The sequence below is a fragment of the Rhinolophus ferrumequinum genome, chromosome 2, assembly GCF_004115265.2.
Source record: "Rhinolophus ferrumequinum isolate MPI-CBG mRhiFer1 chromosome 2, mRhiFer1_v1.p, whole genome shotgun sequence".
Lineage (NCBI taxonomy): Eukaryota > Metazoa > Chordata > Mammalia > Chiroptera > Rhinolophidae > Rhinolophus > Rhinolophus ferrumequinum.
Window position 1 is genome coordinate 52,368,636 of NC_046285.1, and position 143,692 is coordinate 52,512,327.

At 44.8% G+C, this 143,692-nt stretch overlaps 3 protein-coding genes and 1 long non-coding RNA gene across 8 annotated transcripts; 2 read left to right on the forward strand and 2 right to left on the reverse strand.

The window, feature by feature from the left end:
• Positions 1 to 11,471: 11,471 nt before the first annotated feature.
• On the reverse strand, positions 11,472 to 14,854 carry FAM43A (family with sequence similarity 43 member A). Its single transcript, XM_033090331.1, has one exon. The coding sequence runs from the start codon at positions 13,709 to 13,711 to the stop codon at positions 12,434 to 12,436; it is 1,278 nt and encodes a 425-aa protein (XP_032946222.1). The 5' UTR covers positions 13,712 to 14,854; the 3' UTR covers positions 11,472 to 12,433.
• A 12,724-nt stretch (positions 14,855 to 27,578) lies between these two features.
• Positions 27,579 to 56,173, forward strand: LSG1 (large 60S subunit nuclear export GTPase 1). Its single transcript, XM_033131768.1, has 14 exons — positions 27,579 to 27,741; positions 29,325 to 29,451; positions 34,903 to 35,023; positions 35,203 to 35,289; positions 35,824 to 35,910; positions 38,946 to 39,006; positions 39,877 to 40,053; positions 43,497 to 43,910; positions 46,745 to 46,846; positions 46,986 to 47,129; positions 48,694 to 48,817; positions 51,253 to 51,332; positions 52,649 to 52,822; positions 55,628 to 56,173. The coding sequence occupies exons 1-14, from the start codon at positions 27,643 to 27,645 to the stop codon at positions 55,805 to 55,807; spliced, it is 1,977 nt and encodes a 658-aa protein (XP_032987659.1). The 5' UTR covers positions 27,579 to 27,642; the 3' UTR covers positions 55,808 to 56,173.
• A 135-nt stretch (positions 56,174 to 56,308) lies between these two features.
• Positions 56,309 to 62,596, reverse strand: LOC117036719 (uncharacterized). Its single transcript, XR_004425435.1, has 3 exons — positions 62,517 to 62,596; positions 61,643 to 61,781; positions 56,309 to 57,066 (listed from the first exon to the last, which is right to left on the reverse strand). It is a non-coding gene; the product is annotated as an uncharacterized LOC117036719 (long non-coding RNA).
• On the forward strand, positions 61,818 to 97,734 carry TMEM44 (transmembrane protein 44). Of its 5 annotated transcripts, XM_033131774.1 has the most exons (12): positions 61,818 to 61,948; positions 62,258 to 62,605; positions 65,118 to 65,244; positions 66,847 to 66,937; positions 68,017 to 68,183; positions 68,395 to 68,481; positions 72,324 to 72,494; positions 73,857 to 73,994; positions 75,230 to 75,334; positions 80,706 to 80,864; positions 91,227 to 91,259; positions 94,166 to 97,734. In XM_033131774.1, exons 2-12 carry the CDS (start codon positions 62,463 to 62,465, stop codon positions 94,274 to 94,276), a joined length of 1,332 nt encoding a protein of 443 aa, XP_032987665.1. In that variant the 5' UTR covers positions 61,818 to 61,948; positions 62,258 to 62,462; the 3' UTR covers positions 94,277 to 97,734. The 5 variants fall into 5 exon arrangements, with proteins under 5 accessions (XP_032987665.1, XP_032987661.1, XP_032987686.1 ...); XM_033131770.1 differs by lacking the exon at positions 61,818 to 61,948 and having other exon boundaries at positions 62,120 to 62,605; XM_033131795.1 differs by lacking the exon at positions 61,818 to 61,948 and having other exon boundaries at positions 62,120 to 62,605; positions 80,710 to 80,864; positions 94,166 to 94,299.
• The last annotated feature ends 45,958 nt before the right edge of the window (positions 97,735 to 143,692 follow it).

Below are 143,692 nucleotides of genomic sequence, written 5' to 3' on the forward strand. Positions count from 1 at the left end.
CTTTTTTCTTTTCTCCCTCCCTTTTTTCCTTCCTTCCTCCCTTTTTTCCTTCCTTCCTTCCTTCTTTCCTTCCTTCCTTCCTTCCTTTTTCCTTCCTTCTTCCTTCCTTCCTCCCTCCCTTCCTTCCTTCTTTCCTTCCTCCCTTCTTTTTTTCCTTGATAATGATACATTTATTTCAACTATTTGCAGGTTTACCCCTAAACTTACCAAAGAATAATAACCAATAAAGTAATGTCATGATATACTAACACCCATACCAGTAAATGTCCCAAATAATCCTGTTAGGTATCATAAGCCTTTTGCTAATAACATTTTGAATTAAAATATTTCTAAAATGCATTATACAGTTCTTTATTTTTTCATTATATTAGCTTATTATAAATGTAACATGTTAATAAAATCAAAAATCCAACCAGTACAGTATAGTATAAAGTATAAAGTCCCCCTGTCCTGCCCACACTCTGGGCCAGTGTGCTGATTTAGCTGGTTAGCAGAGCCATTTCTGACAGAGGCCAGCGGGGCCTCTATCGGACCTGGATGCAGCGTGGAATTCACTTACTGCCTCCCAGAGCCACAGTAACCACTCACACATCCCTGCAGGTCTCACTCTCACTTGGAAAGCAGAGCCGTCTCTCTCCCCAGGTGTCTGGGCTCCCTGGTGGGAGTAGCTGAAGGCTCTGTGGGAGAGAAGGACACAAGTACCTTCCCTCAGGTGACTGGTCTGACCAAGGATGTGGCACAAAAGGACTCTCCTGGCAGGGCTTCTGATGTGCCCAGTACATTGGGGAAGAACGAGCCAACTCACTGTCAGCAACCTCACAGGGCAGTGTAACAGATTGTAAGGACACAAACCTTAGAACTGTTTAAGAAGCAGAGCTGTCCCTTCAGGGGCTGGGCTGTCTCAAAAGAGAGATCTGCTCCCAAAGGCAGCAGGAATTCGCAGACCCCCAGAGAGGGGTCCACCTCAAACGTTCCTTCGAGCCATGAGTTAATGATTGCAGCATCTATTTCTGAAAAGTTACTTGAGCTCTGGGTCCTGGGCTTTTTAAAGCAGACCTTAGGGCCAAGTGCAAACTGAATGATGAATGCCTTCATAAACCCTCATAAATAACAATTTCCCCCTGATCCTCCTAAAGACTTAGTTCATATAAACCTGGTCATGAGATGAAGAGTCTCTGTTACAGCGACTGTATATTTTCTCCCCAAGCCCATTTCCCTTTCCTTCTGAGCATACCGCTAAACTACATTTCCCAGCTGCCCTTGCAGTTACATGTAGCCATGAACTGAATTCTGGCCAATGGAACGTACGCAGACGTTGTGTGTGTCACTTCAAGGCCTGCCCATTAAGACCTCCAAATGATCATGCATACTCTCTGTCCACCAGAGGACATTCTCTGGCCAGGAGCCTATGACCCAGAGGGAATTCTGAGTCACTAAAATAGGGGTCAGCAAACATTTTCTGGAAAGGGCCAGATAGTAAATATTTTAGGCTTGTGGGCCGCACAGTCTTTTTGGCAACTACTCACCTCTGCTGCTGTTGTACAAAATAGCCACAGACAAAATGTAAATGAATGAGCGTGATTGTGTTTCAGTAAAATTTCATATAGGAAAACAGCCAGCAGGCCCAATTTGGTTCTTTGGCTCCTATGCTAGAAGATGATAGAGCCACATATACAAAGAGCTTACGCCCCTGAATGCTTGACAACAAAGAGTATTCATACTGAACAGTTGCATAGGTGAGAAATAAACTTATTATGTTGAGCCAGTAAGAGTCTGGGGTTTATTAGACCATTCTTTACCCTATTTAAGTTTACCCACCATATTCTATTTTTTCTGGTTGCCACATTTGTGGGTCAGGAAATGGACCAATGAGAAAGGAAACCCAAATATTCTTCTGAAATGGCCTTTAGAAGTACAGGTAGAAAGAGGTGGCAGGTAAGAATTTTCAGAAGCATCCTCCAACCCTCCCTCCAAAATGATTTACAAAAAAATCTCTGGAGGACAGTGCCTCCCCTAGCACCTGGATCAGACAAGGCTTTACGACTCAGTCGGAGCCTTTGAGGAGACCTCTTTGATAGCTGAAGAGAATGATCTTCTCTTTTGTGAAGCTGCCTCTGACCCCCTCCCTCTCTTGGGTGGGCTGGCTGCCTCTCTTCTGTGTTCCCTGGATACTTTATATATAAACTGATCGTTCCTCTTTTTATGTTGAATAGGTATTACATGTTTTGGTCTTTTCCATTGGATTATGAACCCCATGTGAGCAAAGACTACTTCTTGTTCCCCTTTCTTATTTCCCACCCCCACCCCCCACGTCACACTCCCCCACCTCACCTCTGGAACAAGTACAGTGCTTGGCATGCAATAGATGCATTATAAGTGTTTCCTCAGTGAAGGAGAGAAGAGGAATGAATGGATAAAGACATGCACAGGCTAAGATCAAAGTTACCTGGGTTGTAGGTAGGAAACTATATTATTTATCATCCAAACCAAGACGCTTTGAGAGTGAAAGGTGGCTCTACTGTACAGTCATGCGTCACATAACAACATTTTGATCAAGATGGACTCCATATATGATGGTGGTCCTGAAAGATTATAATGGAGCTGAAAAATTCCTATTGCCTAGTGACCCTGGTGGCATCATAGCCGTTGTGATGCTGTAGCGGAACACATTACAGTTGCCTACAGTATTCAGTACAGTGTGCTGTACAGGCTTGCAGCCTGGGAGCGAGGCTACCATACAGCCTCAGTGTGTAGTGGGCTGTGCCATCTAGGTTTGTGTCAGTGCCCTCTGATGTTCACATGATGATGGAATCACCTAACAATGCATTTCTCAGAACATATCCCTGTCATTCAGTGACAAATAACGGTAATTACGTGAGGACATCAGGCATACATGGGGACTGTCCTGAGCAAACCAGAATCCACGGTCATCCTAGTGGTAGGCCTCTTTGAATCGTGGTGTCCAGCAATACAGAGCATTCCTAAAAGAAATTGTTGGTGTCTATTAGTGTAATAACCTTTTAAAATTAAAAACAAACAAAAAAGAAAACTCAGAATACGATGGAAAGGAAAGGGTGTTGTGATTTGAAGTTTTTCTTGGCGGAAATCTGGGAGGATCAGCCTAGCTCTCTCACTGCGCTGAGTTTTACTGATCATTTCACACTAATGCCAACCACAACAGCTTGAGTTTACAGTAAGCTCATGTTCACCCTTGAGCATAGGCCCAGACATACCCCCAGGAACACACACACACACACACTCACACACACACACTCACACACCACAGTTTCATCAGTACAAGAGGGTCCTAAGTATTCTCGTGTGTACTCTATACAGAATATCTCCAAGAAAAACCCCATGAACCTCTACATTTCCAGAAAACAGTCTAAAGGATTAATTTAGGAGGATTGTGTCCATTTCAGGAACATCTATTTGAGAGGTAAATTAAATCATGATTGCAAATAATTGTGGAGAAGTGTGTGTGTGTACATGCATGCGCGCCTGAGTATAGAACACTAATCACACTAGAAATATTGATCTGGGCTGATAATCACATGCTGACAAAATGGATCCCATTATAGGCAACAAATAAAAACCCAGCCCAAGAACACAGGCGGCTGCCATGCCCTCCTGCCACAACTGATGGAAAAGATTGGGCTGGAGTTGGAGCCACAGTGCGCATGTGGATGTCTAGAGCTTTAGACAGAAAATTGGCCCGTAATATTTCCATGTAAAGCCTGCCATTTAAATACCTACCTACTGTTTCCTGTACTTAATAGATTACTTCCTCTTTTCTGCCTGTTTTCCCTCCTTGGGCCCTGGAATGTATTTCATGGAAACTGTCCCTTCCCATGTACACATTCATCCTCTGGGGGAGACCCACTGAGGCTCACTCATTCCAACTGTGTTATTTCAATCTGAATATTCCCAGAGCAACCACTCCTTTCCTGTGCTGTACTGTACAAGGCACTTAGTCACCCAATATTTAGATTTTGAGCCTCAAAACGACCAGAGAGGTAGTTTGGTTAGATCTTACTATCTCCATTTCACAGAAAGAACTGGTCCCAAAAGAAAACTTGCCCAAGGTGAAAGAGCTAATGTATGGGAAAACCAGGGCTAGACCCAGGTCTCAAGTCCAGTTCTCTTTCAGCCACAGCTTACAGACTTGCTTACAAAAATATACTGTTCCCTACCCCACCGTGGCACCCCCAATCCCACATTTGTCAGTTTATATTGGTCATTTGATAAGAGCTGGGTCAAAGGAATGGAATGGCGGAGATATAGTGTAAGACTAAAACCTGTGTTGACTTCAGCGATGTGAATAGTTCCTACAGATATAAAAGGAAGGGCCCCACACACCTTGCTGCGTCTACACATCTCATTTGGACGAGCGACATGGGTTGGTGCAGGCAGAAATAGGAGCACCTAATTATGGGGTGCTCTTACAAAGAGAGGAGCTCCTCTACTGCAAATCGGGTGGTGAGTGGTTTTCCCTGGGAATCAAGGACACTGGGGGCAAGTTGGCATGCAAAGGCTAAGTAAGACGAGTTCATCTGCAGAGAAAGCCTTGGGGAAGGACGGACAGCAGCTGTGGGTAAGGAACTGCAGCTGGTTTTGTAGATCTGTAGGTGGTGCCTGGAAACCATTTGCAAGCCCTGAACTGGAACACAGAACTGAGAGTGTGCTGATGCAGGGCCCAGTGGCCTTACCCACCTTCCCCTCACCTTGAACTTGTGTGACCTTAGAAATATCACTTTCTCTTTCTCTGTGTAAGAGATCAGCTGCAAGAGTGGGAACTTTAGGAATATGACTCATGATGCTAGAACATCTGTAATGTTCAAAGAGGTACATCCTGCACCAAAATATTTCTTCCTGTCTATTCTAGCCTCTTCCCATCATGGTGCTTGAAATACCCTTATTATTTGGTCTTTTATATCTCAAAGGCTTTTAATATTCAAGAGTCTCCTATTAAAATGTCAATTCCCTGAAAGTTCATTCAGTTAAGAGTTTGGGATATCCACGGTAGACTGAGAAACAATAGCTTGAGGAGGCAAAAGTGTGAATTTGACCACTTGTGGGAAGGAGCCAGGCACTTTGCACACATACAATTGGCTGAGGTCACCAAGGAAGTGCAACTCCCTGCATTGCTGGTGAGGGTTTGTGGAAAAGGGCAGTGTGCCATCTTGGAAAGAGAGTAAGGGAAAGTAAAAGCCTGAGTTCCGATCTTGGATCTGCTAGAAGTTTCCTATGACACCTGAATAAGCCCTTTCCTTTCTCTGGGCCTGTTTCCTCATCTATAAAAATAAGGGACTGGACTAGAGAAGTGCTGAGGTTCTGTCTGGCTCTCATGCTCTCAGAGCGAGGAAGGGTAGAAGATCTTGGAGTGAGCTTGGTGACTTCTTGAGCCATTGTTGGCTAATCCTGGAACAGAGGGAAAGGAGAATCCCTGACAGGCAGCTGAGAACAAATTCTCCTAGGAGAAAGATCCAGGACTGGGGTGGCTCCTGGAGCAGGAAGGAGCCTGCTGCAAGGGGAGGTGAGTCAGCATGCCGGGGTATCAACTCCCTCTTAGTCCTAGACTTGCTGCAGGTGGGTTCTGCTCTATTGTCAGGGAACAAAACACGCTGCTGCCAGGTGCCCTCCTGGCCTTTGACCAGATACTTGGGCTCTGCCAAGTTTCCTTGGATAGTGTCTGGGTTGCTTCCAAACTAACTTATCCCAACCCAAAAGATACAGGAAAAAGAGTGTAGGACTTGGAGTCAGGAGACCTGAGTTCGGGCCCCAACTTAGGAAAGTCATTTCATGGGCCTTAACCTGGCCTTTAGTTTCAATGTCAATCCCTATTTTAAGACCCACCACAGCCTCCAAGTTTTGTAGTGAAAAAGGTAGTGAAAGGGATGCCTCCGGGAGCAACTCCTGCTCTGGCTTGGCCAAGGAAACATCACCTCCAAATTAGACTCTGGTGAGGGTCCAGGCCACAGTTGGTCCTAAAGATGAGCTCTGTCCCTAGAGCCTCAGACAGTTTCTAGCCCAGGGTCAGAGGTTTCTTCTATTCTGTCCCACTACGGGATAAAAGGAGGCAGAAACACAGTTGACCTTAACCTTTGCTCCTTCTTCAATTCAAAACATTAGTGCTGAAAAGTCTTGCTATTATCTAATCCAACCCACACCTTTTACCTTTGAGGATCCTGAGGCTAGAGACAGGAAGTGACTTCACTGAGTCAATGCAGAAAGAAACCAGGTCATGTCAAGGCATGGATCCAAGGCTCTTGGGGCAGGCTTTCTGCCTTCATGTGGCTTAGAGAGATTTGGGTAATAACCTTGGGGCTGAAATGAGCAGGGATAGGACTCCAATGCCTTTCAATGCTAATTCAAAATAAACCATCCTTCTCCAAACCAGAATTACCGTCCCCTAAGAAGATCAGGGAGCAGTCTTGCCCAAGCACCATGTTGGTAGTCTGAATGATTGTAGAGCTGAGGAGTCAATTGGATCCCAATCTTCTCTGCTTTCTAAACATATATCCTTCAAACTTTGGCTCCTCCATTTGAGTGATGGCCTTGAGGTTTATCAGACCTATTCTCCTAGCCTGAAGTAGAATCACTTCTTTACTTCTTCCTTAGCATTTCCTGAGCACCTACTAAGTGCCAGGCTTTGTGGTAAGTTTGGTGAATCAGAGATGCCTAACCAGGAGGGTTACAGCCAACCAGGAAGGATACAGATGATTAATTATCATGATGCAAGGGAAAGAGTTCCCCCACCCTAAAGCTAGACCTGATCTTCCAGGGCAAAGTCTTGTTCGACCAGATCTCAGGGGTGGAAGCAAGAGGAGACCAAGTTCCTCTGAGGGCTGCCAGACACCCATCAGGAGCATTCTCCCCAGGAAGATACCTGACCTCTCTACGTCCAGCATCATGCCGCTAGTGCCGTGTTTCCCTGAAAATAAGACGTAGGTGGACAATCAGCTCTAATGCGTCTTTTGGAGCAAAAATTAATATAAGACCCGGTCTTATATTATGTAAAGACCCGGTATAATATAATATAATATAATATATAATAACAGGGAGGGCTGGGAGTGGTGTGTTGATAAATGGCATCACAAATATTTATCATCGAGCATCTACCATGTATAAAATGTACAGTACTAAAGGGGGGGAAAAGAAAGATTCAACTGCCAGTTTCTTCCATCTCAAATCTAAATATCTGGTTATAAGCCATAAAAACTGGAGGAATGTGGAAAGAGCATGGGTTGATGAGTTTGAACCCCTGGGTATTGATCCCATCTTGTGTAACCTTGGGCAGGACATATCCCTCTATGCTTCCGTTTGTTCATCTCTAAGGAAGGGTAGGGCCAGAGCACGCTCTGGAATTGCAAGAGTGATGCTGCCTGATGACTTGTATGCTTGGTTTATTTTTTCCCTGAAGTTTGGGTTTTCTTTTCTTTTAGGTGATGTAAGGTCTGAGTTAGGTGTGTGGGAAAGAGAAGTAAAGCCAGGATCAGGTGGGAAGCTGGGTAATAAAAGAAGCCAGAGGCCAGTGAGGAAGTGGGATGGGAGAGAGATGACGAGACGATGCAGGAAGAGGCTGTCAGAAAGGCCCCTCTTCATGGAAGTTAAAAACAAGGATGCTTGCTGGTGCCACTGTACAGCTCTGCAGTGGGAAAGTAACAAGTGCCAATCTCCAGAGCCACCTAGTCATTCAAACCACCAAAATGGTGCTTAGGCAAGACTGCTCAAATTGGGTCACTTCAGAGCTGGTGGTGGGGGTTTGGTCCCAGGCACATTGCGGCCTGTGAACATGGATGAGCCAGCAGGCGCAGGAAAGGCCCAAGCTCACAGGAAAGCCAGATCCAGATGTGGCCATGTTGCAGAAAAACATGGTGCCAAAAGCACAGTGCATCCTGGTCCTAAGGGCCTCCTGCCCGCCTGGAGCTCTGAACAGCTTCCCACATGTCAGACATGGCTCCTAGCCCCAGCAGTCCATGCACATTTCTAGCTCTGTCATGCATCACCTACCAGCAGATGTGCGGGCTACTGATGCATACCACACAGAGGAAAGAGTTCTGCTTATGAAATTACTAAATCCTGTTAGAAACGAGAGCAACTTGCTCCTAATAGAATTTTTATGTTTCTCGTGATCCTTGGTGACTCCCATGAGGTTTTTTAATCTCCAGTGTGGTGCCAGGGGTGGATTCCGCCAGCCAGTTCTCTCTCCTTTCACAAGCAGAACCCTTAAAAGCAACTCTGTCCCTGGGAGGGAATTGTGCTTTCTTAGTATAACGAGCCTTTCTAATTTGTTTAAAATCTACTGTTCTGCAGGCTGAAGGGCAGGGAGAGGGAGGTTTCCTTTAAGGAGGAACATGTGTGTGCAGTGGGCGTCCTTTGAAACTCTAATAGTTGAGAGGGTACGTAATATTAGTGTTTATTTTCTACCGTCCTACTTCTCCCCCCTTTTCCCTCAACACACACACAACAAATTGTATAAACGAACATGGGATGTTGGTGCCGAGAAGTCGATGAGTGGATTCACGCTGCCGCCCTGCAACAATCTCTCATCACTGGAAATCACTCCGTTTTTTTAAACCGCCAGTGCTGCCGTGTTGACCACGGAGGATTACTTAGGCTGAGGAAGAATGTGGAAAGTGTCTCACTGCATTGAAAGTGCCATCAAGTTACGTAAAGGAGAAACACGAGTCTCACCTTGCAAGAAGGAAAAGCCCAATTTGATGAGTAAAACAGACCTCAGGTGCTTCCTGGGACGCATATTTCAGCTAACTACTGAGTTTTGCTTTGGTCCCAGTACTCTTTTCCCTTTTTCCCTCTGTCAGGAGCAAATAGTTTTCGGTTTTTGTTTTGTTTTTTTCATTCAAAACATCTCTTCTTACGCTAGTGATATCATCCCTGGAAGACTGAGACGTAAGAAGAGTGAATCATGTATCACCTTCCCATCTCTTCTAGAATTACATTAGCCAGAGCCCTAGGGTGCAGTGGGGATAAAAGCCAAAAAGTAGAGGGGAGGAGGGAAGGGTGGGGAAGGCACCAGGAGGGAAGAAGGGAGCTGGTTCTTTTGCAGTCTGCTTATTTTCTTCTTCCTCCTTCCTGAACGCCTAAGTCCCCCTTCCCAATTTATAAATCAGGGAACAAGAAAGATCAGACTTTGAAAAGACAGTTGACACATTTATTGATGGTGTCGGTTTAAATGTCATTTGTCTGAGCTTTTTGACCAATCACCATCGCCCATCAGTCACCGATGAAAGCCAACCTTGGCATTCTCACTGGACACATAAATTGGATAAGAATGAAGACATGCAGACGCTGACCCACTCAAATATTAACCATATGATCTTAACCCTGTTTAATGTTCTCATCTGTTTCTGACAGCAGAGGAAGTTGGCGATGTGTGGAAATCATTTAACGTGTGAAATCTAGTCATGCAAGATAGCGATGGCCCACACAGCTGTGTGCCGGTCAGGTGAGAACTGGGTAGGAGGCACGCAACATGGGTGTCTGGGTAAGATGGGATTTGACTTTCCTCATCTCGCTCTACCTGAAGGTTTTAAAATGTCATTCAGTGATGTGTATCTGAGGTATTCAGGGAAAGGGATAGAAACTCAGCCAAGCCAAAATACAATAGATTCAAAGGCCTGGACCTTGTCCTAATGGCCTTAACAAGGGACTCTGAATGACAACAACATCTCCAAACATCTCCAAATATCCCCTAAGGGGAAAACTCACTACCATTTGCAAACAATTGCCTTGCTAGTTGTGTGACTTGGCAAGTTATTAATTTTTTGATCTTTCATAAAATTCGCCTACTAATATATTACTCTCAGAGTTGTTGTGATTATTATATGTGCTCAGTGTAGCTTGGCATATTGTCTGGTAAACATTTGGGAATCCTTCGCTGTGATGAGGAAAAAAAGTATTGTTATTTTAGTCACAATCATTGTTGTCATGGGTTGAACTGTATCCCTCAAAAATTTGTTATTTTGAAGGCCTAACCCCCAGTAACTCAGAATGTAACCTAGGGTCTTTACAGAGGTGATCGAGTTAAAATGAGATTATTAGGGTGGGCCCAAATTCAGTACGATTGGTCCTTATAAAAGAGGGAAATTTGGAGACATACACAAACATGGGTTAAATACCATGTAAAGATGAAGGCAGCTATTGGGGAAATGCTTCTCTAAGTCAATGAACACCAAAGATTGCCCCCCCAAAACCACCAGAAACTAGATGGGAAGAATGGAACAAATTCATAGCCCTCTAAAGAAAGCGAACCTGTGGATACATTGATTTTGGACTTCTAAACTCCCGAATGTTGATACAATAAATTTCTGTTGTGTAAGTCAAAAAAAAATAAAGGTGACTTTGAGTATTTTTAAATGATTTCCCACTCACTCACTCATCCTTTGGTTTGCTTTTCTAAAGATAATCTTATGCCTGAACCACTCCCGTTATTTAGAAGAAAATCTTTCACCCTCCATTCCTTTATGGTTCCAGTGAATTCCAGACTCATTAGGATCTCTCAGTCTAGCTGCTCAGAACATATTTATGATGAAAACAAAGCAAAGTGGCATCAGGACACCAGGGAAGGCCAGGAGTGCAATCCATTTCTGCAACACAGGAAAAGGGGCCCAAAGGGATAAATGGAACAAATAATTTGCAGAAGGCACAGTTTTGGCAGCATCTTATTACAACTTCCAGCTGATCGGGTGTAGTCAAACTAGAGACATCTGTTTGGAGTTTACAACAGAAACAAACACAGAAAAAGCATGAAAGCTGTCACACACACACACACACACACACACACACACACGCCTGCGTGCTCCCCAAGCTCTAACAGCTCTTCTCTGCCTTGACCAACACACCATTCCCCCACTGAGTCATGCTGGCGAAGGGAAGGAAATCGTTTCCTCCACCCCCTCCCCACCCACCCCACCTGCACCAGGACTCACTCAGATCCTGACTGGAATTTATCACCTTTGCTCTCCTTGATTTTCTTCCCAGGAAAAACAAAGATGATCCCACTCCTCAGAGAGCCCCATGGGAACTTTCTTTAGGTCTCTAGTTAATCTTTAAAGCTCCTGGAGCTGTTTGTAAAAGGAAAGATTATATCATATCCTTACACTTACTTGATCATTAGTATGAACCACAGAAGGAGGGGGTAAAACCTCAGGTGTCAAAAGTCACTCCTCCCCCTAAATAACCTCAAAGGTCTTGGAGGGAGAAACAGAACTCACCTGGCATCTCCAAGAATTAACTTAAAGAGAGCAGCAAAAGCCCCCACTCCCACAACTCAGTGAAGCTGTACTTGAGGAAAAGCCTGGCCCCATCTGCAGCACCCAGAGTGGCAGAGGACCGTAAGGTGGGTTCTCTTCCCCTAATCACCTCTAAGTACCAGAAAAGCCAAACACTGTCCTACCACACCATCCCGTGATGGCCACACCCTCTCCCAACCCCACCGCCAAGCATTCTCAGCAGCAGTTCCAGACAGCTCCCCTGTTCTTTTCAATTTTCCTCTTTATTCTCTCCCCACTGGCATGCAAACAGAACCAGAGCAGTGCTACTCTTCAAAAATAACAAAATGTTTTATACATATTTCTGTATATACAACTGAACAACATTTTACATGTCCCTTTTGCACAGCAAAAGATATAAAACATCCAGCTCTGAGAACACAGTTATGTACAAAAAAAAAAAAGATGTCAAAAGTACTTCACAACAGTGCAAAAATATTTTACACAGTATCATGGAGTGAGATCTTTTGAGCAGGAGGAAGGTGTGTTTCTAAAGGAAAAGTCCTTTTTTAGATGTTAGACGTCTTTAACTGTAAACAAAATGCAACTTTCTTTCATTCCCCACCCCCAAACAATTATTTGAGGAATTTGGCAGAATTTCAAGGGTCTGAGTCTGAGGTAAACAACCCAAGCTCTCGCACCAAAAGACTGGGGGCAAGGAGGCGGCATTAAAGTTTCAAACACGGTGCGAGCAACTTCTTTTTCTTTTACAGGACAAGTCAATGGCAATGCTAGGCTGTTTCCAGTTAGGGAATGGGAGGAGGAAGTTAACCCCTCCTCCTGAGGCCCCAGCCTCCTCACAAACAGGAAACTGGCCTGCAGGCACCTGACGCCTGCGGGGCTTTGCTAACTTCAGCAGGCATTTCCCTCACCAGCGACCCCAGCGGACTGCCTCTCTCCTTCCCTGTAGGGTTTCCCCATCTCGCACATCCCACCACATTTTCACGCGCAACCCGAGCTCCACTTAAAACAGAGCCAAGTGTGTTGAGGGAGAGGGGCAGGGGTAACTCTGGGCTTCAAGTGTCCCATTTCCCCTTTCCTGGGAGCAAGTGGGGGCGGGGAAGGGGGAGGGAGGTTGTCTAGAAGACTGGTGAGTAATCGCGGTGGTACTCCACGGCGCGCAGTAGGTTGCTGGGAACTCAGCCCGAGTGCTGCTCATCTGGGCTGGCGCGGTCTGCAGGGCCGGCCTGGTTCCCGACGGTGGCAGAGGTGGCGTCGGGACCCCCGCCTTCAATGGAGCTCTCGCTGCCGGTACTCTCGCCAGACAGAAGGCGGGTCACCCGCAAGTCGGCCTGCAGCCTTCGCACGTCGTTGCCGAAGCTGAGCTCGCCTAAGTCGTTAATAAGCTGCGACAGCTCGGCCTTCACGTCGGAGGAGCTGCCCAGCAGCAAAGGCGGCGGCCCAGCCCCGGGACCCAGCGAGACCCCACCGCCCCCCAGCGCCTCCTCGCGGCCACTCTCCAGCGTGTCCAGCAAGTCCCCGCATTCGAAGTGCATGGCCATAACCAGCGCCCGCTGCGCCTCGGCCTCTACCTCTGCCGGGTCCCCCTCTTCCGCACGGTCCGCTTCCTCCTCCAGGCAGCCTTCGGTGTGCTCTTCTTCCTCTTCCTCTTCGTCCTGCAGTTCCTGCTCTTGCTGTTCGCCGACCAGGTCCTCGGTGATGGAACCGAGCTTGGGCGCGCTGCGGCTGCGCTCCACCGGTGGCTTGTAGCAGCAGGGTCCGTGCAGGAGCAGCTTGCGCAGCGGCACTAGAGGTATGGTGTGTGCGCCCACCAGCTCCTGCTGCTGGTGACGCGCGTCGTCCCGCCGCTTGAGCCGTTTAAATTCCGCCAATGCGTTGGCCGAAGTCTGGTAGAGCAGCAGGGCCATAGCCTGCGCCTTCTCGGGCTTAGACACCAGCACCGCGTGGCAGCGCAGCATTACCGCCTTGTGCTTGAGCTCGTGCCGGTACACCCAGGCGAAGACCTTTGGCAGCCGCGCATCCGCCACGCAGTAGGTAACGCGGTGCAGCAGGTAGAGGTGGCCTGGGCGGCGCAGTGCGCGCTCCTCCGCGTGTACCATGCGGATGCCCTGCGCACTCACAGTCAGCTTCATCTTGGTGCCCTGACGGCCTGCCTCGCTCTTGCTCCAGATCTTGCCCACCGCTAGGTCGGTGCAGCCGTCGCCGCGCGCCTGGATGGTGGTGGCATTGCCCAGGTAGAGCACGGTGTAAGTGGGGTCCTCGCTGGTGATGTGTAGCTTCTTGCGCTTGGAGCGGAACATGCTTCCCACCCGGCTGAGCGCGCCTTCGGGACACGCCCGCGCCAGCGAGCTGAGCGCCGAGTAGTGCAGGCTTACCGCGTAGCCCTTGGGTTTGGACGCCTGCCTTGGCGGCGCCTCGGCCAGCAGCTCGAACTTGTGCTTCTTCCACGGCAGCATCTCCGGAGGGCGCCCCTGCGCAGCTGGGCGGCGGTGGCGGAGCGCAGGGTGCGCGAGCCCCGCTGAGCCACCCGCCCCGGCCGGGCTCGGCCCGGGCAAGACCGAAAAATAAACTCTGCTGGGAGTGGCCCAGTGGTAGGGGGTGGGGGCGGAAGAGGGGGATAGAGCTCGGGAACCCTGCAGGGGGTAAGGATAGAAATTTTTTTTTAAGAGAAGAAAATACTCAGCTTCGAGTGTGAAGGAAAAAAAAAAGCTCACACACGATTTACCCCAGCCTGGGCAAGAACGAAGGCAGAGTCTTAGGCAAGTAAAATGAGAGAAAAAACAAACGAGAGTGGACCGGAAAACATCTTTAGAAAAAAACAGATGCGAGCCTGCAAATAAATAGAGACCCCAAGCAAAAGCAGCCGAGACGGTGCTCTAAGGATACGCAGGAACTCCTCCGCGAATGTGAAAAGGAACCCCCTTTTACCCCCACACACAATTCCCAGGACTGGGGCCAGAAACCGCGGAAACTCAACAGCGAGTGAGCCCAGGGGCCGGTGCTCTCCACTCCCAAGGGGTGCTAGAGGCAGAGAGAGACCCTCAGCTGGGCTGGTCCCAGAATCAGCTGCTTGCCCCAAGTGCGGTCAGACAGTGGGTCCGGCTGGCCGCCGCGGGCCGCGCGCAGCAGTCCCGCCGTGGCTCACTGCATCTTCGCTCGGGCTGGACGCCGGGGTCTTGGGCTCCGCGGGCTCACTGTCCTGGCTGGCTGGGCCGGGGCAGCGCGAGGCTCCAAGGGTGGGGCGCGCGCATGGTCGGCTCCGGGGACTGTCGCTACCTCATTTCTTCCTCCGGGGTTACCCAACTCTGTTCCCGGGCACCCCTCGGCCCGCTAACCTCCTTTGCAGCGCTCCCCCTCCGGTACTGCGACCGCTGGCCAGCTCGCCAGCCTCACATCCTTGCCGTCCGGGAGGAAGATCTCGGGTAAATATAGGCCGGCGCGAACCATTTGACGCGCGGGGACAGGGGAGGAGCAGAAAAGAGGATCTGTTTCGGTCTCCGACGCCCGGCGGGTTCCTGGTCTCTTAAAGGGACCTGGTTGCAGCCACTGCTCGAGAGAATGGGCAGACCGGTCTGACCTGGCAATTACATCCCAAATTTACCAGCATTTCTTTTATTAACAGATACCGCCAAGACCTGGGGTTACCCCTAAGGAAAAGCAACTAGAATTCTGACACTCCACCCCCAGGCTGAATTGCTACTCACTGAATAAATATATGTCTCCACCGAAACTTGTGGAGGAGGTGGTGGAAGGTGGGATTTGTACTATAATTTACTATGCAAAAAGGTTGGGGGGAAATAGTGGTTCTCAGAGTGTGACAGCTCTCTGAGAATGACTGGGTGCTGGGTTTTTGCTTTTGTTTTTGTTTTTGTTTTCAGAATTTTATACTATTAAAGAACGTAGAACCGGGCAAACACCAAGACTTATTTTTCACTATCTTGGAGCCTTTCTTCACAGGTAAAAAAGAGACGAGTGGTAGTAAGATGATTAGAGTGAACAGTTTACCACATAATCCATAATAAGGTGGTACCTGCCCCTGGCCTTCCGCAGTACCCCCTGCTACTGTCAGGCCTCAGAGTATCTCAGTTTTCTGAGATATATACAACTAACGAGTAATGCTTATGTGTAATCAGAACTCAGTTTACTTTGACAGGCCAGTCATTCAGTTTTATTACATAATTAACACATTTTGGATGAGAATTCCTAGTAAAAATTTAAATGATTTGTTTTATTTGAGTGTCAAATAATGCCCTACCACCCTCCACTGGGAATGATAATCATATTAATTATTATCTTGTGTACCAACCGGACAGTGTAGCTTTAATCATCTGACCAGCTTAACCTTTGGCTGGTAACTCATTTCTGGGACCTTGAAACAACCTGCTTGCCTCTATGGTCTGCTCAGTCAAAGCAAAAAAAGTTCCTAACTGGAATGTGTGATAAATGCCCAAATAATCCTGTGTCAAATTCCCACGCTTGTCCCGGAGGAAGACAGTGCGCCTTCCACTCCACGGACCCAGTCCACTGGGGGAGTGTGGTTGTCTCTGGCTTTCATGCCAGATTTCATGTAATCCCTCCTGGAAATTCCCTGGCCCTCTACCTTTGCTAACTTTTAAACTTTTTTTTAAAACTCTAACCCAATTTTCTCAGTCAGGTACTAAGTTTCAATTTAACTAACTACTGAGTACCTTTTGGTGCTAGTCCCTGAGCTAGAAGCAGACCCAATTCTTGTCTCCAAGAAGCTCCCAGCCCAATGAAGGATGTGAACTCCACTCAGCTCTGGGTTTGCACTGGAATATAGGTTCCATGAGAGCACCCTGTATTCCCAAGGCCTGATACAAATAGGCACTGCTTAATTGTTGAATTAATGAATAAGATATGCATATGAATAAGAAGACAGAGTGGGCTAAATGACCCCAAGAAAGACCCAAAGTACCATAAGAAGCTGGAAGAAGAAAAGTTTCTTTGTGACTAGGAAAATCAGAGAAGGCTCCACAGAGGAGGTGAGGTTTGAAGGATAAACAGGATTTCTCCAAGCAGGGAAGAATTAAATGGCTTTCTGCGTATAGAGGACAGCAAAACTACAGAACATAAAAATGCATGCACATGTGCAGATTAGGATAGAGTTTAACAACTGTAACAATGAAAGAAGAAAATTTCCTGATTAAAGAAGTCTCCTGATTATGCTTTTTGGGCCCTCCTAGTCTCTGAGAGAAGAAATGGCTTTTTCATGGCTGACTAGCCTCAGGGTGTCATTAGACCAGAGCTGTATGCCTTACTCCTCAGCTGCCCTGTTAATGGAGGGGTACCAGGCGCGGTGTTGGAATGAGCTAGTTAGAACTATAATAAGCCATTTAAGGTTAATTCTTCTTCGCTTAAATTTCCAGAATGTCATGCAGTGGCCATGAAGTAGACAGTACGTGCTCTAAACAAAAAAATTTCAGTAAAAACACACCAAATTAATCTGTACTAAGCAACCTTTAACAGGTACATAATCTCAAAGTATAAACTCTGCAAAAGCATGTTCGAGCAGTAATTTCCAAATTACTTGGAGGTCCAAGGGTCAGAAGGGTTTGGCGAGGAGGAGGTGGGATGAATGGCAGGAGCTAAGGTTGGTCTTAGCATCTGCAGGAGATGAGAACATGCAGACCTTGGGCTTCATGCAGTGGCAGGGAAACCAGTGGTGCACATGGGCAGGGAGGAGTGCACTGGCAGGCCAGGCTTTGCAGCAGCAGCCAGAGTGGCAGTCCCACACACAGGCCCACAGAGCTGCCTCTGCGGACTGATCTCTGCCACAAGAAGGTAGCTGGACTACCTTCTTAATAAGCTTGCTTCCAACCTCAGGAGGACAGAAGCATTCTAGGCAAATGGGAGTCCTTCTGTGTGTGAGTCATGCTCTGTGCCTGTGCTCAGAGACCCAGGAGGAGGACCAAGCTATCTCCTGGCAGACTGGGCCTGGGCCAGCCTCTTGGACCTGCCTCACCTTTTGGAGAAGCTGGCAACCTCCCTGGAAAGCACAAGTCACAACTGAGGCTTCCTTTCTTCAGCCGGGAAGGCTGGCAGAACCATTTATGATCCCACACTGCAGATCTGAGACACTGGGCAGTTCCAGAGCAGCACCTCAGCAAAGTCGGTCAGGAAAGGGGTTAGACATCCATTGGAGAGCAGACTATACTTTTTTTGTTATGACACTGCCCCATCTACTGGTGCCGGGCAGAAGTGCCCCTTGGTGAGATAGTTTCTTTTAGAACCGGATAAGCCAATGGTTGAATCAACACACAGCCATGTCACAGCAGGAAAGCACCACGGCCGCTAACTTGACGTCTGAGAGTCAGCCTTTTAGTTCACAGAAAGTTTCAGGCTGGCTTTCTCCTGCCTTGTTACTTGCATAATTCCGTCTCTCTCTCTCTCTCTCTCTCTCTCTCTCTCTCTCTCTCTCTCTCTCTCTCTCTCTCTCTCTCTCTCTCCTCTTCCCCTAACATCCTACTGAATGAAAGTTGGCTTCAGACATGTATCTGGAATCTTCAAAGTCATTTAAGAAATATTTGTTGAGTCTCCTGAGGATGTGACGCAGCTGCTGGGGATACTGCACTGAAGACGACAGACAGGTCTTTGCTCTCGTGGGAGTTATATCTTATGAGGAGGCAGATATTAAGAAAACAAACAAATAAGACATCAGATAGCAATAAGTCTCTGAAGAAAGCAGCGCTAAGAGCGGAAAGTGGCTGGTTTGAACAGCACAGCCAGGAAAGGCATCTCTAGGCAGAGACCTGAATGAGAATGGGCCAGGCACGTGAAGATATAGGGGGAGAACATTCTAGCCTGTGCTGGCCAATGTGGTAGCCACACGCGGCTACTGAGCACTTGAAATGTAGTTGGTCTAAATTGAGATGCGATGCAAGTATGAGAAACACACTGGATTTTGAAGAACTTAGTAAAAAAAAATGATGTAAACTAGCTTAATAATTTTATAGTAATTATACATGGAATGAAAATATTTAGTCTGTGTTGAGTTAAATAGATTTTTTAAATTAATTTTCCCTATTTCCTTATACTTTAATGTGGTACTATAACACTTACAACTATGTGTATACACGGGCAGTATTGTGCGAGGCGATCGGTGCAGCTCATGGGAAGGCCTTGAGGTGGGGATGAGCTCGGCAGGTTCAAACATGAGCTCCAGCTTCAAAAATGCCACTGTGTGATCATAGCCTCTTTCTCTGCCAGCCCTCTTGATTCCTGACCCCTATAACATGAGTTCTTGAACCTCCTCAAGACTTCCAGGTTCTTCCACAGCACTCCTCAGAGGGGACTCACCCACTGGCTCTCTCAGGATTCCCTGGGCCGATTTCTGGATTCCACCGCTGAGTCAGAATCTCTGCTTAAACTCCTTGGTGACTGAACACATACGAAAGTTTGGGGCGCCTGCCCTAGCCCACTTCATTTCTCGCACTATCAACTCCTTCCTAGCCTCTTCTCCCTGCCCTCCTCCCCATCCAAGACCTTCCAAATGAGCACCGGGTCCACAATTTCTGTACACTACATCCACCCAGCAGAGCCCCGACCCGGGACCACGCCGCAGTCCGTATGCTCTGCTTGTGGAGCTGGACTGCTGAGTAGAATCCCTCAGATATTCTAGTTACAACACATTGTGACCTCTCCTATGTTAAGCAGAACAATCCCCCTCCCCCACCAAAGATGTCTCTGTCCTAATCCCAGGAGCCTATGATTATGTTACATTACATGGCAAAGGGGAAGGAAGAGCATAGATGGAATTAAGGTTGCTAACCAACTGACCTTAAAATAGGGAGAGTACCCTCAATTATCCAGATGGGCCCAATCACCAGCCTTCTTCAAAGTGGACGTGGGAACCTCAAAAACATTATGTGAAGTAAAAGAAGCCAGATGCCAAAGATCACATGTTGTAGGAGTCCATTTATATGAACTATCCATAACAGGTGACTCCATAATGACAGAACACAGATTGGCGGTTGCCAGGAGCTGGAACAAAGAAGGAATGGGGAGCAACCACTGAATGAATACGGAGTTGCCTTTTTGAATGAAGAAAATGTTTTGGAACTAAAGGTGGCGGTTGTACAACATAGTGAATGTACTAAATATCACTTAATTGTTCCTTTTAAGATGGTTAATTTTATGCTATATGCAGCTCATGGTGAATTTTTTGAGTGCAAAAAGGAGGCAGAGAGGGGGTCAGAGTGACACAATATTAGAAGGTCTTAACCCTCCCTTGCTGGTTTTGAAGATGGAGGAAGGGTCTGCAAGCTAGAGAATGTGGCAGCTTCTAGAAGCTGAAAAAGGCAAGGACTAATTCTCTCCTAAAGTTTCCAGAAAAGAGACCCTATCACACCTTGATTCTAGCCCAATGAGACCAATGCTGGTCTCCCAACCTACAGAATTGTAAATTCCTGTTGATTTAAGCCAAGTTTATGGGAATTTGTTACAGCAGCAATACACCTCCCATCCAGCCATCTTTTCTCTTATCCTGTCTCCAATTCCTTGACCAATCTCCTCAATAAGTACCCTGAATCCTCACCACTTTTTCAAAGCTGCCCACTGATCAGTGCCAAGCAATGGACCTGATGCCTCCTCAGGAAAACCGAGGCAGCTGGTGCAACGTTAACTGTGCCAACCCCAACTAACCCACTCACTAGGCCACATCCGTATCTATTCTTACTTCTCTCCTCCAGATCAGGAGTCTTTCTTACTCTGAACTGGCCCCTCAAATCCATCCTCCACACTGTACCAAACTGCAAATCTGACCTTGTGCCACTTTCCATTATAACTATTCAGGGGCTTTCCGCCAACCCCAGGTTACAGGCTCAGCTTCTCAGCATGACACATGAGAATTTTCAGGTCTGTCACCTGTCGACTTCTCCAGCCTCACTGGTCACTTCCCCGGCCTTGTCATTTCTACTTCATCAATAAATAATGGCCTGTACTTCTCACCACGCTCGTGAGACTTTCTTGTCTTCCTGCCAGTGCCTACGTGGTTCTGTCTAACTGGAACGACCTCCTCCTGCCACTTCTCCTGGCTGACCCTTACTTGTCTCTAAGAAGCCAGCACACGTGCCATCTTCTCCAGAAAAGTGCCCTGGCCTCCCCCACGCCTTCTCCACCCTCCTCTGTGTGATCTACCTCTGCACTTGCCGTATTGTAATATTGCTGTCTTTAACTCTCTCCTCCCTCAGTAGGCTATGAGCGCCCTGAGGACGGTGACTGTATTTAATTCACCTTTCTGTCCCCAGCTGCCTGCCCTAGCACAATGCCTGCCAAGTCACTAGACCACAAATGTTTGCGGAAAGAACAATAATTATGTGTTTATTTTCACAGCAATCAGACTATCAGAAACACAGACTGTCAGAACTGAAAGAGCCCTTTAAGACAATCTAGTCAACCCTCCACCCATTTTTACAGATGAGCAAACCGAGGCACTGAGAATGCATGTACATGGCCGTATAGTTATGTAGCAGCCAAAGCAATATTAGTACCTATGTGGCCTGAGTCTAACTTCCTTCAGCTAAACATAAAGTCAGAGACCTTTAAACATATGTGTAGCATACATGTTCAATACTCTCTCCCCTTCTATGAAGGGCTACATTTGGGGGGCTCATGGGTTCATTGGGTGGACTGGGCAGGAGCAGCCCTCATCTACCAAATATACTCCTCCCTGTGACGCGGCTGAGCTGCCACTCACTGAGCCCTTAGGCAAAAGTCCCTTTGTTACTGGCTCTCACTGCCCCTGAAGAGGCAACTGTCTTGGTCTCTCCTTGGTGAGACTTTGGCCTCCCTAGTGGTCAAGATCATGCTCAGGTCCACGAGAGGCTGGTGGCCCACTGGTTTCCTCTGCTGTGCCCAATGACCCTTGACCTCTCTGCGGTCACTTCAAAAACAGTGAGAGTTGTAGCAGTTCTTATTTCTCAAGAAATAGTATAAAGAAGTACCAATGAAATTAAACGTATATAGTAAATACTTGCAGATTGTCAAATTGAGAGTAGAGAGGATATTATGCAACCTGTGTCTTAGTTTGTCTTTTGTTTTTGAACTTCTCTCTGGGCATGTGGGCCTGGCACATCTTTAGCTAAGCTATGCAAACGAGCTGGCAAAGTGACAGCTATCCAGTCACAAATATGCCCTGTACTGGCCTCTCCCCACTAGGTGCTGGGGAAATGCACATGGTCTCACCCTTAAGGAGGTTAGAATACAGTATTCACTGATTCAGAGAGGACTCAAGGAGGTACTTTGGTGTGGTGTATGTAGGCCATGAAACATAGGTGCAGATAAGCCTGACCCGAGATAATGAAGTCTGAGCTTAACACAAAGCACCTTGAGAGCTTAGAGGGAAAAATAACTTCTAGCCAAACAGTAAAGAGATGAGGATTCCCATCAAGGTGGCTTCATGTTTCACAGAAGGATGAGCAATTGCTATGGACAGAGACAGAAGCAAGAAGTCCAGAGGGAGGAAATGGCTCACAGAGAAAATGGCTGGTGCTGAACGTTTTTTTGTGTTTTTTTTTTTTTTAATTGGGGAAGGGGAACAGGACTTTATTGGGGAACCGTGTGTACTTCCAGGACTTTTTCCAAGTCAAGTTGTTGTCCTTCAGTCTTAGTTGTGGAGGGTGCAGCTCAGCTCTAGCTCCAGTTGCCGATTCTAGTTGCAGGGGGCGCAGCCCACCATCCCTTGCAGGAGTCAAACAGGCAACCTTGTGGTTGAGAGGACGTGCTCCAACTAACTGAGCCATCTGGCCACCCTAGTGCTGAACTTCTAAGACTAAAGCAAAAACAGGGAACTCAAGCATACTGAGTACTTAGTTTGTGTCAGACACTGTGCTAAGTGCTTCAGACCCACCTGGATAGTTCATCCTTAAGAGTTTTGTGAGGTCCATGGCATTCTCTTAATTTTACAGAGGAGCAGACTGAGGCTTGGAGGAGTCAAGAAACGTGCCCAAGATCGCCAAAGCCTATTCTCTGTGTGTTTGCATCAGGTCTGGGCCTGACTCGAGGGCCTTGAGTGGCAGGCGGAGGAGTCTCCCAGGCTGTGGTGAGTCACGAGGATTTGAGCAGGGACGTGCCATGATGAGAACCAGAGCTTAGACACCCCCCTCTCAACCCTGACTCACTGAGGGTCCCCGAGCAAGACGCTGCCCTCTCTGGGCCCTCACCCCATGTTTGTGAGCTGAGCCAATTACCTTCCGGTTCGTAGGATCGTAGGAGGCTGTGTTGGTTTCCTAAGACTGCCATAACAAATTACCAGAAACAGGGGAGCTTAAACAGAAAGTTTTTCTCTCACTGTTCTGGGGCTGGAAGAAAGAAGCATGCTTCCTTGCCTCTTCCTGGCTTCAGTGGTTGCCTGCAATCCTTGGCATTCCTTGGCTTGTAGACATATCACTCCAATACCTTCCTCCAACCTCACATGGTGTTTTCTCCTTGTGTCTTCTCTGTTTGTGTCCAAATTTGTATCTTCTTATAAGGACACCTATCATCGCATTAGGGCCCACTCTAATCCAGTATGACCTTATCTTTGGTTGATTACATCTGCAAAGACCCTATTTCCAAATAAGGTCACATTCACAGGTACCTGGGGTAAGGACTGGAACCTCTCTTTTTGAGAGACACCATTCAACTCAAAACAGAGGTCATGACAAGAAATTGCAGGAATGAGAGAGGAACAATTGATAAGGTCACCATGTGGCCCAAGCCCCTAGAAATGTTCTCACCATGATCCTTGCTTGCCATGAAGGCCCTCCATCTGTGGGCTGCTTATTTGGAATGTTTGCCACCTGACCAAGGCCCAGGCAAAAATGCAAAGGCATGCGAAGGGAGTCAAGAGACGTAAAACCATGAGCCTTGCAAGTGAGTCTTTCTCATCAGCATCACCAGAAGCAATGACTAGTAAAGAGGGACCAGAGTGGTTTCTCCCTTCTGAAGATGCAAGGAAGAGCAACCACTGTGCCTGCATGGTTAGTTTTAATACAGAAACCTTGGATCTTAACATTTCCTTTTGGAGTAATAGTATTCATAACTAATGATGATTGAATTTGCTAGATGGTGGTTCAGTGCCCTCAACCCTCACTTGACAAAGTGGTCAACATGGCGTCTTCCCCCGCGTTACAGGTGAAGGCACCGCCTTGCTATTGCCATCGTAGGCATCCTTTCTGAGACCATCATTGTTCCTGTTATTTCAGATTTAAGGTAAGGAGTCTGTTAAGCACCTTAGGGGTCATCTATTCCAACACCCACTTTGAAGCATGATCCTGCTTTAAAACACCCTGACACTTGGTTACTAGCCTTTGCTTGAATATTCCCTGGTGGCAGGGAGCTCACTACCTTTCAAAGCTCTCCATTCAATTTTTTGAACCACTCTGGCTGTAAGAAGGTTCAAACAAATTGAACTGAAAATTGTGACTCAGTAGTTTCTACCCATTTGTTCTAGCTTTGCTTTCCTTGTCTCTACTCAGAACAATCTTCTCTCCCTTCCCTATGACAGTCCTTCACATAAATAGAAATTGGCTTCCACATACCCTGGGAGTCCCCTTTCCTGAGGCTAATTGCACTTTCTTCACCTTTTCCTTCCTATTCCCTCACCATCCAAGTTGACATGCTAACACTTATTAATATATTTATTAGAGTGATTTAAGGGGAGGGGTCACATTTAAAGACAAAAAAATCCCAGTGGTCAGAAGGCTCTCCTGCTGGAGTGGGGTCTAACTGGTGGTGTAGTTCATGTCTCTACCACTGACCTTGGATTTAACCTTGGATAAGTCCCTCTGTCAGGCAGGTAACCACTAAAATGTAAGTTCTTGAGGGTGGGGGGCAGGGAGTGTGTCTAATGCTGACGCCCCAGAGCCTAGTGATGAATGAGTGGAGGAATGAATAAATGAGAGAAATCTGGTGCTTTCTATCTGCAGATTTTAGAATTGGTGATTATCAATTCCACTTCCAGCCTCCTTTATTTTGTCTTACTTTGCTTAACTTTATTTGGTCTCAGTTTTTACAACTAAAAGTTCAGAAAAATAACAGTGCCCTTTCTCACTTGACTGTTGAAAGGATAAAAGTAATTGTAAAATCATCTGTGAATAAAGGTCCCTAGATATTCCAAGTATAACTACAAGAGTGGGGGATAATTCATAGGTTCAAATACAGTGTACATAGGATCTTGTAGCCTGTATCACCAAAGCAAGAGGTTCTTACACTTTTCATTGTACACGCAATGACTTGCATTTCAATGTTTGATTGAAATGACTCAAATTAATGACTTGCAATAACCATAAAGGGCTGCTGAATTTTTGAAACTCACTCATGTATGAGAACCCGCCCATTTTAAATAGGGATAAACAGAGAATGACAGATAATCAAAGGGAGTTTCCCTCCTGATCCAGTGACTCCGCAGAGACTGCCAGATTTCTATTTTCACAACTCTCAGCCTTATGCAAACTGCTTTAATGTTCTTGTGGAAGAAGGTGGTGTAGAGAGTGGCAGAGAGGGAGGGGCAGGGCTGCAAACTTGCCTTGGAACAAGGGGTGAAAAGAAAAACCAGAAACCCACCCACTGTCCCTTCTCTCTCTCCAGACAGATGAGCCCAGAGGCACAACAGTGTGGAGCTGGAGAGTGAAAAGCAGAAAGCTACTCTAGGTTTGTGCCTGGGTGTGGGTTTCAGAGCTTATAACTACATTTGTTTAGCCACAGTACAAGTATTATGTAATACCATGAACGAGGAGCACTCTCTGTGTTGCCTTTTGGAAGCTGGTTATGTGAGGCTTCCTATCCCCAAATCAATGCAACCTCCTGCAGGGGTCAGCTGTTTAGAGAACCCTGGCTTCAGTGGGAGGGGTCAGCTATGTGGGGAATTGGGAGGCTCTGACCAATCTTCCAGACACAAACCCCATGGATAAGTGTTTCCACTGTCGTGACAAAGTGATGAGGGTGGATTGTGTTGTTTCCTGAAGTGTGTGGGTGGAATGACTTCTGCAGCTGGAAGGCCGGGACCTGGGCCGACTCATCTTTGCAACCCCTTCACTCCGGCAGCAGCCAGCACCTCGCTCCACCCTTCACCACCACCTTCATCCCTGTCCCCTCATTCTCACTTTCTTCCTCTGAATCTGGATCCCTTGATCTTGTGTCATCAGCACCCTCAATTCCCTTCCTCCTTGCTCTTCTCTGTGAACTGGCATCACAATCCCTCAACACGGATCAATTATACATCTGGATTCTCATCTGCATCATCCAGCTGTTGAGGGGGGGGAAATTGTTCAGCTGCAAAAACTGTTATTCCATAAACTACTAGGCAATGATCTTGCAGCATTACCTCATTTGCTACCTCTCCAGGACAGGAATTATTATCCCCATTAACCAGATAAGAAACTGAGGCTCAGTTAGTTATTTGCAATGGTACATTTGAGGAACATCTTGGGGGAAATATTAAAATTATTTGTGCCTCACTTGTCAGTTAAGAATAGTTGCTGCTATTTTAACCTTATAATTTCAGTGTTTTTGTGACTCCCCACCAACTTTGATTAAATTATCGCTTTATTTGGTCAAGATTTTTTGAAGAATGACTATAGAAACCCAAAGTGTTTGCTTTTTCTAAATCTCTCAGGGTAACAAAAACTAAAAATAGAAATGGGGGTGAAGCCCCAAGTTCCTGATTGAGTTCTAGGAGATGGCAGGGTTTCTTTGTTTTTTTATTTAGTATCACTTCTTATTATTGTCATTAGAATGTAAAATTCATTTAATTTTACTTTACGAGTTAGTTATATTTTTAACCACTCAGCGCCAAGAGAATGCCAAGAACTGTCTGCTTATTTTCTTCCATGGGTCTTCTCCATATCTTACTGCTGGAGATTATGTTCAAGTTTTTTAAAGATACATTGTTTCTAAGTTGAGAAATGGGAGAAACCGTGTTTATTGCATTCCGTTGCTGATCTGTGAGCGCTGCCTTCCCAAAGCCTCACCAACTACTACATAGCTTGTCAGCAATCCCTTGGGTGTTTCCCAAAGGTCACTCCGATTCAGCAGTGGGGTGTAGCACACAGTGGGTGGGTGGTGCGGTCCCAGCTCTGTATGCTCCTGACTTTCAGCTCGTCCACGTCAGTGTCTCCATCTGCATCAGGAGGGAGTGGACTCCTCCTGCTGCTCAGAATGTGGCCCATGGACGAGACCAGCAGCATCCGCATCACCTGAGAGCTCGTTAGAAGTACAGCGTGCCCGGCCCCGTCCCAGACCTTATTAATCAGAATCTGCCTGTTACCGAGATTTCCGGGAGGATTCATTCAAGTTGGAAAAGCACTAGGGTCAGAGATACATGCTAACAACCCGCATCCTCCCCTTTCCTCAGGAAAGTGTAAGATAGTTGACGAGACGCGGGTTTGACTCCTGACACCACACATAGTCCCCTTGACTTGAGCAAACCGCTTCCTCTCTGAGCATCACAACACGGAGATGCTTCTCCCGATTAACGAAAGGTGGGTAAAACGCCCAGCATCCACGCAACGCTAAGCCGACTCTTTATACTCCTGTTACAGGGAAATGAACGGTCAAGTGAGGAACAAAAGCCCAGGCCTCAAAGCGGAGCAGCCTCACTGTTTCACTTTACTTATAGGAAAGTTTTAATAGAATTCTAAGTGGAACCTTTTTTTTTTTTTTAATAGTTGACCCTTGAACAAGGCACCGACATCCCGCGGTGTCGAAAATCCTCGTATAACTACTATTTGAAATTAAGCTTGTAAGTCTGATCCTGATGGCTTTCCCTGCATCCTTGCCAAACTCTGGAAACTACTCATCCTTCCATTCCGAACTCCCAACCAGGCAAGGTTTTTCTCTCCAGTTCGCAACTCTGGAAGACTAAGTAAACAAAAAGTTATTTAGTTGATGGGATTGACAGCGGGAAGGGCATACCTTGGGACACCGGCGGAAAAAAAGAGCCAGCCGGGTAGCCACGACAGCCACTTTGGGGCAGAAATATCCCTCCCCCGAATCTCCGCCTTCTCCTGACGAAAACAGACGGGAGGCGGGGTGAGTATCGCGAATACGAACGGCCATGTTTTCCAGCTCTTCTAGTTTCTCGCCGGACCTTAAAGACTGACGCACAAATCTGGAAGGTACCATTCTCCGATTCAATCACTCCAAATTTGAGATAGTCTTGGAAATATCTACGGAAAGTTAAGTTCCTAGGGAATATTTAAATTTATATTCTATAATAATTGTAAGCTCGAGATATAAAAAGGCAGTTTAGAGCAACTTATTCCTTTTTCCGTTCAACGCGGGCCTCCACTACTTGGGCTCGCTCTTATGCCATTTCCGGGGATCGAGTTCTAGGATTCCGGAAAACGCGCTCGCGCGGCCAGAAGGTTCGTGCCGCGGCGGTTTCACCATGGGCCGTAGGAGAGGTCCAGGTGCTGGGTCCCTGGGCCGGGCCCTTATCCGCCATCAGACTCAGCGGAGCCGTAACCACCGTCACACCGACTCCTGGGTAAGATAGACCTTGTCATCTTTCTCAGCCTTTCTGTGTAGTTTTAAGAGTGTGACCGTGCGAAGCCTGGAGTCAGAGGGCACAGGGAAATTTTCCATAGGAAGTGACGAGTAAGTAGGGTTTTGAAGGATGAGTGTAAGTTTCTGCCACGCCGTTAAGCAGGTGCTTCTTCTAGGAGGAACAGAGGACAGAGAGGTAGAGGCTTGAAAGGAAGGCGAGTGTGATGATATGGCTGGAGTGAGTGAGATCTTGAAATGTCAGGATAATAGTCTGGTCCTTGCCTTACAAGCCATGGGAGCGTTTGGAAGTTTCTGAGCAGGAAAGACACAAAAATTACTTCTCTTTGTATTAATTTGGCCAAGGAATGGACTCTCCTATAGTGGCTGGTCGTTACTAGAAATAGATAATAACTCTTAATTCCTGCTTCATCCTTGCTGTTCCCTAGTGGTTTTGCCCAAAGATGAACAAGGCATCTCCAGATGGTGGAGGGCCGGCCGAATATTTCCTTGGACCCCTAAGGACGGTCATAGTTTTAGGATCCTTGAAAAATGGACAGAGTAGATTCACTTGTGCTTGTTATTTGAGCATTCATAACCCCAGGTATTGGAGACTAAATTCTCAGTGAGAATCTGTGCTAAGGTCAAAGATGCACCTGGTGCTAACTATCTGTGTGCCACTATCACACCATCTAATTTCCATCCATACAGTATGCAAAGTAAGCAACATTGAGGGCTCATCAATATTTATCAGGTCAGAGTTACTCTGGACATTGGATTACTGATCATTTTAGTTGATTTTGAAGCAGCTTGTTATTAACATATACTTTAGGAAGTGGTAGGATGATTAAATACAAATTCTAAAGAACTGGATTCTAATCCTTTCTCTGATTTTCTCTGATTCTGTAGCCTTGGGCAAACCACCTAACCTTTTAACCTTCATTGTTTTCATTTATTTGTACTTGTACTGAGCGTGTAGCTAGGATGGTGTTTATCAGACTCTGGTTTGTATCTGGTAAACAGTTAAGTAGGTTGCAACTGGCGGTTTTTTAAACCCAACAGAATAGAATTCAAAATACTGGAGTGTATTATATTGTAAGGTAACTTTGTTTCAGGACCCTTTTGTTTCCATTTCACTCTACTGAATGGTACACAATTGTATCATTGTGTGTATCACAGCATTTGGGTCACCGTCTAAAAGATATTTTAGTGTGGGTCTCCATCAAAACATTTTGACTAACTGTGGCTGCCAGGACCAGAGTCTGGGTTCAAATTCTACCTCTAACACTTACTAGCTGCAACTATAGGCAATTTATTTTCTCTGTTTAAGCCTGTTTCCTTATCAAGTAAAATAAAGACATTAAAATTTGCTTCAAATTATTTTGAATATTAAATGAAATAATGAATGGAAAGTGCCTATCATGAAGTAAGAAAATGCTCATTTAAGTGTTAACTATTATTAATATTGACTCTGAAGGGGCTGATAGCATGCTCCAGACCACAGAATAGTTCCTTGGGATTTTAGAGTTTGTTTTGATGTCAAAAGCAGAAGAGAGTGGCTCTATTTTTACCCGGTTTTATTCATAGTTGCACACAAGTGAACTCAATGATGGCTATGATTGGGGTCGTCTTAATCTTCAGTCGGTGACTGAACAAAGCTCCCTTGATGACTTCCTTGCAACTGCAGAACTTGCAGGAACAGAGTTCGCAGCTGGTAAGTTGTTTATTGCTGAGTGCATCTGACACTAGTCATGTTTCTGTCTTTGCTGACTAGATAGATACAAATAAATCTATATGGGAGTGTTTTGTGGACCCTACTAGACTCATAAGTGAGCTGTCTTTAACCCAAAGGCAAATATCCCAGAAGCATTGTGGGGAGGTCCAGATGAGCTATATAGAATATGCCATAGTTTTAAAATTCAGCTCCAAAAAAACACTTCAAATTATATATCATCATATCAAATTCAAGAAACTCAATCTCTCATAGGAAAAAAACCAGTCAACATTATAGTGGACAATACCAGCATTTTCCAGAACGTTTTCTGATACCATTGTTAGAAACAAAGTTTTTGGCTTGCTGCTGCTACTTAGGCAATTTGAATTGTATTTTAAAGTATGTGTCAACACATTATAGTGAATTTTTCTATGTGTGTAATTTGTTTTAGTCACTCCTCTCCTTTGCTTTTTTTTGGGGGGAGAGGGGGGGTAATGTTTCTAAGCACTTAGAAAAGTACCTGTCACAGAGATAGCATTATAAACTATTATTTCTGTTGCTCTTTTATTATTGTAAGTATTGTTATGTTAATTAGTAAATTCATTTATTTGTTCAGAACGCTTTTATTGAGCCCCAGCTACTCTCAGGCATTGTACTGGCGACTGAGAGTCCAATGCTGAATAAGACAAATTTCGTTTCTTTAGAATTTTGTTTTAGGTGCAATGAAAGAAGTCTGTAGCAGACAATGGGGTCATAAAAGATGGAGTTAGTATTCATTTCTATCTGAAGGAAGACTAGTGTTGGTTAGGGAAAGCTTTATCCTGGGCTGAGTCTCAAAAGATGAGCAGGTGTTGAAATGATAGGTGAGATGATACAGGCAGGCAGAGGACTCAGACTGAAATGTGAGCAGCAGCCTACAATTGTTCAGAAAATAGTTAGAAGTTTGGCCTTGCTCGTCTTTAAAATCCACAGGGACAGGATGGGATGAGCAAACACTGGGGAGGTGGGTGAGGGCCAGATTCTGGAGAGAATAAGGGCTTTAAAGGAATCTTTGAGGGGTGTAAGCCAGTATAAAACATGATTTCATATTTTATTAAAGATCACTGGTGAATTTTGAGGAAGACCAATCAGGAGACTTGCTTTAGTCGAAGAAGAGAAGCACGCCAGAACTCAAATAGCAATAGTAGAAAAATGAGGAAAAGAACGGGAAGAGTAGAGACAGGGAGCTAGAGTAAATCAGACTTTGTGGAGGGGATGGAGTAAGTGAAGAAGAGCGAGGAGTGGTAGAACCATAATTGGAGTCATGAGAAAAAGGGAGTGGAAAGTAAGGAAGTAGAGTTAATGAGAGAGCATTGTTTTCTTTTGAGATATTTGCCTAGATATGGCAGGGAGAGGGAGAGGTGCGTGCTTTACTCGTGTGTATGTATGTGTATGTGTGCATGTGTGTGTAAGATGAGGGTTAATGTTAGCATGTGCATGGGTTATGGGGTGAGAGCCAATAGAGGGAGAAGTTGAAGACAGAACATTTGGTTTGGCAGTATCTGTTAAAAATTTAAAGTGCGTAGCCTGTGACCCAGCATTGCCACTTTTTAGTATCTATGCTAGAGCAGTGGTTCTCAAATTTTAGTGAATATCAGAATTCTCTGGAAAACTTGTTACACAGATTCCTGGGTTCCTTTTCTGGTGATTCAGTAGGTGTGGGATGAGCCTGAGAATTTGCATTTCGAACAAGTTCACAGATGATGCTGTATTTTATTTAACAGTGAACACTTGGAAACAACCTAAATGTTCAATAGGTGGCAGAATGGTGAAATAAACTAGTATAGACATGCTGTGAAATACTATTTGTAGTTAAAAAGAATATGGTAAATTTCTGGATACTAATATGAAGAATCTCCAAGATCTATTATCAAATGAAAAGACCAAGTTGCAGAACAGCGCATATAGTATAGTACCATTTGCATTAAAAAGATAATCTAACCCGAGTACTAGACATGTATAAATGTCTACTCATTATGTTGTACACCTGAAACTAATATTACAGTTTGAAGTAATATTATGGAAACTGTAATTGAAAAATAAATTATTCAAAAAAATCTGACCAATCCATGTATGTATGTATATATTAGAAAAAAAAAAAACTTGGAAAGCTACACATTTAATCAATAACCTCAAGGGAAGGAACTGGGATTGCAGGAGTGGGGAGAAGTTTGGGGGGGTTGGTCAGAAAATGTGTGCCTTACTGTGTGGTTCAGTTTTTTATAAGGAGAGTTTATGTATTGTGTAATTCTGTAATTAAAAATTAATTTTATAAAACATGAAAGAAAATAGAGATTAATGAGGAAATGGATCAAAGTTTGAGTCCCACAGGAGGTGGGAATAGAATGGGCTCAAAAACAAAGTTGGAGAGATTAGCTTTATACAAAAGAAGGCGCACGGCTTCCACTGAAGCTGAGAGAAGGAAGCCGAAGGTGAGAGCACACGTCGAGAAATGTGTACAAGATGAGAAGTTGAGAGGGTGCATATCTAATGGCTTCATTTTTTCTCTTATTAAGGTAGAAGGTCATCTTCTGAAAGGAAGTGGGCAGAGGAGGATTAGGGAGCTTGAGAGTATTTACAGGTTAGGGAATAGGAGAAATAAACCAAGAACATAGGAGAATGTTCTTCCTTCTATGGGAGTCCCAAGGACTTAGGTGGTGTTGGGTCCATACACTTACAGTGGCAGTGTGATATTGTGATATGATGAGAAATACACACACACACACACACACACACACACAGAGGGTGCCACAAAAATGTATACACATTTCAAGAAAGGAAAAAACTGTATTAAAATTGTAATACTCAGGGGCATTCGGATGGCTCAGGTGGTTAGAGCACCAGCTCTCAACAACAAGGTTTCCGGTTCAATTCCCGCGTGGGATGGTGGGCTGTGCCCCCTGCAACTAAAGGTTGAAAACGGCGACTGGAGTTAGAGCTGAGCTGCGCCGTCCACAACTAGATTGAAGGACAACGACTTGGAGCTGATGGGCCCTGGAGAAGCACACTGTTCCCCAATATTCCCCAATAAAATTTATTTTTTAAAAAAAAATTATAATACTCAATATATACCCATAACAAAAGATGAATACAAGTCATGTGTATACATTTTTTTGGAACCCCCCAGTATATACTCGTGTATGACCTTTGGAATCTCTGGAGTTATGAATGTCTTTTTGTATGCTAATGTGACAGTTGGTGACTGGGGACCCCTAGATAACTTCAGGATGAGGGTTGATCTCCATACAACCTGGACATAATTAGAGGGTTGGAACTTTCCGCCCACCTCCGGGGAGGGGAGAGGGACTGGAGATTTACTTAATTCCTGGTGGCCGGTGATTTGATCAGTCATGCCTACCTAATAAAATCCCCATTAACCTTTGGAAATCCATTAGAATTCCTTGTTCCGTACCTTCTCTCCCTTTTTCTTAATAATGTAGAGGTGATAGAAGTTTGTCTCAATTCTCTACGACGTGCAGATGTGCAAATAGCACTTGTCTGCTGGACACACAGGGTCCGGGATTCTTACCTGGAGACTCCAGGTTTCAGCGGTCTGCGAGCCCCTCGGATTGCATGCACAGTTGTGTACATAAGTGCATTTTGGATGGGATGATGGGCCACAGTTTTTAAGTAGGTTCTCATGAGTAACCTGACCTGACGAAAGAGTGCAAAATAACGAGAAATTCCATATGTTCACTGGGGACCCTCCACTTTTTTAAAGATGGCACAGATAGCACTCGTTTCTTATTTTTAGCAAATAAGAGGAAGGTATGATATTGTGACACCATTTTATATATTTATCCCCAGTTTTATAGCTTCATCCCCAGTTCCTGATACAAAAGCTTTTGAAATCCTTGTAATTTCTTGAGTAGTAGGGGCTAGAGGAGAATTTATGCTAATGAGGTAACTAGTGGTTCCCTAGGTAACTTCTGGGTGGGGGCTGGTTGCCACAGGAACGAACCCTGTGGTTAGAGGGTTGGAATTTTCAGGACCACCCCCTTATCTTCCCCCAGGTACTGGAGATTAAGTTAATCACCAATGGCCAGTGATTTAATCAATCATACCTTTGTGTCTGAAGTAGGCAGTCATGGTACTATGCCCTTAAACCTATGGAGTTTTTATAGTTAGTGTCAGAATAGAATTGAATTGTAGGGACACCCAGTTGGTACTTGGAGAACTGGAGAATTGGTGGTTGGTGTGGGAATAGCACGTTTGGTGTCAGAAGTGTTGGTGGTAGACACAGTTCAGAGACAGGCGGCTGCATTACTGTGTGATTTATTCGTAGCAGCACTCACAGCGTCTCTGCTGCCGTGAGAACAAGAAGGGATAGTGGGCTTTACGTAAGGTTGGACATTTGGGAGAGGGTACAGTAGAGTAAGGAATTTTGATGTTCAGTCAGACAGTGGTTGAATGTATGTACCATATGCTTTTAGCCAAAGAAGGAAAGAAGTGAAGCTACAAATTGGATGATAGACTGGGGGAAGAGAAAACAATCCAGGGGCTACAGACGTGTACAGTGGTTGGACATTGGATGGGAGATCACCACTGGAAGGAGGAATTACTGAGAAAGAATTATCAAACATGGAGCTCGGATGTTTGTTTTGACTGTTGGTTGAGGATGACATGTAAGAGAATGGTGGTTGGGTTGGCCGTGCTCTAGGTTACTAGACTGTGCAGACCAAGGTCATAGATGGTATTGGGGGGTCTGAATAGGGTTACGCACAGGCTGCAGTCTTTTCTGAAAGGTCAGTAGGAACATTGGTGAAGATGTCCTGTTATCCTTGAATAGGACCTTCCTTTGGCATTTTGGTAAGAAGCTTAGCTTGCTTTATAGGTTCTTACCTCAGTGGAGTCACCGGCCCAAGGAGACTAGGTGACTATGTGGTGAAATAAAAAAGGGTGGAGCCACTGGGGGAGGGGATGGGGATAGAGCCCTGTAGCGGAGGTCTCCGGTTCCTACGGGCATTTCTCATTGATATTATTCCTTTGAATTCTTACATGGCATTAATTGTGGGTGTTCATCATAAATAAATTATAGCAGTGTAGTAATTCACAAGTTATAGAAGTGAATCTCCTCCCTGAATCTTTGCTTTTCCACCCATTCCTATTGTCTTATTCCTTCCCACTCTTACTGCATTTAGCATATTGATTTTATAAAATTAGTACTTGAAAAAATGGTTGAACTTTTGAAAGCTTTAGTAAAGATGTTTTCTTTCATTCCTTCCTTTCTTTTTTTTTAATAGAAAACTTCTTTTGGAAATTATGATTTATCCAAGGCTAGAGGAATCTAAATCAAGAAAGCTTAAATTCTGTTTTAGGTGCTCATATTTTTAGTTTCCAAAATAATGACCAACATTCACTGTCTACATATATTGCCTCTTAAGTAACAGTACTTTTCTTTTCCATAAACAGAGAAGCTTAATATTAAGTTTGTGCTTCCTGAGGCCAGAACTGGACTGCCCTCTTTTGAGGAGAGCCAGAGAATTAAGAAGCTGCATGAAGAAAACAAACAGTTCTTGTGTATACCCAGGAGGTAAGTCAAACAAGAATGAAGCACATTACAAGGCATAACGAGGCCACTGAGTATAACATTTTAAATTTAGTATTCAGTTTTTTCCTGCTGTCTTTTCTCAGTTGCCATTATTACATCCAAATCCTCTGTTTTATTTTGGTAACTGATGTAGAATATTTTTTCCTCTGTGATTGTTTCAGACCAAAGTGGGACAAAAACACTAGCCCCGAACAACTCAAACAGGCAGAGAAAGATAACTTTCTAGAATGGAGACGTCAACTTGTCCGGTGAGTGTTAGACTATCTGAAGATGTGCCTTGAAATTCTGAGTCAGGCATGTTGGTGTGCTTGCATTGCTATTTGCATTTTGAAGGCTTGATTCTTCTAAAAAAGAAATGGTAGATTTCTTCTTTTAAGTGCAAATTGGTGTGTGTGTGCAAACAGCATTTGGGGGGCACACGTGAGTCCTTGCACAAAGATGGTGAGTTGGTAACCCCGTTCCATTCCTGGCCTTTCCTCCTTTTCAGACCCTTCTGCAGCCATTCGTCACCCTGGAATTGATCATTGCTTCCTAGCATTCTTCTAGGACGAGATGTCTGAGACAAATGTCGCTTTGATAGATGAACTTCCAGGGCTTAAATAGATTAAGTACAAAACTTGAATTTGATTTTCATATTGACTCAGGAGAAAGTATATAAAAATAATTTGACAGTTAATATTTGTGTGCTTATTTTTTAATGCAATGAGTTTTAGTGTGCGTATTTTACTTGAAATCTTCTGTTATAATATTGCAAAGGTATAAACTGCTCATTTTAAAGCCAGGCTAGAAGAGGAACAAAAGCTGATATTAACTCCATTTGAAAGAAATTTGGACTTTTGGCGCCAGCTTTGGAGGGTGATTGAGAGAAGGTAAATTACCATTTGGGGGCAGAAGGGGAGGGGTTATGATATCATTGTGGTGGCATTATATTAGATTTGGATGTTAATATATGTTTATAGGCCCAGGGATGGGGAAGGAGGGCAGGGCAGGATTAAGCTATGCAAAGGGCTGTTGAGAATTATTATAAAAACAAAGTGTGACACTATATTTCTCTTAAAACATAAATATTTTGTTATTAGATGAACACATTGATAAAGCTTGTAAGAATAATGAATGTGTACTGTAAGATGAGTTCTAAAGCTCCTGTAATTATTTCAGCTAATGTAGATTGAATTCCTACTGGTAATATGGAAAACATGGGTGTGAAAAGGGGTAAATATCTGCCTGCAAAGAGTAAATACGTTATGGGGAAGAGGCCAAACAAAGTGCCAGGCAGCAAGCACACAGATAAATGAAATGCAGTCTTTGTACTCAGGTGACGCAATACCTAGTAAAATACAAAGCAGAGTGTGATTCCTACTATGTTACAGGTAGGAAGGCATTGGGCCAAGTCATAGAGGAAGGAGCACTTGATAAGAATTGGGGAAATCAAGGTGCGATTTGTTTTAATTGAGATTTGAAAAGAAGAGAAGGATTTTGATAAATTGAGAATGGGAGATTTTCAGTCTTTTTTCGTGTCCTAATTGTTAGAAACTGATGAATCAGCTTTCTTCAATCTCACCTCCTTGGTATAGTTAAAAGGTTTTTGCTTGCCTCAGAGTGTTTGAGGAAACACATTGGCACTTAACAAAGCCTCCAGAAATGAACCTTATATTTTAAATGATGCTTTTTGTAACAAGGAACCTTCAGGGTATATTTTTTTTTTATTTTAAATCCATAAAGTATACCCAGTAAGAACATTAGGAAACAGGATGCTTTGGTTCTTGGGAAACAATATTAGCACATTTAGCATTGTTATGAAGAAAACAGGACTTGGATTAAACTTGTAAATGGGTAGGGAGTAATTACCTGGCTGAGTGAACAGGTGAGCAGACCCAAGAGCCCCCTTCAGGTTGATTTCAGTCCCATACTTCACCCTTGCCTTGAGAGCTAGATCTGATGCTTCTAATCCTAAGCTTTCTCGGGACTCGTGGGCATAAACTTCTTACTGGTTTGCTTCTTATTGGTTTGACATTTTAGTTGCTGTTGTATCTATCTCTTTGTCCTAATGAGTTCCAGCCTTTACTTGTATTTTTGTAGGTTTCAAGAGAGACCAGAAATAACCATATATGTTCTACCATGTTTAACAGGAAGGCTCTTTATGCCCCTAAATAGCGGTTGGTTTCCCCAGAGTGAGCCTATACTTGTTGAAATTTCTAGCTTCAATTGGATTATAGTATTACTTGCTCTGTTATTTTTATTTGGTATTTCTCTTTGTAAGAGAGAACAGGTTTCTAACTCAAGGAATATAGTTTATGTTACATGGAAGTGGATCTGAGTTACATAGAAATATTATCAATAAAGTGACTACTGCCGTGTCTTTTAACAGGCAATATTTATTAGTGTGTTCTGTACAGCAAAGGTCTCCTTTTTGGCACCAGGCAGCTAAGCCATCTGCCTCTTCCATTTCAAGAGTAGTTATCAGAAAAGATTTGATGTGTAACATGTCACTGGAACCCAGGAAGCCTCTGCAGCACTGAGGGCGGAACGCTATTCGAGTAAGATAAGGCACTGCCATTGTGTTGAGTCACCCTTCCTGGTACACAGTTGGCACTTTGCTCTGCATCCTCATTCAGCACACAGAACAAACTGTCTTCAGTTTGTCTTCTTACTGATTTATGTTTAAGCTGATTATTCTTTCTGCATGTCTAGTAGGTAGATACAATGTTTGCAGACCTTGTAATTTAGTTCATTAGGCTTTGTCTATCTTTTGCAACCATTCCTGCATTTACTGTTAAATCCTCACAGTTTAAAAGCAGTAGCTATTCCCTTAAAGAAGAAAATATTAGGACCTGCTTAATTTGAGAATTCAAAAACAATTCATCGTAAGTTAGCAAGTCTGTGACTTCCGTTGAATCACACGATTATGCTGCAATTTTGGCTCTTCTGAAGGAAATAACACTTTGTCAAAAGCCCTCTCCTAAATGGTAACTGATTTAACACATTCCCTTGGTGTTCAACATAGTTGCTTAAGAGTTACCTCAGAAAAGGATTTGGGGGAGACTACTGTAAGGTGGTAGTACGTCTGCAACGTATCCCCTTGCAGTGGCAGTCACAGCTGGCCCTTAAAGAAAGCCTCTTTCCCCCATGCACAGAGGCTGACAGAAGGGAGGGTCCTCCCAGAGAAGTGAAATATGTGTGCTCGCAGTGCTGGGCTGCTGTTGTCCCCACCACATTTTCGAGGGATTTGAGGGGCTTGCTATCAGTTGCAGAAAAGTTTTCTTATTGCTACATCTGCTTATAAGTTGGACCCATTGTCCTTCCTTCAGAGTGGCAACTTAAATTGATGTTTTGCTGTTTCATATTTTTGCCATTTAAACATATTCAGAAACAGATGAATTATTATTTGCCAGATATATGCTTTCTCTTGTCAGCTCTGGATTTAAATAAGATACAGGCTTTGATGGGGGCAGCTGTCAGCAGGTGATATATTAGTTTTTTGACACCTTAACCATGTAGATTAGGTACTGAATATACAGCAGACCTCACCTTGGATTGAAGTATTTGGAATGCTCTTTTATCTTTCCTAGAGAGTTTACTAGAAGATACAGTTAAAGTTTTAGCAGTGAAACATCATCAGAGCCGCTCTACGCCATATGAAGAGCAGGAGAATGTTTTGATTGAGAGCATGGCCCCTGGTCCAGACTGCCTCAGTTCATTCTGGCTCCATCGCGTAGTAGCTGCTGACCTTGGACAAGTTACTTAACTGTTCTGAGTTTCAGTTTCCTCATATATAAACGGGATAATTGTACCTTAAAAAGTTAAATATGTCAAATGCTTAATGTATAAAAAGTGTTTGCTACTATTATATGGTCAGTGTTTACATTCACTTCACAGTGATCAGAATATCACATTTGTTTTGCAGCGATATCGTGGTGCAAATAGTAGATGCTCGAAACCCGCTCCTGTTTAGATGTGAGGATTTGGTAAGTACAGTGTGACAAGATGCAAACTGCAAGTCCTTAGCACGGCAGTGGGAGGACAGCGTCACTGTGGGCAGACACCTTCGTTATGATCCCCTGGGGTGGTTTACAAATAAACTAAGTTGGTAAACCACAGGGGGTAATAATTAAGGTATAAGGATCCCAGGAAATAATGTAATACAGGCTTTGAATTAATAAAACACTGTACACACATGAAGTGTTCCTACTGAGGACCATCGCAGTAATAATACAGATTATTTTTGAATCCGCTGGTGAATAACAAAACTCTTAATGGTGAAACTCTTAAGAAGTCAGCTTTTCTACTTCTGGTGTGTTTCCTAATGAAGAGCCAAACCTGGGAATTAATGTCAGTTACTGAGTTTTGACTTCCTTTTCTACGAAAACAATTTTTAGATGAAAAGCCGAGAGGGCTGTTGGCAGTCATCACTTGGCTGAAAACTCGTCCCTGCTGGCTCACAAATCTACTAGTTATGCGCTTCTTTAGCTTAGTTTAAAAGAAACAATTCACTAGTATTTTAGAGAGGAACTACATTGTTTAAAGAAAAAAGAACCTGTTACACATAAACAGGGCAGGAAAGCTTTTCTTTGTAACCCTTCCAGTTTCTTACGTAAGTAGTATTACGTTACCTTAAGTAGTATTTCTTACGTTAAGTAGTATTATGTGACCTAACTACTTTTCAGAGCTTACCGAGAGGATCAGTAGAATGTACCATAATTTAAGATCTTTAAATTAGGAATGATTTGAAAATGGGGGTAGTAAAAACTTTTAGTCATAGCTGGTGGTCTTCAATATAATTAGCCTAATTTTCACCTGTTTGAAGAGGCCTTCCAAAATATCTTTGTCTTGCCTAGGAATGTTATGTGAAAGAAATAGATGACGAAAAGGAAAGCATTATTCTGATAAATAAGGCAGACTTGTTGACTGCTGAGCAGCGGAGTGCCTGGGCCACATACTTCGAAAAAGAAAATGTGAAGGTGGTTTTCTGGTCAGCTTTGGCCGAAGCCATTCCATTGATTAGCGACTCCAAGGTAACCTTTCAGGTGGGGTTTCAGGACAGAGGATTTCGGTTTCTAATTAGTGTGCTTTGCTTCTTACTGGAGATGTATGGGAATTCAATTCGGGGATGTTGTTTGTTTCTTTATTTTTCCTCAGTGCTGTGACAGTAGGATGACCTGTAGAAAAGTGAGTCACAAGGTTACTTTCCCTGGTTGTCGGATACTTTGCTATCCCCTCCACTCTGTGTTACACACAGAGTGTGTATATAATTTTTATAAATTAGCTATAATTTTTAATGTTTTAAAATGTTAGGCAGGAAGTTGTATAGCAAATTTTATAATGACCTTGTCATTGCTTTTCAGAGAAGTCAGAACAAAAAGAAACCAAATACAACTGAGAGATGCAGTAACTTCCAGGAATGATTAGAATCTTTTTTTGACTTAGTTTTGAAAACAAAGAAATGAAGTAATCCTAAATTAAGACCTACCATGTTATTTTCTATATCTTTTAACCCAAATTTCACAGAAACAGTTTGGGGTTTATTTTCTAAAAAAAAAAAGTTAATTACTAACTGTAAAAAGAAATTAGTAATAGAGTCTTGGAGCTGGGAGAGGCTTAAAGAATGTCTTTTTTCCTAACCTCCCCCTTTCCTTTCTTCTCTATCAACCGTCTGTATTGACTAGTATGTTGAGCTGCATGCTTTGAATACAACACCTGCTCTTCGCTGAGCTCACAGGTTCATGAGCTCTTGATTCAGCCAAGTAATTCTTTCCTCCACCTCCCTGGCAAACAGTCCTGTAATCTCTGATAACTTTAAATGACAGATGAGGCAGCTCATTCTTTTTATCTGTAAACTTAGAAATTTCTTCAGTGAAGCTAAGTCATTCCCTAACCTTTGATCTAAGGACGTTCCCTTTGTTTCCCGAGTTCTCTCTCCTACAGACTGTAGATTTGCCTGCTTTCCTGTTCCTCACAGACATCATGCAGGGCACTCATTGTCCTGAGTGCCTGTCGGTCTGTGTCAGGATCGCATTCCAAATTGGTGGCACCTAATCGAATACCTTTTTCCAGGTGTGGTTTGCCCAGGGCATATACAGAGGGACTGTTATTTTTTGTGATCAGGATATTTCCAGTAATTCACCCCCTTTCTGAGGAGCTGTATTGTGCTCGTGGCTCATTGAACCTGTGAACAACCAAATCATTCAGATATTTTAATGAGAAGACATATTAATCAGATCTCGTCCCATCTTTAAATTTGGAAAAAGTTTTTCATTTTGTTTTTGCCTCAACTTAGGACATTACTCTTCCTTTTAAATATTACATTAGTGATTTGGGGCCAAGGTAGAGTTCATTTTGGATGTGCAATTGCTTTTCTCTCTTTCTAACTTTGAATCATCTGCATATTTTGTGTGTTTGCCCATCTATATATGTTCTTTTCAGTCATTGATAACATTGTTGAATCGATTAGGACCAAGGACAGAGCTCTATAACCTTCTGTGGACTTACTAAGCACTCAGTACCAAGTATTGTAATGTGATGAATACAGGTGTGTTTGCAAGGATGCAGCAGTAACAACTATTCTGTTATTGGTGTTAATAACAACTGACCCATAGATAATGTATTCTCTGCCAGGTACCACTATTCTAAGCATTTCATATATTTTATTCATTTAATGTTCTCAACAATAAGTGTAAGTGCTTATTATCCTCAGGCTTCATAGTTTGTCCTCTTAACCATCATTTCTGTTGTTTCACATCTTTCCTGAAAGTCCATGTCTTGCTGAAGCTTTTAAATATTTATCACGGTGTCGCTTAGCCCTGATGCACCAATGCAATAACCCTACCAAAAAGAGAAGAGGGGTTAGTTTCTACATCTGTGGGATTCCCCGAACTGTTGACCAAGTAGTAGATTCCAAAGGGAAGTAGAATTTGCTGGCATGATCTACTCTCAGGGTACCCTGTCGCCTCCTGTTGCTAACTGTCTTCCTTTCAGGGCTTGGCAGCTAACTTGTGGAATTATTTACATATCAGATTCTGGGCTGCAGTGTGTGGTTTATGGAAGATAATCTTCCTTCGTTTCTAAAAGTTAGGCCCCATTTATTCCTCCTAGGTCTTCTGAAATCTCTGTTTTGCAGGATTTCCCAAGATAAAATACCAGCTACCGTTGTGATGTCATATCTGTAATCACATCTGTCATTTGAGTATCAAACATGAACTTATTAAAAATAGTTTGATATTAACTGTTTTGTGACTCACCTGTGTGGAATTTGGTTCTTCCTCTATAGTTGTTTAACTCCTTATTTTAAAAAATAGGACATTATTTTGAGTTGTACCTTGTTTTCAGTTGTACCTCTTGGTCATCTGTTAAATTGCACTGTGCTCCCCAAAAGATTGACTTTTTCTTTCTTTTCATTTTTAATGTAACTACCACAAATCCCTTTTGTTGTCTTTACCATTTTTCCTGAACCTAAACTGCTTCTAGCTTTAGTATTCCTTATACACATTCATGTTCAGTTTATATTCTTGTTTTCTGCCTCTTTTATATTTTAAAATGATTAAGAAGAGCATAGAGTGACATCTTTACATTCATTGCTCATTTATCATAGAAAGTCCTTCCAATTCCATGTTTCTTTTTGAATTGTCAGCATTATCTGGAATTACACCTATTTTCCTGACATCTCTCTCCTTACATTGAAGATACCTGTTAAACTGAGTCCCTTATGTCCCCTTTTGTGATGGTGACTCATTCTAACACTGGATCCAAACCAGTTCACCCTTACTTGGTACAAATTAGTGACACTGTAAATTGCCTTACTTCTGCTTTGTTATCAGTAGAACTGCAGAAGAATTAACTCCCATGAATACTATTATACATGATATTATCTTTCTCTCTACAAAGAAACTCTTTAATTAGTGAATAATTTCCACATACTGGAGTTGAGTTTTGTGGCTCCTGCATTTACATACAGGGAGCTATTTCCACAGTACTTTGATTTATTAAAAGCAATTATAAAAGAATAGCAGTTTCCTTAAACACGCAAACCACTGTCTTTTAAAAATGCGAATGTAAAATGAAACTCAGATTACAAATTATGCCCTTCTTGCTTTGTACAGAGAATGTTTTATTTTAATGAGAAGTGCTTTGTTCTATAGCCTGTTGCAAAATAATGTACGGCCAAAGAAGTCAGCTTGACATGGGCTTTCCTAAACCCTTGCTTTGTTTAAAGATTGATCGATTACAAAAGTAATGCATTTTATTTGTACAAAGTTGAAATAATGCAGAAGTGTATAAAGTAAAGGGCCCCCACTCCTCCCCTCTCCTGAGGGCACCGCTGTTGATAGTTCGGTTGTGTCTTTGCATTGAAAGGTGTACAGTGTCTCCTCCATGACTTTATATAACCAATCTGAGTATTTTCACTAGAGCGAAAAGGCAGTTGTTACACACTTGAACTTCTGTGGTTTTATTACTTCCTCAGGAACAAGCACACAGAGATGCTGAAGAAGCTGACACAGCTGCCTTTGAAAACGACAGTAGCAGTGAGACTGACGTTCCCCACAGTGACGCTGAACATCTAGACCGGGATCCTGTCTCCCTCGGTGAAGCGGTCACTAGTGATGAAGGTGACAGTGAGTATGAGGACTGTCAGGAGGAGGAGGAAGAAGACTGGCAGACGTGTTCAGAAGAGGACAGCAACCCTGCTGAAGAGGCCAGGGGCCAGGCCTGCAAGGAAAGCTGTGCCGTGGATTCTGAGGCTGACAGCAGGAAAACCCTGCAGAAGAGGCAGACACACAATTTTAGTCACCTGGTATCAAAGCAGGAATTACTAGAGATCTTGAAGCAGCTGCACCCTGGGAAGAAGGTGAAAGATCAGCACCTTACTGTCGGACTGGTAAGAAGAAATATGTCATAAAATTGTTACCACATGAGGGTCTTTATTCCCCACCCTTTGGTAGCTGCACTGGAACCCCAGGGACGTCAGGTTTCTGGCATCACAGGGAGCATTAATTCCTCTCGTGCTGCCCACTGGCATTGTGGGAGTAGGCAGTGTGGGACAGGCAAAGCCCAGCTAGAAGAGTGAACTTTCTCAAGGCTGATATTGGTTACACCCCTGTTCCTATGATCTTCTCGTCTCCTTCCAGTTCAGCCCTGCCTGTCATGCAACTTCCTAGGTTGTCTTTAGACTCCTAGTCCAGTGTTCTTCCCTTTACGTAAAGTAGGCTTTTTAGGTAAGAGAGGCATTTGGCATCTTGTGATCCTTGCCGACTTAACACTCTGAGTGTTCCAGAAGTGTATCAGGGAGAACCCCAACATCTTCGGGCCGGGTAAGATATGACAAATGCTTGAGTTGCATAAACACTACAAATAAGGGAAGGAGATCATGTCCCTAACTACAGATACCTGACTCCAAGGTGGCTGTGAAAAGTGCCCAGACCCCAAGGGATGCAGCATGATTCGAGGTGCCACATCGTTAGCTAAGGAAACGTAAAATATTAGAGAAGGTGTTTATTTTAAAGATCTTCCATCCAGGAGAATAAAACAGCGAGGAAAGCAAAGCATGGCAGGTTTAAAGTCTTCCAGCTCGTAAATTACATGCCAAGGATAGCTGATCACAATTATTTTTGTCCTCCCTCCGCTGCCTCCAAAAAAGGAAAGCTTACTTAAGACATTTTATTTCAATGTACTGGTTAAGAAAGTTGTGTCTGAAGCGAGGCAGAGCTAGGTGTCATTCCTAGTTCTGCAATGGGCTCCAGTGGGACTAACTTATTTGCTATGAACCTTGGAAAAGTGACTTAATTCCTCAGCTTTTATTTTTTTTTTTCAAGATTTTATTGGGGAAGGGGAACAGGACTTTATTGGGGAACAGTGTGTACTTCCAGGCCTTTTTCCCAAGTCAAGTTGTTGTCCTTTCAATCTTAGTTGTGGAGGGCGCAGCTCAGCTCCACGTCTAGTTGCCGTTGCTAGTTGCAGGGGGCGCTGCCCACCATCCCTTGCGGGAGTCGAGGAATTGAACTGGCAACCTTGTGGTTGAGAGCCCGCGCTCCAACCAACTGAGCCATCCAGGAGCTCAGCTCAAGGTGCTGTGTTCAATTTTAGTTGCAGGGGGCGGAGCCCACCATCCCTTGCGGGACTAGAGGAATCGAACTGGCAACCCTGTGGTTGAGAGCCCACTGGTCCATGTGGGAATCGAACCGGCAGCCTTTGGAGTTAGGAGCACAGAGCTCTAACCACCTGAGCCACTGGGCCGGCCTCCTCTCAGCTTTTAAGGCTTCATTTCTCTCTGTTATTGCTAAAAATTTATTATCCACATGCCCCAGAAAGCCCAACTTCCCTACACATTAATTTCTTTCTTACATTTATGTAAATGCTAAGCAGCCTCCCTCCCTTTCTGAGTTTCTTATTCTAGAAATCCTGAGCATAGGTTAGTTTCCTTATTCTACAGTCATTTACTAATCACCTGTCACATTGCCAGGCATCCTGCGGGGCCCTAGCAATGAATCAGTAGACAAGATAGACACAGTCCCACCCTCGTAGATCTTATAATTCCAAGTGTGATGAGAATTAGAGGGAAGTTCACTACCCTACAGGAGTATATAATGAGGGAACCTGATGGGAGCTTGCGGGGAAGATGACAGCAACAAAAGTCTCCAACAAATAACATTTAAACAGATAATAACATATCATGTTAATCATGCTATAAACAAAACATTAAGAGAATACTGAAATTAATAAGCAGTTACATGAAATCTTAAGGATTTTGACAAGTGACAATGAAGGGACATTCCAGAGAGACAAAATGTAAATGTTCAAGCAAAGCCCTGGGAATGGAAAAGTGTGTTTGTAGAATGGCAGGTGATGGAATGTGGCTGAAGTTTGATGAATGGTGAGAGGTAAGACTGGAATGCTGAATGTATGTCCATTATGAGTCTTGTAATAGAGGTGGAAAGTTGGGGATTTTATATTCAGTGCAATAGGTGTTTTATAATCTTCCAGTCACCTTGATAGAAGATTCTTGGAACCATGTAAGAGAGGAAATTAGATTTGGAGGCCTGGGGGAAAGCCTGAGAAAAAGCATGGAACAAGTATGGCATAATTTGAGCAAAAAGTTTGCTTGTCGTTTTATTTGAGAACTTTTTTTCTTTATACGATCCTGCTTGATCTGAGGCAACATGGCATTTCAGATTTCTTGGGGGAGAGGCAGAGGTTAAAAAATGGATGTTGTTTCACCCAGAACCCAAGAGTAGTTGAAGAATTTTAGTAGCTTGATAACACATATCAGTTCATTGTTCTTTTTAAAATTTTTTAGCCAGCAAGACAGAAACTTGCTAATGTTATTAAAAAGTAAGAGTAATTATATGTTGTGATGAGAATATCTATGATGCCCAGCTTTACCCACAGTGCGGAAGATGCAACAGAAGCGGGGAGAGGGCTGTAGATGGGGAAGCGGGGAGAGCTGGGAACCAGGTGGGGAGTTTGACCGCAGCATCTGCTCTTAGAGCGATACCTACAGAAATAAAATGTACTTAGCGTGACTGTTCATCCTGGAGATGAGTCTGAATAACTACGCCCACACTACAGGGTGGCAAAATGTCTGCCAACAAACAGCAGCTGTTTCACAATTTCTGAAGCAGCCAGACACTTACACTAATGTTGCCACTATTTATATAATCGGATCTTTGCTAGAAGTTCTGTTAGACTGTTGAGTGATTTCTGAGTCTCTTGTAGGTAGGCTACCCAAATGTTGGTAAGAGTTCAACAATCAACACCATCATGGGCAACAAGAAAGCGTCTGTGTCTACCACGCCCGGTCACACCAAGCATTTTCAGGTACTTATCTCTGCAGCCTCGGCCCCTGGATTTCCTTCTCAGCCAGTTCCTCACTTTGGGTATTTTTGAAGTTCTTGGCCACTCACGTGCTGCTCTCTCCCTTCCTATGCGCAGCATAAACCTCGTACTTGTCTTTCAGACTCTCTTTGTGGAGCCTGGCCTCTGCTTGTGTGACTGCCCAGGCCTGGTGATGCCATCCTTTGTCTCCACCAAGGCCGAGATGACTTGCAATGGAATCCTCCCAATTGACCAGATGAGAGATCACGTCCCGCCTATATCACTGATATCCTTTCTGCTTTGCGAGGATTCTGGTCATTATGGGTAGATTAAGGCTTCAGGTTTGTTTTAGACATTGCCTTGCATTGGATGTATCCAGGGTTGATACCTGAGAATGGAAAATTGAAGATGCTTACTAGTGTCTGCCCAAGTTTATCCAGTGTGATCACATCAGGACTTCAGAATGCGAAAATCGTGTCCTGATTGCAACGAGGTAGCCTCGTATAAATGGAGGAGCCCAGGCTGGGATCTCAGCCTGAGATACAAACCTGTTTGAATCCTGACACTGCCATTTGACTATTTGAGTGACCTTGGAAAACTTGCTTAACCTTTCAGCGACTTTCCTTTCCTATAAAATGAGGGTGACAATAGCTACCTCGCAGTCGACTGAGAACTTCATCATTCTGGCTAACATGTAATAAATGCTTGCTCTGTACTTTGCTAAACACTTACCAACTAATGTCTCATTTAATTCTCAAAACAACCCTTGAGGTGGATACAGCTGTTGTTCCCATTTCCTCAAACTTGAGGAAACTAAAGCACATAGAAGTTAAATAATTTGCCTGAGACCTCACAGCTAGTAAGTGCAGACGAGGAACTTCGCTGCCTCAGCAGCATCATGAAGTAACCTCAGTGAAGCTACCCGGATGTTACCTGGCATGAAAAACGTACTCAAAGATCGGTAAAGAACTGCAGGGTCTAAGGTGTAACCCTGCTTACAAAGGAACTCGTTAGTCTGTTCCTGTTTCAGGGCTCCTGGAAACCGACACGAGGCGCCATGAAGCTGGCACACGAATTTGCTGGTGTATAAGGAGGGTTAGATCCCAGGTCCTGCCGATTCTTGACACGGCCCTTACTGATCACGCATAAGGCCGCAGCTTTTTGTTTACCCCACATTGTTTTCTCTTCCTGTAAGGAATAATGAGTAAGAATCCATTTACTAGGACAAGTAAAATATGGTAAAACAGAATACAGTTGTTTAAAAGAACGCATTATATCTCCGGATAACAACCTGGATGAATCTCAGAACATTTATTGCAAACTAGGTTAGGTTGGTTTCTGTGGAGGATACAGGTGTGAATCACACATGGATCCTGCCCCTTCAGGATTCAGTCTGTCGGGGATATGGGGCGTGTACCTGAATAACTACTACAAGATAGAATGTTATAATGGCTTAAGGAAAAAATATGTGGGTAGTTAGACAAGGGAGGGAAAAATAACCTCTCCTTGCATGGTCGTAAGGATTAGAAACAGATTCTCTGTGCTTTGGGTCAGAATTAGGATCGTCTCACAAACTGATGTTTATTTAGGTTAAAATGTGTCATCTTTAAGGTGTATTTCAGAGGTAATATTTTAATAGTTATTTTAAAAAAATTCATTTAGAAGTGATCTTTGGTGCCTGAGGCTTTGTTTAAGAGAAAAGTCTTTTTAAATGAATGACTACTTCTCTTGGAGAGGTGAAAAGGTTTTTGCCATAGAAGTGTTGAAGTACCTTATTCTTACAAGCGTGCGTCAGATACCATGGGAAGGAGGGGGTCAGTTCACAGGAATGGATTCCTTGACAAGATTACATTTGCCAGAATATTCCTCGACATGTGTTGGAAGCTACCTATGGTATTGATATCATAAAGCCTAGAGAGGATGAAGATCCCAATAGGCCTCCAACATCAGAAGAACTGTTGACAGCTTATGGATGTGAGTTGTGATTTCTTTTAAAACACGAACAAAAAATAATACATTTAATGACAGAAATATTCCTCTGCAAAGATAACAAATTCAGAATTTTTCGTAAGAACCTGTCGTGTCGTGTTCCAGGGTTGATATTTTTGTTTTCTCTGTTGGCCTTGCCTGTAAAGTGGCCTTCAGGTAGCTGACTTGCTGGTGGTTTCAGGATCCAACAGTAAAGGAGGGAGAGCTGAGCGCTACCTGAGTGATATTTTACTTCAGTGTGTTAAGTGCTTTTTAGAGTTAGAGAAGGAGGTGCTTTATGTTCCTTGCCTGTTCCCCAGGTCTGCCCTTCCTAACCTTCTCGGAAATCAGTCCCTGGGGAGACACGGCTTCCCATGGTCTCCTGGTCTCAGGCCTTTTCCCTGTAGGAGGCCTAGAGGTGGGCAGTGGTAAAAGCACCCCCAGGGAGCTCAGGGCCTGGCACCAGCTGCCATAGGCGTCTAAAGAAAAAGCCCGTGAGACATTCACTGCTTTGATGGTACCCAAGTGTAGACGCAGGGGTTCTGATCCGATGCTGTGTTGGCTTTTTCAGAGTCTTCTCCCCAGGAGGGAAGAAAAGGGATGTTGGGAAGGAAATGAATATGCTTATCACAGCAGGATAAGAGAGTTACGAGGGGAGTATCAGAAGGGAAGGTCCTCAGTGATTTCGACAGAGCTTGGTTAGGGTAGGGACACAAACGTCCTCCTTCCCCTTCCATCAGTCCCTCGTAAGCCTTGCTTGACATTAAAAGGAGTCCACAGCTCTCCCACTTCCCATGTTTTACCCCAATTTTACATGGGAGTTATCTTAGCCTATCATTTCTCTATTTGACTGTGATGTACTTACCTTACATACAAACTTTGAAGGTGGTCTGAGGAAACCTGTGTCTATCTAAAGAAATAGCAACGTTAGAAACATTTCTGTGCGTGTGTGACTTGCCTTTAAAGGAATTGTCACCAGCGGGGAAGGAGTTCCGTTTATTTGATTATTTACTGGCAGAGAAAGGTGATTTGATATGAACCACACTTAAGTCAGACCTGAACTTACCTTAGTTGAGAGACTTTAAAGAGGATAAATACTAAGGACTGGTGGTGAGGCTGGTATAGTCAAAAAAATCATAGAACTAGAAGAGACATTAGAGATCAGTGCACCCCTCCTCCCTCTTCTTAAAACAAGTAATCTGAAATCAGGGCGTGAAATGACTTGCCATGGTGGTGTCTGCTCCCACATTTCCTAATCCAGACCTCTCTCCAGTGCCCTGGCCTGAAAGGCGGGGAGAGGTGGACTTTCTCCCAAACTTCCCATCTGATTTGACTTCCAGATAAAACTGAAAGTAACGTTAGTCTTTCAAGATTTTTCATCTCATTCTGTCTGATAAAATCAGAGTAAGGAAAAGACTGGTTTGTAAAAATGGATGACCACACATGTACAATTTCTAAGATCACCGTCATCCATAAAGAATGCTTTCTAAAGATGTTGCTAAATAATTTTCTATTTAATTTGTATTTCTTTAAATATTAGTGAAACTGAGCATCTGTCCATATGTGTGTTAGTCATTTATATTTCTTCTAGGAATCACCTTTTTCTACACATTGTTTTGTCTTAATTTATAGGACTTCTTTGTTACACGTGCCACAAATGACTTTCCCCATATTTATGGCGTCTTTAGCCATATAGAAGTTAACAATTTTAATAGACTTTTTTTTTCCTTTTTGATTTGATTGGGTTTCTTGTTTTACTTGGGAAGGCTTTCCCTATCCCAAAAGGATAAAACTATATTCCTGTAATACCTTTTATTTTTTTTTAAACTTTAGATTTTTAATCTGTCTAAATGTACTTTTGTGTATGGTGTAAACTAAGGTTCTAACTATTTTCTTCTAATTGAAAGAGCCAACACACAGGTAGTTCTGAACCCAACCTGTCTTCCAAAGACTGGATTCTTACCCACTGCGCTCTGCTATGCCCTTCTAATTGAGTTCTATTAAAGGGATCTTTGTTGTATGTTTGGGAAACTGGGAAAAATATGGAGATACATGTATATCTAGATGAAGAAAACTTGCTCTGTTGCTTTTGGTTTTGCTAATAACATTGACAACATAGCATTCTATAAGTAGCCTCCTTGAATAAATGTTTAAAATTGACATGAAAGAAGTTAAGTGGAGTAGAGAGTAGTTGAATGTGTCTGTCACAATGTGGTGCTGGGATATAAGATAGAACAGTATGGTCTGTTCTCCTGGGGTATGAAATGTTTTTACAATGCTAACCAAAATATTTTCTACATGACAGTTGATTTTTTTAAAGACAGAGAGTAAGGATGCATAGTGTAATAAGGGAAAGGACTAAATTTCCACCACTTAGGTTGTCTTTGTTGTGATGTTCTGTCTTCTAACTTACATTTTGCAAAATTCGTTTCTCCTCACAGGTATGAGAGGATTCATGACGGCACATGGGCAGCCAGACCAGCCTCGATCTGCACGCTACATCCTGAAGGATTATGTCTGTGTAAGTGAACCCTGCTTATTGTTGCTCTGGAATAAGCAAGGCTCTTCTTCACGGTCTGTTCTTAGAAAATGGCAACCTGTTAGGTTGTAAAGATGTTTTCTCATTGAGATTGTGTTATAACTGGAGTTGTACTCTTGATCCAGGGGAGCTAGCATCATACAAATGCAAGTGACTGACATAATATGAAAGAGGTGAAGATCTCCGAATACTTGTCAGTGAAAGTGATAAATTTCTGTCTCTGGTTTTTCCATCTTCTGTTGCATAATCCCCCACATGATATAGCTGTATATATGCTTTTCTTCCTACACTTGTAACAATGATAATAGCTAACATTTACTCAGAGCTAACCCTGCTAGGAGTAGTACTAAATGTTTTACATGTATTGTCTCATTAAAAACACATAACAAGTCTATGAGGTTATTGTTCTCATGTTACAGATGAGGTCATGAGAAGTTTTTGGTTTTCCTCATCGATGGCATAGGACTTAAAAGTATCTATCTCATGAGATTATTATGGAAAATAAATTGGACCAATGTATGTGTGTGGAGATACACACACCACTGAGCTCAGTGCCTGGCATGTAATTAGCCCCCAATAATTTTTATGTATGGATCTTAATTCTTTCCACAAATCCACAACTAAGCATTACAGGGTCCCAGTGGTGGCTGATTTGAGGATTTGGCTTTATTCCCTCTTCTCAATACCACATCCGCGGGGCTCTTAGAGCATAGCAGTCAAAGTGGACAGCCATATTCTCTTGCCTTCAATTCAGAAAGAAAATAGTGAATAGAATATTTGTATGGATAAATTATTCATTTACAATTTATAGAACTGTGGAGGATAGGAAGATGAGTTAAACACAATCCCAGGTTTTTTTAGTGTTTGTTGTGGAAAGAAAACAATCTGCACCCAGTGAACAATTGCAACTAGCCCAGCATCTCCACGAGTTCACTCACAATGTCCGATTGTGTCCTGGTTTTGGCTTTGGAAAACATAAGTCGTACACATGTACTGAAGAATACTTGAGTAGAAATGCAAACGAGGTGAAAAAGGAGCACAGGGAAGAAAGATTTGATTCTAGTCTGGGGGCTTCGGGGAGATCGAGGCCTCTGGAAGGCCAAGGAGCGTCATCTGTATGTTGGTTAGGACTCTTAAGTGGCAGGTGACCAAAACTCAGCTCAGCTAACTTAATGGCAAAGCAGAAAGCTCCGTCGGAGTGTGTCTGGTTGGCGATGCCTTGTCTGAGGACTTTTTCTTTCTGGGATAACACAGGTGGCACTTCAAATGCACTGTTATTATTCATGCTGTCCTTGCAGGGTAAACTTCTGTACTGTCACCCTCCTCCTGGAAGAGATCCCGTGACCTTTCAGTATCAACACCAGCGACTACTAGAGAACAGATGGAATGGTGGTGGAATGAAACTACAGTCAGGTGGAAATAAAAAAGCAAAACAGATTGAAAATATAGTTGACAAAACTTTTTTCCATCAAGTAAGTTTTAAAGTTTTTCTTAATTTCTCATCCAACACATTTTGTATAACAGCTTTATTGGAATACAATTCACACATAAAATACACCCTTTTAAAATATACAATTCAGTAGTTTATATTATAGTCACAGTTGTGTAACCGCAACCACTATCTAATTTTAGAACATTTTTTTTTATCACTCCAAAAAAAAACTCCATACCTATTAGCAGTCACTCCCCATTCCCCTCTGCTCAGCCCCTGCCAAATACTAATTTACTTTCTCCATAGCGTTACCTGTTCAGGACATTTTCTGTAAGTGGAATCATACACTATGCCGTCTTTTGTGACTGGCTTCCTTACCTTGGCTTGGTGACTTCAAGGTCCATCCATGTACCGGTGCTTTATTCCTTTCTATTGTCGGACAGTATTTCATTGAGTGGATAGACCACATTTTGTTTATTTTTCAGTTGATGGACATTTAGGTTGTTTCCACTTTTTGTCTACTATGAATAAGGCTGCTGTGAACATTCATATGCAGGTTTTGTGGACATACATTTTTTGTTCTTTTGGGTATATTGGTAGGAGTGGAATTTCTGGGTCACACGGTAACTCCATGTTTAACTTTTTAAAGTGGCTGCACCATTTTACATTCCCACAAGCATGTATGAGGGTTGTAATTTCTCCACATCCTTGCCAATATTTTTGTCTTTTTTATTTTAGCCATCCTAGCATGTGCGAAGTGGAATCTCCTGATTTTTACTTGTGTTTCCCTAATGACTGGGGTATTGAGCACCTTTTCATGTGCTCGTTGGCACATGCATATCTCTTCTTTGGAGGATTGTCTGTAGTTGAAACATAAGAGTTTTTTAGATATTCTGGATATGAGCCTTTATCATATTTATAATTTGCAAATATGTTCTCCCATTTTGTGGATTGTCTTTTCTCTGAGCCAACACATTTTAATAACTTTAGTTGTTTACAAAGCTACAATTAAAAATTTTTTTTTCATTTCAGTTACAGTTGACATACAGTATTAGCTTCTGGTGTACAACACAGCGATTAGACATTTCTATACCTTACAATGTGATCACCCCAATACGGGTAGTACCCATCTGACACATCACAGATACAATTGCATATAGCATTTTAATGAACAAATTCATGTACAGAAGAGTTAAATCCTATAATTGTACTTAATATATTTTTCAAATGATTTTGTGACTATAACCAAAGGAAGCGGGGGAGTGCAGGGGTCGCCCGAGAATGATGTTCAGTATTTGGGTGGTGCCGTGTCTGTGTGCCACACGCATGAGCTTGGGGAGGTATTGTTATCCACGCAGATACTGTTATCCCCATTTTGCTACTGAGGACATTGAGACTTAGGGAGGCGAAGTGACTTAACCTGGGGACACCTGTTTTATCAAAGCGGGGCTGGAACTCAGATTGTCGAACTATTTTCAAGTCTGCCAATATGTAGAAGAAGGTTTACCAACAGGCAGAAAATGACAGGATCTTTCTTGGGCCTACTACTATCATACGGGGCCTTTAAGTTGAAGTTTTAAGTGTTTATAAAAAGTTTCTAAAGGTCGTTTCTAAAGGTCATGTACGAGAAAGCTGAGAACTTATAATTATAATCTTGTATCTAAGCTTTAGTCTCTAGAGTAATGGTTTACTGTTTTAAGAAGATCATGAGATACTGCTTTATACTTACAAATCATATTGGATGTTTGTTTCTACTAAGTAAACTTAAAATCAGTTTAGTTGTTTTGTTTTACTTAAATGAAATCACAAGTTTACAAAAATTTTTTAAGCACTTACTGTGTGCCAGCTACTGTTCCAGGACCTGGGATATCAAAATGAGTAAGACACAATTATTGCTTTGAGGGTAAAGCACAGTCTAGCTAAGGGGAGACAGGCAAGTTAACATGACATGTTAGGTCTGGGACAGAGGTATAAGTGAAGTATGTTGTGAACACACATTGTGGAGCAGTTCATCTTGGGGCTGGGAACATAGTGGGTGAGTGAAAAAGCTAGAGAGAAAGTGGTATTTAAGCTGGACTTTGGGGGACAAATAAAAGTGTGCCAGCTGGAAAGAGTGGTGAGCACCAGATTTCCAGGCAGAAGGAGTAGCATGAACAAAGGCATAAAGGTGTGGGTATGTGGGCTTTATCATTAAAGAGCCCGTGTTGTAGGTGGCCTTGCGACGGAAGCTGAACTTGATTTCCCTGGTCTACAGGGAGTCATCAGAGATTTGTGAGGACAGGAATAGAGAGAGAGATGATTAGAGAACTCTTGTACAAATGTGGACACTGGGTTCGAGGAGTCCTGCAGTGGTCCCGTGACTGCGAATGAACAGTAGGGGTAGAGCAATGGGGATAGAAAGGGAAAGGAAATAGAGGAACAAAATTCTGGAGACTGGAGTCAACAGAACTTAGTGGCTAACCGTGTGTTTTTACGAGGAAGGCAGAGAGTGCTGTCTTGGCAGCTGGGCGGATTCTTCTACCACCCACTGAAATAAAGAATGGAGAGTCAATTCCTAACTAAATTTAGATTGAAGCAGGTTGAATTTCGATATCAAAGTAGAGATTTTCAGAAATTAGCTAGTATTATGAGTCTAGTTATAGATAGTATGTGAAGCTATGGAACTAAATAAAGTTGAGAAAAAAGAATGAAGACAGTGCTGAAAACTTATCATTTAAGTAAGTAGGAGAAAAGAGAATCAGGGAGAGACAAGTCTACTATCGTGGAGTTCTCCTTAAATAATACTGTGCAGATCCTCTAAAGGAGACTGCGGAGGCCTCAACTAATATTTTCTCTCATTTGCTAGGAAAACGTAAGAGCTTTGACCAAAGGAGTCCAGGCTGTGATGGGCTACAAACCTGGGAGTGGGCTGGTGAGTGCAGCGACTGTTAGCGCTGAGAGTGGGGCTGGGAAGCCCTGGAAAAAACATGGCAACAGAAATAAAAAAGAGAAAAGTCGTAGACTCTACAAGCACCTGGATACGTGAACTTGGGCTGCAACAGAAATGGCATCTACATCCAGAGAAGAAAAGAAGCTGCTCCTCGCCTGTGGTGCTATAGAACGGACCTGGCCCATGGACCCGGGGGCTCAGCCACACCCGGCAGTCAGTATCTAACACTGGGGGCTCCTCGGAGAACTTGGAGCCCCAGAAACCTCCTCTTATAGAAGGCTGAATTTAAGAGGAAGGAATGAATGATGTCTGTTTGTGCAAACATACACACAAGTGCATTTGTAAGTTGGGAATTTTTTTGGAAAGATTAAATTGCCACTAACATGTTTTATTGGTTTATGTAGATAGATACACTGCTATTTGGACGTTCCACGTTCATTAAACAGTTTTAATTTGCTAAAACATGACTGCGATTTTAGATGGATTCTTTTAAATGCATTTAGATTAGTGATTCTCAACCTCACACACATATCCAACACACTCCTGATAGGGGGGAAGGCATATCAGATCTTGGAATGGTTCCCTCTGAACCACTACTACAGAGGGAAGCATGTGTACTCTATAGCTAACCTACAGGGAGTGAGAGCAGGCAGTCGCAATAAAATCAGCTCGTTTTAGGGATCCCTGATGTCCTTAGTACTTAAAACCATCAGGAGTAAGAAGGGCAGTTTACCTTTTACAGTCACCTTCATTCTTATTAGATATACACATTGATAATACACTATGGCTGTTTCAGCTTCTCACTTTAATCTCCCTTTTTCTCTGAGACTTATTATTCCCTTAACTTGGATCATTACCTTGTTTTGTGTCAGATGTTTTTGTAAATAATGAAAGTTATGGACGCTTTCTCCAGAAAAGATGCATACACAATTCCGTGACCTACATCAGAAGGTTTACAGACCCACTCAAAGTTCACCCATGAATTCAGAGTTAAGAAGCCTTCAAGTGCCCATATGTATTTAAGATACATTTGAAAATGTGCTGAATCTTGGTGATAAAAAAAATTACATTTGTTCATTAATTTAATAAATATTTATTGACCACCTACCATGGCAAGAAGGGCAGTGTGGAAAATACCGGGGACAGCAGGGCCCTGAAGCAGGAAGCAGCACGGCAGGATGGGAGTTAGCCAGAGCCGGTCCCAGGTGCCTTCGAGCCTGTGTAGGGATTCTGGAGGTTTTCTCAAAAGCAGTGGGTAAGCCAAGGAAGGATTGATACATGAGAGGAATAGGTGCGTTCTAACTCTTCATATAAGTATCAGGTGAACGGTTATTCAGATCAACGCTGAGGTAGACCTAGATAGAGAAGGCAGGGCTGAAGATGTTCTAACACTGTGTTCCTCCACCTGTAACAATCTGCTTCCAATCGTTCCTTTTTATCTGAGACTAGAGGCAGTCTAAATAAAAAGTTCCTGACAGGAGAGGAACAAGCATTGGCACACGAAAGCATACTTTGTTCCATTTATTAAACAGGCACAGGCATATGGCAGAAACTCATACTGAATGGACAAAGCATGTACTTACTCTAAGTAAGTGTGGCTTTATAATAGTGCCATCGCTAAAACATGAGACTTTTTAGAAAAAGAGTAATCATATATGTTTCCACGCTCTTGGTTATTTTTATAACATACTTATTGAGATAATTCACATACCATGCAAATTCACTGTAATTCAATGGTTTTTAGTACATTTACAGAGTTGTGTGCAACCACCACCACAATCAATTCTACATTATCACCCCAGAAAGAAACCCTGTACCTTTAATAATCAGCCCCCGATCGTCTCATCCCCCCAGCCCTAAGCAACCACTCATCTAATTTACGTACAGATTTGCCTATTCTGCACATTTCATATAAATGAAGTCACACTACGTGACCTTTGGTGACTGGCTTTCACTTAGCCTAATGTCTTCGAGGTGTATCCATGTTATAGCATCTATCAGTACTTCATTCCTTTTCATTGCTGAATATTCCACCGAATGGATATACCACACCATTTATCAGTTAATAGACATTTAGGTTTCCACCTTTGTGGCTATTAGAAATAATGCTGCTATGAACATTTGTGCAGAAGTTTTTGTGTGGACATAGGTTTTTCATTCTCCTGGGTGTACATCTAGGAGTGGAATTGTTGGGCCATTGGAATTGCTATATATTTATTTAACCTTTTGAGCAGCTGCCAGACTGTTCTCCAAAGTGGCTGCACCGTTTTACATTTCCCACCCAGTGTATAACAGTTCTAATTTCTCCACATCCTTGTCAAGACTTGTTACTGTCTTTTTTGTTTTAGCCACCCTAGTGGGTGTGAAGCGGTAGCTCATCATGGTCTTGATTTCCATTCCCTGGATGACTAATGATGTTGAGCATCTTTCCATGTGCTATTGGCCACTTGTATGTCTTTGGAGACATGTCTACTCAGGTCCTTTGCCCATTTTTTAATTGGGTTATTTGTCTTTTTATTACTGAGTTTTAACAAAAGTTCTTTATACATTCTAGATAAAAGTCCCTCATTGGATATATCATTTGCACATATTTTTTGCAATTGAACGGGTTGTCTTTTCATTTTCTTGGTAACGCCTTTGGAAGCACATTTTTAATTTTGACGAAGTCCAAATTTATGTTTTTAATTTGGTTACTTGTGCTATTGGTGTTATATTTAATAAACTATTGCCATATCCAAGGTTACTAAGATTTACCCCTATATTTTCTAAGAGTATTATAGTTTTAGGTCTTACATTTAGGTCTCTGGTCCATTTTGAGTTAATTTTTGTATATTATGTATACTATATATAATTTTTGTATATTATATATAATTTTGTGTGTTACATTTTGTATACTATGTGAGGTAAGGGATGGACCAACTTCATTCCTTTGCTTGTGGCTATCCAGTAGTCCCAACATTTTGTTGAAAACAGTAGTCTTTCCCCATTGAATTGTTTTGGCACCCTTGTCGAATATGCAACATAAATGTTAGGGCTTATTTCTGGATGTATACCTTTGATGTTTAACATTCATGAACGTGAACAATTGTAAAGAGTATCTGACTCCATTTTCTAGCAAGTATTACTGGTGAGATGTCTGTGGAGATGCCCCATCCAACCCCATGTCCCTTAGCCTACACTGGGCTCCCCTGCAGCGCTGGTGGAGAGTTCCCGTGCAAACTGACAGCTTTCCACCACAAGCGCTGTTTTCTGCTGTCCTGCACCACAGAAGCTTGCTGCACAAGAATACCTGCACTGAGCAAGCATTTAACACCCGAGAGCAACCCCCAACTGGTAAGGAACTGGGGCTGGTTGGTAAGTACCCCAGCTTCCCTGTCACGCAGTGTGTACATCCTACCTGTTCCTCGCTAGATCCTAAGTGGGACTGAGCCCCGCTTGCCCACAGCTAAAACCCTCTCAGTAACTCAGCCTGCATGGCTTCTCGCCCTTCCCTGTCTCACTTTCTTCACTCCCTCACTTCTGCTTCATGGAATTGCTAAACCTAAGTCCTTCACTTAGAGTCGAAGGAACCCAAACTAGGACACCCTGAAAGGGGAGTTTCTCTTTTCACCTTTGCTCCTGCCCAGAATATGCCTTGTTAAGTATCCCTTACAATTTTTTTTAAAGTATTCCGACCCTTGTGATAGAGGTTAGTACTTTAGACTTCACAAACTACCTTCATCATTAACACTTGATTGTTTTGACATTGTTTCACATCATTTTATAGCAAGGAATATACCACCCTTTTAGAGTATAACCTGTTATACATCTGTCATCTGTTTACTTTTCAGGAAATTAGAAGGAAGTGGAGGTTTTTGTCAAGAAGCCAATAGCAACATATGTTTTCTTGGGGGATAAAGTGGGAAATTTGGCAGCAAGCCAGATGTCTATTTCGTGCCTCCTTTTTTCATAGCTGTTTCCCTTCTTCAGTCATTGTGGAGAAGTGAGGAAATTCATTCAAAATTTTCACACTTAATTTCCACTATTTGTTGTCTGTTGTGTTTAATTGGTGAATCCCAATTTCACCTTTTCTGTAGTTCTGAAATTTTTCAAAGTAAACAATTGGGAGTCATAAGAGAAGACACTTAAATACAAGGGCTCAGGGCCATTCAGAAGAACAGACGGAAGAATTATACTAGGAGACCAGAAACAAACAGTTACCCCAATTAACAGAAACGTAAGTTTCTGATTTTACTCTGCCTTTGCTGGCTTTTGGGAAGTGGGGTTATCCGGCTCCTATGTTGGCATATAGGAACTTGGCAGGATGCTTGTTTCTTTCCGAATTGTAAACTGCAGTGAGAACTTACATTTCTGTTCAATAATTATTTCAATGCAAATATTCAAGTACTGCATTCTATGTAGTTGGCTCTTTAAAAGATGAGTTGCCTTGGCTGTTATATTGGACAGCATTCATTGAGATTTACTTCTTTAAAAATGCAGGGCTGGGCGGGCCACGTGGCTCAGGTGGTTGGAGCACAGTGCTCCTAACGCTGAGATTGTGGGTTCGATTCCCACATGGGCCAGCGAGCTGCGCCCTCTACAGCTAAGACTGTGAACAACAGCTCTCCCTGGAGCTGGGCTGAGCAGCCAGAGGTTGGCATAAGCTGCCGCAGGCTGCTGAGTGCTGCCGCTGGCTACTGTATGCCAGTGTGGGTGGCTGGCAGCCAGCATGAGTGGCCCGCAGCCAGCAAGAGGTGCAGTGAGCGGCCAACCGACGACTGGCAACCAACTGCCTCAGCCGGGGTAGCGGAAGGCTCATAATACCAGCATGGGCCAGGGGGCTGTGTCCTACGCAACTAGACTGAGAAATAATGGCTGGAACTTGAGAGAAGGTGGAAGAAGGGGGAAAAAAAATTCAGGGCTTTCCTTGATGTAATGTTTGAACATCTGTTAGCTCCATTAGCCCTTGCCTAGCTTCTAAGCATTGTGAAGTAAATGACTTTCAGCAATCAGATGTTATTAATGAGGAACTTGGGGGGGGGGGGAACTTCACAAGATCATAGCGTGTTGATGAACAGTGTGTTGATGACAGCGTTTTAAGTAGAACCCAGGACCCCAACAGTCCTACCACCTGCTTCAATCATGATACTCCAACATGTCCACAATGGAATTGATTAAAACTTGGAAATGCCATTATTTCAAAATGCATGCTCTTAGAATTAATTTTTCTACATTTATAGCAGGTACATCAAACTGATGTGAGCCCTTCCTCCAAATAATGCATTTTACAAGAACATTAGCAGGAGGCAACATATCCTCAGAAGAGAAAGCCGTTGAGCCTCTCTCACCCCAGGTGGCTGGGATTTATGGCCACCAGTGGCTGCCCACTCCTGCTGGACTGCCCAGGTTGCCACAGCCCTTCCTTCTTGAGGACAATGGCTGTGGGTGCTGTGCCTCTGCCAATAGGAAATGCCTATGAGCCATGGAGGGAGGACATGTGTTATGATCCTCTTGTTAGTTTTTCTTTTCGGCAAACGCAGGACCTTGGCCAAAAAACATTAGCTTCTGGGTGGGGCAGCTGCCGGGCTCGGGGGAGCCTGGTAAAGGAACAGATTCACTTCCTAGAGACTGATCCTGTGCAGAGCCCTGTGGAAGGTACTGGGAGAATTTGGGAGGCAGGGAGGGGGTTGATTAGAATACATAACCCTAAGCGTTTCCTACAGGGTTAAGTCCTGATCCCCTCATGACTGGGCTGTGGACTCTCTCACCTCATGTCCTACCCTCAGCACAGTACCTCCGCTATTTGCCAGTGTCCACAGGCCATGCCCTTCCCGCCTCCAGAATGAAAAAAATGAAACGACACAGTCATGTTCTTTAAGAAAAATTATGAAAATCAACAAGGAAATTTAAAAATTAGAATAGTTTGTTTTCAAGAAAAGCTGCCCTGTATACCTGAATTGTGTGGCGGAGTGGCTGGATGGGAAGGGACAGATTGCAAAACTCACCGGGCTCCTTGGCTGCTGGGGTCGCTGTCTAGGATGACTGCCAGAGCCAGGCTTGGCTGACTGAGTGGCGGAGGGTGCCGGTCCAGCTTCAGGAGAGAGTGAGAAGAGGTAAGGGGATTGCTTACCAGCGCGTTTGTCTTATCCCTCGTGGCCTCCTAACACGCCTTTGTATTGTACCCTTGTGACCAACCGTCAGGACCAAGCCCCACTCACCTCGGGATCCCCGGCACCCAAGCGCTTCGCCAGACGCAAAGTACGTATTGTTTGGCTCAAAAAATGTGGTGGATTGATGAGCGGACAAAGTGCCTTAAAGTGACCCGACAGGTCACTGGATTCCTCTCCGGCCACCGGGTCTGGGGAGGTGGGTGACGAAGTGGGTCGGCTGGGGCAGTGCCTCTGCAGCTGTCAAGGGGGCGGGCGCCGGGGCTGCAGCCTTTGTGCCCAGGCAGCTCGCGGCTCCCGCCGCTGGGGGGCGGCCTCTCGTCCGCCGACCCCCGACAATAGCGCGAGGGGAGGGCAGCTGCGCGGTCCCGGAAACTTTAACCTCGAGTCTTGGCCGCAGCTGCCAGCGCCCAGGACCGCAGAGCTGGGCGCACCCATTTCCCGCCCGCGGTCTGGACGCTCCGCTGGGCCGCCGCGACAGAGCCGAACCCAGAGAAGGGGGCGCGGGGCGGTAGCGCCCACAGCTTCTGCGGCCGGGGGAAGCTGCGCGCGGGTCCCTGGCCACGCGGGTGGCTCCAACACTGGTCGGTGGAGGCGAGCCTGCCATGGGGGAGGCGCCCACCCCCGATCCATCGCCCGCGCTTTGGGACTGGGGCTACCTGGACCGCTGCTTCGCCCGCCACCGCGTCTGCATCTCCTTCGGCCTGTGGATCTGCGCCTTCTCCTGCTGGATCGCCGCCCACGCGCTGTAATGGGGACCGGGACCTGGCGGCGCCGGGGTGGGGGCGGGTCGGCCGCGGGGGGAATGGGAACTCACTCCCTCTCCAGCTAACTCCCTGTTGGAAACCTAGAGGGAAGGGGGCAGAAAGGGACGAAGCAGAAGGCAGCACAGTTGCAGGATCGAAACTAACGTTTCGCCGTAGACTGAAGTCGATACTTTTCCCGGATTCCACGCACAGGGAGGCTGGGCCGTGGGCCAGCAGGAGGAGGCTGGGTGGTACAGTGGACAGGGTCCTGGACTGGAAGCCGCCAGCCCTGGGTTCTGGTGTCAGCCTTTCCCCATTAGCTCGCGGTGTGAGCTGGGTAAGCTATAAAACCTCGGCCTCATTTTGCTCAGGTAAATGGAATGATAACTCATAGGACGGAAGGGAGGATTAAATAAGTACCACTAAAGGGCTTAATACGTGCTCATTAAACATCATTACTGTTGCTCTAGTTCTGTCACCAACCCTTGGCAGAGGGCAAAGACCTAGGACAAGTCTCACAATGTTTCTGGTCTCTATTTCCCAAGGCCCTCTTAGCTAGGAAATGGGAAAGGGATGATCTGACTCTGGCCACAGAATTTGCCTTAGGTCTTCCCAGCACCTGGAGCGGTTGTGACAGGTGATCACCGTAACCTGGATTCTAAGGGTGAAGTCGGGGTAAAGGTGACCTCCAGGTCTTCAGCCACCCTTTCCCAAGCTTGGAAGGATGCTGCCACCCAAATATTTCCTGGCAGAGGAGAAAAGACCAGCAACCCCCAGGAAGGCTGGTGCCAGCTCCTTAGACACTTGATGGACATTCCCGAGGCGTTTGACAGTGTTTCAGAGATGCTGCAGCCTCTACCAGTCACTGGAATAGGAATAAAGACACTTAGGACATTGACTGTGGGCTTACTGCTGCATTCGTTAACTCAGTGACTCCCTGCTCCAACTCCAGGACGTAGGGGCTGTTATTACCCTATTTAGATCAGGAAATCTAGGTTCTGAGAGGTTACCTAACTTGTCCGAATGAAGGGAACCAAAACCCCAGGTCCCAGCAGAAAGGGGCAGGTTGGTGAGAATTAAACTCGCCAGACCGGAGGATGGAACATGAGGCCCTCTCCATGCATTGTCTCATTGTGTCGTCACAGCTGCCCTCTGAGGTCTGCATTAGGAGACATTTAACTGACTTGGAACCAAGGTTTGCAGAGGATCAGTAACGCGAGAATGCCCAGCCAGTTAGTCTGGGAGCAGAGTCCTCTTTCTTACCCTGCCTTAGCTGTGGACACACCGTTGGTTTTAAGGATTTCACCGTCCCTGAATCTCATTTGTCCTTGGGGATTGTATCTCCTCCAAGCTGTGTGCAGGCTGTGTTAGGGTCAGCATGGCATCCCTGACCCCTGAGAGATGGATAATGGCCCAGAGCAACAGGGTACAGAGCGAAGCTCCCACACAGGAAGTCAGAAGGCCCACCATTAACTCCTCTTTCACCGTAAGCCTCAGCTTTCTCCACTTTCAAGTGGGACAGTTGAGATAAATTACTTCTAATCTGGGTCCAACTCAGAGAGTCCCTCATTTAGAACCTTCACTGCTTGGCCTTGAATTGGTTTCAGGAGTCCAGGGTGCACATTAAAGGTTGATGTTTCTGCTCTGAGCTTCAGGCTTCCTCTAGCAGGTCAGGGGATCTTTAGGAGGAACCCAACAACCTTCCATCCTCATCCGAGATGCCCAAGGGCTGATGCTCAGAACGAAAGGTCCTACCAGGGTAGAGTGAGTACTACCCTGTGGGTGAAGGAAATGAAACCACAGCTGCAACTGTACCTTGGTTTCTCCATAGAAATGTAGCAGGGAAACATCTAGAACAAAGTTCTTTCAAGATCGCTTCTGCCTTTCTGAGCTTGTTCCTGGGTCTTTGGAGAAGGCCTAGAAGCCAGCAAGCCATGGGCAGCGGGGCACTAGTGGAAGTCAGCCCAAAATTCCTGGCATCTTCAAGAGTTTTGCTCTCCCTGTCTGTAAAGAACGAGTATCCAAAATGAAATCAACTTTGATATGGGCCAGTAGAAGGCTGGCCCCTCCATTACACGGGTGGATTAGAAAGATTTCACTTTAATTTCAAAGAAACCATTTGCCTTTTTAAATTTAGGCAATGAATTCTGCTCTACAGTGAACTGCAGTGGTTGAGTTATTTTTATAACCCTTCTGTTTCCTTTCATAAAATAAAACCTGACAGCTAGTTTGTCAGCACTGAAAGGTGGTCATGAACTTGAGTGGCCCAGATTTGTAGGAGGAAAGAAATTCCTCTTCATTAGAGAGGCTGGTCTGTTTCCTGCCCCAGGCCGGGAGCCTTTTGATCGTTTCTTTTCCTGTCTGTAAACTAAGTTCAAAAGTACCTGCTGAATACCTGGGGGAGAAAGTGCTTCATAAGGACACACAGTCACAATTGCCCTTTTCAGACACCTGCTTTGGGAGCGCAAACTCACAGCTCCCATGTTCCGTCCACACCCCTTTCTGTCCCCGCAGACTTCTCTATCTGAGATGTGCAAAGAAATCTGGACAGGACCATTCGGCGCTGTGTGCTGCGTGCTGCCTCCTGACCAGCCTGTGTGACACAGTCGGGGCGGTACTGGCCAGACAGCTCACCATCCAGGTGCGTCCGTCTTAGTCCCTTCCCACGTAAGGCGCAGTTCGCCTCAGGGCCTGTGCCCTTCCTGGTCTGTCTGCCCCCCTCCAGTGTTCTTGCCCTGACAGCCACATGGCTCACTGCTCACGTCCTTCAACTCTGCTCAGAAGCCACCTTCTCAATAAGGCCCCCCCTACCCACCTGTTTACCTCCACCGTGGGCTCTTCACCACCTCGTCCTGCTCTGTTTTTTCCACAGCTTACCCTCTAATGCACCTTCCACTTTGTGTACTGAGTGTGTTTTTTGCTTATTGTAGTTAACCCCTACTAGAATGCCAGCTTCACACGGATAAGAATATATATATACATACATACATATATATATATATATATATATATATACACATATATATATATATATATATATTTACTACCATATCCCCATCACTTAAAACAGCAGCTGGCACATATTAGATGCTCAGTAAATAGTGGTTGTTGGTGTCAATTGTTTTTAGAGCCTGGGGCCCAGCCCCAGCTCATGCAGGGGTGTCTGAATCCTTTCCCAGTGGTAATGAGGGCTTTCGGGTGAGTGAGAAGCAGTTTTAAGTTTTCCCAAAGTCTAGGCCCTCAAACAAATCTGTGTAGGAGGGGCCTATCCCTAAACGTGTATCCCAAGGAAACTCTGTAGGCTCCATTGCAGGGCCACTTCATAGGGGCTGGTCCTGGCCTTGTGCCTACCCAGGTAGACATGAAGGAATAGGAGGGCAGCCTAGTGGTCGGGACACAGATTGGGAGAGTTGTAGACCCTGCTTGGAGTAGTCTTGCCTCAGAAAGAGATCACCTCTCATTTTGGGTGCCCATTCTCATTAGCTGATGGAATATAATGAGTCCAATAGTAATAGTTGACATTTGTTAAATACTTAACTACCTGCTTGACACTGAGGGCTTTTCATGTATTAACTCATCTAATCCCCAAGTCATCTTGTGACATGGGTGCTCTCATTATCCCTGTTTTACACATGTGGAAACTGAGGCATAGAGAGGTTAAATAACATGTCTAAGGTTAGCCTCTACTAACGAGTAGTGCGAGGATTCAAATCCCAGAGCACATGCTCTTAACAGTAATCACACTACCCTAGTAGCTCATGCATTTATAAGTGGGTGCGTTTTACTTTCCTCCGGGTCTAAGCATTCTCCATGTCTAGTCTAATGCTAGTCTAAGCATTCTCCATGTATTGGCTCATGTAATCTGCTTAACGGTGAGGGAGACACTATTATTATCTGTTTTACAGATGAGGAATCTGAGGCCCAGAGACGGTCAGTGACTGGGCCAAAGTTACACAGCAGAGATTACACCGTGCAGTGGAGAGAGTGTGAAATAGGAAGTGGAGGGCTGGGTGCCTGTGCTGTCTCTACCAATGGGCAGCTTCATTCCTCGAGATTAGTCATTTAAGCACCCCCGTCTCCTCATCAGTCAAATGGACGTGATCTCAACCTTTCTTGGGGTTGGGTGTCATCCTTGAAAGCACTATTATCAGTGGAACACATGGGGTAGAGAAGATCCGCGATGACAGGTGCGGTAGTTGCTGTAAAAGGTTTGAACACCAGCTCTGTTTCCGTTTGCTCCCAGGTTTTCACTGGTGCCTACCTAGCAGCTGTTGACTTGGTGAACTTTGTGTTCATTCTCTTCCCAGTCTGTGGCTCCAAAGGGTCTAATTCGGGTGAGTGTGTGTCCATCTGTCCCTGTCTTCATTCACCTGCTCATTCATTAGCATGCTGAGTGCCCACTCATGGTCCCTCCCGCCCCAGGCTGGGCCCTTGCCTGGCACAGAGAATGAACGCGCTCCCTGACCTCAGCCAGAGGGGGGAGACAGGGCCCTTCACAGTCCTTAGAGCTGCTAGTGAGGAAGGCACCAGACGACAGAAGGGGCTGCGGGTGTCAGGGAAGGCTGTGGCATTGGAATTGGGACTGCAGCCTTGGGGATTCCAGCTGAAAAGACCAGCGTGGGCAAAGGCCAAGAAGAGGGACGGTTCCCGGCTTGGCGGCACGCTGTCAGTGGGCACGTCTGGGGTGGCCGAACAAAGCCTCACAGCTTCTTGAGACGGATCCCAGGAGTGTGCATGGGCAGAGCAGGAAGTGGCCGAGATGGGATGAGAAGTCGGGTGTGTGGGACGGGCGCTTTCTTGCAAAGGGGCAGGAATAGGCTTGGACCTCGTCCAAACAGGAAACGCTTGCATAGGTGGGGTAATTAGTAAAAGATGCCCTCAGCTGCTCAATGCTACCCCAAGGAGAATTGTTCTTATTAGGATTGTTCGGAGGAGTATGTCTTCTGTTTCGAGGAGACTTTCAAAGGTGGTGCTCCGTGTCCCGCTCCCGGTTTTGGCACGCTGGCGCAAACGTGTTCACTCACGGATACAGTCACCAAGTTTGTGCCGGTTCTGCCCTGGGCCAGGCTCTGAGGAGATTGTAGAAACTTCCAGGGCACAGTGGCTGCCCTCAGGGGCTTCCAGACTAGGAGAGGTGATGCTGTGCGCGCGGGTACTTATGATCAGGGATAATGGCGCCCTGCCTTGAGACATCAAATGCTGTGACAGGGCTGAGACAGGAGAAGAGCGCCCGTCATGGCAGAAGTGCGGGTGGCACCACAGGGCCTTGGCCGGTGGGGAGGACCTGATCTGTAGGACAACGTGGGGACCTGGTCTGGCACGGGGGCTGGGTCGACACCCGTTCTTCCCAGCAGCTGCCTATCCATTTCCTCCAGATCCCAGGAGCTGTGTAGGACTTTGGTGTGTGTTGCAGGTCAGCGCTCTCAGGACAGGAAGAGGAGGCGGCGGCTCAGGGCCAGCATATTTGCGCTGGCCCTGCCCCTGAGCCTGGGCCCTGGCTGGGCTCTCTGGGCTGCTGTCCTGAAGGCTTCAGGCCCCATCCAAGGGCCACAGCGGAGGCTGCTGGGAAGTGTGCTGCAGGTGAGGCTGAGCCAGCTGGGGTTGGGGGTACAACGTGGGGGAGTGCAGGTCCCTTCCCTCCTCAGTCCCAACAGACACCTCAGGTGTGTGCGGGCGGGGCAGGGTTAGGCCTTGTCTTTGTTGGGAGGAACGTACTAAAAGCAGAAAAGGACTGGTCTGGGATGCATGGTAGTCTCCTTGGGGGTGCTGAGTGTGTCACCTGTTCCCACAGGACAATACTGAAATCCTCGGCTACCTGCTGGGTGGCATCGCGGCCTTTGGCTCCTGGGCTTCCCGGATCCCCCCACTCTCCAGAATCGTGAGGCTGGGTTTGGGGCTGGACTGTGGGGCACTGTGGCAGGTCTTAGGCCATCTGGGGGCATTGCTGAAGCTCAGAGCGGAGGGGTGGTGTCACCCCATGGCGAGGGCAGGGTGGAGGTCGGGGGCGTGGGCACCTGGCCCAGGGCAAGTGCTAAGGCCTCTTACTGTAGAGTCCACTGCATTCTCTCCATTTTGTGTAGCAAATGAAAAGCAGGCTCTCAGGAAAAAGCCACTGGGGTTGGACCAATAAGTAGCCCATAGGGAATAAGAAGGTTTTAGAGGACAGAATCATGTAGCTGCTAGCGTTCTGTGTGTTCAAGAGCATCTTATTGGGAGATACCTTCTGAGCATCTGAGGCGAGGAAAGCCCTGCGTTGGCCATTCCCTGGTGCGGGCGGAGGTGCGGGGATATAGACATGACTTGAGATTCCGTGCTTACCCTTGGGAAGCTCCCAGTCTCGTGGAAGACACTGGGAGAATCAAATATTTGGGGGTTTTGAAGAGGGAGAAAAGGCTCCTACACTATTCATATGTGTGAAGGTGAAAACTGTTCATGCTGCCTGGCCAGGTGTGTGCTGGGGAGGCCTCAGGTTGGCTCTGAAGGGAAGGTGGGATTTGAGGAGGAAGAGATGTGGGAAAGAGGAGAGCGCACAGGAAAAGCCACCGAGGCAGGAAAATGCCTGCAGAAGAGTAAGATACCGTGGATGTGTGAAAACTGCTCTTACAGGAGGGCCTTGCTGAAGGAATGATGGCTGCAAATAACTCCAGAAGTGTAATGGGCCTATCATTGGGTCTAAAAATAAAGCACTTGCCCAAGAGCATCATTTAATAGTAGTTCCAGGAAAACAGGTTTCGGGAATGGCAGGTGCTCAGTTGATCACATGTAGGAAGCTGCAGCCTGTGCTGTTATGGCCAGAAACCTCATGGGCCATGGGGTCTCATCAACAGAGATGCAACCTCCAGATCAAGGAGGGGAGAGGAGGGAGCACTGCTCTCCATCAGTGACCCCTGGGACAGGTCTCCAGGTGGCATGGGGGCTGGGAAGCTGGTCACATGAAGGCCTTTGAAGGGACTGCTGCAGTGCCCTGACCACCCATATTAGTTCCTAGTGCTGCCATCACAAAGGACCTCAAACTTTGAACAACAGAAACATACTGTCTCTAAGTCCTGGAGGCCAGCAGTCTAATATCGAGGCGTCAGCAGGGCCACATTCCCTCTGAAGGTGCTCGGGGAGGATCTGTTCTAGGCCTTCCAGGCCTCTGGTAGTTCCTTGGCAGGTGGCAGCATAGCTCCAGTGTTCACGTGGCATTCTCACGTGAGCGTCCCTGTGTCCATGTTGCCCCTGTTTATAAGGACACAGTCATATGGATTAGGGCCCCCCCAATGGCCTCCTCTTAACTATCATCTGCAAAGACCCTAGTTCCAAATAAGGTCACATTCACAGGCTCTGGGGTTGGGACTTTAACATGTTTTGGGGGGTCACAGTTCAACCCATAGCACCCCCCCACCTAAAATAGCCCAGGCCAGCCTCATCACTGTCACTCACTCTGCTTCATTTCCTTTATAGCATTTGTCACAACCCGAAATTAGCTCCTGCAGTTATTTACCAAGTTGTTATCTTGGCAACAAGATAGAGGAACGTCACCACTGAGAGAGCAGTGGCCTTGTCTGTTTTATTCCCCACTGTATTCCACGTGCTTGGGGCCTGCCCATGGTAGGTGCCAGCAAACACCTGTTAATGAGTGACTTAAGCTGGCCTGGACAAAAGGAAAGCTCATGGATGCAGGAATCAGAAGGGCTGTCTTGGGGCAGAAAGAGCAGCCTTGTTCTCTGCAGTCTCAGAGAATAGAACCAAGACCAAGACTGGGAAGAGGTGATGGGGCGCGGGCACTTCCATTCGTGGGTGAGGCACTTTGCACGGTGCGTGGCCTGTTGAGAGCAATCAGTATTGTTATTCCTGCCTTAGGAGGTAGTGGGCTTCCCAACACCAAAGGCATTCAAGCCTGATGGCCACGTGGCAGGAAGATAAGTGACTGCATTGGGATTCAGCTGGGAGGCTGCCGGGCCTGAGTGTCTCTGGTCCCATGAAGGAGAGCCCAGAGCTCAGGTCCCCTTATTAGGGAGAAACCCAGCAGGGTTTGGGGTGTTCTGGGAAGCTGCTTCCAATTTACCCCTGGTGGGGGTGCTGAGGAGTGAGTGGAATGGCGGAGTGGCTTTGGAGGGAGAAGTTTCCATTCTTCTAGGAGCATGTCCTTGCATGGACAATGAAATCCAGACTGAACGTAAGGTGTTGTGCTGACAATAGTGGGAGTTGTCACTGCTGCAGGAGCCGTCTGAGGCATCCCAGCCTCCAGCCCCCAGCGGGGATTTGCCAGGCAGCCACCAGGCTGAGTGTCCTCCCAGCTTCTGTCCTCACCTGCTAGACGAGGCCCACATGTGCTGGGAAATTCCTGCCACATCGCGAGTCACCAAGCCAGTTCCATTCTTCAAGCAGTTACTGAGCACCTCCTGTGCGTCCAGCACTGTAGGCAAATAGAGCCCTACAGGCCCTGGAACTGAGCCCGCAAAGAGACTGAGTTTTGCAGTCAGTGGGCACCGTGAATGGGTTGGCACGTGAGTGAGCAGGGCGCTTGCCCAGCTCGGGCTGATCAGCAACAGAGACAAGAGGCAGGAGGGCCTAGGTCCTAGCCTACCTCTGCAAGTCACCTCCCATCTCTGGCCACCAGTGTCCTCTGTGAAATGTGGGCGGGCAGGTTGGAGGACCCTCCCAGGGGCTCCTCACCAGAGCTGTGCTGACTGGGGGAGCCGCTCCCTGGGCTGTGTGAGGTGGGAAGGGGTGCTGTCCCCACCCTCAGCCTCTGGGACCCCATCACTGGGTGCTGTCTGTACTGAGGGGATGGTGGGTCGGAAACAGGGAGACCCAGGAACCAGACTAGAAGAAATGCAGAGGGACCTGTAACACTCCTGAGGAATCCTTCCAAGAGTTAAAATAAAAATGAGGAAAATCAGCCCCAATAAGCTTTTACCCCGAATTTTTTCTGTTGCCTAGCCAAGGCCTGTATATCTCTAAATATGTCATCTAATGAGCAAATTAAGTTATAACATATGTATTAATTTATACTATGTAATTATGTATGATTAGAAATATATAGTATTTGTGTATACATGAGGTATATATATATAAAATGACTTTATACCTATAAAGGGTACTTACATATAAACATAGCATGTTTCCTTTTAAAAAAATCAATATTTCTATTACTCATTCTCCAAAAATATCCCGCTGGTTTCAAAATTTCCAGAATGTTACCTCTAATTTCCCTGACTTCCTTGTCTGGCCTTAGCTCGCCATAATTCAGTCTCCCTCCTGCCCTCCCAGCTGACAGTCAAAGCCCCTGCCCAGTACTGGGTGCCAGGGGTACCAAGATGGGGACCTCGGCCCTGCTCTGAGGAGCCCTCTGTCCATCGGGCAGACGTATGTGTAAGGAGCTAAGTCATGATCAGGGTGAAAGGCGCTCCAGTACAGGGACGTGTCAGATGTGATGGGACGTAGGAGAGGGACTTACTTCACTCCGCTTAGGGTGGAAGTGGGAACGGATGGTTTCCCAGAGTTGAGCTTAAGCCAGGATTTGAGGGATGAGTAGGAGTTCGCCAGGCAAGGGCAGCCACTTGAGCAAAAGCCGGAAGCCCAACAGAAGTAGCACCCTTGGGGACTTGTCTTGGGCAGAGAGTTTGCCTTCCCACCTGCTCTGCAACCAGGCCCTGGGTCTTAGCTCTGAGGGATCTGGGAGCTGTGGGTAGCAGTGTTCATCCCCGCCCCAGCTTTCTCCTCTCTGCCCAGTGCCGTGGTAAGCCGTTTCCCTTCATCCACCTGTGGACCCGGCTCCTGTTCGCCCTGGCTGGCCTCCTGTACGCCTCAGCCATCGTGGCCCATGACCGGCGGCCTGACTACCTGCTGCGGGCCACTCCCTGGTTCCTGATCTCCCTCGGCCGTGCTGCGCTGGACCTCGCTGTATCCACCCAGGCCCAGCAGGGCTTGACTGCCTGTTTCTCATCTCCTCCCTGCCCCTGCCGTGCCCTCCTTTCCTCTTGCTGGATGGAAGTCTCTCCCAGTGGCCAGGAAGGTGGTTTGAAACCTGGGGCAGGCAGACACAATGGCAATGTGCATTTTGTTTTGTTTCCTTTTTTTTTTTTTTTTTTCAATGAGATTAATTATCTGTTGGCTGGAGCTCTGTGAGACAGCAAAAGGGGTTGTGAAAGTTCCTGGCCCTGGGATCAGAAGAGCTAGCTTCCAATCTCAGTTCTGCTCCCAGGTGGGGTTGGTCCCTGCCCTTTATGAACCTGTTTTCCTCATCTTTGCCTTGCCTTTCTCACAGGCTGAGAAAGGGCTTTGCAAGCTGACTTGCTGTGCAGGGGTAACCATTCCCTCTCCTCTCTTTGGTCCTGGAGCCTGGGTTGGGAAAGCAGAGGAAAAGTGGACAAGGGCTGCCCTTCATCAGTGACCATGAGCACCTTCCCGGTTCCCCAGGGGGTGTGGCCTGATGTGCTGAGACCCTGGTGACCTTGGCATAAGGATCTCAAGGACAAGCTAAGCTTAGACAGTGATGGGTGGAGATGGTGTGTGTGTGTGTGAAAAACCTGTGGATTTAGCATAAATAGTTCAGAAACTGATTTTCTCATGTACTGTGTTAGTTTGCTAGGGCTGCCATAACAAACGGCCACAAACCTGATGGCTTAAACAACAGAAATGTATTCTCTCAACTCTGGAGGCCAGCAGTGCGAAGTCCAGGCCGGGCCACACTGGCTCCGAAGGCTCTCCAGGAGAACCTTTCCTTGTCTCTCCAGCTTCTGCTGGCTCCTGGTGTTCCTCGGCTTATGAGCATAATTTTAATTTCTGCCTCCAATCTTCACATGGCCTTCTTCCCTTTGCATACCTTTGTGTATCCTCTCCTCTTATAAGGCCTCCTGTTGTGGGAGTTAGGGTCCATCCCAATCCACTATGACCTCATCTTAACTAATTTTTGAGTTGTGCATTTTGAGGTTCCAACTGGATATAAATGTGGGGCGGGGGTGTGAGGTGGGGGAACACTGTCAACCCACTGCAGATACTGTACCTGTAAGCCAAGCCCTTCAAGGAAGATGTTTTCCAACATGCTTTTGTTCAACACGTATTTCCTAAGTGTTCGTTAGGAGCAGGCTCTTGCTGGGTGCTGGACCCCCGTGGGGAAAGCGTAGAGTCAGACCTGGCTCTGTCCTCAAATGAGCTCCCCTACCTGGGGAGGGGGCGCAGAGGCTGGGGCCTCGGGTCAGAGCCGAAGGCAGCACTGGGCAGCTGGAACATTCCACTTCTTTGGACCTTAGTTCCACATCCCAGATCATCTTCCTTTCCTGGGTGATGAAAAGCAAGATGAGGCGGGCCTTGGGATTTCCTTCGGAAGCCAGAGAGAGCACCGACACCCAAGCCCTTCTGACCTGCGCAGAGAAAGAAGACACCCGGGAGGCGAGGAATGAGGCAGGTCTCACTGGCTAGGGAACTGCTAGTCCCACCCGTGTTTGCGCTCAGAAGGAGCAGAGGTGGGCTCTCACCAGGGCCAGGCCTGGGGTCCTAGGGTCCCTCTGAACGTGGCCAGCTGGTCGCTTTAAAAAACCACTCACTATTCATGCCCAACAGTAGGGATGTCCTGAACAAATAGGATCTTCCATTTTCCCAGTTACAACATATATAGTAAAACTTTTTTGATTACTTAATGAACTTGAATATGTTTTAAGCAATGTAGATCAAATAGTCAAATGTCCGCTTACGCTATTTAGTGATTTACATACATATATACACACATTATACACACACGCAAGAGTGTATGTATATATGTATATATGTATACATATATGTACACATTTTATACATATATGTAATATTTAATTTTACATACTACATAAATTAATATGTAATCTGAGTGAATTAATGAAATAGAAGATAGTGGTGTGTATGGCCAAGGTAAAAGGGATTTATCTAGGTGCTTGGACCAAAGATCCAAGTTCCCATGAAGGTTCCAATGGGAGTTTATCTTCATCCATTCTAAAATTTATTATGAACTATAACCCAAAAGGGAGCTGAAATACTTAAAGAGAGCCCTGTGTGTCTTAGTGTTCTGAAGGGAAGAAGTTGCGACTTTTCCATCACTTCATCAGTCCTTTAGAGACATGGTTCTCAAAGTGTGGTCCGTGGACCAGCACCGCCTGGGAACTTGTTAGGTTGTACCCAGCGCTACCAAATCCTAAACTCAGAGTGTTTTAATAAGTCCACTGGGCACTCCTGTTGCACACGACAGTTTGAGAACCACTGCTTTACAAAAGTATTCATTTAGCACCTGCTGCACTAGTTCCCAAACTTGACCATACTTTACAATTATCTATGTGGCTTTTAAACTCTGCAGGTCACATCCATACCAATTAAGTCAGAATATCTGGCAGGGGGAGGGAGGGTGAGAATGAAACATCAGTTATTTTGTTTTTTAAATTGCCAAGGTGATTCCACTGTGCAGAAAAGTTTGGGAACCGTTGACCCACTGTGATCTCAAAGAGAGAGATAAGATACATCTTATAGGAAGCAGAAAGTGAGATGCCATAAAATAATAGAAAAAACACTTTAGGGGTTCTTTTGAAGAAAATGGGACCTTGTTTTTAGAAAATGTCTCCTGACTTTAAGAATTCCCTTCCCCTTTCTGTCTCCTTGTCTCTGCTTGAAAGAATTTGGATTGGGTGCCTCTCACCACACTACCACACTGCAAGTCACCAAGGACAATGGCAGCCATCAGTCGCTACATGGAGCTGACCATTGAGCCAGTGCAGCAGGTGAGTGGCCATGGGCCACAGCCAGGGGTCCAGAGGGTGACAAGTAGTCATGGAAGGCTTCCTGGAGGAGGTGGGCCCTTTAGCTGTAGAATGGACAGGAGGAGGCAGAGAAGCATGAAAAAGAGGAAGGAGCTCTCCAGGGCAGATGCAGGTGAGTTTGGGAGATGAAAGGCTAGAGAAGAGGCAAGGGTGAGATTGTCACACCATGGAAGCTATCGTACTGAGGTGATGGAAGTCTAGGAAGCCTCAGGACTAGAGACTCAGGGTCAGACATGCATTTTAGAGCCATCACTCAGGCAATGTTGGAGGACAGACTAGGGGGAGATGAGATTAGAATCAAGGCAGCCAGTGAGGGTTTCTTGTAAGTTCAGGAAAGCGGTGGTATGGACTGAACCAAGGCTGGAGCAAATGGAGAAGCAAAGATGGCGTGCAGAGAGTTGGCAAGTAGAGCGTTGAGGGGAGTGAGGATGTGGGGGTGAGGGAGACCGAGGGCTCCAGATGTCTCCCAGGGCTCTGGCCTGCACGTGGGGTCCCTCAGGAGGAAAAGGATTAGAGGAGAGAAGGAGAGAGGTGACAAGTCCTCTCTGTTGTCCCACTGGCCCACTGAGACTGTTCTTGTCCAGTTGCCGGTGACGTCCAGGTTGCTAAATCCTGGGGTCATTTCTGTCCTAGTTGAGATTCAGCTCACTTGGCCACTAGTGATGTAGGAATATTTCTCTGTGAGTCCCCAAATGCTTGATGTAGGGGATTTTTGAGTGAGTGAGTGCCGGATTGTGTCTCGTGAGACCGAAGAATGGAAACACGGACCCAGGAGAGGCAAAGAGTTTTAGAAAGAGGATAGTTTATTGAAAGCAAAGGGTCAGAGCTCCCCAGCAGGAGGGGCTCCCGAATGGGGGTGCCCAGTGACTGAGGCAAAAGTTCTTACTTTTTATACCTTCCCTTGCCTGCTTGGGGAAGGGGGCTGGAGCCTTCTAATGGAATTCATGCCTCAGGTTTGTCTTGTTTGCCCATCCTGAAGGGATTAACAAAATCGCCCATTCCTATGCTCCTTTGTCTGGCCAAAAGGGATTTGAGATAATTTATTAACCTCACGTTCTCATATCTTTGTCCTGGAGTGAAGGAGACATTCCAGAACCTGGAGTTTCAGGATATGGCTGCTTTTTGCTTATTCCACCAGGGACCTCCCTGTCTACCTAGCGACATGCTAACTAACCTGTCTCACTAACTCCTTGTGACTTCTGGGGCCCTCATTTTCCTGGCTTTGCTGCCACCCTCACAGGTCTTTCCCCGTCACTTCTGCTAGCTTCTCCTGGTGAGCTTGACATTAAGCATGCCAGGGCCCCAAGTGCAGTCCCAACAGGGCCCCCTTCTCTTGGTATCCTCTTCCAGTCCCCTAGTGCCACAGCCGTACACACCAGCTCTTGCTGATTTCCCCCGTGCTTGTCTCCATCCATTTCCTCTCCCTCCACTCCAGTCTTGACTGCAGGCTGCCTAGTCAGCGTCACCACATGGCATCTCACTGTTACCGTGTCCACAACGGAATTCTGGGTTTCCATGCCCAGACCTCTCCCCATTTTCCTCGTCTCAGTAAAGGACACCATTTTCTGTGCAATTGGTCAAACCCAAAGTTCCTCTCTTTCCCTCACTATGCGCCCGTGCCCATCTGATCCCTTTTCGAGTCTTGTAAATGCTGCTTTTTAAATACATACAGTAGCGACAGAATTGGTTTTCCTCTCCGCTGCTATTTTTGTCCCATCCTCTCCATCTGCAAGGGTCTCTTACAAATGTAAATTACATCTTGTTTCTCCTTTGTTTAAAACCCTCCTCTGGCTTTCCATTCCAGCAGAATGAAATCGAAACCCCTTCCACAGACTTGCAAGACCCTGTCAACACTGAGCTCCCTCCCTGACTGCCTCCTTTTCCCTTCCCCTTTTCACTCCTCCCCCCAGGCATAGGATTTCTCTTCGTTCCTCGGCCCAGATGCTCATCCTTCGGATTTTTTTTGTTGTTTCTTTTTTCCAACGTGGTTGGCTTTTCTTCAGACTTCCATTAAAATGTCACCTTCTCCAAAGGTCTTCCCCAACCACCCATTCAAAAATAGCCTCCATCTCTGTTGTGTTACTTTACTTTATTACCTTTCAAAATGCTCTGCAAAGCACGAAGCAGGATCTTTTACTTTTGTTGGTTGTCTGTTTCCTGCTGGGATATAACCTTTGTCTCCTTCCGTTTTGTTTGCCTAGACGCTGGTGTGTCACATCACAGGCTCTCAGTACAGCTGTGTTGGGAACACAGGGTTCAATGGGACCACCCCTGCAGGACATACCGATGCTCAGAGAAAGTTTGCGCCCCAGACATAAGTTTTATTCTTTGTTGTTCTTCCTTGGAAAGTGGGCGCAGGTGACCTGTATGTGCTGTAAGTGAAGTTCAGGGAGAATCAGAGCCTGCTTTCACAATGAGGTGCCCACTTCAGCCGTTAAATCCTTCTGATGGGAAGGTGGGTGGGTGATGGGAGGCCCTGAGGAAAGCACGGAACCCTGGCAGCCAAAGCTTTACACAGGACATTTGTCAATCATGGAACTTCTGAAAAATACTAGAGCAAAAGTGGCATTCACTTTAACCGTTCCAGTACTTGAATCTTGAGTAGATTCCTGCTGGGGAACAGACTCCACGAGAGGAGGGTGTTCCTCTTTCATTCTCTTCCCTGAGATTTTTTTGAGCAAATGCTTGCCCTCGGCCTCTTCCTTCTGTGTCCAGCAGAGGGCGAGAGGTGTCTTGGAGACAGCTCCCAGGTGGAAGCCTGGAGCCCCACCTTCCAACCTGGGCAGGAAGCCACCGCCCTGGGCTCTAGAGCCTCCATACCCACGAGGGTCTATTTATTGAGGGCTAACTACTTGCCAGACTCTGAGTATATAATAACAGCCAATGCTTCCATGATTTTTATTGTACTGGTCATAGTGCTCAGAGTAGTGGCCCAAGTGCTTTACATAGATTAACTCTTTTAATCTTCCAACCAACCCCTGAGGTAGTTACCCTCATTTTACAGATGAGGAAAATGGGGTACAGAGAGGTTAAGCAACTTGCTCAAGGTCACACAGTTTGTCAGTGGTAGAACCAGGATTCAGACTTGTCTCTCCCTGAGTCTGTGCCCTTGGCCCCTATATACACTGCCTGTTGGCATAGTCACTGACACCAAAGGAAGCACTTGATAAATGGCTGTTTTTTGAAATTATCGTTAACACAAATTTTCACAACAATGTACGAGGTAGATACTATTATTAGGTCGGTGCAAAAGTAACTGCGGTTTAAAAGGTTAAAAAACGTTGCAAAAACCGCAATTATTTTTGCACCAACCTAATATTATGTATTAACAATTAATCATCTTATTATTATTTTAAACTGAGGCGCAGAGAAGATGAAGTCACTTGCCCAAGATCCCATAGTTAGAAAATTGCAGATATAGGTTTCAGACTGAGCCTGTTTGACTCTGGGACCTGAGCTTTTATAAAGAGAACCTACGCTCTGTGCTGCCATATCATATGCCAGCTCAGTCAGCAAATGTTGTCCTTCTTTCATGAGAATTTCCCAGTGGGCAGGGTCGTGCTGAGATATGTCATGTGCGTTGATATATGTCCTGATTGGACAGCCACCTGGAAGTGGTCAACAAGTGGCACCTCAGGGTCCCTCCCGCCCCCACCCCCAGCATCAGTCCTAAGGAGGGATGCTCCCAGAGGTACAGCCCAGATTCAGGCTGCGCTGAGAGGTCAGGGGCCGTGGGGTGCTGGGGATCAACAGCTTGCAGTGTGTGAAAGCGCAAGCTTATCTGTTCGCTCAGGTGTGGTCAGGCTCTGAGGAATTTGTAGAATCTATCATTGTTGAAGCCTTCTGCTTCCCCCAGCTCCCCCACCCTGCCCAGGGGTGGCCCAGAGACACTGCCTCTGTCTCCTTTGTCGGCTTTCTCTGCCTGTTCAGCCGACTCTCACAGGAAACTATGCACTTACACTGAAGACATGCTCCAGGCACGCTGAAGCCCTGTGTGATTTGGGGTGCAATATGAGGAGCTGTTCTTCTCATGTGTCTGGGACATTTACATCTGAGCCCTGTGATACCACTTGAAAGGAAGCAAGGCAGGGATTACCACCCCCTTTTATAGATTAAGAAATGGGACTGAGGAAGATTAATTTCTTGCCAAGGTCACTTGGTTAGTTGGTGGAAGATACAGGTCCAGAAGGTGGGTTGTTCCCACTGCAGTGTGTCAGTGGAATGACTCGAATCCTGCGTGGCTCTGAAACCCTAGCCCACAGATTTTCAAGGATCTCTAAGGAAGTATCTCCTCCCTGCTCTCCCCCTCCTGCTGTGAGCTCTATGGGAGGAAGCTCTCTTCTGAGATAGATATAGATATAAATAAAAAGATGATTGATAGATAATTGATAGAATGTAGATAGAAAGATAGATGATTGATAGATGTTTGGTTGATAGAAGTTTGATAGATAATAGAATATGGATAGATGATAGACATGATTGATAGATAATGATAGAAGGATAGATGATAGAATATAGATAAAAAGATAAATGATTGATACATAGATAGATGATAGCAAGTTGATAAATGATAGACGGTAGATTGACAGATAATAGAATATAGATAGATTATGATAGACATATAAATGATTGATAGATAGATAGATAGATAGATAGATAGATAGATAGGCAGATAGATAATCCCCCTTAAACCTTCCCAGCTCACTTTCTGCTGCTGGTGGGTAAGAGTCTGTAAAGCATCTATGGAGTGCATTTTTGGCAATAGCTGTCCAAATTACAAATGTACATACCCTCTAACCCCCAAGTTCCGCTTCTAGGAATTTATCCTTTAAATACCCTGAAATTTTAGATGTACAATATAATTTACTTTTGCAATCAGTATTGGTTGTAAAAGCAAGAGATTGGAAATGCCCTAAAGATCCATCAGTAGATTGTGAACACCTATACAATGCTACCAAAAAAGATCTGATATAATAGTATCTCTGAGACGTATTAAGTTTTTAAAAAAGCAAGATGCATAAGAGAGTGTAGAACATGCTACCATTTGTGGAAATATATATATATATATATATATATATATATATATATATATATATATATATATACATACATTTGATCACATGTGTTTAGACTGTCTGGAAGGATACACAGGAAAGTGAGCTCTGGCTGCCTCTGGGGAGTACTAGATGGCTGGTGGATGAGGGTGGAGGTAGGCGTTACACTCTACACCCTTTCCTACCTTTTGAATACTGGAGTCTGTGAGTGCTTTTACAATTCAAAAGTAAAGAAGTGAAGTAAGCTTCCTGCCTGCCCTTCCCCACACACCTTGCAGGCAGGCTGCAGCGCCACCAGGCTGCCTGGCGACGGACAAACAAACACGGGAGCTGCATCCCTGCAGGAGCCCCCCTCCTACCCTCCCGTTCAGGTCATCCGGGCCCGCGTGTCTTCCAGCAGCTCCTCCGAGGTCCCCTCCATCAACTCCGACCTTGAGGTACACGTGGTTGCTTGCAGAGGGGTGCATGGTTGCCCTCCTTCACCAACCCTTACCAGTGCCTCCTGAGTGCTTATGCTGCGGTTCTCAAATCCACCCACGCTAACCTCATGCATGCTAAATACTGAATAAGCCTCTGCTGGCTTCTGTGTGAGGAGTTTCCCACACTGTCAGTGCTGAGAAGGGGTTTCCGTAGTCAAATGAGTCAGGGAAACATTGCGTCGTGCAGCGTGGTCTCCAAGAATCATTCAAGTCTTAGGAAAATAAATGCACGAATAATAAACTTTGAAAGGGTCTCAGTGTTTCCCAACTCATCTGACCATGGAAGCCTCCCCTCCACGGCAGGAGCAGCAGCGTCCTATGGTGCCATCAGGGTTATGGCGGGCGGGGGCGGGGGACATACGAGGTCTGACAATTAAGTTCGCGAACTTGTTGCACCAATGTTGCTAACCTTTTTTGATATCAGAAGGATTATTCATTATGAATTTGTACCAACTGGACAGTTAACCAAGTTTGTTATTTAAAAGTGCTGAAAAGGCTGCGTGAAAAAGTTGGACGAAAACGACCTGAACTTTTCGCCAGCAATTCATGGCTCTTGCATCATGACTGCACCAGATCACACGGCACTGTCTGTGAGGGAGTTTTTAGCCAGTAAACAAATAGCTGTATTGGAACACCCTCCCTACTTACCTGATCTGGCCCCCAATGACTTCTTTCTTTACCCGAAGATAAAGGAAATATTGAAAGGAAGACATTTGATGACATTCAGGACATCAAGGGTAATACGACAACAGCTCTGATGGCCATTCCAGAAAAAGAGTTCCAGAATTGCTTTGAAGGGTGGACTAGGCACTAGCATCAGTCCATAGCTTCCCAAGGGGAGTACTTCGAAGGTGACCGTAGTGATATTCAGCAATGAGGTATGTGGTACTTTTTCTAGGATGAGTTCACGAAATTAATTGTCCGACCTCGTACAAGCCTGGCATTTTCACAAACTTTGCCTCATTTTGAATTTTTGGATCTGTAAGCAAAACATCACATTTCGGAGACTGCATATGGGTGTAACCCTCTCGTCTGAGCTGTCCTGTAACTCTCAGCCCCACACCTGTGGTTTCCAGCCCTGTTTATGAGGAAGTTTCCCTTTGTGGAAAAGGAGAACAAGGACAGTGTAGTGGACAGGTGCTGTCAGCAGGAAGGTGTCAACTGTATTTTGGGGGTGTAAGGACTGTCTTTCATTCTGGGTTTGTGTTCTACTGTGGTAAAATGCCCTTTCATGAAGTGATGATAGTGGTAGTTGGCATTGAGCTTTTTGTTTTGGCTTTATTTGGCAAAATAATCCATTAGTTGTTCTAAGTAAGTCCCCCAAATTTCTTGAATTCATAGTGGACCCTGAAATCCTAAAGACTCAGAGCCATTGATCTGTGGGATTAAGTCCAGATTCCCTAGTGTGAGGTTCCAGACCTTTCGCACCTGCCCCAGCTTTGTGCCCGTCCCCTGCCGTCGCCTAGATGTCCGCCTTGGCCGTGGCCGTGGCCTGTTTCCCCCATCCCCAGCCTCTGGGCCTTTCTATCTGGGTTTTTCTCTGACCCAATTTCCATGTGTCAGAATCCTACCCAGATGCCACGTGTTATGTGAAACTAACTCATCCTCCCCCCTACACACACACACACACACACACACACACTCACTCACATGCACACACACACGTTATAAAGCTCCTTCCCTTGAGTGCCCAGAGCATATACCTCTCTCACACACTTCCATTGTTTGCTGTATAGCGGGTGAGGTGTGCAGACCTGTCTCCCTTGCCAGGCTGTGCCGGAGCTTTTAGCTGTAGGGCCAGGGCCGCCTGCATCTTTTTCTATCCTTCAGCACAGCTGGTCATTGAGAGCTGGGTTTTGAGTGAGGAATTCTGCACCAGACCAAGGACCACTTGGGGTCCGTGTATCCCAGTGTCGTGCAGTGTTGTTTATTTCTTGGATCCAGTCCCCCAAGACACGTGGCTTGTCAGCCTGGAGCCAGCAGTCTGGGCAGAGATCTAAAGACTTACCAGGGAAAGAATGAGCCTGACAACAAAGTGTGTTCAGTGAGGAGAAGGGACAGTTAAGTCAGCAAGTCAGGGATGGGCTGGGGAAAGCGGGAAGCAGCATTCACTCTGTGGGAACAAGGGCGCATTTGTCGCTCACCCACAATTAGAGGTAAGGACTGGACAGTGACCGTGAGAAATTCGGGCATTTGTCTTTGTGGCTAGCGTGGGTTATTTCTGTTTTGCACTCCTTATTCTTCTCCTACTCTATTATCTCTCTCTTTTTAGACTTTTTTTTTTAACTATATAAATTCCAAGGGGACAAGGTCACACTTAAATTAGGCAAATGGAAATGAATGCTTTTGCTCAGGTAAGGAATATATTTAAGAAGTGCAGCTACCCCAGCCCACACTCCCATAACCCCCAGCTCAGTCCTTCTGTTTCACTCCCTAAAACATACATACACTATGAATGACAAAGCTACAGAGTCATGTAAAGAAATACCGTAGAATTTCACACACAGAGACATATACATTAACAGGTCAAACGGGTTGTAAAACTGCCAATATAAAAGTTTAATATATGAGCAGGACACAGTGAAGCTTTTCTCAGGTTTGTGATCCACTGGACCACTGGTAATCTACATTATCTGTTCTTAAAAGTAATACATATTTATTATAGAAAATTTGGAAAATGTAAAGAAGAAAATTAAAATTAATCCACAAGCCTGCCAACCAATGGCTGCCTCTGGATGGCGGGATTGTGCAGGCTTGACAGCCTGCCCTGTTTTTCGGAGCAACGTTCCTTAAAGATCCTGCTTCCTTTGTGGCTGAATGTGAGCAAGAAGGTGTCTTTGAACAGATGAGTGTAACCCAGTATTTGACCTGTCCATTTCATAGCACACGTTTTCTCAGGGTGGAATTTGACAGAAGAGTGCGTGAGGACATGGACTGGCCCAAACCCCTCTCACAGGGTGGAAGGTACTTGGTCAGTTGGTCATGGCCGAGAGTCTGATCTTTGCCTTACTCGTCCCGACCACACTCCTAAGGGACAAAAGCATATGGATCAATGCTGGGGCCCCAGGTCGTCACTTCCTCTGGGCTGTAGCTTCTCTTGCTCCCAGGATTTCACAATTTAAATATCTCGTGACATTGGGCTGAGACACCTGGGGCTCCTTTCCGCTCCCTTGGGATGCCCTCCACCCCCACCTGTCTCCCCTGCGGCTGCTAAGGGGGATTCGGTGCCCTCAACCTCCTCTCCTGGTCTGTGTCTGTTGCCAGCCAACCTGGCTTCTGCTTCTGCTTGGCCCCATGGGTCCATAAGTGAAGGCTGTCCAGCTCCCACCGTGGAGCCTGTGAGCCTGGGGGCCACTGTGTGTCATTAACATAACGTGTTTCTCTCTTCTGTGGTCCTTTATGATTTTATAACTCAACTCTCAGATGGTGGTTTTATGTCCATGTCCTTGGGGCACATGCCGACTATTTCAAATACTTCCTGCAGCACTGGGGAAAAAGAGAAAAAGAGTGGTGCCCCAAAAATACACTATAGTCACAGCACTTTGACTCACTAAGCGTTTTTAAATCCATTAATAAGAATAACAGTACTCACTGCTAGCAGCCACTGTGTACATGTCAGGAGCCAGGCAATGCATAGTCTATGCTTTACAAGCACTGTTTGGTATAATCCTCTCAACAGCCCTGAGAAGGTACCTTTGTTATTTTTGTTTTCCAGAAGAGGGGACTGGGACTCAGTGAATTTAAGTAACTGGTCAACAACAACAATAATAATAGGTGACAGACCTGGAATTTGAAACCAGCTCTGTCTGGCTCTGAAATCCCTGTTGTAACCACTGCTTTAGCAGGAACTGGTACCCAGGGAGGTATGCAGGACCAGATCTATTAACCATCACTCCCATTTTAGAGATGAGAAAACTGACTCCCCAGGACTCTTTCCACTTACCTGTGCTTTGCCTGGGTTTTCTGGGAGTGCCCTCTGTAATAGACAGGATAAAACATTGGGATTTGCAAGTAATTCCAATGATGGCAGAACAGGAAAAGGGGTGAGACAGAGACAGATTTAGTCTGTGGGAGTTCTCATGGAGGGAGAATTTGGATTATTTTCACCTTTCCTCAAGTGTCCACTGGCTGCGCTGGTCAGGGCACCAGATGAATGACATTGGAGCCTCAATGTGACCCGTGACCTTAGAGAGGCCATTTGCTTGGGCTGTGCAGATTTCCAGACATCTCCACAAGAGATGACACACTCCACAGACACTGGATCCGCTCATTCATTCACTCACTCACTTACCCCTTTAACACAAGGTAGACCCAGTCCTGGCACCGCCATCCGGAGGGCGTACTGGACAGATGTTGAGTAAGGATGACTGCCGCCATGGTCCAGAGGTGGGGGCCGAGGCCAGACAGAGCAGGGCTTTTGGGCGTAGCCTTCTCACTTTCCTGTTTATGAGTGTAGGGTTGACTTTCCCCCAGCATTGAAACTGTTCCTCTGTCTTTTAAAAGTTTTATTTTTTTTAGCCCCTGGCATGCAAGAAAAGATTAAGTACAGTTTTGTGACAAAAGAGCATTTCGTCCTTGTTTTCCTTCTGTGCTTCCTAGCAATGCCATAGACCTGGCATAAGAAGCTTCGTAGGAATAGTACACGGAGGACGTTTCTGTCATTGGAACAAAGTCTGCATGTTGGAGAATGACTGACTGGAGCTGGTGCAGTTGTGTGTGTGCGGGGGGGGGGGGGGGGGGGGAGGGAGGGGCGGGGAGGAGGAGGGGGAATGAGAACGGAGCCAAACACCAGATTGATCTGTCTGATAGAGGATCAGATCCCAGGCCTGCGTGTCCCGTTAATTCTGTGCTTCAGGCGCTTGACAACTGGGACTGTTTGTTCCCACTCCAAACCCTGCTTCCAGCACCAGCAGATTAGGACACAGTCCCGTGGATGTTTGCCATTTTTAAAGCCAAATCATTCTTTTAAAGAATAAATAAATCACACACACACACACACACACACACACACACGCACGCAGTGCTCATTTTAGAAGAAAATACATATAAGTAAGAAGAAAGAGGCCAGAATATTCCAATCGGCACCAAAGACCAGAAATGAAGTTGAGGATGTGGGTTCTCCCCGCCATGAGACAATGAAAGATAATGCATCCTAAAACGTGTGAGGCAATCAGCTGGTTCCCTGCGGGTGAGGACAGACGCTCCACGGGGCCCCCACAGGGCACCGACTATGCAGGAGAAAGGACTGACCAGGATTGGGCCGACACGGACTTGTCAGGGTTCCTGCTGCCCTGCACTGGACTTGCACTGGACTTCTTGAGTTTTTGTTTCTCCCTCTGTAAATGGAAATCATGAGACCAGCCCTTCCTGTATTACAGAGGGACTGTGAGGATCAAAGGGAGTGCTGCTGGGGCTTTGCAAGACAATCAAAGGTGTGACATGCTGTGCAGCGGAATATGGGCTGGAAGTAGACTCCAGTACTCACTCTGGCACTTTTAGCCGTGGAAACAGACAATGCCCATTCATTTCTCCGGACCTGCTCTGAAGGTGGAGGTAGAGAGTTCAGGGAAGATGCAGAAGCTCCACCAAGATCAGAATGTAAAGGAGCTTTGATGCAGGAGAGCACTGGTCCCCTAAATGCTCATTCTGAAAGCCCCGCTTTGGACTGAGCGTCCGACTTAGCAATGTGACCCTACGTGTCAGTGTGTTGTTGAAAGAGGTAGACGGAGGTCAGTCACACTGAGTCAATTCTTAGAAGTAGAAAGGTTTCCATTTAGAAGATGAAAGGGTCAACCACCAGCCAAACGCGTTAATGTCCTTGACAGCACAGCAGCTCAGGCTGCTGGGTCTGCCCAGATGCCACTCTCAGAATACCTCCTCTGGCCACCTCAGTGTCTAGAAGCATTTCCAAGTCCACTGCCCCCCAATCCAGGGAAAAGCCTTACTGCTTCCGCTTGAACCAGGGCAGGCACTCCTGACTGGGCCCCTGCCTCCATCTCCCCTTCCATTGCTGTCCTACCCAGGATCTTCCCAATACTCGATCCCAGCCCCATGGCCTCCCTGCTCTCAAGCCTTCTGTGGCTCCTTACTACTTACAGTTTAAATCCAAACCCCTTAACCTGACCTCCAGGACACTTAGTTGTCTGGCCCTGGGCCAACTCTTCAGGTTTTTCTCGGCACATCCAGGCAGCTTTCCCTTCTCTGGGTTCCTCTGCTTATTTCGGTCTTCTCTTTCTGACCTTCAAAGTCCTGGCGAAATCCTGCTTCCCCCAGGAAGTCTTCCTGGTGTTCCTGGTAAGGTGCTAGATTTAACAGGCAAAAAATATAGGACGTCAATGAAATTTGAATTTCAGGTGAACATACCGACACCCAAACATTATTTATCCAAAATTCAGATTTCACTGGTCATCCTGTGTTTCATCTGGCAACCCGGCTTCTGAATCAAACTTGCCAACTTCTGGCCCTTCCCTAGATCACTTCTTCAGTTCTTTTGAGCAACAAAGTTTCTTCTAAAAAATCAGGAGCATACAATGTTATATGTCAGTTATATCTCAATAAAATAGAAGAAAATGACTTTTAAAAGTCAGGAACAGGAGCCAAGATTGCCAAGTCCTTTCCTACAAGGTATCTTGGGGTTTGGCCTAGAACAGTGCTTGCTCCCAACCCTTGCTGCCCACTGTTTTAACACACATGGCTTCTCCATCTTAGCCCTTTTGTTCCAACCTGGGATGTCCCTGAAGTGAAACTATGTGTCATCTTTATAAAGGAAACCAACACATTGTGGGTCAGAACTTCTCTCTTGCTGATCTAGTTCACGATGGGCCTTGCATAGAGCACCTCAGCCTGTGACGCATATTCTCATCTCACATCCTATTTCTCCCACAGCAGCCCAGGAAGCAAGAGCAGCGCGGGGAATTTGGGCAGTTAGAGAGGAGAGAAAAAAGTATGGGAGGTGAAATGGTGCTTGATCCAAAGTCTCAAAGAACTGCTTAACTAACTATTGTGTGGATTAAAAAAAAAAAAAGAAAGAAAGAAAAAGGACGAGATTTTGAAGCATCCGGCAGAATGTTTAAAAGTCTGTAAAGTATCGGGTCAAAAGGAAATCTACTTAATAAAATTAAGAGAGAACTGTAGCTAGTATGTATCTGTCCAGTCTTAATCCTTTATAATCAGAAGGGGAAAAAAAGCTTTATAATCGGTCCTGAGTCCAGCACCATCTCACCTCCTCAATCTTGGGGAAGTCACTTCTCCCCAAATCTAAGAGGTGGGATTTGGACAAATGGTCAGTGAGGGCCCATCTAGCTCCCACAGTCCAAGTGACTGTTTCTTCAATTGCTAAGATACACCTCAAAATCTTCAAGAACAAAGGAAACGTTACCACATGTCCTGTGGACAGGTTTCAGAAGCATGAAAACGAGTGCTTTTAGAAATGAGGTCAATTGAAATACTACATGCAGTGGTTCACAAAGGTGATAGAATTGCTGTCCTAAGGACAATTTAAGGAAGTATGGAAATATTCATTGCATTTTAAGCAAGAAAAGTCATTTGTACAATTTGATGTGAGTGTGTGTGTGTGTGTGTATGTGTGTGTGTTTCAGAGGGCTATTCAATAACTTCATAGAGACTCTTGGAGATAGAATTATGGGCCATCTTTATTTTGTTTTTTTGAAAAAAAATTTCTGTACAACAATGAACACATTTTGCTCTGGAAACGGGGAAGAGACTCTAAGATGTTATTTATTTTTACTTTTTTAGAGGGTGGGGAGAGACCTCAATGACAGAGATTTGGTGTAATTGTACTCTTTAGGCACATTATCACTGGTTTAAAAAGTAACTTAAAAAAGAAATCTTGACCACGACCTCCGCTAGAGGGCACTCTTAAATTTTCGACTGCCTGTGATGCAGACGATTTACAAAGGCAGTTTCAAGGTTTCATTTCAGTCCCGTTGCGGGGATTCTTAAGCTTCTTTGTTTGTTTGTTTGCTCAGCTTTAAATAAACTTTTTTATTTTGGGATAATTTCAGATTTACAGGAAAATTGCAAAGGTAGTACAGAGAATTCCTGTATACCTTTACCCACCCAGTTTCTCCTAGTGTTAACATCTTACACAACCATGTTACATTTGTCAACACTAACAAATTAACATTATTTCAGTACTAATAACTAAACTACAGACTTCATTGGATTTCACGAGTTTTTCCATTAGTGTTTTTATTCTGTTCCAGGATACAATCCCGTTTATCACATTGCATTTACTCAATTTTTTGTGTGTGTTTTGCTTTTTTTTGTTGTTGTTTTTTAATAGTTAGACATTTATCATTTATATCCCTCACACAGTGATAACCCCCCTCCCCCGATCCACTACCCCTCTGACATCGCACACAGCCATTACATTTCCACTGTCTCTATTCCTAATGCTGTACTCCACTTCTTGTAAACGTATATATAATTATAGTTCACATTCATTATTGTTCAGCTTCAGCTTCAGGTGTACAGTGTAGTGATCAGGCATCTACACCGTCCCTGAATTGGTCTGCCTAATAAGACAAGAGTCCATCAGATACACTACAAAATCTTTACAACTTTATTGATTATATTCGCCAAACTGTCTTTCATATCCCCATGGCAATCTTGTGGTTACCGACTGTGCTCCTTCCCCCTTATCCCCACCCCCCCTCCCATCTAGCAACCCTCAGTTTTTCTTCTATATCTCTGAGGCTGTTTCTGATTAGTTCATTCAGTTATTCTTTTCTTTAGATTCCACATATAAGTGACATCATATTGTATTTGTCTTTCTCTGTCTGACTTATTTCACTTAATATAATGTTCTTTAGGTCCACCCATATTATTGCAAATGGTAAGATTTCATTCTTCTTTATGGCTGCGTAATACTCCATGCATTTAGTAAATTTTTTAACAAACAGACAAAACACTCACTGTGATAACCACAGATTGCTATTTCTGTTTTGCATGAACATCTGTATTTATTTGTAAAAGTTATTTAACTTTTTCAACCCCTATGTTGTCATCAACATTTCTGTCTTGCAGTGTGCATGGAACCATTATTTTTTTTTTTGATTATTTATTTTTTTCAGTTACAGTTGACATTCAATATTATTTCATAGTAGTTTCAGGTATACAGCATAGTAGTTGGACTTTTATATAATTTATGAAGTGAGCCCCCTTGATTAGTCTAGTACCCACCTGGCACTGTACATGGTTGTTACAACATTATTGGCTATATTCTCTATGCTGTGCTTTATGTGGAACCATTATTTTCAGTAATTTTGCATTTTTTTCAATTAATCTGTTTCTTTTCAGTTTATGTTCCCCCCAGCAGGATGTCATTAAAATATGAATGCGATGGAATTATCACTATTTTTTTTAGATATAATAATGGCATTGTGCTTAGGATTTAAGGGAAAAGTCCTTATTGATGAGGTACATACTGAAGTATTTACAGATGAAATTGTTTACTTTAAAATACTTTAGCAAATGAAAAAATTGGGGAGCTAGAGAAAATAAAATAGGATGTGTCCATGAATATTCACGAGATTATTCTTTTTTGTGTATGACGGAAAATCTTAAAAAGTAGTTTAAAATGGAAATATAAAATAATTGAACAGTGGAAGCTTGCTTGTAATGTGACAATAATGCTGGATGCTGTGGATTGTTTAGACTGGCAGCTATTTGGCTTAATAGAAATTCACAGATCCATTTAACAGACATTTGTAGAATCATAGCTCTATATCAGAAACACTCCCAGGCACTGCACACAGTGCCGGAGGAAAAAGACAGACTGAGAAGCCACCCTTCAAGAATCTGACTCAGACATATTTGAGGCTTGGGGTGGAACCAACCGTGCAGTAAAGGCTGATTAAAAATGAATCTTGGCTGGCAGCACATACCCCATATTTTCAAGGTGGGGATTTTATTTGCATCTCTCTTTGCTAGTTTTGTGGTTTTTGAGTTGACTCATCTCAGCCATGTGGTTAATAAATGAAAGATTTATTACTATGACACTTAATAACAATAATTTCTAATAGTAATTTAAAAATCTGTATGGGTTATAATTCTTCCAAGGACCTGCAGCTCTTCATAATTATCACAATTATCCTATGATCATTGAACTAGATTGTAGCTGCTTAGTGGCTGCTGACTTTCTGCTTGCTGAAGTCAGCTATTCCTTTTCCCTCAGACGCTCAGACGGCCTGCCTCCTGGCTCACTGAGGAGAACAAGGGCAGGTGCTGAGCTCTGCTCTGCTCTGTGATGGTGGCAAAATCTGTCCAACACTTTTCTATCTCTTTTTTATTCTACAGCACAAGTATTGGGAAGCCCTAAACTCGGAGCAGGTATGGACAATTGTGCTCTCTCTCTATTCCAGAAGGGACTTCCTTTGGCTTGACTTCAGTTCCTGTTTTTGTTAGCCCCCCCTTGGATGTCTGGGCCCACGCCAAAGAGGGAAAAAAAAGAATGTGAAAACGAGAGGCGAGCCTGAGGATCAGGGGATTTTCCAGGTTCTCTCAGTTCAGAGTGCTTTCCACTTTGCCCAAACCACACTCAGAAGATGTGTAACTCAAGGAAGAAACGTGGTTTGGGACAGAGGTCTATGAACAAGCAGAATAACTGCAGGTTACTAAGGGTAGTGGCGCTGAGAGTGGCTGCAGTAGTTGAGATACACATTCTCCCACATTGTCATTCTGAGACCTCGAGCAGCTGGCTGCTGTCCATGCCACGCTCACCTCCAAGTGATAGCTGAGCGTGTTTTATGACAACCACCTGTGCCTGTCATCTCCCAGGATTGTTTCTGATAAGACGGTAGATCATCTTTTGCTCAAATTCTCTTTATGACTGGACAAATGGATTTTATTGCCTAAAATGAAGTTGTTGTTATTTTTTTTTATTGGGGAATATTGGAGAACAGTGTGTTTTTCCAGGACCCATCAGCTCCAAGTCAAGACGCTGTCCCCCAATCTAGTTGCAGGGGGCGCAGCCCATCATCCCATGTGGGAATCTAACCGGCAACCTTGCTATCAAAAGCTCACACTCCAACCAACTGAGCCATCCGGCCGCCCCACCGGCAGCTTGGCGGCAGCTCGTTGTCTTCAATCTAGTTGTGGAGGGTGCAGCTCACTGGCCCATGTGGGAATTGAACCGGCAACCCTATTGTTTAGAGCTCACGCTCTAACCAACTGAGCCATCTGGCCACCACTCAAATGAAGTTTTAAAACACATTATTCTGGGGAATCAGAAGAAAGATTTTAAAATGTTTTTGAATGTTTAACCCACTTCACAGAGTTCACTTGATCAAAGTGGCGGACTGTTTCTGTTTGCCAGAAGCTGAATTGGTCAGGTGTAGCAAGAATAACCCTGAAGAAGCCATTTTAGGAGCTTGAGCAGTGGTTCTGAAACATCAGGGCAGTTAAGAATCTTCCTAGGAACTTGTTAAAATGCCAAACCTCAGGACCCAACCCCCAGATAGGGTCTAGGGCGTGTCGCCAGCATCGGCCTTTTTTCTGATGTTGTTGGTCCCGAACACGCTCAGAGCTGTGATCTAGAATGTGGACCTCAGCTGGAAAACAGCTCTCATCACAAAGTACACTGTCCATCCTCAGAGAGCAGGCTCCAACATCCGCCACTGGGCAACCGGGCCATGGAGGCTAAAGGGCCGGGGAGCTCTTTTACGTGGGATCTTTGATAATGTCAGGAAGGAATTTGCTTCGAGATTTCCCCCCAAATCTGCAACCGCAAGTAAATGAGACGTTAGCACTGGAAGTGGCTGGCACAGCCCTGAACAGGTACAGGGGGCTAAGTTGTACCAATCAAGTCTGCTTTGTCCCTGGCCTGCAGGGTTAGTGGGAATGGGGTCTTTTTAACATGATGCTGTTTTCAATCACTAAGTAGTAGAACTCAGTTCAGTTATTATCAGTACATCACTCATTGAATTAGGCTCTTCCTGTCTAAAACAAAGTTACAATTTGTATTTTATAACGGGCATGGTATGGGCATTCTCTGTCAGCAGCTCAGGGAGCCTTCAACACCTTCTCCCAGACCTCTAAGGACTGGACTGATTGATTTAGCTCAAATTTGAGCATCTGGTGGAGTTTTGTTTTGTTTCATTTGGTTTGGAGCGCGTGTCCATGACTGGCTCTCTTCTCTTACCCAAATAGATCATCTGGCCAGGGCTAACACAGCCTCTGCCGCCTTGCTTGTTCTTTTCTGGGTCTTTTCATACTGTTAAATGTGACCTGTGACTCAGAATTATTAGTCATAGAAACTCAAAAATGAAAGAAATCGTATTGTCTAGTTACTGATCCAACATCCCAACTTACATATAGAGAAACCAAGGCCCAGAGAAAAGAAAGCAAGTTAGTGGCCGAATGACTTGAGTCTAACTCCCCACTTGCCTCCATGGTTGGAATCACTAAGGATTCCCTTTGCTCTGAGCCCATGTACAAAAGTCTCTCTCTCAACCATCGTATTAGAGCAATAGGAGTCTGCAAATAGCTTCATCATGGTCTTGTGCCCGCCTCTTTTTTTAAGCTTTCACTCCTATCCCTGCAAATTTCAATTTCCTGTACTTGTCTGAGTCAGAGCAATGAAGTATTCACTGGCTGTGACCACCACTCTGAATTAGTTTTAAGTGATTGTTTTTGACAAGTATGCTGACCTCAAGTTTAGAGGAAACACTGTGAGGAAACAGATGGAAAGGGCAGACCAGTGCCCTGCTCTTAAGGAGCTCATCATCTACTTGAGAAGACTAGGCAGAAGCCCAGAGAAAGGTCAGGGCTGTCCATGTGCAGCTGCAAATGACTGTTACAGGTAGTCCAAAGAGAGAAGGGGGTGAGAGCTCAATAGGCATAAGCAGTCAGGTAGGCTTCCTGGAGGAGGAGGTACTTTCCTGGGTCAGAAAGACTGGGCTGTGTTTGCCGGGTCTTTTCCGGGAATGACTTAGACATGGAGGTGGGAATTCTCAGGATAAAGGGAACGTGACTCAGTCTCACTAGAGAAGGACTTGGTGACAACAGGGGAAGAGGGTGGGCAGGGAAATGAGGCTGATATATTCAGGATGGCTGCCCATTAATTCCTTTATTTAATTGTGTTTGCCCCGGTAGGTCCTAGAAACACTGGCCTGGTTACTTGTTTGTCCTTGTGTGTGCCTGGGCCATGAGAACCAGGACTGGAGCTATTGTTGGGAGTTGTGGGACATGGGAAGGGTCTGTTCCACCAAGGTACCTTTTGTGTCTTTTCTTCACAGTGGGACCCTGAAGATGTAAACTTTGAAGGGAACAAAGACAACATGGAGATGCTTAGATACCAGATGCACAGGTGCTTTGTGAGTCCAGTGGACTTGACCTCTGATGAGTGACTTTCTGGAGCCAGCTCAACAGCGCAGAGCCCCAAGTCAAGTGTTTGTCAGGAACTGAGGAAGGATCAACCGGCAGTGACACCCAGGGTAGGAATTTAAGCTTCTGCCGAGGCTGCCCAAGAAAGTGAGGAACCAGGAGCTGTCACAGCTTGGCTGGCCTGTGCCATGGCTCAGAATGGAGCTAAGACTTTGAGTCCTGTGGACAGACCTGACATGCCCAGAGTTTGTTCTGAAAATTACAAGTTTATAGAGCACCCTTGCTTTGAAATATAAAACTTCATCTAAAGGACATTGGACCCTCTTTTCCCTTTCCCTTTCGATTCAGCCATACTCTGAATATCTGCCAAGTGCCAGGAATGAGTTCATCTAACAAATAGTTAATGTGTTTGGTTGGATCTCAGTAGAGCCCCATTCTGTAAGACCTGGCTAAGCCTAGGAGATGGGAGGGGTCAGCCCACATGCTGCGGAGTTGGGGGGACACAATCACAGGTACTGATGGGACCTGGCTCTGGCCCTCTGGTCACCCACTTGAGTTTTCTGCTGGAAGTTAGAGATAGAACTGCTTGGTCAACCAAGTGTTTGTGAGGGTAAGCGAAGTAAATTTCTCTAGGTACCAGGACTTGTTCCAGCTTGGCAAGGTGTATGCTGGGACACAGCGTGCAGGTGAGGGGGACGGTCTGCGTCAGGAGGTAACTGAAAGCATGCAGAGGGTAAGAGGCATGGCAGGAGGTGTTAAATTCAAGCACAGCCATCCCATTTTAGGATTGTTTTGATACTGTGATCACAGATGAGGGGGACGGTAGAGGGACTGAAGTGAATAAACCCTGACTGAGTGTGGAGCAGAGATAGGTCTGAATCCCAGCACAGCCACAGAAGTCTGCCACAAGAGGAAGTGGGAGAAATGCCAAGAAACAGCTCTGCTCCTGGCTGGCCCCTGGCAGCCTGTGTGACTCAGCTGCTGCTGCCTGCTTTCTCCTAAGGGGTAGTGCAAGTCCTGGCAGCATGAAGAAGGGGGTGCCTTAGGGAAACAGGTTGGCTCCACATATCTCTGCCGAGATCCTAATCTCCTGGGTGATCTCTGAGCTAGAAGTAAACTTCAAGCAACCCTACGTATCCCCTTTATCCAACTGCTTTGGTCCCTGATTGTCTTGTAATGGAGTTTGCTAGTCAGTTTTGCGTTGTGATCTTAACCACCGAAGCTGTACTTTGAGGGAAGAGGAAAATATGAATTGGCAGGGTGGGTGCAGTGTGTATGTGTGGAGAATTCCAGAAGATGAAACTGTACAGAGGATTGAAAGCAGGGAAGGGTGGAATCCAGTCAAGGCAGGAGGCATCCGATGTGGCCAGGATAGGTTATGTGCTGTAAGGAGTGGATAAAGAGGCCAGAAAGCAAGCCGACTGTGAAGGCTGGGAAGTTGGTACTTAATTCTGTGGCCAATGTAGCCATAGAAGATACCAGAGTAGGAAGGTGGCTGACGTGCCTCACGTAGGCCACAGCTAATTGGTGAGTTTTTATCCCTGTGGCCCCAAATTTTCAGGAAGCAGAAATGTACAGTCATGAGATACAGTACGAATATGGGGAACGTGTTTAATCTGAGTGGTAACAGCAGGGCAGGAGGACAGCTCATCTTTAGAAAGGCAGAGGCACGGGAATAGGATGACATCTCTGTAGTTTCCTTTAGCGCATCCCCCTCTTTCAGGGGGAGGCTGGCGCATGCTCCCCGAGGCACCAGAAATTGGCTGGCTCCTGATGGAAATGGCCATTCATCCAAGAACATGAAACGATTTTCTTGTGTGTGTGGGGGCAGTGGGTATATGAGACATCGCTATACCTTCCTCTCAATTTTGCTGTGAATTCAAAACCGCTTTTAAAAAATAAAGTCTTAACAAAATAATCTTGCTTTCAGCAGCACAAACTATTAATATTTGAGCTCCAGATGTTGTCTGTGTCCTTACATCCCATCGTCCCCGCCTCTTCCTTCACAAACCAGTTCCTAGCGTCGCGGTCCAAGCTTGTCTCAAAGCTGAACCCCAAGTCTCTTCATCCAGGGTGAAAACTATTAAACTGGGAATTTTGGAAGCAGAGTTTGGCCTCGTTGTTCAATGAGAATCTGCCTGTGATGCAAAGCTCTGGAACTCTGGAGCCTTTGTGAAGAGGTAGCAACCAAATGCCTTTCTCCTGGTAGGAGTGTCCTTGCTTCTGCTGCAGACTCATCCCTAGCTGTTAGTCAGGCCAGGAGGATCATGGGAGTTATATGCCCTGAAGACTAACTGAGCAGTGCGAGGCGTTACCTACGCTGGCGAGAGGCTGGGGAACAGATGTGTAATCCTCCTCTGCCCACTCATCTGGAGATAAGAGATGACAGTCTTAGTTGCGCTGCCTACTATCTGCATGGCTTGGAGCACGCATGTTACCTCACCTTCGTGAACTCTTGAGGTAGACTGAGAAGAATAACTAGAAAGCTTGTAGTGAAGACTGAGTGAATTAACATCTATGAAATGCGTAACACAATACCTGACTCAAAGGAGACAGAAGCAGGATTAGTTGCCTTCCGCCCTCTACTTCCTGGCCACAAATGCATGAAAGGCAGTAACCAATGAGGCCCACAGTTGGAAAGGACTTCAGTGATTTGAATTCCCTTGACAACGACCCCAACAAATGATTATCCAGGCCCTCTTTAAACTTTTCCAATAAAAAAAGATTGCACCCATTTTAGCTCCCAAAGAAATGTGTGTCATTTAGGGAGAGCTCTCATCACTAAGACTTTCTCAAAATCCTGTCTAGATGCTAAAGAACTAGTCCTCTTATTTCCTGCCAGTACTTTATTATGATGAATTTTTAAATTTTATTAACTTTATGGGGGTGACGTTGCTTAATACAACTATATAGGTTAGATTTGTGAGTATCATCTGTGCCCCACACACATCATGTTTGTTACAATGGGGTGAGTTCCTATCGGGTAAGGAGGGGCACTGGGCACGAGGCATGGCCAGGCACCAGCTCCAGGTCTGATTCTGTACGATCCTTGTCAAGGCATTTCCCTTTCTGGGTCAGTTTCCTCATCTGTAAAATGAAAGTTAGGCCCGATTTCTTTCCTTTTCTCCCTCTTATGAATATGCGAGTGAATTTTTGTTTCCCACAGAGTTTTATAAACCCTCAAGAAAAACATACTATTAAGCCAAATTTCAGATATACTTTGAAAATAGGTTCCGTTATATTTCTTTGTTTGGTTTGACTATCTGTTTAAGATGAAATTTGCCTTTATACGAAGCACACAGTGCTTGCTATCACCTGAAGAGGTCACAGCATTTGACATTTACAAATTTTGCCGTTCCTTCGAGTACTGAAAACCAAAAACTGTAACTCCTGGTTTCCAAACTTGGGGATTCTGGTCACTTCATGCACTTTCTTCATTGAGAGTCTCTATTATTGGCAGTTTATTTTGGTGAAGCCTCATTCCTGCTAAACTATTTCTTATATTGAAGGACATATGAAAAAAATGTTCCACAGTGGGAGAAAAAGAATCTGTATCATTAAGGAAAAGAACAGAGATGTCTTGGCAGTGTCTCGAGACTAATTATGCAACGCTTCCAAGGTTCTCTCCACTTCATTTCCTTGATCATGTCCCTTCTTTATCATTTTTCTCCACATTTTCCAACTCTGTGGGCATTGTTCTACTTAGATTTTACATTGTTTTGTTTTTCCCCCCTAACGTTCAGGTGTATGTTTTGTCAGAGGAGGCTCTGCCTTGAACGAATCCAACATTTGGTGTAATGTTGACGGAGACCTCTTCAACACGTTCACACATGTCTGTCCGATACTATTCCAAGGGTCGTCATCAGGTGAGAGGGACGATCTCAGAGAAGTTCAAGAAATGGTACTAAGTCAAATGACTTAGAGAATATCTGATTTGCTTTTTCTTTACCTTACTCTGAAAGCCAAACAAGGCTCCAGGCATCCAGAACTGCATCTCTTGGGCCAGACACTTCATTTAACAGCGCATCCGTTAACTTTTAAGTGCCTTCAGATTAATTTCTGAAGTTAATCTGTCGCTTGGAGAACTCAGCATACTTTGCTGATTCCATTGGAAATTTTCCACCAGCTGCCGGTATTGGCAGCAGAGAACCCGGTTCTATTCTTCTTGGTCCTCAGGCTCTGCAGCTGTGATTGCAGCAGGGCTTAGTCTCTTGCCCCCCTCTTTTCAGCCCCCCACAATCTTCACGGGGTGGGGGGCAGTAAGTGGTCGCCTCAAGCTGCGAGGTCCCGGTCCCCACCGTCGGCACCTTCAGAAGTGAATCCTGGCTCCCACGGCCGACCTTTCTCCGAGAAGCCGCCAAACCCCAGCTTCTGGCGGCCCTGCGGCACTTCCGGGAAGGGAGGCAATGCGCAGCCGGGCGCGTGCGCACCCCGCCGCCGCCCGCGAGCTCCGCGAGTCACGCGACCCCCGCTCGGCTGCCTTAGGGGCGCCGCCGCGCGCGGGCCGCGGGCCGACAGCCCACGGCGTCTTCTAGTGCACGTTTCACACCCCTGGCTTTTCAAAGGATAGTGCCAAGATTGTTTCACCGTTCCTACCGTATTTGAGGCTGCCCAGCATCCTTCATGGGGCACATCTTTCTCTTCTTTGTTTTTAAATACATTACATACGTTTTTTGAAATAAATGCAGTGCAGGCACATGGTTTTTAAAAAGAGAATCATCATTGTAGCAAACGGTTTATGAAGACAAGCAACAGTGCCTTGCTCCTCCCCTCTGCCCATAACAGTCCTGCTTCTTAGGCAACTTTTTTTTTTTTTTTGAGGGGACCAGTTTTTTTTTTTTTACGGTTTTGCTTGTTCTGGTAGTTTATTAGGTTTGATTTCAAACATGCTTTTCAGCTATGAGGTTGTAAGATTATCTTTTTTATTTTTTTCCTTAGTTGGATTACCTCCAGCTTCCATTAAGTGCAGGCCAATGAGACACAGCCGCTAGGACAGGGCCACTGGTGTATGGGGACCTGTGCATTAAGAACTATCTTCACATCCTGCAGGTTGCTATGGAATCAGTTGTGCCAGGGCCCCCTTGCCCACGCTGTTATTCCTGAGCTAGAATCCAGTTTCTGAGTTCATTCCTTCCAACTCACAACTGCCTTCAGGGCAGTCTAGCAAGTTCCACTCCTCTGCTCTGGACTTGACCTTGCCCTTCATCCTTTTACTTCTCTTCATGCAGGTGTCTTAGCACTTGGAGCATCTCCAATTGAAGTCTGAGGAGTTTCCCAAAACCGCAACTGGAGCAAGGGCCTTCATTCACCGCAGCTGCCACAGTCTTTTTCCCAGGGAACTTCCTGGGAAGTTCCACATGTGAAAAGAGACATTCCATAGGCCTTTCCTTCTGACTAGCAATTGCACTTTGCGGAATATGCCTGTCCTAAAGCTCTGATATGCGTGATACCTGTTTAAATTTAGGCTCCACCACTGGTGATTTCCAGATCAGGCCAGAGCCTAGGAATCTTTAACAAACTCTTCAAGTGATTCTGTTACAGATGATCCAAGACCATTCCTCCAGAAACACTACCCTCAGGAAATTAGCTTTTAAGCTAATGCATTTGTATAAGATGTAGTCATGAAACTATCTAGAATCTGAAAAAAAAAGTGATAAAAGCTCAAAAACCCCAATACTGGGAAAGATTAAACATTATACAGATGCTCCTTGACTTACAGTGGGGTTATATCCTTATACACCCCACTGTAATTGAAAATATACTAAGTTGAAAATGCTTTAATACATCTAACCTACCAAACATCATAGCTTAGCCTAGCCTACCTTAAACGTCCTCGGGACACTTATATTAGCCTACAGTTGGGCAAAATCATCTGACACAAAGCCGCTTTTGTAATAAAGTGTTGACTATCTCCTATAATTTATTATGCCTATAGCTTTCATACCATGGTAAAATTGAACCACCATGAGTTGAACCATCATGTAAGTCGCGGGCCATCTGTACTTTAATGAAGAAATGATATTTTTCCATTGAATCTAAAAGATCATAGAACCATAGACTGAAGAACAGAACTGGATTACCTTGAAATAATCTAGTTCAGTGTGTGAGTGGCTTGCTTTCTCACAACATGAATTCCCAGTTCTAACATGATTGAAAAAAAATCTACAAAAGAAAATGTCAAGTAACAAAGTAGAACACAAGACAGTGTGTACCACTATTAGCAGTTATTAGTAAACATTGCTTACTAATAAGATCAGAAGAGTCTTATAAGTCATTATACGTAAGACTTTCTGTTGTAAAGGCGTTACGTGAATTCTTGTAGTGGTTTCTTGAAAGTGGAAGCAATTAAATACTTCCCCCAAATTAAAAAATTTCCCCCCTGCATTCCCTTTCCTTTAAAGTTTGCAGCATAAACACCTTTTATTACAAGAGAAACCCCTTGGCTCAAGCAGCTGTTGTAGTTCCAGCTTGTTGTCAATCAAGTCCCGCAAGATTAGAGAAAGAGAATGGGAGACCAGATAGAAACTACTCCCAAACCAGGGAAAATAGGCACAAGAGAGCCCCCAGGGAAACATGACAGCCAAGTTGCTATTTAAAAGCAGGACAGAAAAAATAAATAAAAATAAAAGAGGACAGGAAAATTAAAAGGACAGACTTTTTTTTGGAGTTTTTAGTATGAATAAGAAAAGAGGCGTATGAAAAAGAAAATATATAAGTAACTTTGTTATGGATATGTTCATGAATTTTATACTTTTAAATGGTTGTTGGTACTTTATAAACTTTTTCAATTACTATGCATTTATTATACAATTAGACAGAACAAACTAAAGAAATTTATAGTTACATATATGCTCCCCCAAAAAACATTCACATAAACCTTAAAAAATTCATAAGTAACTGTACTGTGTATTGGTACATGTATTTTTATGTTGCTCTCTGTGTGTATGTAGACATTATATTTCTTTATATATTTCAACTTATATCTTTTCTATAATGAGTATGTACTTCTGTTAAAATGAGATAAAAACAAACTAAAAAAGTGATCCACCATAATAATTGACAGGCAATGACCTCAATAGTTGCTAAAGGCATTGGGTGAAAGATTATTGGTAATAGGATAGTCACACAGTTTCAAAATATCATCCCAAAGATTCTTTTATTAATTATAAACAGAAATACGTTTATTTACAATGATGAAATCTGGACGATATCACTTTAACCAAGGAATCAAAGGTACACTACTAAAACGGGATAAATTGAGAATGAGTGCCTCCTGATGTAATATCCTGAGCAGGATAAAACATCAGCTATGAAATATTCTTGCCAAAATGTTTTAATTGAGATCTATTTTTGAGGAAACAATCAGATAAATCCAAATTGTGGGACATTCTGTAAAATAACTACCTTTGATTTTTAAAATGTCAGTGTCATGAAAGAAAGAAAAAACAAACTAGCAAACTGTTCTATTAAGTTGGTGCAAAAGTAATTGTGGTTTAAAAGGTTAAAAATAATCCCAAAAACCGCAATTATTTTTGCACCAACCTAATAGTTTAAAGGCGTCTAAAGGGAGAAATGGGAAGCTATAAGGGATTATTGGGACAATTAAGGAAATTTGAATATGTATGGTATAATTAGTTAACATTGTTTCATTTCTTGAGAGTGACAATAGTATTATGGTTGGATAGGAGAATGCCCTATTCTTAGGATATACAAGTCAAACTATTTAGGAGAAAAGCATCATGATTTGGTAACTTTGAAATGGTTCGACAGTGGGGCGGGGGGAGGAGGGAGTGTATATTTTTCAGGTATATATGTATATGGAGAGAAAGAGATTAAACCAATGTGACAAAATGGGACCAAGTGGTGAACCCAGATGAATAGCATGAGCATGTTCATTATATTATTTGTTCAACTTTTCTGTAGGCTTGAAGTTTTTCAGAGAAAAAAGTTGGGGGAGAAAGGCCAGCAGTAAAGACTCACAGTCACACTTGCCAAGGAGTACCTGAAATCCAGGGCCTTGCGAAGGAAACAGCTGGATTACTAGGGACTGCTTTTAAAACAGCTTCCCAGTGTGGCTGGATTCCGTTAATTGTGGGAGTATGTCAGGCCACAAAGGGTGGACAGATTCCAGTTTGTCTGACGCTGAGAAAAAAATAGGCCCTCTATCTTAGACAGCCCTGATAAGGTACCTCCATGGATGTGAGTAATGGCCAGACCAAGAGGATGAACCCCGGCTAAGAAAGCTAGACAATGGAAAGCCTGGAGCACTGTGACAAGGAAATTCTTCCCCTGAATTGCCTTTTCCTATTGAGATAAGATAGTACACAACAAAAAGCCAGGCTCAGATGCGCTGTCACCAATCCCAATGGGAGCAGCCAGCACTCAAGCCTGAGCTGTCAGCGCTGGGTAGTCTCTAGAGGGCTTGCTATGGCCTGCCACACATGGGGAAAAGTCATTGCCCTCAGACCCAGAAGGCCTGGGGGCAAATCCGGATCCCACCACTCTCCAGCTATGAGACTGATCCCTTTCTTTCGTGTCACACAAAAGTAGTATACTCCTCTCCTGCCCACCTTATGAAGGGGCTGCCAAACCTGAAAACAAACGATGAAAGGGTATTTTCAACTCCTAAAGGCCATCGAGATATCAGTTGTTATTATTTCCTAGGCACGAAGCACTTCATTTTGCAGTTTGCCCCAGTTTTAGGGCCAATTCCCCTGGATGTCTTTTAGGTCCTGAGTATATTTTTATGCGGAGGTTATATGAGTAGAGCCCTTTGAGGAAGCAGGACTGAGATACTTTGAGAGGTTCCACTTCTGCCTGAGCCAGCAGAGAGTGGCAGAGGATGTTACCCCTTTGATATACCTTACCTGGGAAATAGATCCCCACGGCAAGCGGTGACTCACCCACCTGTGTGAGTGAGTCAGTATCCTAGCTGAGTGAGCCCAGGCAGCCCTCTGCCCGAGGGCTGCAGGGGACAAGGAGCAGGCCTCGTCTCAGTCCGGATGGCAGCCTTTGAGCAGAGCGGACAGCGTGGACAGGGAGCAGAGCCTTGGGTCTTCAGGAGGAGAGGACGGAGCGAGTGGTCCTCCAGAGAAAGGATTTAACTCAGTGCAGGGGAGAGCTGTCATTTTGCCATGCCCACGCGGCAGTGCTTGCTGGGAGCTCCCCAGCACTACACTTGTTTCCGCACAGCTCCATCACCCCTCCTCCAAGACGTTTTGGGGAAGATGCCCCAATGACCGGAGAGATGGATCAGATGATATGCCAGGACCCTTCCAACCTTAAGAGTCTGAGCTAGTTTTTGTCTAGCAGTTTGTCTTATAGTAAAATAAGACCAGGTCTTATATTAATTTTTGCTGCAAAAGACACATTAGAGCTGACTGTCCGGCTAGGTCTTATTTTCGGGGTAACAGGGTAGCTCTTTCTGAGCGGTTACTAAGTCCCAGACACCCTGTTGGGCCAGAGGGATGCGTAAATAACACCTACTCCTGCAAATGTGTCTTGGCTGGTGCGGGGAGAACACAGAGAAGGTATGAGGTGAGCGGTGCTCTCAGGGAAGTTTGTGCAAAGCTGGAGGAAGGGAGGCCAGACAGTGGAGGTATTCACCAAAAATAAGAGGTCTGAGCCTGTCTTTGAAGAACAGACAATGATTTTCTAAGTAAAAAGGGCAAGCAGAGGGCATGGACAAAGTGCATGGGCCCTGTGGTCTTGGGATCGCTGCCCCAGCCCTCACCCAGCTCCGTCCCGCTGGTTGGCTCCCACATGCAGCTTCTTTCTAAGCAAGAGGATTTGAAAACTAGAAAAAGTCCCTGGAAATACTGTTGCCTGCTCATTGTGGGCTGTAAACTATCACTGTGAAATTAAGGCACCAATTCTCAACGTAGGCTTATAGCAGAATCACCTGTGTTTTGTCTTTGGTTTTGTTTTAATTCAGATTTCCTGGCCTCACCCTTCCTGTGTTCTGATTCACTAAACCTGAGACGGTCCCCTGAAATTGGTATGATCTGCTCTCACAAATTTGAAGGTAGAAGTAGTTATATCGTCTTTGTTTTTCCAGGTCCTCACTAAAGACTGCACATGTTTCATTGCAGGAAGCCCAGTATCCTGTAGGTTCCCACCTATCTTCAGTTTTCTGAGAACCCTGAAAGCTTACAAGTTCCAAAAAGTGAAGAAGTTGTGATGCAATTAGGTGGGATTACTCTGGACTCCATTCCCAGACGGAGAGAATAGACGATGAGCAGTCTACTACTTATTTTCCTTGTGCCTCATTTTCCTCATCTGTGAAGTGGGACTAAAAACAGCTCTCACGTGTTAACATAGTGGTGAAGACCTAAAGAGCACAGAGCACACAATATCACATAGTGAATGCTCCGAAAACGATGCCTATTGTTATGGAGGCAGCAAAGCCTGCCCTGTGGTTAGGGGTGTGGGCTCTGGAGCCAGACAGTCTTAATCACAGCCAGCCTTAATCACAGCCTGTTATTCTATAACCTCAGTGCCTCAGTTTCCTTCTCTGTACAATAGAGGTGATAATGACTCCCACACAGAACTGTTATTAAATGAATGAATAAATGCAAGTCACTTAACATCATGCTGGGCAAACACCAAAGAAATACTAGCCGTTATCATTACTTCTGCTGTGACCTCCCGCTGCCTCATGGTGTCACTGTTGGACACTGGTCCTACCCTGTCCTCAGCTGGTGCCCACCAGCTGTTTCTAGCAGCCTTTCGGGCCCAGCTGTGGCCCTTTGAGAAAGGCCCACCACTGCCCTCTTTGCTAACTGTGGCTAAGTATACCCCAGCTGAGTCTCCTAATAGAGTAGTTCACCTACACAGCCTCCGCCCAGGATGGCAGCTGGCCCTGCCATGCTGAGTCAGACCCAGTTCCAGCCCCACTAACTGGCGGAACCAGAATCTCCACTCTCCCACCTTCTTCCCCACAAAGAGCCACTGTACGTCTGCAGCTTTTCTTGGACCATCTTGGAGCCTAAATGATGTGAGTACATCCCTTTCTCCAGTGACGGTACTCTTTTAAAGGAAATTACCAGAGTAAGTCCTGGGGTCCCTACCACTTTGTTCAGAGAGGGCTCTCTGTCCTCTGTGATGCCAAGCGATTGACCTTCATTAAGGAGATTCCCCAAGAGGTTACCAGGTGCCAACATGTACCCTTCTAGTGGAACCACTGCCAGTAATTCTAAGGTGATTTTTTTTGCTTCTTAGAAAAGAGGGGGGAAACCCACACATCTAATCTCTGCTTGAAAACCATAATTTTTTTAAAACCCCATATTTGATTTTCATATCCAGTCAGGGTAGAGAATCCCTGAAGTGAGAAGACCGAGACCTACTGGTTATTACACCTCACCTGTGCAAGTGGGAGGCTGGGCTTGCTCCCTGGAGGCTGCCAGCCCTCAGAACATTTTGATCCTAGAACACTGGAGCTAAATCTGTCTTTGGAGTCAGCTGGCTCAGGTGATTTCCAAACTCAGTGTGCCGCAGAATCCTGGGTGGTGTGCTTATCATACAGATTTTTGAATTTTGCTGATTCAGTAGGTCTGGGGGTGAATGGGTGGCTCCCAGACCCTGGTGAGATGCCATGAGAGGGGAGCTGACAAAGTGGGTGGGGGGCTTCCCACATAGTCATGCCCAAGCAGGGAGTTACGAGAGGCAAGGATGGCACCTCAGGTAGGATCAGACGTGAGGGACTTGTCATCAGAAGCTGGACACAAAATGCAGTGCTCAAAGTTAAATCTCAAATCTCTTGCCAGATAATATATCCCCCTATCTGGCTATTGGGGCATATTTTCAGATGGAAGAAAATGTGCAGCCAAAGCAGGAATTCCAATATCAGAGCTCTCCGTGGGAGCGGAGGTGAACCCCTGGGAATGCAAGCCAGGAAGACAATTGCTGCCAGTGGTCAGCAAGGAAAGTCGTGGGCTCCGATGACCTCATGGCTCTTTTCTGTCGCCGGTGACTGGACACTCCCTTCCCCTCTGCCCCCCTCCACCCACTGGCATATCAGACAGATGACCGCATGCGCCCAGGGGAAAAAGTGTTCCCCGTGGATAACACACATTCTCACGTGCTGCCGCCGCCACCATCCTCATCTCTCCCACCTCCAGTGAGTCAGGCTCAGTGAGCCTGAGTGAGTTCAGCGGGAGCTCTCTCCCTGGAGACACAGGAATTTTTAAAAGTTGCGTAAGGGCAACCGCCTGATCATGCCTCGAATTCTTTGTGTGAAACCTTTAGCTCCGACAGCTCAAGTCACATTTGCCCCTGGCTCACGGCACATGGTTTTGTTTCTCTGAGCAGTGTTCATTGTGAGAGGTAAGAGAATGTTTCCATCGCTCCCCAGAGGAGTCAGCCCAGCAGCCTGTCCCGCCAGAAAGCAGGTAATTGCTGAATCAGTCTAGGCTTAACTGCGACCTCCTCCAGAGAACCCACATCTCAGAAGGACTCTCTCCCACCTTTCTGCATACTGTCAGTGACCCTAAGGTGTCTCCTTACCTTCAAAGAACTCAGTGATAAAGAACTCAGATCGCGGAGCCGGAGCCTCCTGGGTATCAGATTTCCAACATGTGAGATCAAAATAGTCCTTCCCCCACTTTATCATGCTCTCAAACCTCTGACCGCTCCCCAACCTTTCCCTGCCTCCCACTTGGCTAAATATCTGGGAGCTGAAACAATAGCCTTACTGAAGCAGTGGTGGGCAGTTACTGGAAAGTCATGTGGTTGTTCAAATTGAACCAATTTGTCAAAGACCATTTTCCTTCCACTCATCACCTCCCCCACACCCCACGATAAGATAGGGTCCCAAGAGCACAATAATCCTTTCCTGACATACAATGTAGAGACTCCTGAGAAAAGAAACAAAAGTGAGGCTAATTTTGGCTTTTCTGGGACTGAAGAAAAGCAGGCAGGCAGGCCCCATCCAGCTCGAGGAAGCCAGGGTGGACCTGGTTTTGTTACTCCAGGGTATCTGCTTAGATCACTAGGGATTTGGAGAACAATGCAAGAGAGGAGGGGGAGATGGGAACCACGTCTTGGCCCTGGCTGCAGTGATGTGAGCCTGTCTAGCCTCTCAAAAGTCTCTAAAATGACAGCCCCTGGCTTCAGACTTGATTGTTTTTAATGGTAAACTCACCACTGCTCAACTAAACGACTAATGAATTAAAATTTGGGATTTCCTCACAGACCCGGCAGTGGTCCTCTTCAGGGCTTTGTGAAGCCCCTAATGTTGTAGCCTTATGTTGGGATGCATCTGCAATTTTTTCTGGGGCAAGGGTCCTGGGCTTTCCTCTGATTCTCAAAGGGATCTGCTCAAAAAAAGGCACAAAAAAGATGCGCCCCTCTAGGAGTGTCTCCCCCCAGCCCCACCCCCAGCCCCAGGCATAGCTCCTGTCCTTTACGGAAATACTGCTCAAATTTCAATGTGCGTTAGCATGAGCTGGGTATCATGTTAAAATGATTCAGTGTTTCTGGCTGGGTTCAAGAATCCGTGTATCTGACAAGCTCGAGGGGGTGTCCAGGTTGCTGGCCCAGGACCACACTTCAGTAGCCAAGCTTAATGACAAACAGTGATTCTCTCACCCCAAGCCTGGATCGTGACCACAGCCGCATGACTGATCTCTAGTCTACCCTCCCTATGGCCACCAGAGTGGCCGAAATGCACGATTCTAATCATGTTTTTCCCCCTCCTTAAAATGTTCTGTGTGCCCCCACCCCCAAGTTAAATAAAGACACCTCAGTATCCATTGTATTGCTCCATGAGCAATTAATTCCATTCATATTGGACTGCATAAGAGCAAAGACTGGGGGTGGGGGTCAGACCAGTGTCTGAACTCTGTTCCTGCCATTTGTTAGCTTTGTGACCATCTGAACTCCCGTCTCTTCATATATAGAATGGGACTGAAAACACCTCATGGACTTATCATGAGGAGCAAATGGGATAGTATATGCAAAGCAGTCAGCCTAGTTCCCCGCACATAGCAAACGCTCACTAAGCAGTAGCTGTTGTGACTCTATACCCTAGAGCAGGGGTGTCCAAACTTTTTTCAACGTTTTTCACCAAGGGCCATATGCGGTAAGATACACAAACAGCCGGGCCACTCACTCGAGGTGAAGTACGTATTGCTCACCTGGTTTATTTAAGTAAACTAAATATGTTTTTGGAATTTGCTGCGGACCAATTAACAATGGATTGCGGGCCGCAGTTGGCTGGCGGGCTGCAGTTTGGACACCCCTGCCCTAGAGTTTCCATTTAGTCACACGATTCCATGCTTGGATTGATTATTCTTCCAGTTCCCCTTCTCTAACTGCATCAAATGTCACCTCTTCCACAAATCCTTCCTGATCCCCGTCCCCCATCACTATCTAATCATTCACCTTAATTGAAGCAGTATGGGTGATTTCTTTCTATCAGAAATAAAGCAATGCCAAGAGCAATGCCAGCATGATTTGGGGCGCATATTAACACTAGTTGCTTGTAAAATTTTATGAAAATGAATTGTGTTCTTAATTCTTTTTGTTGTAATATCTACTCCTTAGCTACAATGAATATATATATGTATTACCCTATAATTGGAGAGGTTTGTTTGGTTATTTCTTTTTTCCCCCAATTAATTTAACCCTCACTAATATCTATTACTTCTGCCCTGACAACTTGCAGATCTCAAGAGAGTATGTGATTAGTATGGGTAATTGATTCCTTACGTTGGAATCAATTCACACGATAAATACTGTGGGCATCTTCCACGCACCAGGCACAATGAATGATAGTAGTGAAGGTAACCCCATTGTCTTGGCAACAGCACAGGTGCATGTGGTCTTCCTTATGCAGCCATTGACTCTGGGACAGCTTCTGCTCCCAGGAGAAGAAAGGGCCTGTGCTGAAGCCTCCCTCTGTAAGCCTCATTGTATATGCTCCAGGAACTCATAAATACCAGGAATTCTCCATTGCACACCTAGGCAAGGATCCCTTGAAGCTATTTCCAACTCCAAAGTTGTTCGGGCAGAACATTCCAATTCTCTGAAAAAAATCAATCCTTTTGAGTATTTGTCCTCCCATCCCAGCCTCAATTCCCTAATAATAAAGGCCTGTACTCCAGCAGTCTACAGCTTACAAAAACCTTTCATGTACAATAATGAGGTTGATTTTTGTCACAACCCTAAGAGATCGGCAGGGCAGGGTTCTAGAGTCCCATTTTAAAGCTGAAAGAGAATGGCCTTGTTCGTATGGGCCGACGGGCCTAGGCAGGGAGGCAACCGACACATCCATTTCAGAAGACAAGTGTGCTGAAGTGGAAGCCGATTTTCTTGGCAGACGTGACTTTTTGTGGCTGCTTTCCATTAGTGGTCGCTCAGCTTTTAGCAAAGCTGTGTTTAGTTGGGAATTACGGATCCTCTGTCCAGCATGACAGTAGCACCTGTGATTAGTGAGCTCGCCAAAGGGAAGGTAACTCTCAGAAAATAAGTCGGTGTGTGGTCCAACTGCCCTCCCCATGTGGAGATGTCCCTCCACTGCTGCCTTTAGAATCAGGGATGATTTTTATTAAGGAAAACCAAGATTTTCCACAAATGAGGAGGAGGATTTCCATACGTCACTTCTAAATTCTTTTCAAGGATTGGGATTCACAACATTTGAGGTCCAGTCCCGGCTATGCTGCCAGCTCACAGGGTATTTGGGCCAGTGCCCAGACCTGAGCCTCTCTTTGCTGAGCTGTAAATCATGAAGGGTTAAGTGATTTCAGCCTTGAATGCACACTTGAATCGCCTGGAGAGCTTTCTAAAGAAAACCGAAACAGGAGCCCCACCCTCAGATACTTGTTCGATTGGTCTGAGTAAGGCAGGGGAGTATATTTTACAAGCTCCTTCAGGGGAGGTAGTCTATAGTCAAAGTGGAGAAACAGGATGGGTTCATCTTTGAGGTCTCCTGAAGGGCCGGGCCAGAGCTCAGGTGTGCTGGTCCACATTCCATGATGCACCATGTGGCCACTCCATCCTTTAGATTCAAGGCTGTGAAAGACCAGAGCAGACAGCACTGCATAGCAGCCACGGTCAAGTCCCTTATTTTAAAGTGGCAGGCCCATTAGGGAGCAATGGGTTCCAGGCACACAGCAAGGCAGAGCAAGCAGATGTCCAGGCATTCCGTCCCTAGGCCTGTGGCCTTGTCTTAATGCCACACAGTGCTGGGAGAGGCCAGGGTAACTACTGGAAAGCAAAATAACAGTTTTGGCCAAAGTTCTCCATATAAGGCTTTCACCTAAATGTGCTTTAGAGTTTGGTGAATCTCTACTCATTCCTTCTGCACGTAGTATCTAGGTGCCCGAGCCCAAGAGAAGCAGGTTATGAATATTCACAGATGAAGAAACTACAGGTAGAAAGGTTGCGACTTGCCCTGGCCACGCAGTACAATAACAGTAGGGACTGTGTGTGTCATGGAAACAGAAGCCATTCTTTTCCTGGAGGAAAATCCCTTCCTTTTCACCATGACTCAGCTGCTCAGAAGCAGCAGGTCTGAGCCACAGTGAGCTCCACTGAGAAGAGGGGTGCACCTGTGTGAGGTGCTCCTGCCCTCTCAACATCCCAGCAAGAAGACAGAGCCTATTCCAGGCAACACTTGTGTAGTGGGGCAGCTCTGCCGCTATGCTTTTGGCACCTCAGTATCTCTCACGTGTTTACCGAGTCCTATCACCTCTTGTCCCACTGGTTTTTCCTGCCCTTGTGTTCAAGCACAAGCTATCTCGGCTCTCCCCAGCTGTACCATTCCATCCGGAAAGGGAAAATATCAGGAAAGCTCCCAGCTGGGGGTGGAGAGGTGATGAGAAGGAAAAATGTTAGGCGTGCAGTTGTTCTGTGGGTGAGTAGAACAACTGCAGAGCTGCATTAAACCATAGGGTGTGTGGGGACAGAGTCCCAGAGAGCAGCTCCAGGCTCTTGGCTTCACATGGAAAGGTTCTGGCTTGGGTAGTAGATGGCTGTCAGCTGTGACTGGTTGGCCGTCAGCTGTAGCCAGTTAGCCAATTAGCCACCGATATAACTGCCGTGACTGCATTGGTTGGTTAGTTGGTTGGCAGGCAGGGAAGTGGACAGCGGATTGCGGATCATGGGGATCCTATTTCGTGTGTCGCTCCCAGCTGCCAGCGAGAATATAGTGGTATGACTCCCTATCTGTGGCTCCGTGGGTGTTCCTTTCTGGCCTCACTATATCCTGTGTTCTTATGTGGGGAGCGGGACCAGAGAGCCCGCATGACACCCCGCGTGACAGGTGCCACAGTGGAAACTCCTGCTGGCCCCTAGAGAGTGCTGCACGTCAGCCACGCATGTGTACTTATGGCTTCCTGTTTACAAAGAGAGAAGACTGTTTTCATCCAAATGTCATGTCGATTTCTCTTGAGCTTCACTCAGAGGAGAATCCTTTTTGGAGCCATCCGTATTGCTTCACTACACCGTCCCACTCTGCTCTAAATTCATCAGCAGCCACAGAGAATGTGCATCCGGAAACCGGGCATCCCACAGACATGTAGCAAGTGAAGAGTTTGTCCAGGCGAGCAAAGAAGGCTTTGTGTGGCTTGGCTTTGAAGTCCCCAGGTGATGCTTCCCTTTCAGGGAACCTATAAACTCTGCATCCAGGAAGGTTATTTGAGCTGATGAAAACTCTGAGAGACCAAGAACACCACCTATAGCCCCTTGGCTGGAGTAGGCAAGACAGTGAACCACCTCAGTGAGCCTGCGCCTCTGCCAGTTGCCTGCCCTTCAGCATCGTCAACACTGCTCCCATCTGGCTTTAACGACCTCTGTCATGCCAAGTGTGGCAGCCAGCCTCCAATGTGAGCCCTAATGACCCTCAGCTCTTGGTTTTCACACCTGGTGTAGTCCCCTCGCACAATGAAGAGGGCCAATCCATGTGACCAATAGGAAACTGCAGACCTGATGGTGAGTGACTTCCCAGGAGAGATCATTAACAAAAATTCAGCTTCCACCTTGGGCCCTTGAGCTGCTCACTTGGGGATGCCAGCTGCCACCTTTTGAGGACATTCAAACAACACTGTGGAGAGACCATGTGGGGAGGAACCAATTTCCAGGATGAATTTGTCAGGCACATGAATCAACTATGTATGGGGGCAGATCCTCCAGTCCCAATAAAACCTTCAGAGGATTCTAGCTCCTCAATGTTTGAGCCTTCAGCTGAGGCCCCAGCCAGACCTCATGGACATAAGCTCTTTCCTGTCTGAATTCCTGACCCACAGAAATAATGAGGTAAGGTGTGGTTATTGTTGTTTTCTACCACTAAGTTACAGGGGTAATTTGTAACACAGCTATAGATGGCCCGAGCCATCTATAGTTGCATACGGATATGAGCCATCACAAAATTGTATCTGCAAAGCCCAACCCACTTCATAAAGCAATAATTCAAAGCTGGATTCTTCTACACCTACTTTCTAAATTGCATTCAGTGGTCTTGAGTACTCATAACAGATGTGGGTCCTCCACCTGCAAGTACCAAGGAGGGCTCAAATTCACCTTGTTAATGGCGGAGTTCATACGAAGTCCACTAAAGGAGCCCTCACTTGACCAAACAGTCAACACTGCCTGCTCCTCCCACCGAAACTGTCTTAGCCTGTGGGAGTCTGACTTTGGTCTCTATCACTCCTTTGGCATCATCCTCTCCTCAATCATCAGGGGCCTCCTCATCGCTATTCCAGGAGCCTAAGTTCTAATTCTCCTGTACCTTCTTGGTCTACCATTCCTTTGACTTCCCTGATACCAACCTCCCTTTCTTTCTCTTTGGTCCCCCTACTGATTCCTTTATTTTACTGGCAAAGCTTCCCCTTCTACCTCCTTTTATCCCCGACTTCTCTAAAAAATCAGCATTTTTGTATTTATGATTAAAGAGAAATAGGCTGTCTTGGGAGAGAATGAACTTCCTGTCCCTGTAGGTGTGTTACTAGACACAGGGTGACCATCCAGCAGGGCTGGTGTGAGAGAGATTCTAGCCATACTCCCTGAGGCACTACTCAACAATATAAATCTGTAATTATTTAACGACTTAGAGACGAAGGTAACTGAGGGTATTTGGAACCAGGACTATTATAATCCCAGAATTCAAACTCATCATAACGAGTCAAAGATGGACGGGATCTTTGAAACCAACCACATGGTCTCATCCACTCTAACATTTCAACTCTCCCAGTAGAGATAACTTCCATTGTTTCCTCATGACTAGATCTATTTTCCAAGAGCTAGTCCCAAGTTCCCTCCTGGAACCTATACATCTGCCCTTGGATGAATCCCATGCCTCTCAAATTCAGGCTGGCTGAATCAGATGCCCTCTCTTCTCCTCCAAACCTTCTCACCCTCCCAATCTCCTTATCCCAATTAAGCACACCATCCCCTGTTTGGGTCTCCAAGGCAAAACCTTGGAATTATTCTTGTCTCTTTCCCCTGCCTTCCAAATCTGTATTTTATTAGTTGCCAGGACTTATTCATTCTTTCTTCTTAATACAGAAGGGAAAAATGTCCCTCACATTTTTCCCTTCTGCATTAGTCAGGATTCTCTGGAGAAACAGAACCAAGTGGGAATGGTGGCAGGGATGGAGGCTACGCGTGAGTTTCCACTCACCACTGCTGACCTGGCTAAAACCGGTGCTGAGTGCGCAATCTGCTAGCAGCAGAGATAGACCCTGAGATCCCCATATGAGTCTGGGATAATCAGCTAGTTACTTAGTGGCAAATTGATTACATTGGACCATTTCCATCATGGAAAGGCCAGCACTTGGTTGTTAGTGGAATAGCCACTTAATCTGCATATGGATTTGCCTTCCCTGCACACAATGATTGTGCCAAAACTACCATATGTGGACGTATAGAATACTTTATACACCATCACAGTACCCCACAGAGCACTGCTTCTGGTCAAGGAACTCACTTTATAGCCAATGAAGTGCAGCAATGAATGTTCCTGAGAATCACTAGTCTTACCATGTCCCCCATTATCCTGAATCAGCTGGCTTGATAGCAGGGTGCAACGGCCTTCTGAAGACTCAGTAATATCTAGTGGGTGTGGGGCAATCTCCTCTAAGATGCTGTATATTCTCTAAACCAGTATCCAATATATGGTGCTGTTTCTCCCATAGCTAGGATTCATGGGTTCAGGATCAAGGGGTGGAGATGGAAGTGGCTCCACTCACTTATTACTTGCAATGATTCCCTAGCCAAATTTTTGCTTCTTTTCCTGTGACTTTAGGCTCTGATGGTCTAGAAGTCTTAGTCTCCAAGAGAAGAATGCTTCTGCCAGCAGACAATGATTCTTTCAAACTGGACCTTCAGACTGCCACTCAGGCAATTGGGGTTCCACATACCTCTTTATTAACAGACAAAGAAGGGGATTACTGTCCTGGGCAAAGGATGTGGACATTTCTAAATAAATTGGATACATAAAGGCATTTCTTGTTATAAAAAATAGAAAAGAGTTCTTGTTATAAAAAATAGAAAAAAGAAATAAGCACATATATGGAATGGGTCAATTTCAAAGTTCCAACATAGGTATTTGAGGGATGTGATGGTCTTTTTTTTTTTTTTTATGTGTCAAATTGGCTAGACTACAGTCCCCAGTTACTCAATGAAACATTAATCTAGATGTTGCTGTGAACGTATTTTATAGATATGATTAATCAGTTGACTTTAAGTAAAGGAGATTATCCTAGATAACTTGTTGTTTCAATCAGTTGAAAGGTCTTAAAAGCAGAGTTGAGGCTTCTCTGGAGAAGAAGAAATCCACCTGAGAGTTCCAGGCTACCTTTCCTATGATGGATTTCAGACTTACCTAGCCAGCCTCCACAATTGCATAAGCCAATGCCTTGCAATGAATCTCTTAATGTACTAATATTTACCTCCTACTTGCTCTTCTCTAGTTGAATCCTGACTGATAGAGACGTTAGAAACCCCTCTCTCCAAAGCCCCTCCCATTTCCCTCCTTCCCATTCAATAGAGAAACCTAAGAATCAGGCAAAACCATGTGGGCATAATTTTCTCAAGTAAATGGAAGAGAACATTGTAATAAAAACCTAGGATGGGGAAGGCAGAGGAATTTCTGTTCCTCTACAAAATGAAAGAGTAAAATTCTGTTGACAAAAGGAATATGAAGTACTTACTTATGTAGACCCACTGAAGGTTAACTCGTCTTTTTTTTCTTTCTGTTTTTTTTAATTGAGATAAAATTGACATATAATATTGTGTAAGTTTAAGGTATTGATTTGATACATTTATATATTGCAACATGATTACCACCGTAGTGTTAGCTAACACCTCAATCGTGTCACATAATATTTTTTGTGGTGAGAACAATGAAAATCTAGTCTCTTAGCAACTTTGAAGTATATAATACAGTACTGTTGATTATAACCACTACTTTGTGCATTAGGTCTCCAGGATGTATTTATCTGTAGTTGCAAGCTTGTGATCACTGAGGTGCAAGATGTGTTTGATTTTTCTTTCTAACATATTTAGGGGAAAGCAAACTATACTCTGAAACAAGAGTCCCCTTTATCTTGGATGTCCTTTATTTCCATTGTAGAGTTTCAGAACCACCTCTTCTCTGTACCCAGTGGCAGAAAGTGGAAAGAGAAGAGAGAGATGCTGGAAGCTCTAAAGATGACAGACACAAGAGGCGACTTGGACCTGGAGATTTCTGATAAGAGTGTTGGTAATTCAGGAAAATAGGATAGGGAGATGCAGGGACACCAGGGAGGTTAAAAAAGAAAGAGGAAATATGAGAAAGGAAAGAAGGGCTAATGTTAGGAAAAGAAGGGGCATCCACAGGGTCACAGGTCAGCACAGTAGGGCTTCAGATGTTTGCTCAGGGCAAAAGGACAAATCTGAGAAAAGGGACTCAAAGCCTGACTTCCTACACTCTGACTATATGGTTCACATTCATCACTGGAGCTTTGAGTAAAGAACTGCTTACCCCAATTTGGGTTCTAAAGTCTAAAATAGGAAGAGAGAGGGAGGGTCCCTCCTCCAAGATCAGGGTCAGGAATTGGAAAAATCTGTATTGGGTCTGCCAAGTGAGCAGTGAATGGGGACAAAAGGAAAGTGCCTTTTGCATGGCCTTTGCAAAGTGAACCAGAGTGTGGAACACAGGGTAGAAGTTACAGGGTGGCAGATTTCAGTTCTGCCAAGAAATAGCTTGTAATTGTTCTTTCCAACTAAAGGGAAATGGATGGCTTTGGGAGGAAGTGAGCTTCTTGCACTTGTGGGTGTTAGTAGATACATGGTGACCACCTAGTAGGGCTGGTGTAGGAGGGATTCAAAGCAGAGAATTCTGAGGCAGTATTCAAGAATATAATTCCATAATTTATTGAAAGACTTAGATACTGAGATAACATTAAGAATATTTGGGTGCAGGACTATGAGATACTCTATTATAATCTCAGATTTAAAACTCATCATAGGGAGTCAGAGCTAGACTGGATCTTTAAAAACATTATGTCTAACTTCCCCCCTCTCCTCTTTTTATACAAATTTTAAAAGTAAGGCCTAGAGAGATGCGACTAACCCAAGGTCACACAGCTAAAAAATGGAAGATCTGGGCTTGAACCTGGAACTCATAGGCAGGTTCCATCTCTCAACCTCTTTGCTGGACTCATTATCAAATCTGTGCAGAAATGTCTGGAAACTTACCAGGAAAAGAATAATGGAAACAATTAAACCTTGACAAATGACAGCTTCTTCAGATATCATTTAAACACATGGAAATATAAGGGACTCAACTGCTGATAACATCAAGGAAAAGGAGTCATTTCACATAAATCTCAGAGATGATGTCATCTAAACACACAAGCAGTTAGTGGAAGTTCCAACTCATCATGAAGGAAATGATTCTTATAAATAGTTTTGATCTAGAGATACTGTTTGGCGTCTTCAAATCATAGATTTGAAGACTTTTGAAGACCTACCAAAGAGGTCACCTGACCCGGGGCACACAGATCCTGCAAATATCGGCCAATTCATGCCACTCTCAACCCTGTATTGCCACGGTACCCTGTACCAGTCTGCCCATTAAGAATACCAAATTGAGTGGAACTTTTTTCTTTCAACCTGAAAATAGTTTTCTTCCTCATTATAAAATAAACATGCTTATTGTAAAATTTTAAATAATACAAAGACATATAAAACAGATGAGAAATTTCACCCCCCAGAGATAATGATTATCATTCAACTTGATGAATGTCATTCAGTTATTTCTCTACACATGTATGTTTAAGTTAGGACATCCATGTTTTGGTGAAATCAGGACCACATTATAAGAGCAGTTTTGTCACAGTCTTCTTTTCACGTTACTATTTGTATAGATCTACATGGAATGGTTGCATGATAAACCTTAATATGCTGTAGTGAGCCAGACCCTGCCTGATGGATTAGCTTTTCCCAGTTTTTTGCTAAATTGGGGGGTTATTTCTTGCTTCAGGGAGAGAGGTCATCTTCGTCACCCTTGAAGGGTGAACCATCTCCGGAAACTAAAAGTAACTCACGCCCTCCAAAGTGATGGAGAGGTGATGGCAGGGCGAAGATTCGCTTCAAAGTGAGCGGGTGGGGGAGAGGCATGGCTGTCTCCTCTGGGAAAGGGCGTATAAAAGGGACTTTTGGGTTTTTGGAGAAAATATTCCATGGGGCGGCTTTAAGGAGAGGTCAGTGACGGGAGCCCATCTGACCTTGGCTGGCTTCCAGGTCAGCTTGCCAGCCTGGCCCTGCAGTGCCCATAGCAATAGCCAGAAGGGAGGACTGGCCCAGTCGCTGGCCCAGGACCCAGCTCACCCAGGCCACCTGCTGTTTTGTGACTGGGACTCCACGCCTGGCCCCGACCAGAGACATGGCTACCTAGTTCCTTGTTCACTAAATGAAACGAGAGCTTCATTTACTTCTGTGTTCTGGGTACAGATTGCTTAACCAACTGCTACTCTGTAACCAGCACTTCCCCTCACACTTACCGTAAGAAACAGCACCATGGATTAATTCCCATGGGTGTTATATGAGGGGCCCAGGGCTCTCTAGCATCTACCCACACTCTGCGGACAGCATGGGATACAAAAGTACCGCCACCACCACCTCCAGCTGAAGGGACGAGGGGACGAGGACGAGGGGAAACGACAATGCAGTAAGAGCGTCTTTACATAGTTATCCAATTATCTCCTTAATATAAACTCCTGTAAATGGAATTGCTGGGTCTGTGGGGAAAATGCTAAACAAATCTTGCAGGAATGCTGGGTGGCGCCTGGGAAGGACCAGCTGGTCAACTGCTGAGAACATTCACAGGGTAGCAACATATTCTAGAAGTAGCTGCTGTCCAAGGTCTGGTCTTGAAGATTTAGAAACTTGATCCCATCAGGGCCTCAAAGTTAATGGGACTCGGAAAGCTGACTCACTCTGAGGAGACCAGAGGGGATAAAGCAGAATGCCAAATGATTAATTTATAATGAGATGTATAAATGCCAGGTGCAGCGGGCATTTGGGTCAGCCTGACCAGCTTGTCCTTTCTCACCGTGGGAAGCCAAATCACAACAAGAAGGCTAATGGTGGCCCTGGAATAGAGGGAGGAGAGTTAGTTTGGTGATCTGAATGGTGGTCTGATGCATCCACTACCCACCAGGGTGATAAACACCTCTCAGGTGACATTGGCTGGAAAGGGAAGTCAGGTGAGTTATAAGTACAGCAGCTGTGGCTAAGGTGAACCCCAACCATTCTCCTCACAGATTTCCTTCTCCTATCTCCCAGTCTCTAGAGGCTTGGGGACTCACAGCTTTTCTTGAAGATATAGAGGGTGTAGGTAGGTCAAATGACAACATAGGGCCCTATGTTTTTTAATAGCCTAGTCATATATCACTTATTTATTTATTTATTCACTTATTCAACTTATCAAATGATGATTGAGCATGGGTCAGGTCCTGGAGAGACAGAAGTAAGTAAAATAAACAAAATTCCTTTTCTCATGGAGCTCACATTCTAGTAGGGGATACATATAATCAAATAAATATACAATAATCAAAACAAATACACCACTAAATAAATAAGGCAATTACTAACTGCAAAAGCCTATGTGCAACATAGTAGATGGCAATATTTGGTATGAATGAAAACTAAACAGGGTAAGGGGTCAAAGCATGATAGAGTGGAAGTGGGGAACCATTGTGACAGGATGAGCAGGGAAGGTCTTCCTGGTAAGGTGGCGTTTGAACAAAGACCACACTGTACAGATATCTGGGAGGGAAAGTATTCCAGGTGGAGGGAAGAGCACATGAAAAGGCTATGGGCCTAGAACATGCCTGGAACAGCAAGGAGATCAATGTGGCTAGAGCATAGCAGCAAGGGGAAGAAATGGTAGGAAATGGGCTCAGAGAAGTACTGGAATGGGAGGAACAAATCACGCAGGGCTTTGCAGGACGATGTTGTAAAAATTGGATGTCATTCTGAGTGACATGGGAAGCCACCAAAGGGTCAAACGTACCTTTTATAAGGAGTCTGGCTGGTGAATGGGAAATAAACTGATTATTCTAATCTGTCAAAAATAGAACCACGGAAGATTAGGAAAGGGACCTCGGAAAACCAGCGAGACTCTTGCTACTCAAAGTGTGACCCACGGACCGGAAGAACTGGCATCACCTTGTTAGGTGGAACTTGTTAGATGTGAAGACTCTCGGACCCCGCCCCATACCTCCTGAACCAGAATCTGCGTTTCACAACATCCCCCGGTGCTCGATGTCCACACGGAAGTCTGAGACGCACCGGTCTCATTGTTTTACAAGTGATGCAACCGAATGTCAGTCTGCAGAAGTGACTTGCATGTGATCACGTGGCTGTGTTCACGGCAGGGCCAAGGCTAGGGCCCAGGTCTCCTGAGTCCAGTGGGTCCACTTTCCAAGGCCTCACATGGTCGTCAGGCTAACAGATTATAACATCCATTCACCCAATCACTCAATAAGTCACTCACTCACTAAGGCACCACCTCATACTCATATACAATTATCTCATGGGAAATTTTTACTGTTTAAGAACCCAAGAGCAAGTTGAGAGAAACTGCTGAAAGACTAGGCCGATCTAAGTGAACCCACCACCTACTCTGATTAAAAAAACAAAACAAAACAACAACAGAAAAAAACTACCATAAGTAATATAGGCCTTTGCTGCAATATTTTCCCTGACCCATCTCATCATCTGCTGGGATTTGCTGGAAATGCCCAGGATGTTGAGATGTGGTGCCCCCTGAAGTCTTTCTTCCTCCAAGAGGGTGGGAAAAAGCACGAATTTCATTGTCTTCTCAGCAGAAAAATCCCCTATGGCCTGAAGAAATTAAAAAAAAATAAATCTCTATGTGGGTACCACCCCAGGATCTTGGAGATTAGACATTGAAAGCTAGGTCATGTCCCAAAAGGGAAGAGTCAAGATAGGAAGGGCTCTATTTTAAGGGATTGATAGGGTGAATGGCTGGAAGTTTCTACAATGGAAAAAAAGGTGGGGTTATCATCTCTGTCATTGCTATTATTGTTGTTGTTATCAAAAACTTGTAAATAGTGCCCTTAAATTATTGTCCCTTTAGAACAATAAAGGAGATAACCGAGACTTCTGAGTGCATTTGCAAGCCCAAAGGGAATATGGCTATTCACCAGCAGCTTTGCTTTTAAGAAAAGGGGCCCAGCACCGACTGTTGGAATTGTGGCAATTCCAGGGACAGGGTTAGGTGTGTTGTTTGAGGACTGAATAGGGTCAGAGGGCCCTTTAAAGAAATGGTTCTCGTAGAGTGGGAAGGGCACATCTAGGGGGAGAAACCCCACTCTCTAGGAGGCTATTTGAGCCATTCAGGAAGTAGATGGCAGGGAGAGCGTGAGGAAAGAAGAGGAGTGGGAGACCCTGTGTAATTAGACCGTCACACCAGAGCAGAAAGGAGGGCTTGAAGATGTCTGTGGGGACAGAGTCCCCGAGAGCAGTTTCCAGGCTCTCGGCCTCACGTGGGGAGGTGCTGGCTCAGGTGGTGAATGACCATCAACTGTGATTGGTTGGCCGTCAGCTGTAACCGGTTAGCCAGTTGGCTACTGAGTAACTGCAGGGCTGCGTTGATTGGTTGGTTGGTTGGTTGGCAGAGAAGTGAATGGTGGACTTCGGATGGTGTGGCTACTACTGCGTGTCTCGCCCGGCCGCCAGCGAGACTACAGTGGTATGACCCCCCTATCTATGGCTCCGTGGGTGTGCCTTTTTGGCCTCCCCATATCCTGCGTTCTTATGTGGGGAGCGGGACCAGAGGCCCCGCAGGCCGCCCCGCACGACAAATGGCGCAGCGAGCAGGGTCTCCTGCAGGACAATGTCGCTGAATGTTCAAGCCTGAGGGATTGGAGGACTGTGTGGGTTACCTGGAAAGTTATTCAGTTTCTGTAATTAATCAGGATTGTTAGCACTAACTGCTGCCCACCCTCCTCTACCCCTCTTCTCAGTGGTCAGCACGATAAACTTCTTATTTATTTCTCACCCATTAAAGTAAGATGTGGATGGCGCTGGTGGGGCAGTGCTCCCACACACATGTAGTAACTTCACCGTCTGAGAATCCTTTGCTTCCAACCAGATGGACAGAAAAGAAAGTGAAACTTTTTCTTCACCGCCATGAACTGGAAACGACCCATCACTTTCACTTGCTCTCCTGGGGAGGCTTAGTCACGTGGCCCTATCTGGCCTCCGGGGGCTGGGAAACCTAGTGCAGGACGTGGACCTGCCTAGGGGACACAGCCAGCACTGTGCCACAGGGAAGGCCATGCCACCCACACCTGTGTGGTGCACAGGGAACGGGCCGTGGGCAGGGAGCTTGTCCTGTTAGGGTGGGGAGCTGTTGGTGATCCTGAGTACAAAGGACATTGCTCGGTGCCTCCTCTCTCCAAATCATTTCTTACTGCACTGTTGGGACTGTCCTTGGTTAGGGTTAGGTTTGAAAGTCATCTGGGGCCATTGTGGCTCTGGCAATCCCTCCTTGCAAATGGCAGAGCCCTGTACTTTGCTATTTACTGTGGTCAGGCTGTGCAACCTTTAGTCCTCCTTACATCACTCCGTGGTGATGAATATTCTGGATTTTTGGAGTCTCGCCCTGACTCTACCAGTACCTTGATCTCAGGGGAGGCCCGTCTTCCTGGGCCTTAGTTTCCCCTGCTGCAAAGGGAGTGGTTGGCCCAGATCGCCTTTAATGTTCTTGCCAGGCCCGAAAATCTATTTCCCCTTAGGGACTAGCTCGAACCAGCCCACTTGTGCCTCCCCTGAGCCCTTCCTTGGAAAGGAATGAGGACTGGAAACCTGGAGTTACTGCTGTGAGCATTGGCCCTACCTGACCCTGCCTACAATTGCATAAGGAACTCGGGGACTCCTTCAGCCAGCCAGCTGCTGGCAGTCAGTGGCTGGCAACTGTCCAAACAAAGCAGGATCTGAATGGGTAGAGGGAGAGTCCCAAGGGCCAGTGCCAGGACCCGAGGTCAGATTTCAAGGCAGCAAAGTGTTCTGCCTGCCAGAACCTCTGTGAGACCCAGGTGTGAGCAAGGCCTAGAGCACCCAGAGACGTGAGACCAAGTACATGCGTCCAGGTCACAGCACAGAGCAGATGCACACTCAGAAGTGATCAGGTGGGGAAGGGAGTAGAATAAGGGACTTAATGAAGGGACTGTTTACAGAGGTGTGGCCAGATTTCAGGAACCGACACAGAATGGTGAGTCACCCAGGAACTAGGGCCAGGCCTAAAGGGCAAGGGGAGAAAACGTGACTGGAGTCTGTGAAAGCTAGCGTTAGTGGGAAAGTGGCCTGTGGGGACAGAGTCCCACAGAGCAGTTTCCAGGCTCTCGGCCTCATGTGGAAAGGTGCTGGCCCGGGTAGTAGATGGTCATCAGCTGTGACTGATTGGTCATCAGCTGTAACCTGTTAGCCATTGGCCACTGATATAACTGCCGTGGCTGAGCTAGCAACGGCAGATCGCAGCTAGCAAGTGAGTTAGTTTGTTGGCGGAGAAGCGGACAGGCGGATTGCGGATCGTGTGGCTCCTACTTCCTGTATCTCCAACCCAGCCGCCAGCGAGACTATAGTGGTATGAACCCCCAATCCATGGCTCTGTGGGTGTTCCTTTTTGGCCTCACCATATCTTGCGTTCTTGTGCGGGAAGCGGGACCAGAGACCCTGCATGATAGCGCCTCCCACAGAAGCCAGGGCCCCAGGGGAAGGTCACCTCTGCCAGAGCACAGTAAAGCAGGAGCAAGGCAGCCCAGATGGAGTAGGATGGAGGGGGGAATAAATAGAATTTCTCGCTAATGCCTCCCATTGGCCAAGAAATTTTAGTCATCCTAGAATTTCTCGCTAATGCCTCCCATTGGCCAAGAGGAAGTGAAAGGAACAGGGAGCCTGGTGTTGCAGAGGGCACAGAGCAGGGCAGGGATCGCTGGCGGAGGCATGTGGAAAACAACCAGGACACAAGTCTCAGGTCTCACTCAGTCACCTGCTCTTGCTCTCCATGTCTGTGAGAAGAGTTTGAATGGCTTGAACTGGGTGGTATAGTCCCAATGAAATTCCCAGCCACGTGGGTGGACAGCAATAACAATCAAGATGGTGACATTATCTTGTTTATGTAACCATGTTCTCCTACAATAATATCCAGTTACCTGGAGCATCTTTCACAGCATCTGAAGGAGCCAGGTCAAGTTCTCTGCATCTTTCACTTAAGATTTCTTTTCGATAAAGATTTGGACCCTGTTTTCACCTTTTTCCTGAGTGCTAACACTAGCTGCTTCATCAGTCCTCTGAGAGTTGGAAGAGTGGGATAAATTTAGACCAGAGTTTATTGTGCTGAAGCCAATATTTTAAATACTTGGTTTTTAACATGACCTTGACCTCTATGCCTTGCACAGCCACATATTCCCTATCCTCAGTTTGATCAGCTTCTCAGTCTCTCACCCCATGCTCATATGTATCTCCCACCCCCTGAAGCTATGAATAGTTGGTGTGTACAGTGAGACTGGGTGTTGGGCTGTAATTAGTTCCCACTCCATCAGATACCATCACTGTCAAAACAAAGTCAGCTATGTGAAAACCCTCACCATTCCTCCTGCCTCTTTTAGAATGCACTGTTCTAAATGCAAGGACAAAGCAGCAATTTATAAGCATGAGTTGGTGCAGAAAACAAGACACAAAACCAAGAAAATGAATGTGACATGGCATAGCATGAATTTCAGAACTGTAAACAGGGAGACAGGGATGGAATCTGAAATAAGATGACATTTTAAGATTAACATACACAAGATATGAGGGCCAAGAAACCAGACCTTAGGTATTTCTTTGCATAGCCAAGTTCACTACAGAATTACTGTCCATAGATTATTTTCCTCTGGCATTTTTAAGTCTTTAAATAAACATGCTCGTGCATTTGGCTGTGCTTTTTGGTACTATTGAAAAAGGAAAAATAGAAAGTTTTTTTTTGCTTTTTTTTTTTTTACTCTGTAGTATAGTGTACTGGTTTTAAACTGTGGGTCACCACCCATTAATAGGTCATAAAATTAATTTAATGGAATATGGTCAATGTTTCCCCAAAAATGAAATAGAGTTAGAATTGAATATAAGCATCAGGGTGTATTACACATAATGAAGTTAAGTATTGGATAACACATGCAGACCAACATGTGTGCTGGGTGTTGAGTAGAATACACTTGGCTGTGGGCCTCAGGTAATAGAGTTGGCTGAGTGTCAGGGCACTTGTTCCAGCACAGCCATTAATCTTCTAAGTGGCTTCCTCTAGACAGTTGTCCTCTCTGGCCGTCGTATCTTTGAGTAAAATGATACATTTCCACTAAATGAACTGTAAGAGCCTTTTAATTCCCCCAAGTAACGTGAATTTATTGAGCACCTACTAGGTGCCCAGCACTGGGGATTTAGGAGCAAACAAACAAAGACCTTGCCTTCACTGAGTTTGTGTTCTGGTGTGTGTGTGTGTGTGTGTGTGTGTGTGTGTGTGTGTGTGTGTTGTGGGGAAGGTGAGGACAATAAATAAAGAAATGAACAGATAAAATGCTGAGTGGTCATAAGTGCAATGAAGAAAAACAAAGCAGGATAAGGAGACAAGAACACCAAAGGGTGGGAATGTCATGTTAGATGGAGTGGCCAGGGGAGGCGTCTCTAATAAGGAGATATTTTACTAGAGACATTTAAGAAAGAAAGTGAAGGGATGAAGCCACACAGACATCTGGGGGAAGAGTGAACTCTGCTGAGGCTACAAAGCGTTTGCTCAAGGAAGTAGCCAGAGTGGCTGGAGCAGAGTGAGCCAGAGGCAGGGGCAGGAGAACAGGTCAGGGAGAGGAGAGAGGGACCACTGGAAAAGAAGCCCGGGAGGGTTTTGACCTGATCTGACTCACGTAAGGATCCCTATTGACTGTAGGAGGTTAGTTAGGAGGCTTCTAGAGTATTCCACAAATGAGATAATGATGTCTTGCTCTAGGATCGTAAAGAGAAAGGGGGTGAGAGGGATTCTGAATCTATTTTTAAGGTAGAGGAAGCAGGATTTGCTGATGGTTTATCTATGAAATGAAGGAGAAAGAGGAATGTAAGACGAATTCCAGCTCAGGCAGTTGGAAATAAGAGAGTTTTGATTTACGGAAATAATGAAGGACATGAAAAAAGAAAAGTCTTTGGGGAAGGGAGGATGAGTGAAATGTGAGGCGGGAGATGCTGATTGAACACCCACGTGGCTGCAGATGTCATGGAACTTGAAAACCTGAATCTGGACAGGCACTGGGAGTCACGAGCATGTGACGATACAGAAGCGGGAGGACTGGATCAGGTGACTCAGGGAGTGGGTAGACGGAGAGATTAGAAGAGGCCCCGGGAAGGATCCCTAGGCTCCTCCAATAGAGGCCTGGAAGATGAGAAAGAACCAGCAAACATGCTTTGACATTTGACTCTGAGACGTTTTTTTCAGAAGAGGTTGCTGAATGAGAAGAGAAAAATCTGAAAAATGTGTTTTGAAAATAATTAGCAGGACTTTCCTACCAATCATTGCTAAAGCAGTCATTCTTGATTACAGTAGTCCCCCTTACCTGTGGTTTCACTTTCCATGATTTCAGCTGTCCACTTTCAACCGTGCTCCAGAAATAGCAAATTAAAATCTCCGTAAATAAACAATTCATGAGATTTAAATTGCATGCCGTTTTGAGTAGCATGAAATCGTGCTATTGATTACCTTATATCATCGCAAGAAGGGTGAGTACAGTGCAATAAGATATTCCGAGAGAAAAACCATATGACTTCAATCACAGTAGATTATTATAATAGTTCTTTTGTTTTTATTTATTTTTAATCTCTTACTGCGCCTAATTTATAAATTAAACTTTATCGTAAGTACGTATGTCTAGGAAAAACATAGTATATGTAAGGCCCAGTACTATCCATGGCATCAGGCACCCACGAGGGGTCTTGGAATGTATCCCTTGCAAAGAAGGGGGGGCCTGCTGCACCACAATGATAGCCTCTTGTCCCAAGCAGAGGATTGTTGGTGAGTTAAATGGAAATGTATATTGATTGAATTAGGGTTTCTTCCAGTTTCTTGGTGTTGTGAAAACAAAAAGGGGGGGTGGTAAATTAGAGCTTATTTGCTTTCAGCCACAAATTCAGACAGGAGGAAATTGGTCCCCAGGGCTTCCCCAGGCCCTGTGCTCTGCAGGGAGCCTGCAGACTGCATTTCTCCCAGTGAATTTCTGCAGTCTATGACATCCCCATCCAAAGTATAACTGCAGTGCCAAGTCCTGAGCTGGGGGTGGGGGGGGAGCACCTAGGGGTTTCTCCTTTCTTTCTGTGAAGGAAACAGAGACCAGCCTTGTGGTGAAGACCCCAGCACATGCCTTTCCAGTGTTTTCTCAGGCTTCAGGACTAACTCTCCAACCAGAGGCAGAAAATTTTTCAGGTTGATGAGAACTGCATGAACGCCTTAACTTATTAGAACTTGACTTGTTGGAAGAGGATTCCAGACTGCAATGTGCAGCAAAACGTGTGGTGTTACAGGGTGTGTCTTTCAGTTCGTGCTGCGTTTCAACTGTAATTTATATCAACCATTTGGATGCAGCAACGGTTGGAAGGTCGTGGTGGCCAGTGAGATTAGAGGGGAGAACAGCAGACTGCTATATTAGGAGCAGCCACAGAAGGAACTAGCAATTTTTACACCCCAGGAAAACTTCCTAAACTGCTCCCACCACCGTGATCCTCTGCCTGTTGAACGCCCTTCCTTCACCTGGCAACTAATTCTCTGATTCTATTGGCACTATTGGCACTATTGATTCTCTGACTTCTCTGGGCACCCAAACTAGGACTCCATGCATTTCAGGAACTGTCCTTGGACCTTTCCCCTCCCTCCCTGCACTGCCCCCACCCTTGCCCTTAGAGCACCAAACTCCCGAAATCATTACCCCTGCCCTACAAGACAGGATGACTAGATTTGGAGGCTTACCACCCAATAGACTCGGTCTGGTGAAATACTGTCTGAATCAAGAGTGAAGGCCAGTTGAAAGTTCGTCAGCCTTCTGAGCTCATGCACTTATCAGGCTGAGGGAATGGGCAGGCTGCCCTTTTGTCTCCCAGCTCTGCTCTCCTAATCACCAGGGTGGAGAACGGGGCGGGGAAGAGACCAGCACCGGGACCAATCAGCAGCCTAATATAAGAGTCTGTTTTTGTTCCTGATTATCCTGCTCGGGCTATGTATTATTTTTGAAAGTCCTTCCCTGGTTTCCTGTTGCCTGTAGTGCAGGGTCTAACCTTGGCGGCCTCTCATTGAAAGCCTCACACCATGTAGACTTTCCACAATAGGAAACCATATCCTCTTCAACATCCCCTGTGTGTGTGCACATGCACACACTCGGTCTGACATCCGATTCACTGTGGCTAGAAGGTCTCGACCCCCGAAGTCTCCCCACATCTCTGGGCCTTTGTGCAGGTCTTTCCCTTGTCCCTTGGTTCTCAACTCCATTTTCCCAAACCATAAATTACGTTGTTCTTGGAGCTGTCAGAGCACTTTATAATCACTTGCCACTGTCTGCTTGGCACTCAAGCTAGCTGTGTGGGCTTCTGTCTCTGTCCTCCCCCTCAATGCCCATGTATACAGGAAGCTGAGCTCTTTGAGGGCAAATTAATTCTGGTGACAGTCACCTGGCAGGGGTTTGAGCACCTTCACAGAATCAAATTAAAGAAGACTGCTAATTTGAAATGGTACCAGGTGAGCAGCTCCCATTGTAATTTCTCCTAATTTCCCATATGAGGACTCCAAAAAATGATGAAATTTTATATCTTCAAAAACAAACAAAGAAAAAACCTGGCACAATGCCCTCCCACTGTGGTTCCAGAGGGTGGTGGCCAGATGCTCGATCAAGGCAGCTACTTGAGCACAGGCTTAGAGAGGTGTCCCCCCACCCCTCTTTGACTCAACAATTCTCTTGCTAGGAAGTCATCCTAAAGAGTAATCAAGTATGCTGGTAAAGATTTCACACAGGGAAAAAATTGGAGCAAACTACATGCCCACCAGAAAGGATAGGCTGAAAAATCAGAGTAAATCTATGTAAGGAGGGTGGACTGCATGTACATCCAATAAAAATTACATTCTAAAGGCCACATTTGTGGACATGGAAAAATGTTCACAGTATATTATTAAATGAAAATAGTTCAGGTTACAAAACAGAGTATGTTATCATCCAATTTTTATAATAAAAAACCTGCCATAGATACATACAGAGGATAAATCCTGGAAGGGTACGTGTCAAAATATTAACAGTGGTTATCTCTGGGTAATGGAAGTATGGCTAATATTAGCGTACTTCTTTTAGCCTATTTGTTTATTTCTACAATGAACAGGTGTTTTTTCATTAATACGCAGAGAGGCACGAAATAGAGAAGCAACAGAGAGCCATGGATAAGAGCATAAGTTCACGAGCAGAAGACCTGAGCTGGATTTCATCTGCCACTTACTTGCTGTGTGATCCTGGAGAAAGTTCCTTAACTGTTTTCTTCTGTAAAATGTGCATAACAATAGTCCAAGCCAATTCTATGGAAAAAAGATAGACTTTTAAACACATGGTACTGGAATAACTGGACATCCACATGCAAAAATGTGAATCTGTACACAGACCTAAAACCTGTCACAAAAATTAAAATTAAGATGGATGAGAGATCTAAATGGAAAACACAAAACTATAAAATTATTAGAAGATAACGCAGGAGAAAATCGAGATGACTTTGGGCATGACCATGACTTGTTAAATACAACACCAAAGGCACAATCCATGAAAGATATAAAAGCTGGATTTCATTAAAATTAAAAACTTCTGCTCTGTGAAAGATAACACAATGAGATGACAAGCCACAGACTGAGAGAAAATAATTCCAAAGAACACATCTGATAAAGAACTACTATCCAAAAAATAGAAAGGACTTCTAAAACTCAACAATAAGAAGTCAAACAACATGATTAAGAAATAAACACCTCACTGACTAAGATCTAGAGATGGCAAACAGGCATATGAAAAGACGCTCAGCAAAATATGTTAGTAAGGCATTGGAAATTACAACAGTGTGATACCACCACACACCTATGAGAATGGCCAAAATCCAAAAGACTAACAACACCAGATGCTGGCAAGAATGTGGAGCAATAGGAATTCTTATGCATTGCTGGTGGGAATACAAATTGGAAAAACCACCGTGGAAGACAGTTTGACAGTTTCTTAGAAAACTAAACCCACTCTAACCATATGTTTTAGCTAGCTCAGGCTGCCATAACAAATTACCATTGACTGGGTGGCAATAAAAATTTATTTTCTCACAGTTCTGGAGACCGGAAGGTCCAAGATCAAGGTTCTCGATGATTTGGTTTCTTATTGGGCTGTCTTTCTGGCTCGGAGAGGAAAATCTAGATGACTCTGTCCTCACATGGCCTTTCTCTACACACACACACACACACACACACACACACACACACACACACACACAGAGAGAGAGAGAGAGAGAGAGAGAGAGGTGCGCTACTATAAGGTCTCTTTTTATAAAGACATTAATCCTATTCCATCAGGGCCCCCCACTTATAAGCTCATTTAATTACTTCCTTAGAGGTCACGTCTCCAAATACAGTCATGCTAGGGTATTAGGGCTTTAACATATGAATTTGGAGGGATATAAACATTCAGTCCGTAACACCATACCATCCAGTAATTGTGCTCCTTGGTATTTACCCAAATGAATCCAAAACTTACGCCCACACAAAAACCCACACACAGATGTTTATAGCAGATTCTTCATAACCGCCCAAACTTGTTAGCAAACAAGATGTCCTTCAGTAGGTGAATGGATAAAGAAACTGTGGTACATCCAGACAATGGAATATTATTTAGCACTGAAAAGAAATGAGCTATCAAGCCAGGAAAAGATCTGGGGAAAATCTTAAATACATATTACTAACTGAAAGAAGCCAATTTGAAAAGGCAACATATGGTATAATTCCAACTACATGACTTTCTGGAAAGGCAAAACTATGGCGACAGTAAAAAGATGAGTGGTGGCCAGGGGTTGAGGGGCAGGAGGCATGAATAGGCAAAGCACAGAAGATTTGTACAGTGAAACTGCTCTGCATGTTACTATAATGGTGGATACATGTCATCATACAAGTACATTTGTCCACACCCATAGAATGTACACCACCAAGAGTGAACCCTAATGCAAACTGTGGGCTTGGACATGCCAGTGTTATGTTCACCACTTGTGGCACGTGGACAACTCTAGTACTGGGTGTCTATAGCGAGGGAGGTTGTAAGTGTGTGGAGACAGGGGTACATGGGAACTCTGTACTTTCTGCTCAGTTTTGCTGTGAACCTAAAACTGCTCTAAAAAAATTAAGTTTTGCTTTTAAAAATGTCTCTACCTCACTGGGTTCCTGTGAGAGTTAAACGACTTTATTCTTGTAGAGCTGTTAGAATAGATTCTGGCAGAGTAAACAGTCAACACATTTTAGCTAAAATTAAGTAAAGTCAGCACATAGACATACAGGAGAAGAGATTTTTTTAAAACCACGTAAACAAAAAAAGATTCCTTATCTGTCTAGAAACGTCTAAGGGCTCTGTACCTAAAACTCACAGAACCTGGCATAGTTTAGATGCTCAATAAATGCTATGGACAAGAGAGCAAGGGATTGATCCCTGATTTACTCATAGACCCGAGAATAAAGGAGACCGCTTAGGGAGAAAGTGTGGAGTGAGAGGAGAATGGGCCCGGGACCAGGCCTTACAACCCTCTAAACTGAATAGTCCGATGGGGAGAACTGAGCAAAGAAGGCTGAGAAGTGGCCAGAGAGGAACCAGGAGTGTTTGGTGTCTGAAGACCAAGAAAATAAGAGAGCTTCAGGAAGGAGGAAGGGGCCAACTAACTGCGGTGGCTCCATTCTGCTGAGAGAGAGGTCAAGGCAAAGGAGGTGTGAGAGTGTTCCTCAGGTGACAGAGATCCCAGGTGACCCTATCAAATGCAGCTGTGGTACAGTGGGAGGGGTGGGGACGGAACGGTGGGGGGAGGGAGACCCAGACTGGAGGCAGCTGAAGAATGACTGAAAAGAGAGGCAATGTATGAAAGGGAGTGTAGCCAACTTTCAAGAACTTTGGGAAGGAAGCAAAAAGATACATCAGCAACCCGAGGGAGGTTTACATTTTTTTGTTTTGCTTTTTATGATGGGAATGGCCGGAACATGTTTAATTTAAATACTGATGAGAAAAGACACACCCTCCACGTCCATAAGGGACATGAAAGAACATAGCTAGGAGGTGGAGGCAGTTCCCATCAGAGATTTCTATTTTCTTAAGACAGTAGGGAGCGAGGTCAATTGCTAAGAGAGAAGAGAATCGAAAGAGATGTGAGGATCCAAGCAGAGTGGAGAAGGTTTGAATTGGTCTCTGTGGAGAGCAAGACGGCCATAGACTGAAAACTACTGAGGGATTGTGGGGTCCTTATACATGCTGCATTTCTTCTGCAAGTTCTTCCTACCTCTCATTCCACAGCGCAGGGTACTGAGACACAGAGAGGGGAGGCAATTTGCCCCAAGTCACACAGCAGGTGAGTGGCAAAGCTTTGGCTGAGGTCAGGTATTTGGACTTCCAGTGAAGGGCACTTCCATACACAGCTGGCATCATCTGCTTATGTGTTGGCTCTTCGCTATGTGCAGTTACATCAGACTCTTTTCAAAATACGGGCTCCTGGGTCTTACTAGATGTTCTGTTGCTCTCTCATGCCAAGCCTGGCACACAGAAGGGACTGAAGCAATATTTTCTCAATGAATGAACGATTACAAATCAGGCTGTCCTTTTTCTGTCTCACTCTTTTTTAAAAGGAAGTCTTCCCTTTATATAATTCCTCTCTCACCCCCTCACCTCAATTTCAGAATAAGCCAAGGGTACCGCATATCAATTCTGACAATCGCTGCTTTCCTACACTGGGGCATGGATAACATATTTATTTATGTACACCCCACCTTGTTCTGGAGTGTATCCGTTGCTAAAAAAAGTAATAAGTCCTGTGTTCATTATGGGCATAACTGGATTTGGCTATTAGAGATTCCACTAATTAAGTCATGGCATTTCCTCAGGGGCTTGGGAACTCATTTATGTAAATGAATGCAAAATAGATGGCAAATTAGAATCCCCACCCCCAAAACTTGTCACATTATAAAGATAGAATCAGGAAGGAGTACTCACTATTTCTTCGCTCGATGGCTAGCTGCGGTAATGTGATTTTTTTTGCAGTTACATAGCTGTAACCCTGTACAGATGCCAGGAGAAGACTCATCACTGCTGTGGCGGCTGGCAGGCCCTTGACGCTGGGACAGTCAGGTGATGGGATCCGAGAGGCAGAGACAGTAATGGCCAGAACAAGAACCCTGGGACTGTTAGCAGATCTCTGTTTGAGTCCTGTCCCTATCTTTCTAAAGTACATCTCTTCTGGCTCTCAGTTTCTCGAGGGTCTAGGTAAAAGGAAGCATTCTTGCTGCTCTGACACAGCAAGGCCTTTTGGCATCTAAACTATTTCTGGCAGTGGACCAGGCCTTACACAGCTTTGCTGTCCCCCGAGTCACCGCAACCAGGGTCTCATCCCCAGGGCAGTGAGCACCTACCTATCAGTGAACATAAGGAGCATGGCTTCCTGGTCAAAGTGCTTCCCTGTGACTTGCAAGGGATCTGAGTGTGGTCCTTGCTGTGTGTTCTACTGTCTGAAACTCTGACTGAAGTAATGTAGGGTAAACGGACTAGTGTATTGACCTCAGTGTCATTAGCTGTTCCCCATTGCTATTTAGCAGCTGAGCAGGACTAGCTCTGAAAGACATTTCTAAGAAACTGCATGTTTGAACGTATCAATAGGCGTGGCTAGACCACAAAGTAACCTGACTGGGGAAAAAAGTCTGCCTGTAGCCTGTACTTCTCAGTTTCTGCTTGCATTTCCTGACTCCCTGAAGCCGTGTTATGAGTAAGAGACTGGCCCAGGCCAGGGTGAATGAAAGCATGAGGAGCTTGCAGGAAGCGGGATGGTTTCTATTCCCAACTGAGGGTCCCCCAGCCTCTGGACTAACCCTCAGGGTCAGGCCACCAGGTCCTGGGAAGGGAACTATTTTTCCAGAGCAGGGATGGGTGTTCTGTCTGGAACACATGAACATCCAGGTTGCCAGAAAAGTCTGTTAACCTTATTGTTGTAGGTAGGACTTTGCTAGGCATTGGGAATTTAGAGGTAGATAAAACATGATTCCTGTCCTCAAGGAGTTCGCAAGTGGCTGGTTGTTAAGAAAAGCTCCTTCCAAACCTGGGAAGCTGCAGGGGAGCATCCAAAATCAAGTTCCTGGGCAGGTACAACTGAGGACCAGGCCCTTAACACACTTGGGCCCCAGCAAGATGCAGTTGTGCCAGGAGGGCCTGGAAAGCCAGCTGGATTTTTGCTCCCTCCCTGCACTGTGGACTTTGCTGCAGTAACCACTTTGCTCTTTAATAGGACACAGACTTCTTAGAATGTTAGATAATCATTGTTTCCTTTTGTACTTGCTATTGACAGCTACTCTGTATACATTCACCAGCATTCTCAGCTCCCACAGAAGGAAGGAAACAATGTCTTTTAGTCGTGTGCCCGCCTTTTAAATTCAGGAAGTGTATCACATTTACAGAGAGTATATGCACAGTTAAAAGATAAATAGCAAAACAAACACGTGTTACCACCAGGGCCTGAAGCCCAGCTATGTGGCACTTTCCAATCTCTGCTTCCCCTGCCTGCTCCCTCCCCCAGGTAACCAACCATTGGACCGACCTTTATGTGAATCCTTCCAGTTTTCTTTACAGTTTACTCTCCATATCACACATCCCTAAACAATCAATCGCTTGGATTTGGATAAAACAGATCTGGCTGTGCAAGGAAAGAACACTTATTGCCAACATGAGATGGGATTTCACAGGAAAACAAGCTGAAGAGAGTCACTGCGGTAGTGTGCTTTCCTGAGTTTTCAAAAGCGTCTTCTGAGGAAGTCAGAGGGCAAAGTCATAAGTAGAGGCAGATTTAGGATTTGTGGGGCCTGAAGATTATAGAATATGGAAGACTCTTTAAGAAGATTATAAGTTCAAAAGTTCAACTACTGAGTTAGGTACAGGGCCTTGGCAGGGGCATGTATGAACAAGGGGCAAGTTTCGTTAGCTTCAGGTGAGTAAGTCTCCAGCCACGAGGGCTCTGCTGGACTGCGCCTCTGGCAGATCTGCAGTCTGGTCAGGATGGGTCAGGCACTGAACACCCTACAGAAAAGTCAAAGGGAAAGGGCTGCTTTGCATTTTCTGTTTCTAAGCTCACCATAGCCTACGACCAGCTCTCAAGACTAGGTCAAAGCAGAACGCTTCAGAAATCATGGGATTTCCTTCCTTCCTTCCTTCCTTCCTTCCTTCCTTCCTTCCTTCCTTCCTTCCTTCCTTCCTTCTCTTTCTTTCTTCTTCTTTCTTTCTTTCTTTCTTTCTTTCTTTCTTTCTTCTTCTTTCTTTCTTTCTTCTTCTTTCTTTCTTTCTTTCTTTCTTTCTTTCTTTCTTTCTTTCTTTCTTTCTTTCTTTCTTTCTTCTCTTTCTTTCTTTCTTTTCTCTAATTATCCTTCTCCTTCTCCTTTTCCTCCTCTTCCTTCTCCATCTCCTTCTTTCTCATTCTCATTCTCATTCTTATTCTTCTTGTGTGTGTGTGTGAAATGAGTATTCTCCGTTGATTCTAGCAGTAGGGCATAGAGAGATGAGCAGGAATTTCCTAAATATATGGTCAAGCCATGACAAACATAGATGAACTTGTCTTCAAGTTTAAACACGAGTATGCTGTCAGTGAGGATTCTGGTGATGACAGTTCTCATTATACCTGTTTCTCTAGTTACCGTTCTCCAACTCAGCCTGGTTAACCTCTGTACCTGGTGTATAGCTATTATTCTGGGATTTCCCTTCACCACCTCCTGGGAAATCTTTTTGTCTGTCTCTTATTTTAGATCCTCCTCCTTGATTTACTCTATCTTTGAGTGGAGTACATTCTCTAGTAACTTTATGAGAAAGGATGCATGACAGATAAAAATTTTTGAAACTTTGAAAAACTTTTTCCCCACTCTCATACTCAATTGGTAGTATGGCTGAGTGTAGAATTCTAGATTGCGAATGATGTCCTTCAGAATTTTAAAGGGTTCACTGTATTTTGGCTTCTAGTTTTGTTGATGAGAAGTCAGAAGGCATTCTGATTCCTCAACTTTGTATATGACTCACTTTTTTTCCTCTCTGGAAGTGGTAAAATCTCTTGATCCCTAAAATGGTACCAGCCACTTATAGTTTCTTTAATCTGGAAGTTTGTTCTGTTCTTGAATTGATCATTTTCTTCCTTCTTTTTCTCTTTCTCTCTTTCTGGAAACAGTGCTACTCAAACTATATACTAAAATTAACTTGAAATGGATCATAGTCCTAAATTTAAGAGATAGAAATATAAGATTTCAAGAAGAGAGGGAGAGAGAGAGAGAGAGAGAGAGAGAGAGAGAGAGAGAGAGAGAGAGAGAGAGAATCTTTGTGACATTGGGTTGGGCATATATTAATATATGTACTAGACCACAAAAACTAGGAAAAAAATAATGAACTGAATGTCATCAAAATTAAAAATTTTTGCTTTTCAAAAGACACTGTTAAGAAAATGAAAAGACAAGCCACAGACTGGTATAAAATATTGACAAAACATATCTGTCAAAGGGCTTGTATCTAGAATATATAAATAATCTTTATGGCAGCCAACTAAAAACAACCAATTTTTAAAAAATGGACTAAAGATTTGAATAGACAACTCACCAAAGAAGACATTTAGATGGTGTTTCATGAAAGGGCTGTGTATGCAAAGTGGCTCGCAAATGTGAAAGGAACTGAAAGGCCAAAGAACAAGACAGTTAAATCCAGCTTATTGGTTTAAAGTGTTTAGTAAGGAACTTACAGAACGTAGCCTTGGGTGGCAGCGAGACAAACGGATCCTCATTGACTTCCACACCCCAGACTCTGTGTTTTATAGCTCGAAGCAGTGAGAATGTGTGGATCGAAGGGGTCAGGTGCTGGGAGGCTCCGGTATCAGGGTGAGGTAAGAGAAATATGGAGGGTGCCTCACCCCAGAGAGAGAATTAATGGGAATCTTGTGATCAGCCCAGAGCTCTGTGTACATATTCCAGATCTTATCTGGGGAAAGGAGAGAGGGTCAAGACTCTGGGTTCACCCAGATATAAAGATGGCGGATTAGCTTTAAAATGGAAGCCACTTATGTTCTGTATGGATGGCAAAGGAGCACATAAAAAGATGCTCGACATCATTAGTCATTAGGCAAATTAAAAGCACAAGGAGATACCACTATGCATCCATGAGAGAGGCTGAGTTATAAAAGACTAGCCATAACAAATGCTGGCAAGGATGTGGAGTAATGGAACTTTCATACATTGCTCGCAGGAATGCAAAATTGTCCAGTCACTCTGGAAAACAGTTCAAGAGTTTTTAAAATAATATAAAATGTACATTTATTTACACTATGACCGAGCAACCTCACTCCTAAGTTTTTATCCAACATAAATGAAAACGTATGTCCACGTAAAAGAAAATCTCTACACAATCTATAAAAGTGAAAATGGATAAATTGGACTTCCTGAAAATTAAAAACATTTGGTCTGCAAAAGGCCCTGTTAAGAGAATGAAAAAACAATCTACTGAGTGGGAGAAAATATTTGCAAACCACATATCTGACAACTAGTTTCTAAAATATTGAGAACTCTCAAAACTCAACTGTTAAAAAATCCAATTTTAAGATGGGCAAAATATATGAACAGACATCCCGAAGAGAATATACAGATGGTCAATAAGCACATGAAAAGATGTTCCCCCTCAGTGGCCATTAAGAAAATACAAATTAAACCACAATGTGGTACAACTACCCACCTAACAGAGCAGCTAAAATAAAAAATAATGACAACACCAAATGCTTGGAGGGAGGCAGAGAAACTGGATCTCATATATTGTTGGTAAGAATGTTAAATGTATAACCGGCCAGGAAAACAGTTTGGCGGTTTCTTATAAAACTAAACATGTAACTACCATATATCCCAGCAATTATTCTCCTGGGCATTTATCTCAGAGAAAAGAAAACTCATATTCACACCAAAAAACCTATACACAAATATGTATAGCAACTTTATTCATAATAGCCCCAAATTGAAAACAAACCAGATGCCTTTCCACAGGTGAAAGGCTAAACACACTGTGGTACATTCATACCATGAAACACTACTCATCAAGAAAAAGGAAGTATGCACACACGCCACAACTTAGATGAATCTCCAGGGAATTAGGCCGAGTGAAAAAGTCAATACCCCCCACATTATATGGTGAATGATTCCGAATGGTGATACATTCTCGAAAGGACAAAATTGTGGAAATGGAGAAGAGATGAGTGGTTGCCATCCAGGGAGGGGAGCGGAATGTGTGTATAAAAGAGCAACACAGGAGGTCTCTGTGATGAGGGAGCTGCTTTGTGTCTTCACTGTGTCAGTGGCAACACCCTGGTTGTGATACTGGACTGCACTTTTACAAAACGTTACCGTTGGGGGCAATTAGAGAAAGGAACCTCTTTGCATTGTTTCTTACAACTGCATGTGAATATACAATGATCTCAAAATAAAAAGTTTAAGTAAAACTCTACATGAATGTTTATAGTGGATTTATCAATCATCTTCAAAAACTGGAAACAACCCAAGTATTCACCAACTGTTAAATAAGTAAATACATTGTGGTACATCTTGACAATGGAACACTAGCAATAAAAAGAGTGAACTATTGGTAGGCAACAACATAAATAAATCTCGAAAGCATTGCTAAGTGGAAGGAGCCAGACTTAAGACGACGTACTACGTGATTCCATCTATATGAGATTCTAGAAGAGTAAAAAACCATAGTGATAAAAAACAGATTCGTGATTGCCAGTGGCCAGAGATTGAAGGTATGGAATAACTGCAAAGGATTTCAAGGTGACTTTCTGGGGTGAAGGAAATAATCTGTCAATATCATGGTTATCGTGATGGTTATGTAATGGTATACCGTTGTTAAAACTCATCTAATTGAGTACTTAATATTGGTGAACTTTATTGTATTTAAATTATACCTCGATAAAATCCACCAAAAATGATGCTAATACACGTAGACTATTTACAATGTGCTTTTTCCACTTAACTATGTATTGTAGACTTCTAGATTCAAGATACACACACACACACACACACACACACACACACACGCACACGGTGCCAAAAAATGTATACACATTTTAAGAAAGGAAAAACTATTAAAATTACATTGATGGTAACCACTTTGAGCATCTCTTGTAATTGCAAAAGTCAAACGTGACTTGTATTCATCCTTTGCCATCGGTATATATTGAGTATTACAATTTTAACAAAGTTTTTCCTTTCTTAAAATGTGTGTACATTTTTTGGGCACCCTGTGCGTGTGTGTGTGTGTGTGTGTGTGTGTGTGTGTGTGTGTGTGTAAGTCCTTATGTCCTTTTTAATAGTTGTATAGTATTTCATTGTATGGATGCACCATAATCCCACAACTAATTTAGTTAGTCCCCTTTTGAGCATTTAAGCTTCTTCCAATGTTTTTATGTTATAAATAATGTTGTAATGGTCAACTTCATATATTTTTGCATGCTTGAGTAAGTGTCTTTATTGAATGGATTCTTAAAAGTGATATTGCTTGGTTAAAGAGTATATACACTTAAGATTTTAGTAGTAAGCACCAAATTGCCTACAAAATACGGTGGTGTCAACTTGCGCTCTCACCAGTGGTGGATGAGAGTCTGGTGGTTATTACTAACGCATTCTTTTAAGGCTTATTTACTTGTTCCTTTTCCAAAGCTTTTCATCCAGTTGATGTTTGCCTTTTCATAACTCCCGTGGAATTTCTGTAACTCCAAGCTTTGATTGCTGATGCTTTGCTAGGGCTTGTAGGATGACCTAGTTATCTGATCCTTTTCATCAACAAGGAGCACGTGAAAGTGGGTAGACAGACATGAAGAGCAAAGCAACACTGTATAGCATGAGACCTGTATGTCAATACTTGAATCATACATGATGATGCTGAGAGAGAGAAGATGTTAGTGCTGATGATAATAGTAATAGCTAAAAATTATTGAGCGTTAACTACATACGAGAAGTTGTCTAAGAAGCGTGTGTGTGTGTGTGTGTGTGTGTGTGTGTATTCATTTAGTCCTCGCATAACCCTCTACGGTGAACCTATTACTACTGTTCCCATTTTATAAATTCCTTGACTAGACATTGAAGGATGAATACGAGTTAACCAGGTGAAAAAAGGTCATGGATTAAATGGAATCCCAGGCAGAATGAAAAGTGTGTACAAAGGTACCAAGGCATAAGAAAAGTCCATTCAGGGGTGAATGGACTGTAAATAATTTCAGACGGCTGGCAATCAGAAGGGACTAGGCAACAGGGATAAAAGAAGGTAAAGAGAGCTCATGAATGGGTGGTTGTGGATGTTTCTGATTTCATCTTACAAAACACACACACACACACACACACACACACACACACTGCATTGGGCTGCCCCCATCTTACTAAGCTGTGGTTTCTAATGGAGTCTAGTGGAAGACTTCTCATTAGGAAGTGAAGCCTAGATTCAGACAAAAGGTTGAGTAAGAGTCAACCAGACAAAGAAGAGGAACTGAGTGTTCAGGCAGAGGAAGCAGCGTGAGATGTCATGGCTGCAGTGCTTAAGGAATTGACTGGTACTGGGGACGGCTGGGTATAAGGTGTTAAGGGAGAGGAGCCATAAATGAGGCCACAGAGGGTAGCAGAGGCCAACTCATGTAGGGTCTGAGGCCACCTTAAGGAGTTCAAACCTAATGGCGATGACAAAATCAATCAACGACAAAGAAACGATCGAATATTTACTTCAGGCAGACCCTGTGCTAGGAGCCAAGGGAGAAACAATGAGATGCAGGCATGATTGCAACCTTCAGGAAGCTCACAGAGAAATTAAAACACGAGCAAATACAAGGGAGCTGATCAGTGGTAAAGAGCCACATATAACAAGGAATAAATGTAAAATATTGGTGTTTCTAGGAGGGAAAGACAATTGGTTGGGAAATGTTCAATAGTCGGAGGGGGTAAAGGAATGGAGCTTTGAAGGATGGGCATGATTTGAGAAAAAGATAGGGAGACAGCTTTCTTGATAGGACATTCCAAACATAAACAAATGGGATGTACCAGACATATTTGAAAGAGATTCAGTAAGCCAACCTGGCCAGTGTGGGTACGTGTAGGGAATATGGGAGAACGTTAGAAAGGGTGCATAAGGTCAGATTGAGAAGAGTCCTACATGCAAGGCTAAGGAATTTGAATTTAAACTTCAGGGGGCAAAGAAAGGCCACTCTGCCTTTTTCAGGATGGAGCAACTTGATTAAGGTGATCTTGTTTGATGATTAATCTGGAACAAAAGAGATAACCAAGTCAGGGAGACAGTTTAGATGGTTAGGGCTTATGTCAAAGTTCTGAACACAGTTGGCTGAAATAAAGAAAAAACAAGATATCAGAGGGAAGGATGAATGTGTCCTGTTATTTACGCCTTTTTGCAGGAAAGTTGCTTTTTCCTTACCGTAACATAATTCTCTTTATCTTCTTGTAGTCTGCCTTAAGAGTCTTGAAGATAGATTTACTTCAAGTTCTGGAAACGGAATCAATGGCATAGTGTCATGTCTTTTGGCGATATGGACTCAAGTTTCTTCATTGGAGTCCATCACTGTATTTCACGCCCATTGTCCCCTCACTGGATTTCCTTTTCCCACAAGATGTTCATTACCAAAGCATTCTTGGTACAATAATAAAATACATTAAAATTATTTAAAAGGGTGTTTCCTTCTCTTGGGGCATTTTACTCACAACACTTTTGACATCAAATGTGAGGGTTTTCCCACACCAGCAACCATTTCTCCAACTCTATGGACACCAATTGGGTGTCTTACAACTCAAATCTATTCCAACACTAACTACCTGGAGTTAGCATCAGACTCCATAGGTTTCAGGGCTCAGTCCCACAAGGCTGCTCCACTCAGATGACGACTGGAAGTATGAGATCCCAGGGTACCCACACTTCTGTCCAACTTGCCTACAAAGTCAGGGTTCCCACACTCCCCTTTCCCAACCCCCCCGCCCTCTTCAAGTTTGATAATTTGCTGGAACTACTCACAAAATTCAGGAAACACTTTACTTACTATCACTGGTTCATTATAAAGAGTGTGAATGAACAGCCAGATGAAGAGGTACGTTGGGTGAGGTCCAGAAGGGTCCTGAGCACAGGAACTTCTGTCCCTGTGGAGCTGCAGTGTGCCACCCTTCCATAGCATGAATGTGTTTGCCAACCTGGAAGTTCTCCGAGTCCTAGATTTTTATGGAGGCTTCATTCCGTAAGTATTATTGATTACATTGTTGGCCATTGCTGATTAACTCAACCTCCAGCTCCTCTCCCCTAGCCAGGGGGTTAGGAGCAGTGTCCTGAGAGTTTCAACTCTCCAATCACAGGGTTGGTTCCTATGGCAACCAGCCCCCATGCAGAAGTTACCTAGGGGGTCCATTAGTCACCTCATTAGCATAAATTCAGGTATGGTTGAAAGGGGCTTATTATGAATAAAAGATACTCCTCTCACTCTGGTCACTCAGGAAATCCCAAGGGTTTTAGAAGCTCTTTTGTCAGGAATCAAGGATGAAGACTAAATATATGTATTTCTTATTATATCACACTATCACACCTTCTCCTTATTTGCTGAAAGTAAAGTGTGAGTGCCACCTGTGCCATCTTTTAAAAGTGGAGGGTCCCCAGTGAACATTTAGTATTTGCCATTATTTTGCACTCCTTTGTTAGGTCAGGGACACACATGAGAACCTACTTAAAAACTGTGGACCATCATCCCATCCAAAAATGCACTTATGTACACACACATACATGCACAATTATGCATGCAATCCGAGGGGCTTGCAGACCATTGAAACCTGTAGTCTCCAGGTAAGAATCTCTGTCCCCATGTGTTCAGCAGGCAAGTGTTGTCTGCAGGCCATGGAGAACTGAGACAAAATTCTATCACTTCTACATTATTAAGGGAAAGGAAGAGAAGGTATAAAATAAATTTCAATGAGGAATTCTTACACATTTTTGAAAGGTTTTAATGGTAAGATTAATAATAAAAAGCTCTGTGTGTATGTATCATAAAATGCTGTATAAATTTAAGGGATTCAATCTCTATTTGTGTATAGAATACGATAGAAAACTAAAAGTAGAGGAGAATCGCTGGCCCTCCTCATTAGTTGGCCTTTGCTGGACAAGCTTTTAATGCAGTAGGCATTGTTCAAGGTCCTACAATGTGCCAGACATCGTGTTGGCACCTGGGAGGAAGGAGAAAGATCATGAGGACTATTGCCCTGGAGGGAAGTTTATAGCCTAGGGGAGAGGAAGATGGGAGAGGAACAGATGCATAGACGAGTATATTAAAAAAAACACACACTAATGAAAAGAACTAATGATGTGTTAAAATAGACTTGTGGAAAAGCTATAGAGAAAGGAGGTGGAACGTTGTGGGGACAGAGTCCCAGAGAGCAGTTCCCAGGCTCTCGATCACACATGGAAAGGTCCTGGCTCAGGTAGTAGATCGCCATCAGCTGTTACCAGTAAGCCATTAGCTACGAATATAACTGCCGTGGCTATGCAAGTGGAGTTGTTGGTTGGCAGAGAAGCGTGGATTGCAGCTAGCAAGTGGGGTTGGGTGGTTGGCAAAGAAGCAGATGGCGGGTTGCAGCTAGCAAGTTGGTT

Bases quoted from the DNA above. Each gene is read 5' to 3' on its own strand.
- FAM43A (XM_033090331.1), bottom strand. From the start codon at position 13,711: ATGCTGCCGTGGAAGAAGCACAAGTTCGAGCTGCTGGCCGAGGCGCCG.
- LSG1 (XM_033131768.1), top strand. From the start codon at position 27,643: ATGGGCCGTAGGAGAGGTCCAGGTGCTGGGTCCCTGGGCCGGGCCCTT. The intron at 39,007-39,876 runs GTAAGTACAGTG...TGTCTTGCCTAG, and splicing joins TGTTTAGATGTGAGGATTTG to GAATGTTATGTGAAAGAAAT. The intron at 47,130-48,693 runs ATATCCTTTCTG...TGACAAGATTAC, and splicing joins ACGTCCCGCCTATATCACTG to ATTTGCCAGAATATTCCTCG.
- TMEM44 (XM_033131774.1), top strand. From the start codon at position 62,463: ATGGGGGAGGCGCCCACCCCCGATCCATCGCCCGCGCTTTGGGACTGG. The intron at 62,606-65,117 runs GTAATGGGGACC...CTGTCCCCGCAG, and splicing joins TGGATCGCCGCCCACGCGCT to ACTTCTCTATCTGAGATGTG. The intron at 80,865-91,226 runs GTACACGTGGTT...TTTATTCTACAG, and splicing joins CCATCAACTCCGACCTTGAG to CACAAGTATTGGGAAGCCCT.